A 144,179-nucleotide genomic window follows, 5' to 3' on the forward strand; every position below is an offset into this window, starting at 1 on the left:
ACTGGCAGAAGACCTCAAACGTCCCAAAAGCTTCTTGGTGCTCCAGCCAGGCATCAGGGCTGTGCCTCTGAGGTGGGAGAGCCAAGTTCAGGACACTGGTCCACCAGAGACGTCCCAGCTCCACGTATTATCAAACAGCAAAAATCTCCCAGAGATCTCCATCTCAACACCAAGACCCAGCTCCACTCAATGGCCAGCAAGCTATAGTGCTGGACACCCTATGCCAAACAGCTAGCAAGACAGGAACACAGCCACACCCATTAGCAGAGAGGCTGCCTAAAATCATAATAATTTCACAGACACCCCAAAACACACCACCAGAGGTGGACCTGCCCACCAGAAAGATAAGATCCAGCCTCATCCACCAGAACACAGACACTAGTCCCCTCCACCAGGAAGACTACACAACCCACTGAAACAACCTTAGCCACTGGGGACAGACACCAAAAACAACGGGAACTACAAACCTGCAGGCTGCAAAAAGGAGATCCCAAACACAGTAAGGTAAGCAAAATGAGAAGACAGAAAAACACACAGCAGATGAAGGAGCAAGATAAAAACCCACAAGTCCTAACAAATGAAGAGGAAATAAGCAGTCTACCTGAAAAAGAATTCAGAAAAATGATAGAAAAGATGATCCAAAATCTTGGAAATAGAATGGAGAAAATACAAGAAAAGTTTAACAAGGACCTAGAAGAACTAAAGAGCAAACAAACAATCATGAGCAACACAATAAATGAAGTTTAAAATTCTCTAGAAGAGATCAATAGCAGAATAACTGAGGCAGAAAAACGGATAAGTGATCTGGAAGATAAAATAGTGGAAATAACTACTGCAGAGCAGAATAAAGAAAAAAGAATGAAAAGAATTGAGGACAGTCTCAGAGAACACTGGGATAATATTAAACACACCAACATTCGAATTATAGGGGTCCCAGAAGAAGAGAAAAAGGGACTGAGAAAATATTTGAAGAGATTACAGTTGAAAACTTCTCTAATATGGGAAAATAAATATTTAATCAAGTCCAGGAAGCACAGAGAGTCCCATACAGGATAAATCCAAGAAAAGACACACATTAATCCAACTATCAAAAATTAAATACAAAGAAAAAATATTAAAAGCAGCAAGGGAAAAACAACAAATAACATACAAGGGAATCCCCATAAGGTTAACAGCTGATCTTTCAGCAGAAACTCTGCAAGCCAGAAAGAAGTGGCAGGAAATATTTAAAGCGATGAAAGGGAAAAACCTACAACCAAGATTACTCTACCCAGCAAGGATATCATTCAGATTTGATGGAGAAAATAAAACCTTTACAGACAGGCAACAGCTAAGAGAATTCAGCACAACAAAACCAGCTTTACAACAAATGCTAAAGAAACTTCTTTAGGCAGGAAACACAAGAGAAGGAAAAGACCTACAATAACAAACCCAAAACAATGAAGAAAATGGTAATAGGAACATACATATTGATAATTACCTTAAATGTAAATGTATTAAATGCTCCAACCAAAAGACAAAGACTGGCTGAATAGATACAAAAACAAGACCAGTATATATGCTGTCTACAAGAGACCCACTTCAGACCCAGGGACCCATACAGACTGAAAGGCAGGGGATGAAAAAAGATATTCCACGCAAATGGAAATCAAAAGAAAGCTGGAGTAGCAATTCTCATATCAGACAAAATAGACTTTAAAACAAAGTCTATTACAAGAGACAAAGAAGAACACTACATAATGATCAAGGGATCAATCCAAGAAGAAGATATAACAATTGTAAATATTTATGAACCCAACATAGGAGCACCTCAATACATAAGGCAAATACTAACAGCCATAAAAGGGGAAATCGACAGTAACACAATCATAGTAGGGGGCTTTAACACCCCACTTTCACCAATGGACAGATCATCCAAAATGAAAATAAATAAGGAAACACAAGCTTTAAATGATACATTACACAAGATGGACGTAATTGATATTTATAGGACATTCCATCCAAAAACAACAGAATACACTTTCTTCTCAAGTGCTCATGGAACATTCTCCAGGATAGATCATTTCTTGGGTCACAAATCAAGCCTTGGTAAATTTAAGAAAATTGAAATCGTATCCAGTATCTTTTCTGGCCACAACGCTATGAGACTAGATATCAATCCCAGAAAAAAATCTGTAAAAAATACAAACACATGGTGGTGAAACAATACATTACTTAATAACCAAGAGATCACTGAGAAATCAAAGAGGAAATCAAATCATACCTAGAAACAAATGACAATGAAACTACAACGACCCAAAACCTATGGAATGCAGCAAAAGCAGTTCTAAGAGGGAAGTTTACAGCAATACTATCCTACCTCAAGAAACAAGAAACATCTCAAATAAACAACCTAACCTTACATCAAAAGCAATTAGAGAAAGAAGAACAAAAAACCCCCAAAGTTAGAAGGAAAGAAATCATAAAGACCAGATCAGAAATAAATGAAAAAGAAATGAAGAAATGATAGCAAAGATCAATAAAACTAAAAGCTGGTTCTTTGAGAAGATAAACAAAATTGATAAACCATTAGCCAGACTCATCACGAAAAAAAGGGAGAAGACTCAAATCAGTAGACTTAGAAATGAAAAAGGAGATGTAACAACGGACACTGCAGAAATACAAAAGGTTATTAGAGATTACTACAAGCAACTGTAAGCCAATAAAATGGACAACCTGGAAGAAATGGACAAATTCTTAGAAATGCACAACCTGCCAAGACTGAACCAGGAAGAAATAGAAAATATGAACAGACCAATCACAAGCACTGTAATTGGAACTGTGATTAAAAATCTTCCAACAAACAAAAGCCCAGGACCAGATGGCTTCACAGGCGAATTCTATCAAACATTTAGAGAAGAGCTAACACCTGTCCTTCTCAAACTCTTCCAAAAGATAGCAGAGGGAGGAACAATCCCAAACTCATTCTACGAGGCCACCATCACCCTGATACCAAAACCAGACAAAGACATCACAAAGAAAGAAAACTACAGGCCAATATCACTGATGAACATAGATGCAAAAATCCTCAACAAAATACTAGCAAACAGAATCCAACAGCACATTAAAAGGATCATACACCATGATCAAGTGGAATTTATCCCAGGGATGCAAGGATTCTTCAATATACACAAATCAATCAATGTGATACACCATATCAACAAACTGAAAGAGAAAAACCATATGATCATCTCAATAGATGCAGAGAAAGCTTTTGACAAAATTCAACACCCATTTATGATAAAAATCCTCCAGAAACTAGGCATAGAGGGAACTTACCTCAACATAATAAAGGCCATATATGACAAACCCACAGCCAACAATGTCCTCAATGGTGAAAAACTGAAACCATTTCCACTAAGATCAGGAATAAGACAAGGTTGCCCACTCTTACCTCTCTTATTCAACATAGTTGAATAAACTAGTCAGCTTACCTGGGCAACAATCTCCTTAAAAAATATATCATACAACAGATGTAATCATTGCTTTTTGACTGCAGCAAAATCATGAATGGTAATAGAAAGCTCTGAGGAGAAGTTCTAATACCCGTCATTGCTTCCCACCACTCCTCCACAAACATCTTGTGTCCCAGCCGCAGTGGCCCCAGAGCTTCCCTTGATCAACTACCATATGCCCATTCACTCACTCAGAGTTTTCTATACGCCAGCACTCTGATTTCCAAATCCACTTACCAAAAATCCTATCCATTCTTCAAGATACATTCCAAATCTGAATTATCCAAGAAGACCTTCATGATGAGATGTCAGAAATATTCTCTTCCTCATTTGAGCATTTTTTTTCTTCTTAAGCCACTCATTTTACATTGCCTTATATTATAATCATTTGTAAACTGAGTGAGACATCTCCCCGATCAGAGTGTAGGCTCCAAGAAGTCAAAGAAAATATTATATATGCCTTTTTGTCACTCGGAAGAACCTTACTCATTGTATGTGAAAGACTGAATGAGTTCTACCTAAGTAAAAAGAGTAGTGATGCTATCGATTCTTATGCCACTTGCAAAAAGGTGCATTCCATCTCCCCAACTAGACTGTGCATTCTTCAAGAATATTGACTATGTCTTCAATTTTTCTTCTAGCTTTCACTCCACACACAAACAAGTGCCTAGTTTAGGACTCTATATGAAAGAAGTGAATATGGCACTCAACTGGTCTTGAACAATAAGCAAGAAATCTATTTCATGACTTTGTCACAAGAGAAAAAAAATGCCTTCAGAAATCATACATGATAGGGAACATTGAAAATGCACACATTTTTCTGAATGTTAATTTTCTGAAGTTTCAGACATCACATTTTTGTAATGTCAACCATTGCAGAAAGTAGCGGTGATTTTTTGAAAAACATAAAAATATTCCACCATATGCCATGAATATATAAAGAGATGTGTGATTTTTCAATTTCTTAGGAGCCTCAGTAAAAACAATGAAATGGGAAACAATCAGAAAATTTAGAATATATTCTAGGATTCAGTATAACTGAAAGGAAGTTTACAAAAAAAGATCAATTCATGATAGACTAAAGCCGACCAGAAACCAACTCTGGAACTAATAATATAACTATTTTCATTCTAAAATTTCATTGACACCTCTAGACTTCAGAAAACTTACTTTGAATAGTACTATTGACTGGTTTTACCTAGACAGTATTCTTCAGGGAAATAGAGAATAAGAACCATAGGATAAAATACCAATTAAAATGACTAAGTAATTTGAGAAAAAGAGCCCTAGGTAGAACTCAGAGGGTCTGTATTCACGTTAACATTTTACCCCACTGAATCTCAGTTCCCTCACCTCTAAAGAAGGAATATTAACCATAGTCTACCTTCCTTACAGTCTGCTTTTATGACCAAATAATGTTTGAGAAATCACACTGCAAATTATCAAATGTAAAAATATAAGATGCTAGACTTTAAAGATAGTAAATGCAAATGAGGACTGCAACCATATTCTCTAAACCAGAGAAAATGTCCCATTTGTTCTACCAAAACATCTTCTTTTTTTGAATGTCTTAAATCATATTGAAAATTGAAGCACATTTGGGTTGATAATAAATTACATAATTATGAAATGAAATTTAAGTGAAACCAGAGCTGGTCTGGAAAATCATGAACACAGGTGAGTATGTGTAGATGTGGAGATGATGGAATCTGGAGAGAGAAGCTGAGGGTAGGTGAGGGCCTCCTCCTACTGCCTTTACGTGTTTGGTGATAGATACCACTCAAGTCCCATGTCTTCCGTGAAGCTTCCCCCAGCTGCCTCCGATCCACCATACTCATTTTCCCTTCTGAAGGAACTAACCCTCTCGTTACACATGCTCTTGCTTGCTACTGCTTAGTTGTGCCTCTCCAAAATGCACTGTACCATCCTTTTGAGCCAGTGCCATGGCTTGTCCATCTGCATGACTCCTAGCACCCAGCAGTGGGCTGGGAACAGAATCCATCCACGGCAGGTGCTTGTTGACTGATGTATCATTTTTTTTTCTTCTCTTTTTTCTTAATTTTTGTTGGAGTATAGTTGATTTACAATGTTGTATTACTTTCTGCTGTACAGTTCTATTTCCCTAACAACCTGGCCCTGTGTCTCCACAGAGAAGCAATCAAGAGGAAGAAAGGCTTGATTTGTGGAAAGATTAAACAGAGGAAACTCCTGACTGCATAGTCTGCTGCTTCATCCATGTTACTTTTTTGGTGGAAATTTTTAACAGTCAGTCAGTCGTTAATCCATCCTGAATTCCCAGAACACAATCTCACCAGGAGACCCAGGCAAGACAGACACAGGTGCTCATCTCTGTCACTGCTAGCTAGCTCTGGGAAGGTGGGGAAAGGATCACCTCTCCCAGCCCTCAGAGCTCACCTACAAAATAAAGCAGTTAGACCAGATGGTTTCCAAGAACTTCTCGCCATTCTAAACTCAATAAAAGTAGGGCAATGGGGCTCCCCTGGTGGCGCAGTGGTTGAGAGTCCGCCTGCCGACGCAGGGGACACGGGTTCGTGCCCCGGTCCGGGAAGATCCCACATGCCGCGGAGCAGCTGGGCCCGTGAGCCATGGCCGCTGAGCCTGCGCGTCCGGAGCCTGTGCTCCGCAACGGGAGAGGCCACAGCAGTGAGAGGCCCGCGTACCGCAAAAAAAAAAAAAAAAAAAAAAAAGTAGGGCAATGAAAGAGGTGGCGTACTGGATCCTGGCTGGTGATTCACTAGATACACTTGAATCATGAGAGACAACTGGGTGAAGCGGTAAATGGTGGCAGCTTTTGGTGGAAAACCAAAAAAAGATATTGCCTCTAACTGTGTCTGCTTTTTCTTTCGAAAAACATGACTTTGGTTGGGAATCAGGCAGTCAGAGAAGCACAGATGACTGCACAGTTCTCTCATTTCAGAAGGAGAAAACAGAGGCCTGGATACTTGCAAATTGTACATGCACAGTAATAGGCTTCATGAAAAACAAAAATTACATCAAATCACTCTTCAGAAAGAAATCCACCTTTATGAACAAATACAGCCTGTGGTATTCTCTGAGTTCAGGGAAGTGTAGAATTAAGGTTACATTTGAAAAATCTCCCAGCAATGCATAAATGATTTAGGCTATAAATGAACACTAGATATGCTTCAACCCTAAGAACTTTTATAAAGCATAAAAGCTTTTAAACTCCCTGTGAATAATACTTTCCCATAAAAATCGGTCTTCCTGAGCTCTATTACTATAATTTCTGTATCTATAATTTGGGGCCTTGTTGTTATTTTAAGATACAGTGAAAAGCAGTTTCAAAGAAATAGTTCTTACAAGCACATCTGCATGCTGAGACAGTTAACTGCCACCGTGTTTTCTCAGCAAAAACTCCTCCGATTATCCATTTATCAATCATAGATTCAACTTAATTCCTGCTTCTGACTCCTCTCTCCCTGCTACTGTCCAATTTCCACCCATCCTTCAAGGCCCGGATGTAGGAAGCATATACTGCTTGCTCCAGGCCACACTGACGTCCCCTTCTCCAGCTCATTCAGGCTTAGACTGTACCAGATAATTTAGCACTTGACTATATATTTGGAATTCTGTTTCTAACAATTTCATAAAACTTAACAGAAGTTGCTTCAACTACATTATGATTTATTTGAGACTTTAAAAGCATGACTTCTTATATATGAATCCATGATAGATGCTTTATATCTGTGGAAGAAAAGGAGAGAAAAAAGGGAGGGAGAGAGGTAACCAACAAATACTTGTTGCTTAACTGGTGATACTGAAGAATACCTGGTAGGACATCTTGACAGGGGTGAACAAAGAAATTCGTTTGATAAAATAACAGCTGAACCCTGAAGAAATGTAATTTTATGTAGCATTTAAGAGTGAGGGCTCCAAAGTCAGAATTTCTGGCTACCCACCTTCCTAAGAGCGTTATCTGCTTTGTGCCTCAGTATAAAGTCTATAAAATGGGAATAATAGTTGTACTAACTTCAGAGTGTTGTGAAGATACAATAAGCTGACACATGGAAAGAACATAGCATATGCCTGTTATGTAGTAAACATTCCATAAATGCTATTACTATTATCATTTTGCTTTGGATTAATAGCAATTCTCTTAGTTATATGGGACTCACAGTCAGTTGTTTTTGCTATAGACAGACCAACTGACAAATAAGAAACAGAACAGAAACAGACTAGGTTTATAGCTAAAAAGAAAGAAAGAAAAATAATAAAACTAGTGGGTTTTTAAATTAACATAAGACCTGTTTGAAGAATGAGCTTGATGTATTAGAAAGAGACCCACGGAGACAGGATGTCTGGGTATGAAAAAAAAAAAAAAAGGTTGATAAAAAAGCTTAGTGTCCCAGTACTGTATGAAAGGGAAGAGCCTTAGGAGTCATCATAGTTGGGCTGGACTAAGCTAAGAAGAAAAGCCAATTATCTCTTTCAAGCCAAACCGAGCTATGCCCTACATCTGTATTGGTGAACTGTACCAAAGATGCATTAGTTAGGACATACTAGGTTATGTTGCAGTAACAAATATCCCCCAAATCTCAATGACTTAAAACAACAAAGGTTTATATCTCTTTCATGCTACATGTTTCCACTGTTCAGCAGAGGGCAGAGGACTCTGCTCATCATAATTATTCAGGGACTCAGGTTGCCAGAAGCTCCAATACCTTCTGATACCACCATCTCAAAACAATGTTTTATGGCTTTGCACAGAAGAGAAAGAAAAAATGGAGGCTTGTACACCAACACATAAAGGCATAAGTATGGAAGTAGCACATTATTCTCACTATTTCATTGGCCATTGCAAGTCACATGCTCATGCCTAATTTCAAAGAGTTATATTCTCAGGAGGAAAGAAGTAGAAATTTGGATGAGTCCTAGAAAAGTCTAGTACTAGTAAAGTATGTCCTACAGATTCCTCACATTCTGAATAGCTGAGTAGCTGAATTGTACAGGATATGATATCATATATGATATAATATCAGCCACCTTTATTGAACACCAGCACATGCCAGACACATACCTGGGTGCTCAATAAATGGTAGCTATCATCATCATTGTCATCATTATTATTATTCTAATTCTAAGCACAATCCCACAAGGTAATATTACCTCCACTCCATACATTAAAAAACTGAGATCCAAAGAGATTTAAAAACTTATGCAAAGGCATATAGACTACAAGATATTGATCCCCTATCTGTGTTTCTATTAGAGCATTCTATCTCCTCTAAAAATCTTTAGCATGACCCTAGCCTATCTTTCCAAGAATGTTTCCCACTCATCCCCTTGTTGCAACTGACAATTTAACCAAACTCCTCTCTTATTCTTCACAATGCCACTCTTTGTGCTTCTGCTCACTTATTTCCTGAACTCGGAAAGACCTCTTCCTCCTTTTCATACATCTAAATTGTACCAATCCTTCAATATGGGCTCAAAAACACCACTTCTTTCATAAAACTTTTTCCCATTCCCTCCAACAAATTTTTGCCTTCATCTTGTTTTCTATAATTCCTTAACACTGCCTATATCAGCACTGCATTTATGTCTTACTTTTCCCACCTTACTGTCAGTTCCACAAAGGCAGAACTTACATCTGCATCTTCTGAATGTGTATGAACCTTACTCCACAGACAGGTATGTGAGTTATGCCATGGAACCTTATATTCTTAAAATTACAGTAAATCTGATTCTGACACCTCATCCCATCCTCATGGCCAGTCTGGCAGGAAAACCAATAGTGTTCATTATTCAGACCTCTCCTCTCTAGAGCCCTGTGAATGTCCCAGGCATGAGGAAGATATTCCCAGAAGTCCTTTGCTTTGGGTTTCCAGTAGTCACTGCTGACAGGCACATAGTCCCTTAGAGTCCAGCTCTGTCCAGGGCAGGTATCTGAGTCCTAAACCTGTTCTTATGGAAGACAGACCAAGCAACCATCCCCTTGCTGCCCCACTCTCAGTATTCAAGCTCCTGTCTCCTTTCCAGGTTACTGAGAAGGATATGACAACAGGTCATGATCAAAGACCATGCAGACATCCCTAGTTCTTGGAAATCACCTTCATGTTGGCATGGCTTTGCTTTCTCTCACCTCCCCTACCCCCAATATAATTCCCCTGCTCCAGCTTTCAGAACACCAAACCCAAGAAAAAACACTCTGCAATCAACATCCACTCTCTGTCCTGCAATCATATCCCTCCTGAGGCACTGAAGGTCAAAATACTGCCTACTCCTTTGAATGTGTACAGAGAAATAAAGGCGAAATTTCAATAAATTATCCAACTACACAAACTTCAAGTGTTGATCTGCACAAAGGAGGCTTTCTCTACTTGATTAAAGGCATGGAAAATGGAAAGGTAATCCAGGATGTGCAACAAAATGGTTCAATTAAATGAACCAGTATTAAAGCTGTTAATACACTTATTAATGGAGCTGGCAATGTTATCATGTGCAGTGCTGTACAACACTGGTGATTGGCCTACAGTCATACAGAAATTTAAAATGGCAGAATCCTACTTAATGGGGCCCAATCAATAAAAGTGGGTTTTGAAAGATTGCTTAAAAATATGACTGATATAAATAAATGTTGACAGTTGCTTCAATAAAATCTATATTGACTTACTTTGTTTAATATGAAACCTGTGACATATGAGCTCACATATATAACATATTTGCCATTAACTCTGCATTTCCAAGGATGCTCCATTTTGATATTCTCTTAGCCTGGAGTTCATGGACTTAAAGAGATCTGTGAAACCCTTGGAATTTTATGCAAATCTGTGTATGTTGCTGCATACGTATATATTTCTGAGGAGGGAACCCAAGGGTTCCATCAGATTGTCACACGACTATGTAGTCCATACTACATAGTCCAACGTGTGTCCAACATATACACACGTTTCTAAATTCTCTCGTCATTTTCTAAAATTTTCTAGGTAAGTTAAAAAAAAATCAGAAAATTACCAAGCAGCCTTAAAAGTGACATATGATTGTGAAGTGTTCCATTTAAGAGCCACCTATGACACTGTGCCTTGTTTTGCAACCTTTGTCCAAATGAAAATTCCAAACCCCTGGAGTTATAATATAAAAGGACATGTAGTATAGAATTCTAAGTGGCAAAAAGAGAGAGGGTGGCATGCAGAAGCCTTGAGCTCGAATGGATGTGAGAACCTCTGCAAGTCAAGGTCACTTCACTCCTGTAAATAAGGGGAAATTCTTCGGAGATACAGGAGCAATGCAAGACCACCAGCGACTAGTAAGCTCACTGTATGGTTGATAGAGTAATCTCCAACATCAGAAACAAAATCAAGGTGATGTGAAAGGTTGACAAAATGTTTACACCTCATCAAAGAAAGAAAGCTGAAAGCTGGTGGAGCCTGTTCCTACTAAGGAATCAATTTCCCTCAATGGAAATGGTGCAAAATGGGGGCAGGCCCTAGCCCAACTGACCCCCACTTTTTACTTTAAAGGGGACATGTAACATCTTGGGTCCACATCTCTACAACCCCTGGAGAGGGGTCCTCAGTTTATTTTCTGCAGGGACATAGATGATGAGGCATGTTGAGGTGTAAGCTTCCTGAGGACAGGCATAATAACAACAGTGACTAATACATCAGGTCACGGAATCTTCAAATAACCAAGAGGATACCACTATTATACCATTTTACAGATGAGGAAGCTGAGGTAGAGATGTGAACTAAGTAGCCCGAGGTTAAGTGACAGTGGCAGTTGCAATAATGTGTCATAAATGCTATGCTCAGGACTATTCATGGTGCTCTAGCATAGGGTAGGGATAGAGGGTCAAGGAAGGACCCAGACATCAGCTGTGTTGAATTATATGCTTTAAGTCCTTAATACTTGAGCATTTGGTAGATTCAAAGCAGACTGTGGATTAGGATTTGTAATAAAGATACCTCATGTGAAAAAAAAAAAAAAAGGTTAAGTGGTAGAGATGGAATTTGAACTCAGAGACATGGTTTACTGAGTACACACCCTAAACGACCACTCAGCACTGACCCCCATACCTGTCTCCTTCAGTGCTGCAGCCTCAACATCAAGTACAGTGATTTTCAAGTAAAAAGGGTTCAAACATTTGTCAAATGACTGAGTGATGTTTATACATGATTTTGTTGACACACCATCTCTAACTCCACCCATTTTCCTTCTAGCTAAAGAAGCATATCGGCATGTGAGAGAGGGAATCCTTCTAGGAAAAAATGTGAGTCTGCATCCACAAATTTAGGTGTATTCTCAAATTTCAGTACACTCATATTCTACCAATTATTAGTAACCATCATATTATAACATCATAGTTGAGAAAACGGAGGCTGGTTTCTTTATGCAGTGTCTACGAGGGAAGGATCCAGCAGAGATGATGTAGCAGAATGTGTTGTTTCTCCACCAGCATCCCTTCTCCCTTTCTCCCAGAGTCACAGAATATAAGGACTGTGGCTGCCCACCAAGCATCTATGGTTCCAGGGCTCCCCTGTACCAGGTGTGGCCACATAACTAACATCTTACGGTTGAGACATGAGCCGTGGTGTGGCTGCCACTTTCAGGCCTGGTCTTTGAAACCTTGTACGTGGGCTCCTCCACACTGGCCCCTCCACGGAAGCTCAAACACCTGAGCTCAAGCAAGTAAACAGGACAATTCCCCTGGCCTTGCTACTCTCAGACCTTCCAGAAATGCAGAACCTCGGGCCCCATCTCACAACGGAAACCAGCATTTAACAAGCTCTACAAGTGGTCTACCTACATGCTGCAGCGTGAGGAGCCCCGAACTAGGGGATGTCAGAGAAACCAGCTGAAAAGAGGCCTGGGGACCCCTTCTCAGAGTGATCTCGGGAGCAGAGCTGCCTAGCAACCTGGACTGTTCCATGAGAGAAAAACCAGCGTCTACCTTTTTTAAGCCACCAAATTTTTGTCGAGTCTCTCTAGGAGAGCAGGCTAGCCTCACCCTGACTAACACAGTGAGCAAGTGATTTACTTGATGAGTTTCTCCATTAGAGACCTACCATGAAAACCTTTGAGAAAAGTAGGAGGACAAGTTCCAAAGGGACTTCAAGCCTTTCACTTCTGACCATGAAGGACATTATCATAAGTGTGTCTTTAATTCTACAACCCAGACATCAGGAAACAAACCTCACCCTCTCTGATCTGGTTAAGATTGACTTGAACCTCATTTCCAGAACTTTCTCTTTAGCTTCTGTCAATTCCTGAGAATTTCTTCTCCCCATTTCTTTAGCCTTTGAGTGCCTGCATTACTGCACACTGGTCTGGTTTCATTTCATACCAACCTAGATGAGAAGCTCAGCTCCTCCCATGATTGCCGATGAAAAGATACCCTTCTCCATAGACCCCATGAGTTTAGAAACATTGTTAAAGATTTGGGACATCACACAGAGACATCCTATGTGGCCTCACTCATCCCTCCAGATCTCCCTGGTACCGTACTCCACAGTTCCTCCCTTACCTTCCCCTGGAGTAACAGAGAACAGTTTTGGCTAAGGGGGCTGAGGATGGAGGAGAAGGAATAAAATACAACACTATCGGGGGAGAAAAATCCACTAGCCTAAAGTTTGGAAATGACTTTCTCACCACCAGGAAGCAAAGGCACTTCTGCTGCTTTCCTGCAGTCTGTAGTCAGCAGTTGCAGACTCCCTTCCCTTATGTTCAAGGAGCCTTGGCACAGCTTATCCTAAATTAATGTGTGTACACAGTCATTTGACCAACTTTTATTATAAATCTACTACATGCAGCTTCTTTCCTAGGCAAAGAGCACACCAGGGTCAGAAGACATGAACCCTGACCTCAAGGAGCTGAATGTCTATTACTAGCTCATAAATAAATGATTAAGAAAGGCTGTGGTTACAGTCTGATCTCGATCTGTACCAGGTTCAGCACAGGTGGAGGGAACTGCATCTGGTGTCCTGGGAAGGGTAAGGAAAGCCTTCCCAGAGGATGGTCACTCAACCTGACACGTGAGGCAGGTAAGGGCAATTAAGGAGGGCACTTCAAAGCCTACAGTTGTATGTCCACAAGGCTCAAGAGTATGGTCTCCTCAGGACCAGCTACTGATATTCACGTGTGTGGTAGGGGAAGGAAGAGAAGGGGGAGGAAAAGGGGTGAGAAATGGAGTTGGGCAGCTGGGCAGGGCCCAATTACTAACGGTGTTTGTAGACACAAAGGGTTGAACTTGATCTAGATGCTTATCCTTTTTTGTGCCATGGATCCTTAGGAAATCTGATGAAATCTATGGACACCTTCTCAGAAGAATGTGTTTATATGTATAAAATGCAATGTGTAAGATTACAAAGGAACTCAATTTTTTTATGATACAATTCTATCCTGGGAAACACTCTAGGTTAAGAATACCAGATGGTGAAAAAAAATCGGGGTAGCCCTGAACCAAGATGGTGGAGCAGAAGCACATGCCCTCACTCCCTTTTGTGAGAACACCAGAATCACAACTAAATGCTGAACAATCATCGACAGCAAGACACTGAAACTCACCAAAAAAGATAACCCACAGCCAAAGACAAAGGAGAAGCCACAATGAGATGGTAGGAGGGGCACAATCACAATAAAATCAAATCCCGTAACTGCTGGGTGGGTGACTCACAGACTGGAGAACACTTATACCACAGAAGTCCACCCACTGGAGTGAAGGTTCTGAGCCCCACATCAGGCTTCCCAACCTGGGGGTCTGGCAACGGGAGGAGGAATTCCTAGAGAATCAGACTTTGAAGGCTAGCGGAATTTGATTGCAGGACTTTGACAGGACTGAGGGGAACAGAGACTCCACTCTTGGAGGGCACACACAAAGTAGTGTGCACATCGGGACCCAGGGGGAAGGAGCAGTGACCCCATAGGAGACTGAACCAGTCCTACCTGCTGGTGTTGGAGGGTCTCATGCAGAGGTGGGGGGTGGCTCTGTCTCACCGTGAGGACAAGGACAGTGGCAGCAGAAGTTCTGGGAAGTACTCCATGGTGTGAGAACTCCCAGAGTCTGTCATCAGCCCCACCAAACAGCCCAGATAGGCTCCAGTGTTGGGTCTCCTCAGGCCAAACAACCAACAGGGAGGGAACCCAGCCCCACTCATCAACAGACAAGCGGATTAAAGTTTTACTGAGCTCTGCCCACCAGAGCAACAACCAGCTCTACCCACCACCAGTCCCTCCCATCAGGAAGCTTGCACAAGCCTCTCAGACAGCCTCATCCACCAGAGGGCAGACAGCAGAAGCAAGAAGAACTACAATCCTGCAGCCTGCGGAACAAAAACCACATTCACAGAAAGACAGACAAGATGAAAAGGCAGAGGGCTATGTACCAAAAGAAAGAACAAGATAAAACCCCAGAAAAACAACTAAATGAAGTAGAGATAGGCAACCTTCCAGAAAAAGAATTCAGAATAATGATAGTGAAGATGATCCAAGACCTCAGCAAAAGAATGGAGGCAAAGATCGAGAAGATGCAAGAAACGTTTAACAAAGACCTAGAAGAATTAAAGAACAAACAAACAGAGATGAACAATACAATAACTGAAATTAAAACTGCACAAGAAGGAATCAATAACAGAATAACTGAGGAAGAAGAACGGATAAGTGACCTGGAAGACAGAATGGTGGAATTCACTGCTGAGGAACAGAATAATGAAAAAAGACTGAAAAGAAATGAAGATAGCCTAAGAGACCTCTGGGACAACATTCAACACACCAACATTCACATTACAGGGGTCCCAGAAGGAGACGAGAGAGAGAAAGGAGCTGAGAAAATATTTGAAGAGATTATAGTCGAAAACTTCCCTAACATGAGAAAGGAAATAGCCACCCAAGTCCAGGAAGCACAGAGTCCCAGCCAGGATAAACCCAAGGAGAAACACACCGAGACACACAGTAATTAAAATGGCAAAAATTAAAGACAAAGAAGACAATCATTGAAAGCAGCAAGGGAAAAATGACAAATAACATACAAGGGAACTCCCATAAGGTTAACAGCTGATTTCTCAGCAGAAACTCTACAAGCCAGAAGGGAGTGGCATGATATTCTTAAAGTGATGAAAGGGAAGAACCTAAAACCAAGATTACTCTACCCAGCAAGGATCTCATTCAGATTCATGGAGAGATCAAAAGCTTTACAGGCAAGCAAAAGCTAAGAGAATTCAGCACCACCAAACCAGCTCTACAACAAACGCTAAAGGAACTACTCTAAGTGGGAAACACAAGAGAGAAAAGGACCTACAAAACACAAACCCAAAACAATTAAGAAAATGGTCACAGGAACCTACATATCGATAATTACCTTAAACGGGAATGGATTAAATGCTCCAACCAAAACACACAGGCTTGCTGAATGGATACAAAAACAAGACCAGTATATATGCTGTCTACAAGAGACCCACTTCAGACCTAGGGACACATACAGACTGAAAGTGAGGGGATGAAAAGATATTCCATGCAAATGGAAATCAAAAGAAAGCTGGAGTAGCAATATTCATATCAGGTAAAAGACTTTAAAATAAAGAATGTTACAAGAGACAAGGAAGGACACTACACAATGATCAAGGGATCAATCCAAAAAGAAGGTATAACAATTATAAATATATATGCACCCAGCATAGGAGCACCTCAATACATAAGGCAACTGCTAACAGCTATAAAAGAGGAAATCGACATCAACACAATAATAATAGGGGACTTTAACACCTCAATTACACCAATGGACAGGTCAAACAAAATGAAAATAAATAAGGAAACAGAAGCTTTAAATGACACAATAGACCAGATAGATTTAATTGATATTTATAGGACATTCCAACCAAAAACAGAAGATTACACTTTATTCTCAAGTGCACACATAACATTCTTCAGGATAGATCACATCTTGGGTCACAAATCAAGCCTCAATAAATTTAAGAAAACTGAAATCATATCAAGTATCTTTTCTGATCACAAGTCTATGAAATTAGAAATGAATTACAGGGAAAAAAACATAAAAAACACAAACACATGGAGGCTAAACAATATGTTACTAAATAACCAAGAGATCACTGAGGAAATCAGAAAGTACCTAGAGACAAATGACAATGAAAACACGACGACCCAAAACCTATGTGATGCAGCAAAAGCAGTTCTAACAGGGAAGTTTATAGCTATACAAGCCTACCTCAAGAAACAAGAAAAATCTCAAATAAACAATCTAACGTTACACATAAAGGAACCAGAGAAAGAAGAAGAAACAAAACCCAAAGTTAGCAGAAGGAAAGAAGTCATAAAGATCAGAGCAGAAACAAATGAAAAAGAAATGAAGGAAATGATAGCAAAGATCAATAAAAGTAAAAGCTGGTTCTTTGAGAAGATAAACAAAATTGATAAACCATTAGCCAGACTCATCAAGAAAAAGAGGGAGAGGACTCAAACCAATAAAATTAAAAACGAAAAAGGAGAAGTTAAAACAGACACCGCAGAAATACAAAGCATCCTAAGAGACTACTACAAGCAACTCCTTGCCAATAAAATGAACAACATGGAAGAAAGGGACAAATTCTTACAAAGGTATAACCTTTCAAGACTGAACCAGGAAGAAATAGAAAATATGAAGAGACCAATCACAAGTAATGAAATTGAAACTGTGATTAAAAATCTTCCAGCAAACAAAAGTCCAGGACCAGATGGCTTCACAGGTGAATTCTATCAAACATTAAGAGAAGAGCTAACACCCATCCTTCTCAAAGTCTTCCAAAAAATTGCCGAGGAAGGAAAACTCCCCAAAAAAGAAAATTACAGACCAATATCACTGATGAATATAGATGCAAAAATCCTCAACAAAATACAGCAAACAGAATCCAACAACACATTAAAAGGATCATACACCATGATCAAGTGGGATTTATCCCAGGGATGCAAGGATTCTTCAATATATGCAAATCAATCAATGTGATACACCATATTAACAAATTGAAGGAGAAAAACCATATGATCATCTCAACAGATGCAGAAAAAGCTTTTGACAAAATTCAACACCCATTTATGATAAAAAAAACTCTCCAGAAAGTGGGCATAGAGGGAACCTACCTCAACATAATAAAGGCCATATATGACAAACCTATAGCAAACATCATTCTCAATGGTGAAAAACTGCAAGCATTTCCTCTAAGATCAGGAACAAGACAAGGATGTCCACTCTCACCACTATTATTCAACATAGCTTTGGAAGTCCTAACCATGGCAATCAGAGAAGAAAAAGAAATAAAAGGAATACAAATTGGAAAAGAAGAAGTAAAACTGTCATTGTTTGCAGATGACATGATACTATATGTAGAGAATCCTAAAGATGCCACCAGAAAACTATTAGAGCTAATCAATGAATTTGGTAAAGTTGCAGGACACAAAATTAATGCACAGAAATCTCTTGCATTCCTATACACTAATGATGAAAAATCTGAAAGAGAAATTAAGGAAACACCCCCATTTACCACTGCAACAAAAAGAATAAAATACCTAGGTATAAACCTACCTAGGGAGACAAAAGACCTGTATGCAGAAAACTATAAGACACTGATGAAAGAAATTAAAGATGATATCAACAGATGGAGAGATATACCATGTTCTTGGATTGGAAGAATCAATATTGTGAAAATGACTATACTACCCAAAACAATCTACAGATTCAATGCAATCCCTATCAAATTACCAACAGCGTTTTTACAGAGCTAGAGCAAAAAATCTTAAAATTTGTATGGAGACACAAAAGACCCCGAATAGCCAAAGCAGTCTTGAGGGAAAAAATCAGAGCTGGAGGAATCAGACTCCCTGACTTCAGGAAATACTACAAAGCTACAGTAATGAAGACAATATGGTACTGGCACAAAAACAGAAACACAGATCAATGGAACTAGATAGAAAACCCAGAGATAAACCCACATATTAGTTAAGCACGTATGCTCAACTAATCTATGACAAAGGAGGCAAGGATATACAATGGAGAAAAGACAGTCTCTTCAATAATTGGTGCTGGGAAAACTGAACAGCTACATGTAAATGAATGAACTTAGAACACTCCTTAACACCATACACAAAAATAAACTCAAAATGGATTAGAGACCTAAATGTAAGACCAGGCACTGTAAAAATCTTAGTGGAAAACATAGGAAGAACATTCTTTGACATAAATCACAGTAAATAAACCACCCACCTCCTAGGGAAACAGAAATAAAAACAAAAATAAAGAAATGGGACCTAATGAAACTTCAAAGTTTTTGCAAAGCAAAGGAAACCATAAACAAGATGAAAAGACAACCCTCAGAATGGGAGAAAATATTTGCAAACGAATCAACAAAGGATTAATCTCCAAAATATATAAACAGCTCATGCAGCTCAATATTAAAAAAATAAACAACCCAATCCAAAAATGGGCAGAAGATCTAAATAGACATTTCTCCAAAGAAGACTACAGATGGCCAAGAAGCACATGAAAAGCTGCTCAACATCACTAATCATTAGAGAAATGCAAATCAAAACTACAATGAGGTATCACCTCACACCAGTCAGAATGGGCATCATCAGAAAATCTACAAACAACAAATGCTGGAGAGGGTGTGGAGAAAAGGGAACCCTCTTGCACTGTCGGTGGGAATGTAAATTGATACAGCCACTATGGAGAACAGTATGGAGGTTCCTTAAAAAGCTAAAAATAGAATTACCATATGATCCACTACTGGGCATATACCCGGAGAAAACCATAATTCAAAGAGCCACATGCACCCCAATGTTCATTGCAGCACTATTTACAATAGCCAGGTCATGGAAGCAACCTAAATGCCCATCAACAGACGAATGGCTAAAGAAGTTACGGTGCATATATACAATGGAGTATTACTCAGCCATAAAAAGGAGCAAAATTGGGTCATTTGTTGAGACATGGATGGATCTAGAGACTGGCATACAGAGTAAAGTAAGTCAAAAAGAGAAAAACAAATATCGTATATTCACGCATATATGCAGAACCTAGAAAAATGGTACAGATGAACCAGTTTGCAGGGCAGAAGTAGAGACACAGATGTAGAGAACAAACGTACGGACACCAAGGGGGGAAAGCAGGGGAGGGTGGGGGTGGGGGTGTGATGAACTGGGAGATTGGGATTGACATGTATACACTGATGTGTATAAAATGGATGACTAATAAGAACCCGCTTTATAAAAAAATAAAATAAAATACAAAAATTCAAAAAAAAGAAAGAAAGAAAGAATACCAGATGGTGATGAAGTACCAGAGAGTAGGGAGGTAACACGATCTGATTTTCATTTCAGAAAAAGCACTCAAAAGCTGGGTGGAGGCGGGGTGGAGGGTGATGCAATTAGAAGTGGAAGGACCAGTCTGGCTGCTGTTGGAGTAACCCAAGTGAGGTCTTGGTGAAAAAGTCATTATGGCTATTATAGTAGTAGTAGTAGTAGTAATTACACCATCCTTCTGAAACAGTGGTGTTTACCTTATAAAGCCCAGCACCTTCATTAATATTAAGTATTTTGTAAAACCCATTTTAAGACAAAAGTTAATGATGACATAACCTAACTACACCTTCAGGAAAAAAGAAATTTAAAAGTAAACTTTGAGTAAGATCATTATGTCTTTCAAAATGCCACTGCTCAGACATACCTAGACTAGAAGACATAATGAAGTAGTCAGCACCAGATCCAGAACTGACAGCTCTAAATGCTGACTGATATAAATGCGCTGTTAGCAACTTAAATTCCTCAATGAACTTTACCACTGTAATGTGAGTTTCCCAAAACATTGAACCACTCAAATTCCAAAGCAACACAAAATGCAATCCTTTGTCCATTTTCCCAGCAGTTATATTCCTAAAAGAGACAGTGTCTATTAAAACCATACAAAAATATTCGGTGTTCATAAGAATAATGAAGTTAAGTTCCAAGTTCTGATCACTATAATCAGATTTTTCATCTACGTGAATGACCGGTGTGGCATCTTGAAAGACTCGTAGGTTGGGAACCAACTTACTGAGATGCTTCACTGCCCCATGCACTGCAGAATGTCTGACCTCTCTGGACCTAGTCCATTTTCATTGTGTAGTCCAAAAACATTCCCCAACAAAGTCATGAAATACTGTAATTAGACAATACCATTTTTGTCAACAATCATTAGTATAAAGTAGGCAGAATCTAAAATAGCAAGCCAGCACTGGCCTAGAATGTGTGTGTGTGTGTGTGTGTTTTGGGGGAGGAAGAGAAAGAGTGGACTGGGATGTGAGAACAACTAAGAGAAACTGCCAATTCCATAACATTTTTTAGTTCCATTTCCAAGGAGGGAAAGGTAATGGATGCTTATAAGAGCCCCCAGACCTTAACTGTTTCTTCTATCTATATCCAGATTTGATCAGCACCTGAAGCTTCACCCCCGAAAAAAGAAAGAAAAGACGTTTGCTGCACCAGCCTCTTCAACTGCACCAAAGGGGGAGGTTACCCTTTGACCCCTGAAGCCATTTGCTAATGACCTGCAGCATGAGATTGGATGGCTTTTCTCATTCGTGCATGACTACATTGCAAATGTTTTTGCCAGCCAGCCGATTATACAAGCATAAAGAGAAAGTAATTAGCACAATCATTTTACACAGAGTAAATTTTAGTGCAGCCAGTTAGTCAGAGATGTAATGTCATGGGATCACAGCCATGCATTAATGGACTTATGGGAAATTGTTAATTTGTTATTTGAAATGAAGTCCTTATCTCTGGCCAGTTAGCTCAGTTAGTGCCTGGTGCTCAGGAGGCCAAGGGCAAGGGTTTGCCTCCTCTACTGTCCAGGTTGACTTTGTAGATTTCACAACTGCTGACTGGCACTCCCAGCCCGCTGATTCATGTGGGAGGCTGTGCATTCCAAGCAGAATAATTTCCAGGGTTCCATGAACATAAGTGACTCAGGAGAATTTGCTGGCAGAATTTAAATTCAGAATGCATGTACGAAAAGAGCAATATGAGGGCTCCTTGTGGTGATGGAGCTGTTCTGCATCATGGCTATGGTGGTAGATACACGAACCTACCATGTGATAAAATTATATAGAGCTAAATACACACACATACATGCACACAACACACACACACACACACACACATATATACATAAGTGAGTACAAGTAACAATGGGGAACTGTGAGTAGGATTGGTGGACTGTATCAAAGTCAACACCTTAGCTGTGGTATTGTCCTAAAGTTATTTACAAAATGTTACATTCAGGGTACAGGAGATCTCTCTGTATTATTTCTTACAACTGTACATGAAATCTATAATTATACCAATAAATTTTTTTCTTAAAAATTTACATATGTTTGGTGATAGCTAAGTAGAATAAACCTTGTATTCCCCAGACAATTCCTAATTCAGGAGGACTTTCAATGGCTCCCAAAGACTATACCTTAGTGCTCTAGAAACACAGTTCCTCTGATTTGGGAACCAGTCAACTGTTTCCAAAAAGGGAGGTTGTATATTCAAACTTGCCCTTCTCTAATCCCATCAATTTTGTTCATATTAGATATCATTACAGTCTCATGGGTGAGTTAATGGTGAAACCCTAGTATTTAGATTTTCATGCAAAGGAAAAAATGGGAACTAGTATTTTTTTAGCATATTTTAAATATCAATCACCCCAAACACATAATCATATCAAATCCTCATCTGAAAATGGAGTTGCTTCTCAATGCAACCTTCTGAGGTAACCAAAGAAAATTTATCTGATTGTCATATTTAGTCTTAGGCTACGAATTTTCCACCTCTAATAAATAATTACAGGCAAGACTTGGGATCACTTTGAAATGGATTATAAAATGAGCCTATAGAGTTTCATTCTTAGAAAACTCTCGGAGGAAAACCAACGGCCATATGTCTAAGATGGCTGAGATTCTCATCTAAGTCAGCGCAGTGATCTCTTCTGTGAAGAAAGCGTTCCCTAACCAGTTATGCTAAGGGAATGCATCATTTCATGCTCACCCCTCCACCATTAGTGTGGGATGAATAGTGTCCCCCAAAATCCATGTCCACCCAGAATCTCAGAGTGTGACCTTATTTGGAAATAGGATCATAGCATGTGTAAGTATAAAGTCATACTGGATTAAAGTGGGCCCTACATCCAGTGACAGTGTTCTTATAAGAAGAGGACACACAGAGACACATACAAAAAAGAAGGTTGTGTAACGACAGAAGCCAAGATTGAAGTGATCCGGATACGTGCCAAGGAACACCAAACACTGCCAGCAAAAGCACCAGGAGCTAGGAGAGAGGCAGGGCACCGATTCTCCCACACAGCCTCCAGAAGGAACCGAACGTGACAAGCTCTCGATTTCAGGCTTCTGGTCTCTTGAACTGTGAGAGAACAAATGTACGTTCTTTTAAGCTACCCGGTCTGTGGGGATTGGGTATTAAAACAATGCACCTCGGGGATCTGCAGTCTTTATTAGTAGGTTGAAAGCTATGAGAAGTCCTCAAATACCCCCAAATTTATTTAATCATGGAAGCATTTTTCCCCCATATAACACCTACTAGTCTTTCACAGAACATCTTATGAAAATGCTACTTTAGACAATTTCCAATTTCAATGTGTATGTGAATCACTTGAAGATTTTACTAAGGTGAAGATTCTGATTCAGCAAGTGTGAGGTGGGGCCTGAGATTCTGCATCTCTAACAAGCTCTCAGGTGATGCTATGCTACTGGTCCTTGGACCACACTTGGAGCACAGATTTACAGACCAGGAGGCAGGGGGCTGGAGTGGGTAATCTTCCAGGGTTTTTTCCAGCTCAGAGGACAATGACCTAACATCTGTGATGGCTTGACTCCTGTTCCCAGTTTTTGACTTTCTTAGAATAGGGAACATTGCAGTTCCTCCCACAGTGGGTGGAGAATCTTCTCTGCCTCGTTGATATCCGCTGAGTCATGTGACTTACTTTGAGCCATGGGATTTTCATGAATGAAGAACACATCCTAGGAATGCTAACTGATGAAGAGCCCCTACCCCTTCAGACAGTGCCCCAGAATGAAGACGTGAAGAGAAGACCTGAACCCAGCAAGAAGCCTGGAGTTCAGCCTGGCCCAGCCAGGCCCAGCCTAAATCAGCCAAACCACAGGCTACCTGCGGACTTACGAGACAGAGATAAACGCTTACTGTTAAAAGCTACTGGGATTTTGAGGTTGTTGCTTATATAGCAAAAACTGACAAATACATCATCTTGGTTTTCTACCCATCTACCCACAACTATGAATACAAATGTTTATCTATAAGCTATGAGGTATTTATTGACTATCCACCATCTACCCAGTACAAGGAGGTAGAAGATATGATTCCTACTCAGAGAACTGACAGTCTATCTAGATTAAGGAAAAAGAGACTTACAAATGAAAGAAAAAATTACAATGTAAAACCATGTAAGATTAAGAGTAATAGAAGTATGGTGTAAGCTAAGGAAGCTGGAGTAGTCAGAGAAAGCAATGGATGGGCTTCAGGTAGGTAAAGACAAGCGGTGAATTCATTTTGAGGATGAGGTCCTCGGGAAAGAAAGGTTCTAATATAGTAAAGTGCCACAAGTTAACAAAGCACTGATTGCAAAATTCAAACCACCTTTTCTGACCATTAGGGGAAAGCTCCCATACATTATTATAGTATGGCAGGCCATTTGTGACCATGTGGAAGAGAAAGAATATTCCACTTGTCCATTACTCACTACTGGCACAGGACAATGCGGAAGCGCCAGTGGCCACCTTTCAGTGTCCCTGACAAAGCAAAGGCAGTGAGGCCAGCGGGCTGCAGGCAGGAGTCAGTGTGTGTTATTTGCCCAGTGGAGCTGACAGAGGCTGAGAAATATTGGAGCAGGAGTTAAAGTGCTTTGCACCAAATTAGTTTTTATTCCTCACTTAATAAAAACTTCCTGAGTTGTCTTCAGTTAACGTGGCTGGATTCATCATTCATAGGTCATAAATGTATGCACAGGATAATTGTGATGTGCTGGGATTAAGGGAATTCAGAGGGAAAAGAATGTCTACACAGAGTGACTAATCCAACTGCGGGAGGTCTGCTCACCTATAGGATTATAACAACAGTCCACGAATAAGCCAGGGAATGGAATCAACATCCAGTGTCTCCCAGAAAGAAAAGGATTATAATGGTTTTAAAGATAGAGCTTATAAATGTTCTGTTCCAAAATACTCGTTTTATAGGTTGGGAAACTGAGGCCCAAAGAAAAGTGATTTGCCAACTAAATCAGTGTGGACCCAGAACAAGAAGTGTTTTCCCACTTGCAGCAGGAAATCTAAAAATGATAGACAAATGATAGAGAGAGCTGTAGGGGATCTGCAGTACCTGCTCCAGGCACATCTCTGCCAGAGGAACTTGGGGGCAGCTCCTCCTGGGAAAGAAGAGCACAGGACACACAGAAGCCCAGCCATAGTGAAAGGGAAGGGGAGAGTTCAAGTGCAGCAGGGTCTATACTCCTCTGATTGCCCTCTGGTCCCACATCAATGCCCTCTTCTCCCCACAACTGGAGAGAATTGTCAGAATCTGGAGAGAGAAGGTAGTAACCAAAAATCTAATAGCTAACATTTATTGAGCACTTTACATACATTTTCTTATTCAACCTCACCAAAGCCCGTTTTACAGATGAGGAAACTGAAACATCCATAAAGGTGTTAAGCAACTTGCCCAGGGTCTTGATCAGGGCTCCGGCTCACAACCTCTATTACACGCTGCTCTACTGCCGAAGTAACCTCTGGGCGACAGGCTAAAGCTTCCTAGTGCAAGCATGGCCACAAGCATTCTCCTCCCTCCAGCCCACTCAAGGAAATTCTAGGACTGCCAACTCAACTCCCTTGTCCCTCGTTTGCCCTCAGAGGGAAAGACTATCTTCTCCTGCATTTGAGGACAGGCAGGATTTAGCTGGATCTGGAGGGGGAATGAAAGGAAGGACAAGCTTACAATGAGCTACAAAATAAAGAATAGTAAAGAAAGGAGAGGGATGAGAGAAGGAAAGACAGATGGGTCTAGTAACAGGAGTCGGCGGTGAATGAGAGGCTCCAGGCCTCTCATAGGTAGGAGGCAAGAGAAATGAGGACTGGATCTGAGAAGTGCTGCTGGGGATTAACGCTCTTCAGGAGATAGAAGTAAAGCACGGAGTTCCTTGCATATTATGGGATGGCTATTAAATTGTATTTCTGTAAACGTGACCCCATTCTAGAACTAAATAACAATTTGAATGTCCCATAAATTGGAGACCACAGGGTACAGTTTCAATAGGTTTATATCTATTAAGAAACAAGGAGAAGCATCCTCACGTCCAAACATGTTTCACATACTGGGGTAGGAGGCAACTTTCCAGGAATATGGCAGGCCTCATGGCAAAGGCCATCAACCTCCAAAGGATAGACGGGTGCTTCTGCAAATCAGAAACCTGCAAGTCCAACCTCTAGCACAAGAAAGGAGAAAATGGTAGAAGCTAAAAGGCCACAAAGAGCACTGCTAAGTACACATGGACAGTGTCTCCAGAGACTTCCTGAACTAGCATGAAGATCTGAGGAAGTGTATATGTGCAGCAATTTTATTCACATCAGAGGCAGAGAAAAGGTGTTGGCTCTGTTCTCATGATCCTAAGGTACCTCCACTCTGGGGAAACCTGAGAAAATATAGATTATATACTCTATCTCCATTGGAAAGTTTAGAAAAATGGAAACCAGAAATCGGTAATATATTTAAATGACACATATTAACCTCAAGGACATGTAGCAAGACAGATGTGTCCACTAGGGAAGTGGAAATTTCAGTCTGGGTTTTGAAATAGGGAGGGAGCCTGAGATGATTTAGGAGATGATGCAGGAGTCCTGCAGGCTATGAGGGAGCACAGGGAGAAAAAGTGTGCAGAGGTCTGAAGCTTCACCACACCCAGCTTCTCTGTTGCTTAGCAACCCCTCTCATGGAGATTAAGCAGTGAGTCTTTCAAAACTCTGCAGTGAGCTCTGGGTTGTAAGTAACAAAATTGTGTCTGAGTCACCAAAGAGTTACTTCAGCTTTCAGAGGTGACAAGCTCATTACCAGAGGCAGTCAGTTACCAAGGTTTATCAGAGTTCAATGAGCTGCCCTGAGGGATTCCAGAAAAACAGAAGACAGCCCCAGTCAATCACTGATGAGTTCACTACCTAGGCAACACATTCTCATATGTGTAAAGTTACTGAGAAGAAATACAACCACCTCAAAGTGTTTTTTTTTTTTTTTTTTTTTTTTAAATTTTTGTGGTACGTGGGCCTCTCACTGTTGTGGCCTCTCCCGTTGGGGAGCACAGGCTCCGGACGCGCAGGCTCAGCGGCCATGGCTCACGGGCCCAGCCGCTCCGCGGCACGTGGGATCCTCCCGGACCGGGGCACGAACCCGCGTCTCCTGCATCAGCAGGCGGACTCTCAACCACTGCGCCACCAGGGAAGCCCCTCAAAGTGTATTTTTTAATTATATCTTTATCTCTTTATTTGCAGTTAAAAGTTGGATTAGGTTTCTAATTCTGCATAACAAATTATTATGTTTATCAGCTTAAAACAAAACAAATGTATCGTCTCATTTTTTTGTGGGTCAGTGTCTGGGTTAGCTGGATCCTCTGCTCAGGATCTCACCAAGCTGAAATCAAGGTGTCAGCCAAGGCTGCAGTCACATCTGAGGCTTGTAGTTCTCTTCCAAACTCTTTAATTGTTGGCAGAACTCATCACCTTGTAGTGGTATGACTGAAGTCCCTGATTTCTTGCTCCTGTCAGCAAGGGATCACCCTCCAGAACTGGAGGCCACCCTCAGGTCCTAGCCATATGGCTCTCTTTTCTCAGAATATGGCAGGTTTCTTCTTCAAGGCTGTAGGAGTATCTTTTTTGGAAAGGCTCAATCCCTCTATTAAGGGCTCACCTGAATAGGTCAGGTCCATCCAAGATAATCTCCACTGCATTAACTAAAAGTCAATTTGATTAATAACCCAATTATTAGAGTTATGGCCCATAATATTCACAGGTCTCAGCAACCCTCAAAGGGAGAAGAGTACATAGGGCATGTACATCACAAGGAGGGAAGGAATCTTAGTGGCCATCTTAGACTTCCAAATAGCACACAAACAAGAGCTAAAGTAGGTAAATCAAAAATCAGAGGAACAAGCATACTATTTGAACTTAAATTTAGACTTTCAACAACTAAAATATACAGTTAAACACATATATTGGTTTTGAGGAATGGACCTGGGCAGGGAGAGAGACTGTTACCTTTCATCATATGCTTTTATGTACTCTTTCAGTATTATTTTATATTACACAAGAAATAATGTTACAGTAGAAAAATTAGAAACCACAGACAGGAGTGGTGGAAAAAAATCTCTCCTTCCCAGGCTCACTTTTTCTTCTCTTAAGTGTTCAAGTTACTTTGATTCTTTGGACTTATTCTCTTCTTTCTATACCTGCTCTCCCTGCATGATTTCACCCATTCCTGTGGCTTCAACTATCTCCTATATGCTGATGATTCTCAAATATATATTTATAGCCCTGGCCTCTCTTTTGAGTTCCACACACGTCTTTAATTCTTCCTATGTATCTCCAACTACTTAACCAGCATCGCAAACCTAATTAGTCCAAATTTTAATTTATTATTTGCTACCACCATACCTTCTCCTTCTTTTATTTCCTATATCAGTTGATAACTATTCACTCAGTCTCTCAAACTATAAATTTTGGAGTCATCTGTCACACCTGCCTATCATTCATGGTCACCAAGTCCTCTTGAGTATAATCAGACTAGTTCCACATCCAACGCTATCTCACCATCACCACTGCCACACCATGGCCAAGCCTCATTTCTTTTAACTGATTTCCGTCTACCAACCTTCCACCTACTAATCTATCCTCCAGGCTCCTAAGGGTCATCTTCCTAAACACCAAATGTGATTATGCCACTCCCTGGCTGAAAGTTCTGCTTCTCCCCAATTTCCTTAAGGATAAAGCCCAACCCAAATCTCATCCTCATCTCCATTTGCTTCTCATCTCTCTCCCATGCAAACACAGTCTATCTTCTAGACATACTGAATTTCTAAATGTGTGAAAACACACAGGATTGTCAAAGGGCAGGTGTATTCATAAAATGGCGACAGGTTTGCTATAGGAAGGAGCAGTGTGCAAGAAGGTGAGAGGGAGAAGGACCAGGGAAGAGACAAGAGTGGATGATTATGAGGCTAGAACATTTTAGGAAGAAAGGACTGCATGTGTAAAATTCAGTAATTATAAAGGAACATGGCATATTTATCTCAGTGTATTTTTAATTAAGTTATATGTTCTGGAAATGCATTTGATTATTCATCTGTTTGTGTGCACATATGTTCTCATGTCCATTTAATGTAAAGAAATTCAACTTCTTTGCCCTTCAAAGAAATACCTATGGCAAAGGAAAGACAGTCAGCCAGCAGTGCTGGGATTGTGGTATAACAAAATATCATGTGACCCAATCAGGCTATTATCCCCCATGCAAAGACATTCACTGTAGAAATAATCATTAATTTCAGTATGGAGTACGCAGCATTTGGAATGAAAAGAGGTGACATGTCAACCCCAGCATCCCAAAACAGGAGGTTAAGGCAACCTACAGTAGACCCTCTCCAACCAAGCTTCAGTGACAAGGAAGGCTAACTAGGTTCCACAAATAAAAATTACTCGTACATAATGGAAAGTCTAGACTGGATTCAAAGAGACAGGGTTTGAGCAGTGAGTTGTCAGAACAGAGCATATAGGGCTTCCCTGGTGGCGCAGTGGTTGAGAGTCTGCCTGCCGATGCAGGGGACATGGGTTCAAGCCCCAGTCCGGGAAGATCCCACATGACGCGGAGTGGCTGGGCCCGTGAGCCACGGCTGCTGAGTCTGCGCGTCCGGAGCCTGTGCTCCCCCACCGGAGAGGCCACAACAGTGAGAGGCCCGCGTAACGCAAAAAAAAAAAAAAAAAACAGAGCATATAGATGGTACTATAACAGTCCCTAGTTCCAAGTCTTTGCCCTGGGAATGATGACAGGGTACATGGTGTAAAATGAAGGAGTACTAATGATCCCAGGTGACATCTCTGGAGCGAGGCCATCCTTTCTCCATTGCTGCTCTGAGTAGTGGGCACAGCAAATTGACTCCGCTGAGCCCCCCCCCAACCCCCCCAACACACGTGGGCAGCAGGAAACGGGGGGCTACTAGAACACTAGTGTTCCCACCTGGAGGTGGGAAACAGATGGACATGCCTCTTGGAAGAGTGCTGGCCCAACTCATCCCAGAGTTCTAGAAGAAAATCAAGGGAAGGAGGGCATCCCAAACTGGAAACCTCCTTATGCACTATTCTAACCTGGTCAAGCTGGTTTTAATTTCAAGAATTAAGGAGCCATATCACCAGTATGGTGGAGTAGGACACCCCAGCTTCCATCCCCACAAAGTGAAACAATTAGATAGCTATCTATGAATGAAAATAGTGGTAAGAGAGCTCAGGAGCCTGCCTAAGATGCTTCAGTGACACAGTGGACAAAAACCTGAGAATAATAGCACAAAAAGGGCAGCAAGAAGAGTTTCATTTTACCTGCAACATCCCATCCCCCCAGGCCAGCAATGCTCAGCACCAAGGGAGAACCCCATGGCCCAAGAGAGGGTCCCTCACTGGGAAAAGGAGAGCACAGTGGGAAACTAGCTTCCCAAGCCTCTCAGGCCACTGCACGAAGGATCTTTTTGGTTTCACCCCATGCACAGGTCAGCAAATCTGAGACACTTGGAGACAGCTAGGAACAAGGAAGAAGGGCAGGTTCTACCAGTACTCCATGTGGTGGGAGCTACCATGTTCCCAGTGGCCTGCAATGCAAAGGACCCCAACAGCTATCGCCACTGAGGAAATCAACACCAGCACAGCTGCCAAGGATTCTCTACAGCTTTCTCTGCTGAGGGCCCCACAGGTTTTTGCATTTGTAGAGTCCAGCTGCCTGAGTCCCTTCCCACATCAACCCACCAAGATCACCACCACCTGAACTGCCCTAGTTAGAGCCTATGAAGTGCCCAGTCCCAGGATCCTGCAAGGCCACCCTGCCTGCAGCCAGCCCTGGACTCTGCGGCTGCATACATGCACAATGCCAGGTCACCAGTGCCACCCTCTACCACCATGCATACAGATGAAGACACAATAAATGGAAAGATATTCCATGTTTGTGAATTGGAAGAGTTAATATTGTTGAAATGTCCAGTCTACCCAAAGCAATCTATAGAATCTATGCAATCCCTACCAAAATTCCAGTGGCATTTTTCATAGATATATTTTTTAAAATCCCAACATTTGTATAGAACCACAAAAACCTCAATTAGTTAAAGCCATCTTGAGCAAGAAGAACAAAGCTTGAGGCATCAGAGTTCCAGATTTCAGACTATGTTACAAAGCTATAGTAATCAAAACAGTATGATATTTGCAAACAACACTACAACATGGATTTGCTGCTTTAAAAACTGGTTTGACACTTGGAGAGGAAGGTCTTAGAAAAAAAAATTATGGTATTAACATAAAAGGCAGATCAATGGAACAGAATAGACAGTCCAGAAATAAACCCACACGTACATGGTCAACTAATTTTCCACAAAGGTGCCAAGAATATACAATAGGGAGAGGAGAGTCTCTTTAATAAATGACCATTGGTGGGAATGTAAATTGTACAGCCACTATGGAAAACAGCAGAGGTTCTTCAAAAAATTATAAATAGAGCTACCATACGATCCAGCAATCCCACTTCTGGATATATATCTAAATGAAATAAAATCACTATGTCAAAGAGATAGCTGCACTTTCATGTTCATTGCAGCATTATTTACAATAGCCAAGATATGGAAACGACCTAAGTGTCCATCAATAGATGAACAGATAAAGAAGATATATGTGTATACACACACACACACAGGAATACTATTCAGCCCTTAAAAAGAAGGATATCTTGCCATTTGTGACAACATGGTAACATGGATGAACCTGGAGAACATTATGTTAAGTGGAGTAAACCAGACACAGATAAATATCCCATGATCTCACATACATGTGAAATCTAAAAAAGTCAAACTCATGGTAACAGAGAGTAGAACAGTGGTTACTGGAGACTTACATGGGGAGGGAGGGAGAGACAGTAGTGGAAGAAAAGGGGAGATATTGATCAAAGGGTACAAACTTTCAGTTATAAGAAATAAATTCTGGATACATAATATATACCTGGTGAATATGTTAATTAGTTTAATTGAGGTAATCATTTCACAATATATACATACATATGTCAAAACATCCACTGTACACTTTAAAGAATACAATTTGTATTTGTCAAAAATAAATAAAAGTTTTAAAAAGAAAAACAAACATTCATATGCCACCTTTCACTTAAAAGTTAGAGACTGCACATGTGATGATAATACCCTTGTAAGGAGAGTTTAATGTAGAGTTGGCAGCTGGACTAACATTAGGTAAGACAAGTATCACCTGACAACATGCAGATTCACTGGTTGGCCCATACATGATGTTAGTCCAGTTGACAATTGTACATCTGGCAGACGTTCATTAAACACGGGGTGAGAGGGCACAATGAGATACAGCCAAGACTGAAGAATATGCTAAATCTGGGCCAACACTGAGTATGAAAAAAACTTGGTTTGCAAGAATTCCTGTAATGCTGGAATATTACTCAGCCATAAAAAATGAAATAATGCCATTTGCAGCAACATGGATGGACCTAGAGATTATCATACTAAGTGAAGTAAATCAGAGAAGGACAAATATCATATGATATCACTTACATGTAGAATCTAAAAGAAATGATACAAATGAACTTATTTACAAAACAGAAATAGACTCACAGTCATAGAAAACAAACTTATGGTTACTGAAGGGGAGAAGGGAAGAGAGAGATAAATTAGGAGTTTGGGATTAACAGAAAAACACTACTATACATAAAATAGATAAGCAACAAGGATTTACTGTATAGCACAGAGAACTCTACTTAATATCTTGTAATAACCTATAATGGAAAAGAGTCTGAAAAAGAATATATATATAACTGAATCACTTTGCTGTACACCTGAAACTAACACAACATTGTAAATCCATTATACTTCAATACAAATAATAATAATAAAAATAATTCCTATAATAAAGATGTAGAATAGAATTAACAATACCTGTAGGTTAATGTGTTGCGGAGGGGACTTTTCAGTTATTTTTGCTACTGTTTATTTCATAAATAAATCTTTTTTCCCCCATATTCACTTTGTCTAGAAGTGTTTACTTGAGAATATTAATGCATTATAGTAAAAGGACAAGAACTTCATCTTTTTATAACTCACCGAAATGTGTCTCATTCTTTTCCTTACAAGAAAATTAATTTTAAGTGTTTTTTAATTACCTGCTTTCTTTCATGAAACTGAGCATCATGTAAACTAAGAGACAGGTCCACTATAGAGACTATTAACGTATAGGCCGTCCCCAACTTATAAATGGGGTGAGTTCTCAGTTCCTTAATAAGTCAGATGTTGGGAATTCAGAGTATATATTTTTTTCCCATGAAGATTTGTTACACGGAATGGAAGTTTCTAGAACCAATAAAAATCTTTCTACCCCGTTAATGCTGATGAATTTTATTCCTAGAGCAGTTACTCTCGAAGTGTGGTCCACAGACCCTACAAAACCACTGAGACACTTTCAAGGAGTCCTCGGGTCAAAAATATTTTCACAATCACATGGAGACGTTATTTACCTTTTCACTGTGTCAACGTTTATGCTGATGGTCCCAAAGCAATGGTAGATAAAACAACTGATGCCTTTGCCCAAACCAAGGCGAGGGCACTGAACCAGTAGCTTTCATTTCCTTCACCAGCACTCACATGTAGTAAAACAAAAATGCCACTTTCACTTAAGAATGACCATGATGAAGCAGGAAACATTGTTCACTGTAGTAAGTCACAACTCTGAGGGACATCTTTTCAATATTCTGTATAACAAAATGGTAAGTATGCAGAAAGCACTTCTGCTGCATACCAAAGTACAATTGTTTCCAGGAAGAAAAAACAAACTGTGTGACTATTCAAGATGCAAATGACCTAGCCACTTTTTTCATGGAATACCACTGTTTCTTTTTTTTTTTTTTTTTTTTTTTTTTTATTATTTTATTTTTTTTATTTATTTTTTTTTTTTGCGGTATGTGGCCCTCTCACTGTTGTGGCCTCTCCCGTTGCGGAGCACGGGCTCCAGACGCAAAGGCTCAGCGGCCATGGCTCACGGGCCCAGCCGCTCCGGGGCATGTGGTATCTTTCCAGACCGGGGCACGAACCCGCATCCCCTGCATCGGCAGGCGGACTCTCAACCACTGCGCCACCAGGGAAGCCCACCACTGTTTCTTAAAAAGCCAACGGGCAAACGGTGGTTATTCAGACTTGGGCATCCAGCAGATACTTTAGCTTCCTATTTACTCTTTATAAGTTAACTTTCAGCTTCCTTCATCCCTGTTGAGACAATCTGAAAAGTCCATAAGATAATCTACACACACACACAAAAGTCCATAAATAATCTTAATCAAGAATATCTATTTATTGAAGAGAAGGCTGCTCCAGTAAAATACCATAATGGAGGAACTGAGAACCAATGGTATCTGAGCGTGTCAAGCTTGGAGCAGCTGCTAAAATTAGTCAGACAAGGGAGAAAGAGAGAACTCATCATCTTTGTCAGTGCCCCTGACATGGGAGAAACCCCTTTTCTTCCCCACCGCAGCAAGCAGGGAAAGGAACACCTCTGCTTAACTCTGGGAGAAACCATCTGCTATGATTATAGCTCTAGACTACTAGCCCACCCTGTCTCCCAACCCAGCACAAGATCTGATAAGACCTGAGGACTAGTCATCCAAGCCCAGAGCACCTGGGCACCTGGAGGGGGTTGGGGATAAGACCAAAACTTTGGCCAGGAAAGTTCTGAGACACATGGGGCCCAGCATGTTTGTTCAGTATCTGTTCCGTATATGAGCTGAAGAAGCAGAAACAGAAACTGAGCGGGCAGGTCTAGCCAGAGAAACAAACTTTGATAAGAGGCAAAAACAAAGATTCTGCTCATGGCCAGCGGAAGCCACTGATAGGATTCAAATAGAATCCAGAAGGCAAAAATCAGGCAAGCAAGTGCAATAATTTGTTAAATTACAGGGGTACTTCAAGACAGCAGGGGTCCGGTGGTGAACAGACACAAACACTGCCCTCACAGACTTAGAATATAAAAAAGACAAATCTAAAAAGTGTAACTACAGGGCTTCCCTGGTGGCTCAGTGGTTGAGAATCCGCCTGCCAATGCAGGAGACACGGGTTCGTGCCCTGGTCCGGGAAGATCCCACATGCCGCGGAGCAACTAAGCCTGTGAGCCATGGCCGCTAGGCCTGTGTGTCCGGAGCCTGTGCTCCGCAACGGGAGAGGCCACAACAGTGAGAGGCCCGCATACCGCAAAAAAAAAAAAAAAAGTGTAACTACAAATAGAGTAAACACAGAGAAATATGGGAGGTTGCCATTGCATACAAAGGCTTTAGCCCAGTTTGGGGGATTAAGGAAGACTCTTCTGAGGAAGTGATATTTAAACTAAGATGAAGGCCAAAACAGACATTAACTAACAAGGCAGCACTGACAACCTGACCATCACAGACACCAGGTTCCACACACCAGCCTGAAAGCACAGGCCTTGAAGTGGAGCTTTATTAGAGAAGAGAATCCTTTAATGTTGATGACATGCTTGATCCTGATTGAACCTCTAGACTTTGGTCAGAGACAGACATCAGCCTTGTAGGGCTGGGTCTCTGGGAGCCTTCAGGGGAGACATGAGAAAGTCACACGTCAGAGAAGCAAGTCCGGGAGCCAACAGGAAGCCAGTCCCAGGAAGATCTTAATGGATATATCAGGGATTCCACAGGGATTGGTACAAGCCTGTACTTGGGAAGTGGGGAAAGGTGTCTTTTTGAGGTTTAAAGTTTCCCCAAACAAGAAAGGTCTCCCCAAAAAACAAGAAGCAGTTAGAATCAACTCAACAGAGAAGTATGTGTAGAAAAAAATACACCTCATGAGAAGTTGTCATGATGGTTTGGTTTTCTCTTGTTCTTATTTTTTAATCCAAGTAACTTGAAATTGGCTACACACAAACACAAACACACACACAAAGTATCTTAATAAAAAATTAACTTCTGAACTATAGTTTAAAAAATGGCATAAATGAAAAATATAGAACTGAATGCAGTTAAAATTAAAATTCTGCTACTTCATTTTCTTCCTCTCATATTTTATGTTTAAAAAAAGTATATCCTGGAGATCTAATGCACAGTATAGTGAATAGAGACCAAAGAAATATTGTATTCCCATCATCAAATTTGCTGAGACCAGATCTTAATTATTCTCACCACACACACAAAAAAATGACAATTATGTGGCATGGTAGAGGGGCTAATGCTACAAAGGCAATCAGAACACAGCAGATAAATGTATCAAATCACCATGTTGTACACATTAATATACACTGTTATATGTCATATATATTTCAAATAAATAAATAAAATAAGAGAGAGGAGAGCTGTTCCCAAGTATAGGATGTTTCACACATGCCTCTGTTGATCGAGCCTCCATCCTTTGCGGTCTGTTCATTCATTGCCCTGGAGTCCGACTTTTGATGGACTGACTCAACGTCCCCTCTTACCTTCCAGCTTCCTGTCGGGAGGCAGTGGCAGGAGACTGGAGGACAGGAGGGTGAGTTCCGGGTATTTATCCTAGGACCCTAGGCTTTAGGGTCCTAGCATTTGTAGGGCAGTTGTTGTCCTGGTAGCTGCTTCCACCCCTTGCCTCACACCCCGAGGGTTAGTGTCAGCCCCGCCCCCGTGCTAGCCCAGCGTGGCTTCACTACCCCTTGCTAGCACCTCTTAAAGCTGCCTTTGCACTTTTACAAAACATGCCTTCCTTACACTGTCCTCAGTCCCCTCACTTGAGTATACCAGACCCTGACCGGGACACCAGAAGACTTTATGACAAACTTCATAAGATCCTTGACAGCTAGGGATGGGGCACTGAGGTCAAAGAAAGCCAAGAAAAGAGCAAAGCAAGGACAGGAAAAGCAGTTGCTTTCCCATCACCTGAAGCCTCAGGGACTTCCCAGGGAGCAGAGTCTAAGGTTAAAGGAGAAAATCTGATTCTTTCCATAAGAAGAGAAAAGGAGGGAAAGGGCCAGCACAAGGAAATGAACCATAAGGCTACCACCATTATTAAGAAGTTACTACGCACAGGGCACTGTGTTTCTCATGCTACTTGCATCAGTTCACGTGGTTTCATAAAAGCCCATTTCCCAGATAAGAAAATAAACCTAGGCAGGTTGCTTTACTTAAGAGCTGGGTGTAATGGCAAGTAACTCCATCTGCCTCAGGAGCATTAACCACAGGCCCTCCTGATAGCATTACATCTGCACCTGGGAATCTAAGAAGCTTGGCCTGACTTCCCTGTGATGAAAAGGATCAGGGCCTGCACGTCCTATCAACATTGTGCCAGCCGGCCGAATCTGCGGCTGGGTTTAATATCAACCTGTGGAGATGACTGCGTCAATGTTTGGACAGGTAGATGGTTACCATTTTGTTTTCTTACACATTTTTTTGTTTTAACCTTTGCTTTTTCCTGTAACTTCCTTGATTCCTAAACAACCAACACAGAAACCAAACCCATAACCATCAAACCTTATCTTACTGGGACTAAAGAGGAATGGGGATTTCCATACAAAGGCTGAGAATTCTAGGAATCCAGAGAAACTCAAGAGACCCACCTCAGCGATGGCCGCAGGAGAAGAAGCCTCTGAACTCTCCTCTCTGAAAAGGAGGGCACCTAAAAGCAGAACCCACAGGGGTGAGAGCTCTGAGCCCCGCGTCAGACTCCCCAGCCCAGGGGTCCGGCACTGGAGGAACAGCCCCCAGAGCAACTGGCTTTGAAGGCCAGCGCGGCTTAAGTGCCGGAGCCTCGCAGGACGGGGGAATAGAGGCTTCGGCTTCACTCTTAAAGGCACACACAAGAGCTTCCCTGGTGGCGCGGTGGTTAACGGGTTCGAGCTCTGGTCCAAGGAAGATGCCACATGCCGCGGAGTAACTAAGCCTGTGCGCCACAACTACTGAGCATGCGCTCTAGAGCCCACGAGCCACAACTACAGAAGCCCGCGCACCTAGAGCCCGTGCTCCGCCAACAGAAGCCACTGCAATGAGAAGCCCGCGCACAGCAGCCCAACGCAGCCTAAATAAATAAATTAAAAAAAAAAAAAAAAGGCACACACATAAACCTCACAGGACCCGGGACCCAGGGAACCAACAGTAATTTGATAGGAGCCTGGGCCAGACCTACCTGCTGGTCTTGGAGGGTCTCCTGGGGAGGCAGCGGCTGCAGCTGTGCCTCACGTCGGGGTGGGGCGAGGGGGAACACAGACGCCAGCGGCAGCCATATTGGGGAATATTCAACCCCGCCAACACTCCTGGTGGCTGATATCTTGGCCCTTTAGCACCCAAACCTGACCCACCCAACAGCCTCCAGGCTCAGGTGCTGGCCCTGGACGCCTCAGGCCGAACAACCAACTGGGCGGGGACACAGCGCGACCCATCAACGGATAGGCTGCCTAAAGACTAAAGAGCACAGAGCCCCCCTCGGACACGCCCCCTAGACACGCCCCTAGACATAGCCAGCCTACCAGAGGGCCAGGGCCTAGCTCCACCCACCAATAGGCGGCACCCACCCTTCCCGCCAGGAAGTCGGCGCAAGCCTCTAGACCCGCCTCTAGACCTGTTACCAGAACGCAGACGCCAGGAGCAAGAAAACAATGTTGCTAATCCCGCAATACAGGCCAGACCCTGACCTGGGACCAGCTGGGCCACAGCCCTGCCCACTAGCAGGCCAGTGCCGACCCCCATACCTGACTGTGTCAGGAGCTGGCCCTCCCCCTGCGCCCACCAACAATGATCTGAAAGAGCTCTGGGATCCCTGGTCCTGCAGCCAGACCCCAGGAACCAGCTCTGCCTGCCAGCAGTCTGGCACCAACCCCAGGATCTGGCTTCACCTCCCAGTGGGTGGGCCACAGCCCCAGAGTCTTTGGGACCCTGACTCTGCCCACCGGTGAGCCAGCGTTAACCCTGGGGTCCCCTAGGACTCTGCAACCAGCTAACTCTTGACCAGGTCTCACTAAACAGCAGCCGGCAGCATCCGCCCAAGACAGAGCTTGGCAACCCACCAGGCTAGGGGCCAACCAAGTCTACCAGACCACACACAGAGTCAGCCCACCACAACAGAAGGATGCATGCAGCCGTCTCAGGGGGAACCCCTAGACCATTTAGCTTAGGTGACCAGAGAGGAGTGCACTGCTGGGACACATAGGACGTCTCCTACAGAGGGCCACTTCTCCAAGGTCGAGAAACGTAACTAACCTACTACATACATAAAAATATAAACCACCCTTGACAAAATGAAGCAGCAGAGGAATATGTTCCAGACAAAAAAACAAGATAAAACCCCAGAAGAACTAAGTGAAGGGGAGATAGGCAGTCTACGTGAGAAAGTGTTCAGGGTTATGATGGTAAAGATGATCAAAGAACTCGGCAGGAGAATGGTGTACAGAATCAGAAGTTTTTAACAAAGAGTTAAAAAATATAAAGAACAACCAAGTGTGACACCCATCTGAGCCCGGGGCCTCATGTGATTGCACAGGGGGCCGGCCCATGAAGCTGGCCCTGTTTCCTGCAAAGGATCTTTCCCGACAATGGAAATCAATTTCTGTTGATCAAATAAACATGCAAAAAAAAAAAAATCAGAAGGTAAGACTATAGAGAAAATCAAAAATCATACGGAATATAACAATGCCACCATATTGTGTGTATGGGAAGCAGCAGCCCATACACAGATCCAAGAGCTTATGACAATCAGCCTTAAATCTAAAGTTCTCTGTCACAACGAGGACCTCCCGAAATCAGCCACCAGGGCCTTTGCTGGAAAATGTTCTCTCTGCTCATTAATCTCGGGACCAACACAGCTGCGGTTTCCAGGAAACAATGGAGACCCTGATGCAGCCACATCCTCCAGAAAACAGTCATTTAAATGGACCTCTGTTGTCTAAAAGTCAATTAGCGAAAGAAAACAATGTTAATCAACAAATTCTAGCACTTAAAACTCGCATCCAGTTTGCCTAAATGTGGATAAACTGTTACAACTCTGTACAGTACAAGCCAAGTTATCATTTGTTTCCATCTGCTCGTAAGAAATGAGTTTAATCTCTAAATATTAGTGAAAAGTGTTCATTTATAACTGAGGAACTTTTTAGCGTTCTAGATATTACCGTCACCAATATAAATTTATCAGAAATGTGGCAGCAAAGTCAAATCACAAACCAATAGAAGATTTCACTAATTGCAAAATCAAATCTGGCTAAGTACCAGGTTTGGGCCAGAGCCCACTAATTTTCCCCAGTGCAGTCTGCATAGCAAAGGAAGGTGCTTCAATCCTGTTACTTCAATCATGCAGTCAAATTAAATCATTTATCCTCAAAGCACTCACTCCCTGTAATAGGCTCTTATTGTTTTTGTTCCCTCCTTTTTCTCCAAATTTCTTTGGGGGGGGGCCTCACCTCTCCCTCATTGTGTGCAGTCCTGGTGGATTTAAATCTCACTCATTCCAGCAGTGGGGCTCTGCAAAGATAATTGACTTGTTTCTGCTACATGGATCCCCAAATCTACTTCAATGCCTGCTCTTTCCCACCCCTTTTCTCCAGCTTTTCTATTATTCCTATGAGTTATCCAAAACCCTTGCAGTAAATTACTTTTCTGTTAGAGTATCTGAGGTTTCGTAACTAGAAATACACTTAACAACATGATTCGTGCTTCCGTGGTGACTGAAGAATGTTTTAGATTCCCAAAGGCATATGGATCAACCAAAGACAAGCTCAAAAAGTTGAGCATCTCATTGGAGGAAGAATTCAAAACATTTATAAATATGATGGAAGAAATGGCAAAGCAACAGACCACTGTGTTCAAATCAATATAGTACATTTTATGTTTATGGGTATATATTAGAATGTATACTAAGGAATACCTGGAGAATCCAATTTTGAGGCAATTATCAGGACAAACATGAGATTAAGAGGTGAAAAGGACTTGGTTTAGCAAGATGAAAGGAATGACCTACCCAAATCAAATAATCTTGATAATTGCCAAAAATCACTTGCAATTAGGATTATAGGCTCAACCAAACACAAAGAAAAACAGCTTTTGACATCGCAGAACTATTAAATCACCAGGGCCCTAATAATCTGGCCGTGACACATCTGGTTAGGGTAAGTGATGCACTATGGTTTTTATCCTCAAGAGGTGTCCTGGGACATGAAATGTATGACGTATGAAGAAAAACCAAGCAGCAACTTCCATAGCAACATTTTAGCATTTCTCATCAGTGTACACATTTGGGGGTTCAAAAATATCTAAATTCAAAATCTATTTTCCCCACTCTGGGAATATTAATATAATCTCTGTGAATAGCAGTAACTATTTGAAATCTACCTTTAAAAAACACCCTCAATCTGTATTTTTCTAATGTAAAGAAAAATAACTAGGTATATTGACTGATATGACTTTTGTAAGAGAATATAAAAGCATGAGCTTTGGGTGGCAATATTTTGTCTACTCTGCTCTCCATCCTAATGGACTTGAGGCCAAGATCAGGCCTCAGTTTGCCTGCTTATCCGATGATAGCATACTTTTCTTGGATACTAACCCTACCAAGAGACCCAGTGCCCTAGTTTGGGCCTTAACTGACTCTGACTTGCCAGCTCCCCTGCCTTCTCCTGATGCTAGTGTTCCAGTGGTGTCAAAGCTAAGCCTGAAAAGTTGTCATACTGTTACTTCTCTTTCAAAGGCAAGGAGACTGGGGTACAGAGGGCCTTACTAGTCCATGAGATACTAGTCCATAGTCAGTCTGTGCCCAGTGCAGTAATCATTACTGCTGCTAATCAAATACACCCAGCTCTCTGCCTCCTGGGCCCAGGGCCTCCTAGCATTTCTGGGCCCCTCGTTTGGGGGGGAGACTACATGACTTGTGGAGTGGAGCACCCAGCTGACCTACAGTGGAGATAGAGAACTAATAGGCAAACTTTTTGCATTTAAACACCTCTAGGATTCAGGAGGTTCCTCCAGCATGAGGTCACCTAATCCAACAGATACGAGGTGTTAAAAATATCAATGTCATCACCAATGGATTTTTAATTTTTTTAATTTAACATCTTTATTGGAGTATAATTGCTTTACAATGGTGTGTTAGTTTCTACTGTACAACAAAGTGAATCAGCTATACGTATACATATATCCCCACATCTCCTCCCTCTTGCGTCTCCCTCCCACCCTCCCTATCCCACCCCTCTAGGTGGTCACAGAGCACGAGCTGATCTCCCTGTGCTATGCAGCTGCTTCCCACTAGCTACCTATTTTACATTCACCAATGGATTTTTAAACAGTGCCTTCAGAAAGCAAAACAAAGCTCTCAATTCTGTCTACTAGATATTCAATTCAGTTATCTGGCATGGTGCAAACAAGCATTTTGGTTACTCACTGAACTTTGAACAGACCACGCTGATAGAATGTTGATACATTTCATCAGCTCCCTGCTCAATTCTACAAGGTCTTTCGGAACCTATGTGCCCAGAGGCGTGTTGAATTCTAAGAAGTACACTGACTCAATGACATAGCTATAGGAGTCTTATTTACAAAATCACAGCTTGTGGCAAGTAAAATAAAGACTTGGAAATTTCCGCTGAATTAGGCCACCAGCAAATAATTGTTGACTTCAATTATCTTATTACTTCAATAAGAAGCAAATATTCCACCTGGGTGAAAATGCTGTGTAGGCAGAACCATAGCGGGCTTGTGTTCCGTTCTCTGCCGAGTATGCCCCTACTGCATCACAAGCACAAATCACCTGTGGGTCAACCCTGACCTTTACCTCTACTAATTGCTGGATATGAGATGCTAAGTTCACTAAATGGCTTGGCTACACATAACATTTTTGCAAAAACCTATTCCCACAAGCTTGTTGTAATGATGTGCATTATAAAACCAAAATTTCTAAAATCTATACGCATGTATGCACACACATACACACGCACACACACACAATGAGTTATTAAAGAAATTAGGAAGTAAGATCCAAAGTGAGTGGTTAAAGCATTAAGGAGGTAAGATTTGTGAAGGGTCAGAGACTAGGGAAGGCTTTGACTGAGGCTTGAAGGATGGGTGCATTTGAAACGGCGTTTGATAGACATTACTATGCTGGTAGGAACATTGCTGGACCATCTCCTTAGTTTCTCAATATGCTTATCTATTCAGTTACCAACTGATAAACAGCAAACTAGGCCCTTATTTTAGAGTAAAGCAATTCCTTATTCCTGAGGGGAGAAAAACTATGTAATATGTACATGTCACACCCTATTAAGTGACCTTGGACAACACTCAGAACTCATTTGTGCATCCATTTCCTAGTCTATGAAATGCAGGACTAGGATTCGATAATGGCTGCATTCCCTAACGACTTGGTAATTCTCCGATGACTATATGCTATGATCTTCTAGCCATCTATTTCCTTCAAAGCTGTCACACAAAAAAAACTCTCCCATTACAATCCGCATGTCATTCATCCTTCTTTTGGCCAAATGAAGGAAGAGAGAATAAAAGCAAACATCACATTTAAACAAAAGAGTTATCAGTCATTCTTGTATATTGCAGCTGCTTGAGAAGCCATAGGGCAAGGCATTTATATGGAAGATAAGCTCATTGTGTTGAACAAATTAATGCTGGATTGTGAATTAAATGCCGTGTCTTCGGACAGATAATTAGCTCTGTGCTGCTCAATTAAGTTTTGAAAGGACATGTTGGGTTTCTTGATGGAATACAGAATATACTTCAAGGCTACTGCTCCTCTGGATAATTTCAATTTCAAACCCAGTGAAAATGAGCAAGAAAGAATCAAGAGCTTTGTAAACCCCCAAACAATTCAGTTTTCCCAAAGAGCTTACATTTCAAACCATAAATAGCAAAATAACACATTTTATTTTTAACCACATCTGGAAATCTCAACAAGCTAACAAACATAAAATTAACTGAACTTTATTTTTCATGGCATTGAGCAGAACGTACTTTTCATTTAGATGGAGAACAAATATTTTAAAAGTAAGAATGAACAGTAAATTAAAATGCCTTCTCTTCAGTATACTTTTATTCTACAAGATGGAATCACAAACATCCCTTCTTCCATATACTGAGAAGGAAGGTGTTGCTACTGCAAATGCTTAGGCTTTGGAATAAGAGAATGTTAAACAGAGCTTGTTTCAGATTTTAACTCTGCTACTGACCCTGGGAAAATTACTTAACCTCTTTGTCTGAATTTTCTCACCTACAAAATTGGGTTATAATTCTTACCTCATGGGATTATTATGAAGACTCCAATAGTCCAAACACTGTGTCAGCCCCAATTAAGCCCAATATCCCTTAGTTTCTTTTCCCTGTCCATACTGTTTCTGAATGGACTTAAATCCATACGTAGATTTTCTTTTAACTACCAGGAACCTCGGTGTTTAGGAATATGCCTGCTGCTGCAGATATATTGCCACCAGTTGTGGTGCTATAGAAGAAAAAAGTTTCAAATATAATTCTGCTACTCATACAAATAAAGTAAATAAACACAAAATCAATCCTACTAACTGCTTCCTTAAGCCTGGGGTTGTCGCTGCTTCTCTTGTAGAGCAATCTGTCACTAGGATGAAAACTGGAGCTCCCAGGTAACTCAACAGTGCTCTGCCAGGAAAGAGTAAACTTTCTTTCTTTTTTTTTTTTTTTTTTTAACATCTTTATTGGAGTATAATTGCTTCACAATGGTGTGTTAGTTCTGCTTTACAACAAAGTGAATCAGTTATACATATACATATGTTCCCATATCTATGTACCATATTAATGTAAGATGTTAATAACAGGGAAACGGTGTATGGTAACTCTATTATCGTTGCAATTTTTCTGTAAGTCTAGAACTATTTTAAAATTTAAAAAAGTTTATTTTTTAAAAAGTGCTGGGAAGAGGATCTGGGCTTAATTATTTTGTTTACAGCTGGCTTCTGTCTTTAACTATTTCCTCTATAATTTAGAGCTTAGAAATTTAACTTTTTAAATAATAAAATGAATAAGTTTAAAAAAAACCAAAAAACAAAAACAGTGCTCTGAAAGCAGGGTCTACTAATCTTCTTGTCTTATCAGGTGACAATGCCAGCAAGGGAGAAAGGAACAAGACCAAGACAAACCCAGACCTAGAACTCAGTTGCACGGGTGTGTGAAGGGTTAAGACACATACATGCAATCTCCACAACAACACCACTGCAACCACCAAGAGGTGCAGGATCCCAGCCTTGCAACCCCGAACTGAAAAATGTGCTCTCCTGGGCTTCCTTAAATGCCCAGTTTCCTAAACGTGAGCTCACAAAGCGTAATTTCCCAAATTTTCTTATCTTTAGACCATCCACTTCTGAGAGCTGAGAAATGAACGTTCGCCTAGTTCCACACAACACATACTGTTTTCTTGTTTCTTATTCTCCTAACTTGGGAGGCTGTAACCCTTCCCAAGGCTGTAAAACTCTGCTAACTGCCAGAAAGCAGGGCAGTTTTCCTTTCAGACAGCCTCCAGCTAGCAATGAGTAAAGACTCTTTGGCTTCACTTGGGCAATCTTTCACTTCAGGGCTCTTTGACAACTGATGTACTACTGGGTTTGCTAGATTATTATACTTTGTAACCAATCACATTCCTGGAACACTAATCATTTCCCCAGTGAAAAATCCCTCCTAGCATTCCCCAGGCAAATGAACCCATCCCCCCGCCAATGCAGGTGAGAAATAACTTTTGAAGCATTTGAAGGGCCCACCTCTGGAGAGTGGGTTCCTGATAAGATTTTTTTGGATGTCAACCAACCCCATATCCAGCACACTGTTTACACCAAACTACCTTAAAGTATGTGACAAATAATATAACAGCATTGTCAAGTTTTTCTAATTGTGTCTAAGTTTGTGACATCAATTTTTCTAACTTATCTGATGCATAGAAGTGTGGCATGGCAAATAGGAGACTGCATCTACATGCATACAGACCAGTTTGACTAGAAGCAATGAATTAATTTAGAAAGATAAAAAATAACACAGGCCAAGTGAAGCTACTAGTTTTATTTTAACTTGAGTAAAAAGCACTAGAGTGGTACATCCAGACAATGGAATATTATTCAGCACTAAAAAGAAATGAGCAATGAAACCATGAAAAGACATAGAAGAGCTAAACGTGTATTACTAAGCGAAGAAGATGATCTGAAAAGGCTGCATACTGTCTGATTCCAACTATAAGACATTCTAGAAAAGGCAAAACTATAGAGATAACAAAAAAAAATCAGTGGTTGTTGGCAGATGGAGGATGAATAGGCAGAGCACAGGGGATTTTGATGGCAGTGAAAATACTCTGCATGATATAATGATGGATACATGTCATTACACATTTGTCCAAACCTATAGAATGTAAAATATCGAGTCAACCCTAAGATCAACTTATGGATTTATGGGTAATTTGATGTGTCAAAGTACGTTCATCCTTGGTAAAAAAGAAAGGGAACGAAAAGAAAAGTACCATTCTATTGAGCGATGTTGATAAAGAGAGGTGGCTATGGATACATGGAGACTGGGAGTATATGGGAAATCTCTGTACCTTCTTCTTTGCAATTTTATTGTCAACCTAAAACTGCTCTTTTAAAAAAGAAATAGTCTTTTTAAAAAGGGGTCTAGGGGACTACAGAGCCTACTACGTGCCAGCAGGCCACAGGCTACATGCTGGGGACTCCAAGAGGGAGATGGGGCTCCCGGCCTCAGGGATCACACAGACTAATGCTCATGCAATCACAATGCCCTGATCAATGTAAGAGTCACTTTTGTAATGTCACTAACAAGTGGTGATCCATCTGTGATTGAATATATTGTAGGGACTGGAACCCTCTCTAGCACCCATTTCCTCTGGGACAAGCTAATGGACCAGTTAGTTTTTCTAAATTTATTATCTGTACGGATATAAAATATTACCTTTCCTGGAGAATGTATTTGCATTTTTAAAATAGAGTCTTGTCTTTAGACTAAGGCATCATAGTTGGAATTTCAGACATGGTGGCAGACCAATCAGAGAACAATTTTTCTTACTGGAGTGGGAAAGAGACCTCTCTGTGCCCTTCCAATCAGACACCATGATTGGTTGCCTTTCTCAGATAAAGGGTTAGCCCTGCTTCCAAAGGATGAGTAATTGTGAAGAATAAAACACTTTTCTTTCATGAAGTCACAAAAATAACCATCCTGCCCTCGCATCATTTCCCTTCCTTCATTCCACTATAATTCATGAAAATAATTGAAAACTTTGGACTTCAGTGACTACTGCAAAATCCGGTCTGCAATTAGTTTTGTATGTTTAAGATTTCCTTCAACAGAGCAGATCATAATTCTTTGGAAGCAAAGTTGAGCCTTGAAAAAGATATGAATCTGCAAGCTTCCATTTCTAGAGATATTGGGTTATAAGAGAAAAGGACATTAGTATGATTTCCTAGGTGAAAAACTTCCTAAAACAAATCTTGGAGAAACTGGTACAGGAAGCTGCCATTGAATTCCAGTTCTTAACAGTTACGATCAACTGTTATTAATACCAGGTGCCAGGGACTGTGCTGGGTGCTTTCTTATGAATTAGGCCATCAGGGTTGGGGAGTTGACTTTGTGCCATCAAAGGTGCGACATCATTGAGACTGAAGTGTGAAGCTATTATGAAGCTGCGGTCCATGGAATAACAATTTGTCGTTGTTGTTGTTGTTGCTATAGCTTAAAAACTAAAATTTATTTCAGGTTTAAGAAGAGTAAATAAAACGGAGATACGTTTGAGGCCTGGCTCTGCACTCAAAAATGGATAATAGGCTCATTCTGGCTCTTACTTATTTTTGGCTGTGTTTGGTCTTCATTGCTGCGCAGGGGCTTTCTCTAGCTGTGGCTCGTGGGCTCTAGGGCGCAGGCTCAGTAGTCGTGGCGCACTGGCTTAATTGCTCCACAGCACGTGGGATCTTCCCGGTCCAGGGCTCGAACCCGAGTCCCCTGCCTTGGCAGGCAGATTCTTAACCACTGCAGCACCAGGGAAACCCTACCTCATCTTCTTCATTGCTGTGCTATAATATTCATATGTTGAATATCAGAACCCAGAGAAGAAGCAGTCCAAGGATAAAACTTATACCGTCTTGGGCTTCCGTGGTGGCGCAGTGGTTGGGAGTCCGCCTGCCGATGCAGGGGACGCGGGTTCGTGCCCCGGTCTGGGAAGATCCCACGTGCCGCGGAGCGGCTGGGCCCGTGAGCCATAGCCGCTGGGCCTGAGCGTCCGGAGCCTGTGCTCCGCAACGGGAGAGGCCACAACAGTGAGAGGCCCGCGTACCGCAAAACAACAACAACAACTTATACAGTCTTTAGCTGACAGAGCCATTCCAATTGATAACAGCAAATATCCTCAGATAAAGTGAATGGTGAATTGGCAGTACGGAATCAAGAAATGCCTTCCACACTGCATCTCTTGTAACAAGGTGTTTAAAATAGGAGCACGTGGGATCCCAGCTGCGGCAGATTTTTGCTGGTACAAAAGGGGATTTTCAAGCAAAGATCAAGAAACAGTTTGATGAACACGTATCCTATTATAAAAAGTAGCTCATAGGCAAAAAAGTAGAAGACATTTCAAGAAACAGACAAAATCTCCTTTAACTTTCAGAGACAACCTGTGTCTTCAGAGAAGAACCCTTCATCTTTTCTCCACCTCTCGCCTTGTACCATATATGGGACGGATTGCCATTAATTACCACAATGTGGATTTTCGGAGGGAACCACTTTTACAACTCGGATTTGTAATTTTTTTTTGCCCTAATTAAGCTTGTAGTTTCCATGCCCTTCCTTAAGCAGTGAAGGATCTCATCACTAGGGGCTGTGTACTTGTTCCCATAAGGCAGTGCTTCTCAGCCCTGCTGCCCAGCCATGGAGTAACCATTAAGAAGAAGCTACTGGGCTTCCCTGGTGGCGCAGTGGTTGAGAGTCCGCCTGCCGATGCAGGGGACACGGGTTCGTGCCCCGGTCCGGGAGGATCCCACATGCCGCGGAGCGGCTGGGCCCGTGAGCCACGGCGGCTGGGCCTGCGCGTCTGGAGCCTGTGCTCCGCAGCGGGAGAGGCCACAACGGTGAGAGGCCCGCGTACCACCAAAAAAAAAAAAAAAAAAAAAAAGAATAAGCTACTGCAAGTCACTGACTACCATTCTTGCTCACCTCCCTCTTTGGCTGGCATAGTGCCTGCTACTAAATGGTACCCGGCAGATGCTCACTGAACTGACCAAATGCCATATAAAATCTGAAACCTGCTGTCTCCACAACTTCTCTAGGCCTTGGGAAGGTTTATTAGAAGGCAGTATATGCTCTCCCTCAACATTCTGTCCCAATGACTGATGATATGGGAGATGATAAAAGAGCCTCAAACTTGGAGTCTTTACTATATGAGTAGTAATCCCTTCAAATAAATCACACGTAAGTAATAAGTTAAGGACTTCATTTAAAAATTACAAAGGACGTCAAAACCTATTTACTGAGACTCATCGGAAGTGATTTATCCTTGTTATCAGAAATGTAATATCAGATTGCATTTCGAACTCACTTCCTGAACGACTCCTTTGTTTTGTTTGGATGATAGCTCAGTCTGAATGAACATAACATTTGGCGAGAAAACAGCTAAATCTGCTGGCAGTACATGAATTTCACTCTGTATTATCACATTGGCTTCCACAGTCACATCTGTAAAGCAAAAGAAAAAGAAACAGCTTCAGAGACACAGGACCACCTACTAGCCCCTGAGTAAGGCTAATTGACTCTGGGTACTTTCTAGGCTTGCAGATCAAACTGAATAAGATCTAAATTACTTGCTTTCATAGAAAAAGACTCTTTTCCACCTAGAATTTCAAGCTGTTTTAATATGAGAAATTTAAGAAGCTGCATGTTAGAAATGACTTTAAATGCAGTAGAGAGATTCAAAGTTAGAAAATAGAATTTCTGTTCATCTGGAGGAGAAAAGGCAGACAGGTGAGTTACCTTATAAACTTACTCAATGTTCCTGTCAGGACAACACCTTTGAGAAGATTTCTTTGGTCCAGTCCTAGAGTGGGATTTCATTATTTCTCACTATCTGCTTTTATTGATTGATTCAACATATATTAATGAGCCCCTACTATGTATCAGGTGCTGGGAACACCTCCGTAACCAAACCAGATGAGTTCCCTCCCTTCAGAGAACTAGTATATCAGCAGGGGAAAGAATCATAACCAAACTCCACAGTCCAGCATGTAAAACTGCTACAAAGGTGATGGAGGACAGACCCACTATTGGAGGTTTGACCTAAACAAAGAGATCAAGGAAGGACTCTGGCCATTAAGTGATCATCGACTCTGGAAATGTGGAAATTCACCCTGTATAGAGTGCACCAGGCAGAAGGAACCACAGCTGAAAGCCCCTGTCCCTGCAAGGAGCATAATGAGCGCACAGGACAAAAAGAGAACCCATAGGTGGCTAAAACGGAAGCTTGGAGAAACGGCGCGACGCACGGTGAGGTGAACCAGACCGTGAGTAGGAACCAGACCATGCAGGCTTTGCTGGTCCACTTAAGAGTTTAGTCTCCATCTTAGGAGCAGTGAGAAGCCGTGAAGGGTGATAGGCAGGGAAGTGTCATGAACCGCCTTGAGTCTTTAGAGTGCAAGGAGGTGCAAGGAGGAGAACAGACTAGAAGGGGACCAGAGTGTCTGTTAGCGGTTCAGCTAAGAGGTTCATAGTCCAGGCAGTAGGTAATGGTAGCTTACAGGAGAGGGTAGCACTGGGAGGGGATGACAGTTTTGAGAGAATATCTCATATCCACTTCCACTGCCCAAACTCTGTCCTCCATCCCGTCATTCTATCGGCTTGGCCAAAAAGTCCGTTCGGGTTTTTCTGTACCATCTGAGGGGTGTGATGGAGGAGTGTAGCTTCACTTCTCTCTACATTGATTTTCTTGCCCACTTACTGCTCCCCTCTGCAGTACCAGCTTTCAGTGCTGTGCATTATAATAAGGGCTCAATGTGTATCTGTGTTATGAATAAGTAGTTCCCACTTTCATTAACTCTTCCCTGAACCATACATTTCTTCCAATTCAATCTGTCCTAGAGTAAACCATGGAGGTGTACAAACAGACAGGTCACAGTACTGGCCGAGGGGCCCCAGGAGCACAGCTGGAGACTCCTGGGGGGAACGTGCCCCTCACCCTATCCCCAAGCTTCAGCCTTAAATCCAGAGCCGGTATGGGAATGAGCACTTAAGAGAAAGGGAAGGCATGGGCGATGCATGTCACGTCTCTGAGCTGAGTTTCCTCTGTAACACCTGCCACCAAGGCACTAACATCCATCTCTTTTTTTTTTTTTTTTTGCGGTACACAGGCCTCTCACTGTTGTGGCCTCTCCCGTTGCGGAGCACAGACTCCAGACGCGCAGGCCCAGCAGCCATGGCTCACGGGCCCAGCCGCTCCGCGGCATGTGGGATCTTCCTGGACCAGGGCACAAACCCGTATCCCCTGCATCGGCAGGTGGACTCTCAACCACTGCGCCACCAGGGAAGCCCTAACATCCATCTCTTAAACCAAACTTTGGTGTGACTTCCATAAGTTATTAGCACATTTTCTTGATTCTCAGATGGACTTGTAACCTTTTAGTAATCTACTTCTCAGATTATATAATGCCTTTGATATTATTAGATAACTCATAGCCTAATAATGGGAATATAAATATAAAACATTTTTAAAGGTCTTTTCTCTGCCCTACCTCTTTCACACTTGCGATAACCCCCAAGAGATAGGCAAGACTGGGACTGATTCCCCAGCAGTGCCTTAAGGATGAAACCGACTCTTTCAGACAACAGTACAATGAGCAGCTGCTGGTCTGACGAGTCAGCAAATTTTCACAGGGCCTCCCTAAGACCTTTGGTCAAGCCAAGACCAGGGGTCTCAGATGTGGAGTGCACACCATTTCCCTCACAGCCTCTTCCTCTGGAGGATGCTTGGGTTCCCGTGATACTTAAGAAAGTTAATTTTAGCCATTTCACTTAGACAGTGATCTGAAACTGAAAATAACATTCACTGCTTCTGTTAAGCACACCCAGTTTTGACTAATATCCAGAAATGAGTCCCACTGGCTTTTTCCATTTGGGCTACTTATCACAGGGGAGATGTCCTCTTGCTCTGATTACAGAGGCAAATATGAATGGTATAAAGATGGCTTTGACACTTTCCAGGCTTTCCCTGACTAATCAAATTGATAATAGAAGCAAAGACGCCTAGAGTTAGAAAGGTCCTTAGCAGACATCCAGTCCATTCCCTTGACCCCCTTGGCCAATATCATTGTATGTGCATGTGCGTGTCTGTGTCCAAACATGCTATATCTGAGTATCCTTTTGGGAGTCCACAGGTCCAGGCTAGAGATTCTGCTATTGCCCAAAATATTTTGGAAATCTTGTCTTTGAGAACTGTCTTCAGAACCAGTTTATAAGCTACAGGAAAAAAGTGATGACTTTGCCTTAAAGAAGTGCTGGTTCCTTTTGACCCAGAACAACTTCAGACTGGGGTCCGGGTGACAAATGAAATTTGTCAATAAGCAAATCCACCCGCAAAGAATAAAGACTCGCTGCCACTGAGGAGTATCAAGAAAATGTGGCCGTAGGTGTTGCACACGACAAGGACGCTCCCAGAAGGAAACAGCAGTGTCACTCTTCTAGGTACAGAGCGTCTTAGGTGCCTTTGTTCCCGAGGACATAGTCACTTGGATGTAGAAGTCCTAATGTCTCCACTTCTAAAAAAAAAAATCAGCTGTCAACTTATAGCCACATTTCATTTAATTCTGCACGTGTCCAGGGCTCTGACCACTGTTGTCACTTTTCTCTGCTCACTCAACAATGTCTGCACCAAGCAGCCCAGTCTGTGAGGTCTGGGGTGGTCTCTTACTCAGCTACAGCAAAGAGCAGTGACAGGCATGTTGAAGCACTTAAAAGAACTGTGGAGACAGTGATGAAATCACTGTCTAACAATTTTACTGTCTGTGTTTATTAACATGTGGGAAGTGGCCATGTATTATATAAATTGAGTTAACTATAAAGATGAAAACATGTGTGAGTTTTAAAACTGCCCACTGGCAATTAGCCCGCTATATGGGCAGAGAGAGTTGAGGGTCGAGAAGTGTGGAAATTGTTTATCTTACCTAGAAAACCACGATTTTAAGTCTTATTTTAAAATAAGAAACAGAAGCGGAAACAAAAATAGACCTTCAGAAATTTTCAGGGAACACATCTCTTTTCAGCTCATCCCATCTCAGCAAAAATGTCTCTTTGGGTTCAGTCATTTTACCTTTAAAATTTCTTACAGGAAAGAAACAAGAATGTTCACACTTTATCAGAGTATGCTTATCACAGAAATATTTATGAGTGGAAAAATAAAAACAACATTCTTTTACATAAATCAGGAGGTTAATTAAATAAATTATTATGTAAATGTAGGTATAATGCTATGCCACTGCTATAAATCATGTTTTTGTAAAGAATTTAATGACAAGTGGAAAGGCTCGCTCCTACTCCCCATAAGCCCTAAAAAGCAGATGGCCCAAGACTCAAGACCTTTTCCTCTTATGGGGTTACCCTCCGTCTCAGAGCCCACTTCTACCTCAGAATGCACCTGCAGGATTTTAATTTATAGAGGTGACTGAGTGACAACACAGAGAAGCTAATGCCATTGAAAGGAGTTCAGTGTAGACATTTTGTTTCAGTACTACACTTCCAGAGAGGACGGGGCATGTTACTCCATGCAGGGTCACATGGGAAAACACCAGGTTTGATCAGGAGCCCAAAGGGGTGAATGGAAATCACGGCCCAGAGCATTTATTGTGTTTTCCGCAGGAACCAGTTTAGGACTGGTTCGTCTGAATAGTCAGTGGGCTCTGGGTATAGAGGTGGTCTCTAGTTGTCTAGGACCCAGTTGTGGCTGATTAGGGCAGAGGAATCCTGCCTCCTAGAGTGTCTGAGCCAGAGAGAGGAAGTAGTTCAGAGGAAAGGTTCTGGATTTGTTAGTTTGCAAATGAAAGGGATGTTCCTGGGGGTGAGCCTTTTGCTGCCTCTAAGAACTGACCAGCCCCCTTGGAACAGCAGTCTTTCCCCAGCCCGCGAGGCCACAAATGCCACAGCATCAGGAATGCGGAAAATTTCTAAATGTTGTTAATACAAATTCTATAAAGAAGCAGCTGCCCCCAAAACCTCTGGACCACAGAACAAAGCATTGACTTATCCTGGGCATGTGTGTCTCCTTCTTTTAAGAAATAATCACACTATTGGCTCCTTCATGACAACTGTTTCCCCAGCTTCCTCGTCCTTTATATAATACATGTACCTTTGATACAATGTATGGCCCTCTGCCTTGTCGAGGGCTGGACCATCACTTTATTCATCTCTGCGTCCACCACGATGTCTTTCACTTCACAGAAGGGGCACCTTTCTGGAGGGAGCAGTTTTGATCACAATCATCCCTGCTGACAGCTAGTGGATTATAGAAGACCCTGGCAGGAGAATTCTGCAAAGAGGTCAAGCATCAAGGGAGTACACACCCTCCCAAACTGGCAAACTTTGCTGGACATATATACTTGGATGTGTGCATTACCCCCAAGTAAGTTTCCAAGGCTATCACTCACTCCAAACACAGTGAAAAGCCTGGGCTTAAAATAATTTTGCCAGGTTGCCAGGTTGCCCAGATCAGTTTTAGGGAAGGAGATGACTGAAAGATTCTAAGGTGGGGAGAAGGGCACAGGAGGGCTACCAGAATGAAATTCACCCTGGAATTGGGGAATGGGGGCTAAAACCCCACTCAACTAGGATAGCCCAGCCACAGCTCTAGGAAATGTATTTGTCTAAGAAATGGAGAGGTGCAGCCTCTGTATGAAGACAGATGAGACAGGGGAACATCACGTGTGATTAAGCCACCGTGGAGACCTTCACATTTGCAGGCTTGTTAGGCAATTTCACATTCTTCTGGAGATAAGCCAACTGATGGGCTGTGATGTGAGATAACCAGTATCACTGACGTGTGAAGGTCCCATAAGAGATGACAGGCAGCCTTTACGGAAACAAGCAACCCAGGGTCTCTGTGTGAGCAAAGAGAATAAATGCACGTATGAACACGGTGCCCACGTGCAGAACCACAGGCTGTTTCGGCACACTGACAGTGACAAGAATTTTCCCGAAGTGACTGATTTGTTCTTAATGATTTGAAAGGGAAAAAATGAACTGCATTTTCTTTCTGGATGTCAATAACAGGCAGAGGGTGTTAAAGTTTTTCTGTTTAGGAAACAATGGCTATTTGGGGGGAAAACTGAAATGTATGAGTATCTTTTTAAAGTGACTTTCAGGTTTAAGAGCGTGAAAAGTGGCAATAGGTAGCATGGGAAATGTCTAGACCTGTTTTCTCTGTATCTCACCTTGACCCTGCACCCACCGTCTAGTTTCTTTCCACTCGCCTTTGTCAAGCCAAGTCCTAACTGAGAAGACCCCACTCATGATTTCCATTTCCACAGCTCTCATTCATTCCTCAACCCACCCCAATCTGGCTTCTCTGCTCAAGCCAAGGTCATCAATGGCCTCCTAATTGCCAAGTCCAGTGAACTTGCTGGGTCCTACTGCCACCTCTATTGCTTTTAAAAGACTTCACTGACATGTTCTTGCTTTGGAGAACTTGACAGTCCAAGAAAGATCTCTCCTATCATGAAATCAAAGACTCACTTCAGGCTTGTGGAGGACCACAGGCAGGAGGGAGAATAACTTCCAGGTCCAGCAGCCTGACAAGGCACCCAGCGGAAGGGGCAGAAGAAGATAGGCTCTGAAAACTGGATTCCCCTGGAGGCACTGGTCTGGGGGCAAGTACTGCAATTTTCCAGGAAGATGGGACAAAGTAACCACTATGCAAAAATGTTAAATGTTGCATTTTTGCACATACACCTGCAATCTTTTGGAAAGTAATTTCACTCCTCCATGTAAAGGAGCGTGGTTTAACTGGTAGAGTCTGGACTATAAACGTAGGTGAGGCAAGTACCAGGATAGGGCTGTGTATTACATGTATTATTCAGCCGGAAGTTACTGGTTTGTGTTCTGAAATCTGAAATTGTCCCTGAGTCAAATAGGCATGTCCAGTTGATGGATACCTACCCTTGCACATGCTGCTGACTCTTTCCCCATCTCCCCTTCCCCTGGGTAACCCTTACTCCTCTGCTTATGGAAGCCCTCCCTGCCCTGCCTCTCCTCGGCCCCCTGCAGCCTGGATTGGGTGCCCATCGTACCACCCTCTGCCTCACACTGCTACAGAGCTTAGAGGATCATTAGGAGAGAGTCAGCTGAGTTCATCTTGCCTGGTCGACTGCAAAATCATTGACAATGAAGACAGTATGTCTTAGTCCTCTCTAGGGCCTAACGCAATGTCTGGCAATGAGTAGGCAGGCACTCAATAAATTTTTGTGGAATGAGGGAAGGAAACAGTACCATTACTAGCCAACAATAGCACCAACTAGAGTCCAAAAATGATCTCAAACAAAAATGCTGAACTGTTGAATGCAATGTGATACGCAAGTGAAAGGACTGAGCTATTAGGAACCAAGGATTTTGATGCTGTGCATTTAAAATATGCTCAATACAGGAAAAATATAAGTTTTAGAATCGGTTGAATGCCACTTGTGCTGATAGCACAGATCTGTCTTCATTTAGCTTCATAGCAGGAGGTTACAAGAACAGGATTTGAAAGGGTGTCATATTCTTTTATTGAATATCCAATAAAAGTATAATAAAATGGAAATGCTGGAGTTCCTAGGAAACATTGTACGCTTTTGTTATGCCTTCTGCCTTAGAGTAAAATCTCATCTTAAAAGCGTGTCTTCAGTTCTAATCTCTCCAATGATGCTCAGTGCTGTGTCGTACAGCCCCCCTGGTCATTCTGGAAAATCTGCACTTTTTCTTGGTGATATGAGAAATTCCAGATATTTCATAAAACCACAGTCTTCCAGAAACAGAGGAAACAGGCAATACATGAGCTCTTGAGATGAGCCAAAGGCTTTGGTCTTAGAAAGAAGAGAAGGAAGTGTACACCCAGAAGTGGGCACCCAGGAGTGATAAACACATAAATACATAGAACAAAATAGGATTGATGAGTAAGTTATCTCAGTGCTTCTGAGATCTCTCTCCCTCATCTCCCAGCCTAGTAGAGGGCAGGGTGGGGTGGGGGTCCATGGAGAGAGTCTTCTGATCTCTCTTCCTTCTCCACAATTCTCTAAAATCACTTCTCCTTTCTTTCTACCTCCTCAGCAAACCCTATCGGTTCTCCTGCACAATTCAGCTTTTGAAAAACCAGAGACAGAAGGACTAACAGGGCCACTTCTACCTTCTACCCCACCACGTAGCTCTCCTGAATCAATGATGTGCTGAGCCAGTTACCTGCAGGAAGGGGAGTACAAAAAGGAAGGCATGCACCAATTAATAGCTCAATCGATATCAGAAAGCCACACACATAAGTACATGGAATTAGATCTCGGCATGTCTCTTGTATTCAGAGCCTTGGTTATGACATTTGTGGGAGGTTGTTAGTAGTAAAGATGTTCTCCTTATTTCTGAAGTCCTGCTCGATCCAGAGCAGCCGCTAGACTACCAGGTGAGCATATGGGCTCCTAACCCTCCCTGTTTTCTCAGGGCTTTTGTCTGAGTGAATCAGACAGCCTGGCGGTCCCGCCGGCATGATTAGGACAGAAGCTCGAACCCTGTCTTCAGATGGTAATCAATCCGATTTGTTCACCTCCACTGCCCCTGACACTCCTCCTCAGGAAGCAGAAAAGAAGCCCCCTTGTGAGTCTCGGGCATGATGGATTCTTCAGTAACTGACAGTAACAGGAACAAGGATAACAGCTGGGCGTAAACAAGGAAGAAGGCACCGGAGCCGCATCCGAGCACCACACCACGGTCTCCTTTGGAGAACCACGTGAGCAAATCCACAATCTCACCTTGATTTGTAAAAGAAAATGTCAATCATGGGGGGAGGATGCTGTTGAAATCCATCTGCCTTTTCTTCTCAAACTGCCAAGTGATTTAATCATCTTCCTTAATAAGCTGCATGGAGCTGACCTTTAGAAATCCTCCTGCAGGCAGGAATATTTAAAAGCAGAATGCTTTCCAAACACCAAAGAGCTAAATGTTATTTATTCATGTTATTCTCTGCTCTATGGAACTTGCTACAATCCCAGGTCAAGTGTCTGGGCCATGGATGCATCTCTGTGAGACCATTCACGAACAGCCTGCTGTATATACCCTGCTCTCTAGCTGGCGTTTCTGCAAACCGTAGCTCATGAAACCTCCCAGGTAGGAATTGTTATCCCTACCTTAGAGGGGAATCATCTGAAGTTCAGAGAGGTTAAGCAGCTTTCCCAGGGTCACACAGCTTGTGAGACTCCACTAGGCAGGAGTTGTGCCTGCCTGTAACTCTTACAGTGCCTAATCTAATGCATCCAGGAGACCCTTGATGAGACTGTGAAACAGGCTATTTCCTTGTCCCCTTCTTACCTTTGCAGATCCTCCACCCTCATCAAACTTTGGAAGCCGTCTCCTCATGGAGATCAGAACACGCCCAGTTCAGACAACCTAACATACCTCTGGCCAAAGCTTTGATTTACCAGTTTGAAGTGAGGAGGCCTGACCTTAGGGCCTATGTCCCTACTTCACTTGGGTCCCTTTCAGGCGCTGGTTCCCTTGTGTCCTCATTTTACCCCACCCCCATTAAAATATGAAAGTGCTTCACGGCCAACTTATCATAATACACATATCTGGAAGTTAGCCATGAAAGGGCTTTGGAGATTTTTCTAAGCCAACCCTTTCATCTTTTGAAAGATGGGAAAAATAAGACACAGAGAGGTGGCGGCTTGGCTGAGGCCACCAGAGAGAGCCCATTGTCCCAGCCCCAGCCCGTGGCTCTGAGCTCACACCACAGCGCTCTTCCATGTGTGTGAAAGCCACTAGGTCAGCTCTCTGAGGACACCCACATGCTCCCCCTTATCTTTAAACTTGGGAGAAGGCATGTGACTTTGTTCATCTCCAAGGGAATTGCTGACATCAGCCTCCAAAGGGAGAAGCTGTTTGCCTCTAAAACCACACGATTATGAATCTCGTGTTATTATTGGGGGGTCAGCATGGAGCACCTCGGGAGCGATGGTACGGGCGAGGCAGGCAAGAGTGCGATCGACGCATATACGCTATTGATACCATGTATAAAATAGATGCCTCCTGAGAACCTACTGTAGAGCACAGGGAACTCTGCTCAGTGCTCTGTGGTGACCTAAACGGGAAGGAAATCCAAAAAGAGGGTATATATATATACGTATAGCTGATTCACTTTGCTGTACAGTATAAACACAATACTGTAAAGCAACTCTACTCCAATAAAAATTAATTTAAAAAAGTAAATAAGGACTAGCCATGGGTCCTTTTCCATACTTCCCCAGGCCTGCACCGCCCCGCCAGGTTCCTGGGGCAGCCCCATTCCTACAGTGTCGAGGGGGAAGATTTTATGTCCCGATGTCAGCCCAGCAGTGGTAGCGCGTGACCCCACTACCAGGTACTGGAGCCAACCTCGCCCCTGAACCCAACCATCTATCTGCCTAAAAACTCCCACAGGCATGCAGACAGAGCCTGTTGCCTTAACCTCTCAGCCCCACACCTCTATCCTTAGCAGGAGGTGGGAGATGCAGGAAGCTGGCTACACCGCTCAGGAAGGGAGAAGCAGGAATCAGAGGTGGGAGGCTTAGAGCAGCAGCAGTCAGAGTCCCGGGCGAGGGAGAGCAGGAGTCTCGGGAAACTGCACCATGCAAACTCTGGGGTTTTTACTTTCAACGTGTGTGTGAGCGTGAGTGTGCGTGTGTGCACGTGCATGCATATGCGTGCGATAGAGCCTCTGATAGTTTATGTGCACATGTGTCTGTGCTGATGTCTGTGTGTGAGGGATTGTGTGTGTGTCCCCGTGGGTATGTGTGGATATGTGTGATTAGGGTGAGAGGAGGTGGCGTAGGGCAAAGCTGTCAACTCTAACGCCATTATAGGTAGAACAGCATGAACAATAATGAGAAAAGAAATCCCTCTAAAAGTGATGTGAACGTGTGAAGCAATGGGGTGCCAGTGGGGAAGGCAGACTCCTGATCTGGAGCCAATCAGCTCACACTCCGATAAAATGCAGACTCTCATGTTGAGGACCCCTTAGGGTCATTGTGGGCTCAGCGATGCTGGTCTTGAGAGTGCTTGTGGGAGTCGGCGAGCAAGAAGCATCATGGAAAGAAGAGAACCCCTTCCCTTCAGACCTGAAGAAGGAAGAACTCTACTCATTAATAATGTTCAAAATTCTTAAGAATATGAAAAAGAATGTATACATATGTATAACTGAATCACTTTGCTGTGCAGCAGATATTAACACAACATTGAAAATCAACTGTATTTCAATAAAAATAAATAAATAAAGGCACAAGTCAAAATGTTCAAAATTCTTCTACTGTGTGTCTCTTAACATTTCAGAAATGTAAACTCAACAAACCGTCAGGAGCAAACTGCAATCTGTTCCTTCTTCTAAAGGTTTTAAACTTGTAGCAGCTATTGGTAGTGGTCTTTGATGTCCTGGCGAGCCCGCCCGGTGCAGAATGTGTGAAACCCTGGGAACTTGGAGGCAGCCAGCAAGAGGAAACCCTTTGGAGAGAAATAAAACTCTTAACAATTCCTGTTAACTATGCCATGAAAGGTAGAACACTGTTTCAATTACCAAATGTCAGCTCTAATCCCCACTTATGAGCATCGGAAATAAAACGATGCAATAATCACACAATCTGCAGAAAAATTGACAAATACATTCCCAGTACAAATGATTTATTGAGCCAGCGCAGCCACAGCCTGGTTTCACTCCTTAATGGAAGCTGTAAAAACGGTGCCCTGTGCTTCAATAACCACAGTGATTTCTTACAAACCACTGATTAAGCAAGAGATGAGGCAAGCATTTTGGAAACTCCAAAATGTCTCTGATAGTTGGAGATCTCTCCAAAATGATTCTCTATCTGCTCAGGTGGCCTATTAAAGAACCGTATAATGGTATGTCAGAAAGGACCTCTCACAACTGAGGCCATTTCAGAGATGAGAAGAGGTTACGTGTTAGGCAGAGGGCATTCAGTGGTAAAGCTGGGATGAAACCCAGAGGTCCTCATTTCCAGTCCACAATCCCCCATAGCCTCACCTATTAACAGGATATAAACAAATGCGGGCCATTAACCTTTATTACTTCCCCCTTGAAAGCTAATCCAGTCAATATGTTACTGTCACCAACTAGGTAATCATGTGGTAGCAGTTACTCTTGCTCAGAAAATTAATAGGTTGGGTAATATAGAAAGAATGTGCAAACCATTCAACTCTTGGGCATAATATGGATAGAAAAGTCTAGGTGAGAATCCGAGGGTCTGAGTGATGGCATTTACTCAGGAGGGTGCTTGTGGTAGAAACTTACGGTCCTTCTCAAGAGCCTGGGGTCATTCAAGTTCTTTTATACCCTAAATAGTAAGAGGGAAATTGCCTGGAGGTGCAGAAAATTGTAAAAGTAAGGCTTCCAGAAAAGGAGATTGAGGAAGCAGGAAAGAGTAGAAATAGCAAAGCAACCTGGAAAAGAAGACTTAGAATAAAAGATAATAAGTATATTCTTGCCATGAGAGTGTATAGGTTAATGAACCACTTAAACTCATACATCATTATAAGTTTGCAAATTATTTGTGTTAATCCTAAACCATAATTTATGCTACTCTATTTACCATTGAAGGTAAATAACTGAGACTCTCTGAAGCAGAGATTATTAAACTATTTTGAATGACAGTCTTTGAAAACTCAATGAAACCCATGGATTCACTCCCCAGATAAGTTCACGTCTACACATACAAAGTGCCGTACATAATTTCAGAGTATTCAAGGACCCTTTTGAAAGCTTATTGTTGGATATCGGGATATGGTAACCTGTACTAGACTGAGAAGTTTTAACCAGTTATGTAAGTATAAATATATACCCCAAACTCCTGAAGTTGCTTCACTCTTTGAGTTTCTGAAAACTCCTGTTCTAAATACACTTCTGGTGACAAGCTTCATCCACCCGAGATGAATCCTAATGTTTCTGTCCACCCTCCAAACTTTCAATGTGTTGCACTGTATGTATTCTTAAACAATACCAGGATTTTCCATCTCTTTGGACCATCTGCTTCCCAAGCATAGGCATTATCCTTTTACGTGTAAGTCTGTTCATGTACATATGTGTGCATAGGGGCATGTGTGTGAATATTTACATGATGCAATATCCAAGGCATAATCTTTTTGATGATCCATTTATGATTTGAGAATATTAATATCTGTCATATTTATCTCAGAGTTGCTAAGAAAATAAAATGAGATCACAGATGGGAACATTCTTTTAAGAATTTATAAAGGATCATAAGAATGTGTGGCATTGTCATTATCAGTGTCATCATATTGTCATTAAATGCAGTTTGCAAGCCGCAGTATCATTCAAGAAGTTAGTTTAAAATGGCTGTCCACTTGTAAAATAAAGATGCAATAACTTTCCAATTATGTTAGTCACATTGGCAATACCCTCTGCTCCAGAAGAAGGAACCTCGGTCACAGCCTGGGTCCATTGTATGAGCCAATGAACAGCTCTGTACCCCACAGGGCTGACAGTTAGTGGGTTCATGGTGGCATCGCTGTACTGGGTGTTAGCCCCCAACATCTGTTCTGACCAGCTGGTGCCCTAGTCAGTTATTAAATATTTTTAATATTCCTCCTGGCACCGGCTATGTATGAGACAGCATGCTGGGAAGCTGCAGGAAAAACAAAACAAAACACATATAAGAAAGACACGGCCCATACTCCCCAAAAGACCAGACCCTGATTGTGGAGCTCAGTCTATCAGTAATACAAGGCACTTCGCATTTACTTCCAAGTATGAAGGGTTTCAGTAGATCAGAAGAGGCAGTCACTTCTAGAAGAGCCAGTGGGCAAGATTCCAAGGAGAAGGCTGGTCCCAAGGAAGACCAGCCCAATGCCGACGGTCACCTGTCAGCTCCACAAAAATGCACGTGTGGACAGAGAAAAAAACCGGCCTGCCAGCGTTGCGAAGCACGGGGAAAAGCGAGAGTCTTTGCATTTTGTTTTACAGATGGCTTCTTCTTCTTCCCCCTACCTCCCGGCAGAGATTTAATTACTTTAGAAGGGTAATTTGAAAAGTTCTTTAAGACCTCCAGCCATCAGATGCCACAGGAAAGATAAGTGCTATGCCTAACTGTATCGATTTTGGCGCTGTGGGTAATGCACCATTAGATTAGATGGACAAGGCGCTAATTTCACGGTACCAATTTCTGTTCTATTAATTCTTACATCTGCTAAGCACCTCTGCATTTGCCTCCCCACTGTTATAATTTAATATGTACAACCCGATTTGGAGTGTAATTGTTTCTTGAGTGAGCTCAAATCCAGTATTTGTAAAATGCATCAATTTAAATGAAACCCCAGCAAGATGCTGCCTCTTCCTGCAGCCCCATGGGTGCCGGCTTCGGTTCCACTCTTGTGGAGCCCTCGCTGCTTCACGACACCGATTCCACGAGCAGGGAGAAGGGCCACAGCTGCCTGGGGACCGCCCTGCCCACAGCCTTGCGTTCCCGCCAGCCCTCGCTTCGCTCGCTGCTCTCTACCTTGGTTGAAAGAACTAAATGTGACAGGAAAACCGAGTTATTAGTGTCAAGAGCCTATGCCTCTGCCACCCACGGAGGAGAACCTGCCTTTGCTTTTCCTGGATCATGAAGCAGGAGTCTAGCTGGATTTTCACCAAATTGAACAGAAACAGGAAAGAGAGTGAAACAGACAAGGAAGCAAAGAAGTCCCTGTGACCTGAAAGAGTCATTAGAGTGGAAGCAGGAAAGAGGAGGCCGACCTTTGTATGGGAGTCAAAGGGATGTAAGGAAAGGCAATGGGGCTTTGAAAATTTGGCTCCCTCTTTGGCATTTTCTCAAGACTGAAGTCAAGATTTAAATTGTTTTTCAAGTATTATTAGATGCTGGACTGGAATTTCTTGGAAGGAGATGCTGCAGAGAGGGTGGGCCTCAGACTGGTTTACAAAGCAGGCTCTTGGTGAAACTGAAGATTCACGGTCCATTTCCACTCCACGTCTGAAGGGCAGAGCAGAGCAGTATCAGGGCCTCACAGTTCCTCTTCACCGGCAGGACCACACTGGCCAGGACGTGGCCCAATCTTACGCCCTTGCAGAAGGCCAGTCTGTATGTTTACACAAACCCATAGTCAGGCTGGAACTCAGCAGCCTCTCGAATCATCGCCTTCCTTGACGTGCCTTCCCCGACACGACCCTTTCTTCTCACCACCTATCCCTAGCCATTCCTAATAAGCTGAAATCTTTACATTTATGCCAAGATATCCCTTCTGGAAACCTGTCCTGCACGTTCATCATCTTCCTTAAGGCCAGCCCCCTCCATGAGGCCTGCCCAGGTCACTTCAGTGGCTCAATCATTTTTACTCTTTCTAAAAGCTGGACTTCTGTAGCTATTTATGTATTGGAAAAGCATTACATGTGAGAGGCAGTAAGGAAAACAGCTAGGGAGATGTAAAAGATAAGGGTGTTTCTGTTGGGAGTTCCAAAATACTATCAATAAAACTTAGCAATTAACTGACTGTGATACTCGGATGGACCCCCTTACTCCTGCTTACCTGTGGCAGAATAAGGGCCCCTCAAGGTTGTCTGCGACCGAATCCCTGGAGCCCGTGAAGATGTTACTTTATACGGCAAAGGGGAATGAAGGTTGCAGATGGAACTGAGGTTGCTACTCAACTGATGTTGACAGGGGGAGATGAATCTGGATTATCCAGGTAGGACCAAGGTAGTCACTTTGGTCTTTGGAAGTGGAAGAGGGAGGGAGGAGAGAGACCCAGAGGGATGGCAGCATGAGAAGGACTTACCGCTGCAGGATTTGAAGATGCAGGAGGAGAGCCATTAACCAAGGCACGTGGCAGCCTCTAGAAGCTGGAAAAGGCAAGGAAACAGATTCTTCCCTAGAGCCTCCAGAAGGGATGCAGCCCTGCAGGCACCTTGATTTTAGCCCATTGAGACCCACGAAGGACTTCTGATCTCTGCAACTGTAAGACGGTAAGTTTGTGTGGCTTTAAGCCACTAAATTTGCGGTGATTTCCTACAGCAGCAATAGGAGACTAATACAGCACCCTAGACCCCACTGTCCTGCCTTCCCAAAACCCCAGCCCCAAACCATGAGCCTTGTCATCATTAACTTGGAACTAGAGGAAATCCTCGCTCACATTTTCTCAGAAAACTTTATTGTCCAAACAGGGCCAGCAGAGCCCTGTGAGGTCAATATGGGGTCAATAATACAGCACACTTGGGGTGTTCAGGGCTCTGTTGACAAGCCTGGGAACGTAACTGTCGCTGTTTTTGTGAGGAAAATAAACTCTAGTGCCAAACATCCAACTTTCTGATGAATGTTTGGAATTCCTCACACTGGTGAGTTGGATACCACACGTGATCTGTGCTGGTGGTTAAATGAGAACCATCAGTTCAGACTCCAGACATGCAGGAGGCCAAATTATTATTCATTTTCACAAGTTTAAAATCCTGGCTTGCGATCTGGTCCAGAAAAACAATCTGCTTTAGCAGAGGCCTGTGCACTACATGAGCCTCAGGTCAAGACAGGACATTTCTTCAAAAACGAGAAAAGTGCCTCCTATCACTGACTGAGATGCCAAGTCAGTGCATCACATTACCCGAAGAACATACTCATGGCTAACGCTGTTTTGCAAAAGAGCACATTGAACCACTCCTGGAAACGCTTCTTTAGAATTACATAAGCTAGAATGTGATTCTAGACTCACATTTCATCAGACAACAGGGGTCGGTATAATAAGACACGTGCTATTATATATTGATGACATTTGGTGTTCAAATCAAATTATAAAGTAGATATTAAAAAACATGTTCTATTATCTTCTCTTCTAAGTACAGTAAGTCCCTACATATGAACCTCCAAGTTGCGAACTTCCAAAGAGGTGAACGTGCGTCCACGTGTCCAATCACGTAAATTAGTTCACGTGTCTGGCGTACGTTGTCACGTGCGTGCATCCTCTACAAGTGGTTGTGCTTTTGTGTACTTTACTGTACAGCACTGTATAGAGTACAGCAGTACAGTATCTTTATTTCAAGCCCAGGATGTCCGGAAGCAAGTGTAAAAGCAGCAGTGATGTAGCTGGTACTGTTAAGAAGCGCCAAGCAATGATGGAATTGGAGGCCCAGAGAAAGGACGAAGAGAGACAAGAGGAAGAAGTAACTGAAGAACCGAAGAGACTCACGATGCAGGAAGTGGCAAGGGGATTTTCTTTATTTGAGGAATCACTGTGAGTTCTTGAGGCACAGGACCTGAACGTAGAACGGTACGTGAAGGATGCAGCAGCCGTTCAGAATGCAATCCAGTGTTACCGTGTCATCGATGCCGAGAAAAAAAGAGCTACTACACAGACATCACTGCATCGTTTTTTCAAGAGGGTAGATAGAAGTGAATCCAGCAAGGAACCAGAACCTGTGCCATCCACATCAGGCGTGAGTGAAATTGCAGCTTGCCCTCCGTCTCCTGTTGCTGACGATCCTTCAGCTCTACCATCTCCACTTCCTCTCCTCCTCCAATCAGTAACTCTTCCTTCCTGTTCACTCGATGCCAGCCCCTGGATGCCAGCTGTTGTGCTGTACTACTGTACTTTTCAAGGTACTGTACTGTAAGATTAACAATGTTTTCTTTATTTTTTGTGTTTGTTTTTTATATTTGTGTGAAAAGTATTATAAACCCATTACAGTACAGTACTATAGAGCCGATTGTGTTAGTTGGATACCTAGGCTAACTTTGTGGGACTCACGAACAAATTGAACTTACGAACGCGGTCTCGGAACAGAACTCGTTTGTATGTAGGGGACTTACTGTAGCATGAACTTATGTCTCAGTTTTCCTCAGCCAGTCTTAGCTTTTGTATGCTGCCTCTTAATTATTATTGATTTCCCCTTTCACTCTCAAAACTGTGCTCATTAATTACAAATTATATGGTCACTATACATATAAAAAGCTATCATAGGTTTCTCACATGTTTTCTTGAGTACAGTTCCTTACAGTTTCTCTTGCATGTTTCAGAGTTGACTCCATGGGGGAAGAACAGGAAGAGAGGGAAAAGGGTTTTAACAGAGAAATAGATGATTTTGTGAATATATAAATTTTATATATTAATATATAAACTAGTAATACAATGCAACCAAGTAACAAAACTATGCCTGACTGTATATATACATGATATGTGCATAATAAAACAGACAAACAAACGAACACTCCCTGGTCCTTGCCTTCCATTATGAGTCTTATCAGCAGCAGCTTGGAACTAGAGGAAATTCTTGCTCACTATTAGTAAGAAATGCAAGCTTATTTTCCCAGAAAAACACTGCTGTCCAAGCTGGTAGAGCTCTTTGGAGTCAAAAATACAAATCTATAAGACATACATATACATAATTATATTATATATAATATATAATTCTGTAGCAATCCCATATATATAACATATATATGTTATGACACAGTATGGCTCAATGACCAAGCTAAAAGGTTTTCGTGAGTCTGACAAGAGTGTCAGCTCTCACCATTTCTATTCAACATTATACTAGAGGTCTAGCTAAGAATATTAGGCAAAAAATCGAAATAAAAGGTATCCATATTAGAAAAGAAGTAAAACTATCTCCTTTTGTACATTATATGTTTTTGCATATAGACAATCTTAAGGAATCCACAAAATCAAAAGAGTACTAGAACTGGCTTCCCTGGTGGCGTAGTGGTTGAGAGCCCGCCTGCCGATGCAGGGGACACAGGTTCGTGGCCTGGTCCGGGAAGGTCCCATATGCCGCAGAGCGGCTGGGCCCGTGAGCCATGGCCGCTGAGCCATGGCCGCTAAGCCTGCATGTCTGGAGCCTGTGCTCCACAATGGGAGAGGCCACAGCAGTGAGAGGCCCGTGTACCGAGAAAAAAAAAAAAAAAAGAGTACTAGAACTAATAAATGAGTTCAACTACGTTACAGAATACAAGATCAATGTACAAAATCAATTGTATTTCTATATACTAGCTATGAACAATCCAAAAAAAAAAAAACAAATTAAGAAAACAGTTCCATTTCCAATAGCATCAAAAATATTTTAAAATAAATTTAACCAAAAAATGAAAAAATTTTACACTGAAAACTACAAGATACAGTTGAAAAAATTAAGGAACACTTAAATAAATAAAAACATCCCATGTTCATGGACTAGAAGACAATATTACTAAAATAGCAATACCCCCTCAAATTGATCTACAGATTCAACACAACCCCTATCAAAATCTCAGTTGCTTTTTTGAGAAATTGACAAGCTCATCTTAAAATTCATATAGAAATGCAAGGGATCCAGAATAGCTAAAACAATCTTTAAAAAAGAACAAATTCAGAGGACTCACACTTCCCAATTTCAAAACTTATGACAAAGCTACAGTAATCAACACTGCTTGATACTGGCATAATGATAGACAGATAGATTAATGAAATAGAATTCAAAATCCAGAAATAAATGCAGACATTTATGGAAAGTTGACTTTCAACAATTGCCAAGATTATTCAATGGGAAAATCTCTTCTCAAAAATAGGGCTAACACAACTGAATATTCTTATACAAAAGAATGAAATTGGAGCCCAACCTCACACCATATACAAAAATTATATACACATGATCTTAAAAAATATATCAAAATGTATCAAAGATCAAAATATAAATGTTAAAAACTATGAAACACTTAGGAAAAGACATAGGAGTATATCTTTGTGATCTTGGATCAGACAGTGTTTCTTAGACATGACACTAGAAGCAGAAGCAACAAAAGAAAAAAAAGATAAAATAATGTCATCAAAAATTTAAAAATTTTATGCTCAAAGGATACTATAAAGAAAATGAAAAAACATTCCACAGAATGGGAGAAAATAATTGTAAATTACATACCTGATGAATGTCCAGTATACAGAAAATATAAAGAACTATTATGATTCAACAATAAAAAATAAATAGCCCAATTACAAACTGGACAAATTATTTGAATAGACATTTCTCCAAAGAAGATATAAAAATGGCTAATAAGCACATGAAAAAACATGGAATTACCATATGATTCAGCAATTCCCCTCCTAGGTATATACCCAAGAAAACTGAAAGTACATGTTAATGCAAAAACTTGTACATTAATGTTCCTATCAGCACCATTCACAATAACAAAGAAAAACACCCATCAATGAGTGGATAAACAAAATATGGTGTAATGAAGTACTGATACACACTACAACATGGATGAACCTTGAAAACATTATGCTAAGTGACAGATGCCAGTCTCAAAGGTTTACATACTGTATGATTCCATTTATACGAAATATCCAGAATAAGTAATCTAAAGAGACAGAAAGTAGACTAGGGTCTACTTACCAGGGTCTATGGGGTAGGAAAGAATAAGCAGTGACTGCGAATAGGTACAGGGTTTCTTTTGGGTGATAAAATGTTCTGGAATCAGATAGGGATGATGGTTGTACAACGCTGCAGTATATACTAAACCACAGAAATGTGCCTTTTAAAAGGGTGAATTTTATGATTTATGAATTCTATCCAATTTTTTTTAAGAAGAAAAGAAAGAAGAAGAATAGTAACACCTCCCTCAAAAGGTTGCTGTGAGGATTAAAGATAAAGACATATAAAGCAATTAGCATACTGCCAGACTGGAGGAGGAGGAGGAGGAGGACGGTGATGGTGATGGTGACGATGATGGCCGTGGTTATGATTACGGTGTTATCACCTTAAGGAATATCTTGTGCTCATGGGTTTAAGGCCTAAATTTAAAACCCAAAAGCAACCCATCTGCACTCTGCTTTATTTTTCCTCCCCCTCTTCTTTTCCTTGCTTCCTCCCCACTACTTCCAGCTTTTCTGGATGGCCCTGTCCAACTCTTCTATTCAATTCACTCCAAATACCTGTGTCTGACCCCAAAATAATCTCCTCCAGCCTCTTCTCCTGCTTGACTGGCCAAGTTAGGAAGTGACAACATTGTCCCAAGTAGCTGCGTCTTCCAATATACAGCACTAGTGCAGAGACTGGTTCAACACACACCCACACAGAGACAGAAACTTCAGTTGGTCATGTGAAGAGAGGGGATAATTTTGGAAACTAGGAGCCTGTGTCATCCTTTTAATGAAATAATAACAGACGTTTTGATTTGCACCCATTTGCAATGTTACTGCTCACAGACAAGCTCCTCAGAGAAAGCGATTCATCAGTCAGCCATGCCATTACAAGCCATGGAGAAACAAATCACCATGCTGCACACGTCATAAAAATGGAAATCAAGGAGGCTGTTCACTAATGCAGATTAGTTTTAATCTTGGCATAGCTTTGCTCTGCTGAGATTAATACACACACAAGAAATTCTCAGTAGGCCTTGGGTCCTTGGTAATATATAGTCCTTATTACTTCACTAACTAATGAAGCAAGAGAAGCAACTTCCAATTGTCCACGTTCTCTGCAGATGGACCAGGGATCAGAGCTGTCTGGAGCAGGCTTCCTCATCAGACTCTACCCTCAGCCACGGCACCTCTGGCCCATCCCTGCCATCCCTGAGTTGGTTTGTTCTTACCAAAATGAAAGAATGATCCTGGGTTCAAGATCTCCTCACATACTTTTCAACCAAGCAACTGAGCACTAAGTAATCTGACGAGCTAATGAACAAAAAATGTTAATGGCAAAAGATGCTGCAGTGTGTCGTCCCTCAGCATCATAACAGAAATATATTTTAAAGAGAATCTCAAATCCCATAATCTGAGAGGTTGACTAATGGGAGAATTTCAGGCTTTGAGAAAAACCAATGGAGAATTTTTTTTTTTTCTTTCTTGGTCAATGGGAGGAGCTTTTCAAATACTTCAAATCACACCGTGCAGGCAGCTATCTACTGCAATCAGATGAGAGCTGGTTTTGATGTCTAAACTAATTCAAGAGAATAGGCCAGCTCTGAGTAAGCAGTGCTGCTTACACGGTAGGCTGCCTCTTCTGTTTCTTTCCTCCAGTCTTTATTTCTCTTTATTTTTTTCCTTTTTCTCCTCTCTCTTTCTCTCATTTTTGGTCACAATTCCTCCTTTCATGTGTCACTGTGTTCATTCTTTCTCCCATAGAATTTGCATAATAAAAATATAAACATTGCACAAAACAAGATGTGTAGCTTTAATGACACTAACCACAACAACAAAGGCAATCATTTGTGAGGGTTTCTTAAATACTAAGCCCTAAATCTGTGGTCCTCAAATTTTTTTGAACATGCCCCCATTTGAGTAAGTGATTTTTAAATGTCCCATCAATTTACGCATATATTTATTTATAAATTGTGTACATGTACGACTACTATATACTCTATATAGTACAGTATAAAACTGTACTATAAAATTTTACAAAAAATTTTAAAGATAAAATTAAAACAAGGGTCAACTAACGTTTTCTTAAAGCACCAGATAATATATATTTGGGGCTTTCCATGCCATATGTTCATCTTTGCAACTACTTAACTCTGCCACTGTGTCATGAAAACATCCACTGACAATATGTAAACAAATGGCTATATTCAAATAAAACCTTCTTTACAAAGACAAATGGTGGGCTGGATTCAGCCATGGGCCATATTTTTGCCAACCCCTGAATTGAAAGATAAATAGTAGTAAAAAAAAAAAAAAAAAAAAAGAAGTATAAGTCCCAAGTTTTTTTTCTCCTACCCACTTGGAGGCCACTGCACAAGATTATGAGAAAGAATGTTAGACTTTTCTTAATTCACCAATTCCCGATTACTACTGCAGAATATAATCTGCTCTGTTTTTTTTTTTTTTTTTTGGGTGGTATGTGGGCCTCTCACTGTTGTGGCCTCTCCCGTTGCGGAGCACAGGCTCCGGACGCGCAGGCTCAGCGGCCACGGCTCACGGGCCCAGCCGCTCCGCGGCACGTGGGATCTTCCCGGACCGGGGCACGAACCCGTGTCCCCTGCATCGGCAGACGGGCTCTCAACCACTGCGCCACCAGGGAAGCCCTGCTCTGTTATTTCTATACACTAAGACAAAGAGTACAAAGCACAGCTAGGATGGGACACAAATGCTAAGCTCTAGGCTGAGCTCACTTCTAGATATATAATTTAGTCCACAAATTATATTTCTCACCAACTCTGCAGTTCAAATTCATGCTTCAACAAAATGTCAAATTACTATGTGTCTTGAACCTTTCGAGTTCCTGGCACATAATCGAAGACATAGATGTCAAGTTAGAAAATCCCAAGGGACTATTGAATAATGAAAAAGAAAACCCCAAATAAAAGCAATAAGACCTGTGGTGTGTGTGTTGTGTGTGTGTGTGTGTGTGTGTGTGTGTGTGTATTAAGTTGAGTAAACAAATACTGTCATCTTGATCTTTAAAAATGTTATTGCTGATGCTATTGTGCTGAATCCATTAATCTGTAAACAGGGATCTTGGAAAATTTGGACATATTATTGAAGTCATCTGTATTAACTCCAGCTGAAACTGGAAAAAGAAGACTGATGGGTGTACAGTTTTCAGTATCAGGCCAGATTCACTGATGATTTTTTTATCTTGCTTCACTGGTGTAGAAAATCTTAACACTGCAGTGGCATGTTTAGAATGTCAGTGCAATCAACCCTCTCAACGCAGAGCCCTCTCTATGATGCTCTAGTAACAACTTCACCAAACACAATGGAGGCATTACTTTAATCATTTTAGTCAAATTGAATGTGTCAAGGGGAAATACTAGGAATAGAGTCAGCACTAATTCAAAAACATGCCTTCAGTCCCAACAATCCCGAGTGAAGCAGAGAAAAGAGATTGCATGGCTCAAGAAGAAGATGCTAGCAATTAGGAAACCTTGGTTCTAATGCAGTTCAAATGCAATCCATTTCAATGTTCTGAGCTTCAGTTTTCCTATTAATATGATAATAATACATGACTTACACAGCTATTGGGAGATTAAAATGAAATAACACATGTGAAATTGCCTCACAGAGGGTCTGGAAAACAACAGGGGCTCAGTGAATAACCTGAGTTTTTTCTCCTTCTTTCTCCTTTATGTATCTCAATATTATCATCTCTAAAACTAAAATGCCTTGCAAAATGAAAAATTCTCAGCTCATGGAAAATATAAGTACAATTAAAAATTAATCCAAATTATCTTAATATATTGCTACCTCGTAATACTCCACAGAGGATATCTTCTGGTCACTAAAAGGAAAAGAAATCCTGTACATCTCCTTTTCAAAAGATATTGTCCCAGCTTGAGGCTAAAAATCCTCCTCTGAACAGGTATTTTCCATGTCTATGAGCAAAGGCTCCTCCTTGGGCCATTCTAGACACCATACAAGGAGAAAACTACACCCAAAGACCACTTTTCTGTAATTATATCAACATCAGTCCTGACATGGCCAAACTCAAGGAGATTAAGAAAAATAAAGGAGAGAAGCAAGTCTTTTTTCATCTCCTTCTCCAGTATCCCAGGATATCACCACAGTCCCCCAGAGCTTTTACATGTTTTACCTGGAAGTTGGTGGTGATCCATCAGGAAGGCCAAACTGCCAGTGTGTTCATAACCGAGCATCATACGTAACCTAAAATCTCATCATTACTGTTTTAGTCGTGGATAAATTCACCAAGTATTTCTGGGTTTCCACCCTTCAAGGCACACGTAGGACTGCACTGCTCACTCCCTTTTCCCGTGGTTGGGTGTGGCCAGGTGACTGCTTCTGACCAATGAGTAGCAACTGGAAAGCCCAGGTGCACCCCAGACTAGAGGATTTAAATGTCACTGGGAGACCTTCCAGAGCTCTTTTTCTCCAAATATGGTGGCTGCTCTGCCAACCAAGGTGAAGATACAGAACCAGAGCCCCATAACCACTTCGCGAGACACGTGTGGCATGAACATAAAATAAGCCTCTCTTGTTTGAAGTCACGAAGAGTTTGAGATCACTTGTTAATGGAGTATATAGCACAGCCTATTCTGACAGTTTTTCCAACAAAGCTACTCATTGAGTTTCCCTTAAAGGCAGATTCTAACTCACCTGCTATCAGTAATTAATAGACAATCAGTTAACCAATTAACCCCAGGAAAGAGCATATTTTTTAAGAAATGAAACATGGATAAAGACAGAAATCATTAACACTTAGTATTCTGGGAAGGCAGGCCAGAGTGAAACAGTATTGGAAATTCCTCTGCACATATAATGGCCTGTTATAATATATCTATAGTTAATAATTAGTATCATTATAATTGCAAATATTTAATGAGAACTTACTATATATTAAGCATTGTGTTAAGTGCTTTACAACAAAGATATCTCATTTAATCCTTACAATAACTTATGAGGTAAAAAACTATCCCAATTTTACATGGGCAATGAAGAAAGCAACAAAAAGATAAGTTACTTACAAGTCTGTCCAAAGTCAAACTAGTCTCTCAACAGTAATAATAATAGCTATAAAGGGATAGATGATACATAAATCAGAAGAAGGAAGGAAAGAAGGGAAGGAGGCAGGGAGAAAGGAAGACATAATGATTGATGTAAAAGCATATGAATCATCCCTTATTTAGCAATATTCAATATCTGTATTCCAGTTCTTGCCAAAGAACATAACTTCAAATTCTCTATTCTCTGATCCTTATCTAAAGTTCAGTGATAAGAAATCATTTGTCTTGAGGGACTGCCTACAGAATATGCACTCTACCCCTTCTTTGAGATCAACAGCTCTTAATAACTAGGAGGCAGGCACAGACCCCCTTATAAATCTTATGAAAACTACGGACCCTTTCCTAGAAAAATATATGTACATAAAATTTTAGAGGATTCATAAACAGTCCCTCAAGTCTCATTATGGATTCCTGAGGGGACCCTTGTTGCTAAATGCCTCTTTCTAGTGACTGTCCTTGGACCACTGGACCTTGCCTCTGTTAGCACACATTCCCAGTCACATGCTAGGTCCTTGTCCTGTTCCTGCAGGGTTGAGGCTTGATGAAAATGAGCATTCTGACGCATGCATCTTGTAGAAGCTGTGATCCAGATGATGCATTCTCCCCGAAGTGTGTAAAGAGATACAGGCAGGGGGATGTTTGGTGAGTGTGGCTCCTCAGCTCAGGTTGATGGTGGTGTTTCCTGCTTGTCCAGGGTGAAGTCCAGCCAGGCCAGAGGACACCGTTATACTAAACCTCTTATGCCCCAAGTATGCCATCTTGAAACACCAGCATACTTTATAGGGTTGTGAAACCAACCCACTACATTTCACCACTTTAAAATGTTGCCCTTTCAGGGGTCAAATTGCTTCTTGGCTTTGACTTATCCACCCCCCTCCGCAGTGTAATCTTCCTTGTACTCAATCTTACCAAGTCTAGACACAAAGAATGTGGGTCCTTCCCACAGCTGCCGGGAGAGGAAATCCCTCTCTCAAGAAGATGAGTGCCAGTGTAACATGAAGTGAGAAAAGTGGGTAATAGCTTTACATGCAAAATGAATAATTTCTCTCTCGTTTATAGAAACAATGGAAAAAATACCAAAATGCTAATAGTAATTACCTCTAGAGGGTGAGATTGATAGTGAGAGTTTTATTATAATATTCATTGTTTATTCAAATTTTCTACATAAGCCTACATTTATAATGTTTATAGTCAGAAAAAAATAAATTGATGCTAAAAAAAAAAAAAAGTATGTGAGAACTATTAACTCTTGCTGGCATCTCCAAATACTCTGTTGGCTCTTACAATAGAGGCAGACAAGAGGATGGACACTATGTGCTAATAACTTTATGTTCTTTATTTCACTTAATCTTTACAACAGGCCTATGATATAGGTGTTATCCACCTTTTTAACTGAAAGGGGAAAAAACTGAGATTTATGGAGGTTTAAGAAGTTTACCCACAATCACATGGCTAGAAAGTGGCAGAGCTCTCTCTGACTGCCACAGCCTGGACACTTTCTACTATTTCTCAAATGGCAGAAAGAGCCAAACAATGAAATCTTTAAAATGACGTTTTACCTTCCAAGTCTCAGAAATAACTGGTGAAGAAAACATCTGTGTTTTGCAGACTGTGCCCATGCTAGAGAGGAGATCAAAGTTTCTCCCTCTTGAAAACCAAGGCCACCAACCCCTTGGATACATGACTTCTCTCCATGTAGCACAGGAAAGTTTCAGAACTTGGAGAAGTGTGGGAGCTGAGTTTAGTAATCGAGTAATGAGCCTTAATGAGGAGATAAGGTCACTGACTTACGTGACTTCTCTCCACGCAGCACAGGAAAGTTTGGATACATGACTTCTCTCCATGCAGCACAGGAAAGTTTCAGACCTTGGAGAAGTGTGGGAGCTGAGTTCAGTAATCGAGTAATGAGCCTTAATGAGGAGATAAGGTCACTGCCTGCAGGGGCAGAGAAGACCATAAGACGGCAGGGAATGCTCCAGAACACAGGCTCCCATGCAGGCCTGCCAGCTTTCCATTCCTTCCTCAAAGACTCTTGGAGAAAAGTAATGTTTCTCCTTATCGCAGGACCACGCACAGTGCTAGAAGCGAAGCAGTACCTGGCTGGAATTCGCATCAGATGGCTGCATGGCTGTCTCTGTGGATTGGAGACTGATGCTTATGAGGCTAAGGTTGCTGTTTCACCCCAGCTATCTTTCTGTAAAAAGAAACTCTGCACAATTTACAGAGTCTGCACTGCCAATCTCTACCAGCTGTCTCACAAATGCCCATGTTGGACTAAAGTGTGGCTTCAGGGAGACTGAGGGGGAGCCAGAAGAATTACTTTTGATGGGCCATCTTTGACAGCTGTGACTTTAAACTAATGAGACATTTGGAAACATTCTCTATTCATTAGGGTGTCACTGATTCTAAAAGCACACCAGAAACTTTTCATCTTCCCAAATCCACTGTGTGACAATAAAGAAACAGAAAAGGAAATCAACTTGTAGAGGCACCAGAAATAGGGAAGAGTGGACCACTGACAGATCAGAAATGTTTATAGCCTTCCAGAAGTTAAAAAGGGGATGGGATAGTACTTGTCAATAAATAGAGGGAGGAAGGCACAGCCCAGAATATGCTGAGGAGAAAACTCCGTGGTGGTGAGTTGATCTTCCCTGTAGATCTGCAGGTTTTTCATGACTTGGAATATTAGTTTCCTATTGCTGCTGCAGCAAATTACCACAAACCCAGTGGCTTAAAAACCCCAATTTATTATCTTATAGTGTTGGAGCTCAGAAGTCTGAAATGGGTCTTATAAAGCTAAAATCAAAGGCTGTGTTCCTCCTGGGGCTCTAGCGGGAATACCGTTTCCTTGCCTTTGCTAGCTTCTGGAGGCTGTCCACGTTCCTTGGCTTGTGGCCACATCACTCCTACCAGTGCTTCCATTGCCACGTCTCCTACTCTGACTCTGACTTTGCTTTTCTACCTCTTATAAGAATCTTTGAGATTATAATAGGCCCACCTGGATAATCCAGGATAACCTTCACGTCTCAAGATGCTTAATCACATTGCAAAGTCTCTTCTGCTATGTAAGGCAGCATATCAGAAATTCCAGGGATTAGGAAGTGGACATCTTTGGGGGTCATTATTCTGCCTAGCACGCTTGGTAAGGAGATACAGAAAGTGAAGTGAGAAGCGGGACAGCAAAGAAGGCTTTAGAAGCAGAGTAGCTCAAAGCAGCCACAGAAGTTGGCGTCACATACTGCACTCAGAACAATTGGCAATGGAAATGTTTACCCCAGAATAAAGCTGGATAAACACTCTCCAACAAAACTGAAGTCTGGGGGCTTCCCTGGTGGCACAGCGGTTGAGAATCTGCCTGCCAATGCAGGGGACACGGGTTCGAGCCCTGGTCTGGGAGGATCCCACATGCCGCGGAGCAACTGGGCCCGTGAGCCACAACTACTGAACCTGCGCGTCTGGAGCCTGTGCTCCGCCACAAGAGAGGCCGCGATAGTGAGAGGCCTGCGCACCGCAATGAAGAGTGACCCCCGCTTGCCGCAACTAGAGAAAGTCCTCGCACAGAAACGAAGACCCAACACAGCAAAAATAAATTAATTAATTAATAAACTCCTACCCCCAACATCTTAAAAAAAAAAAAAAAAGCCTGAAGTCTGCCAGGGAAGGTCTTGGGTTCCCATACAAAAGAGAAGATCAAGAACACAGAACAACTGATTTTAGAGAAAAGAGATAAGTGGAAGCAGAGGGAGGGGAGAGAGGAGATTTAAAATTTTAATAGGTATCTTCACAAAGATCCTAAAGTTATTATATTTATAAAATAAGAATAGTCTACTATGAAAAGAGAGTAATTCCAATAAAGTTCTTGAAAAATAAGCTAATAATCTGTAGGACAAAAATACAACAGATGGCCTGGAAAAAGCTGAGAAAACTTTATGAACATCCAGTTCATAAGGAGCATAAATAATCAACAACGGAAAAGAAGAAAATTCTCCTGAACTGAAGAGAGAGATAATTCTTCTTTTGAGAGGGCCAGCTAAGAACTGAACAGGGTGAATATTTCTATTCACGTCCTCACAAAATTATGGAACACCATGATGAGAGAAAAGACTCAAAAGTCTCCAAAGAGATTAAAAAAAGAAAAAAAAAAAGACCTCATCTACAAGGGAATGCAAAACCGTTCTCAACAGCAACATTCCTTAGAAGACAATGAGCCATGATTTCAAAGCTCGGTAGAAAATGATAATATTGAATCTAAACTTTGAATCTTTAAACTATCCATTGTGAACAAGGGGAAAATCAACACGTTTTCTGACAGGTTTCAGAAAACTTGCTCAGGAAAGGCATTCAGCAAGTTGTACCTTTATTGCAATGTACTTGGGAAGTACTGCCAGAAAATAAAGGAGGAAGCAAGAAAGGGGAAGATGGAATATAGCTGCAGCCGACCCTACAGGTGGCTCACTCAAGTCAACACCCATGCCAACCCCCTTTCTGTGTGCCTGGAGGCTACTGAGCCTGGAAACTCAAAACCTCCACTTCCCTGGCTCTCTTGCAGCTAGATGCTGCCGGTGGAGAGATGGTGTCTCCTGAGGCAGCTAAAGTCAAACTTCTGCTCCCTGGGTTCTAACCTCCTGGGTACTAAGCGTCAGGCTGCAAGCAAAGAAGTTTCTGCCAGGACTTACCATTGTGTACTTGGGTGTTTCTCCTGAATAAAGCATTCGTTCCTAGCTCCAACACATCTTCTCTAAGAATACAGAAATTCTGTAAACCACCTATTACTCTGACATAAAGCACTTTCTGCTTATAAAAGCTAGTGTGGATTCTGTTGCCTGCTTTTGGGGATTAGGAATAAGAGTGAAGACGTTATAAGAACAAATGGGGGCTTCCCTGGTGGTGCAGTGGTTGAGAATCCGCCTGCTGATGCAGGGGACACAGGTTTGTGCCCCGGTCCAGGAAGATCCCACATGCCACAGAGCGGCTGGGCCCGTGAGCCATGGCCACTGAGCCTGTGCATCCGGAGCCTGTGCTCTGCAACGGGAGCGGCCACAACAGTGAGAGGCCCACGTACCGCAAAAAAAAAAAAAAAAAAAAAAAGAACAAATGGTTATGGCTTTCCTTACAAATGCTTCTGTATTGTTTTATTTTTTGCTCTGTGCATGCATTCCTTTGAATAGAATTTTTTTAAATTTTAATGTAGCAATGAGAAATTGCTACATTAAATTTGTCTAATCCACAGGTTTAGCAAATCCAGATGGGCCACAAACATATGCACAGTTCTCCAATTCACCCCTAACCAAAGAAATGCAAAATTGAAGCTATGCTGTGCCCATCAAACTGGCATAAAGTTTGAAATACCATACCTACTGCAGGTTGAGGTGTGGAGAAATTGTACTTTTAGGTGGAAGCATGAAATATTACAGCCTCTTGGAAAAGCAATCTGGTAACACTGATTAAAATACAGATTAAAATTTTAAATATATGTGCTCTTCAATTTAGCAAACCCAGTCCTTGAAATCTGTCCTGCAGAAATAAATAAAACCACCAGAACTTAAGAACTCTTTGTTATAGTATTGTTCATAGTAGTAAACACTGGTATTAAAAGAAAGAAGAGGGCTTCCTGTGGTGCAGTGGTTAAGAATCCGCCTGCCAATGCAGGGGACACGGATTCGAGCCCTGGTCTGGGAAGATCCCACATGCTGCGGAGCAACTAAGCCCGTGCACCACAACTACTGAGCCTGTGCTCTAGAGCCTGCGAGCCACAACTACTGAGCCTATGTGTCACAACTACTGAAGCCCGTGAGCCTAGAGACCGTGCTCTGCAGCAAGATAAGCCACCGCAGTGAGAAGCCCATGCACCGCGGCAAAGGGTGGCCCCCGCTCGCCACAACTAGAGAAAAGCCCGTGCATAGCAACAAAGACTCAATGCAGCCAAAAACAAATTTTTTTAAAAATTAAAAAAAAAAAAAGACTATATTAGATTCCTAGAGCTGTCGTAACGAAGTACTACAAACTGGGTGGCTTTAAACAACAGAAATTTATCATCTCACAGTTCCAGAGGCTAGAAGCCTGAAATCAAGGTGTTGGCAGGGCCATGCTTTCTCAAGACTGTAGAACCAACGTGTTCCATGCTTTCTTGCAGCCTCTGGTGTTGCCTGCAATCCTTGGCCACAGCTGCATCCCTTCAACCCCTGCCTCTGCCGTCACATGGCCTTCTTCTCCCTGTGTGTTTCTACCTCCACCTCTTCTTAGAAGGACACCAGTCGTATTGAATTAAGGCCCACCCTAATGACCTCATCTTAACTTGATGGCATCAGCAGAGACCCTATTTCCAAATAAGGTCACATTCACAAATACTGGGAGTTAGGACTCCATATCTATATCTTTTGGGGAGACACCACTCAGTGCATAACATAGACCCTTCAACTTCCCATTCTTTATCTCATGAACGATTAAAGCTGTTTGTTCCCCTGAAAGTAGCTAGCCACAGGAAAAAAATAAAAATTTCCTATGCAGACAACTGACTGAGGCTTCCCCTGCTTACAAAAGAACCCCAGCTATCAATCACCCCATCTGCAATGCTCTTACCCCTCCCTATAAAAGCCCACTTGGCAATTCCACTCTGGTCTTTGGATCTGGGATACTCTCTCTACTGTGGCAGGCTGGAGATATCCACCTCCTTGCTTGTTCAGTTTTTGTCTTTGACAGTGGGTAGGGTGTCACAGACAAATCCTCTCATGTCTTGTGAGTAACAACTGACAGGGGGGCCGTGGCAGCGAGGGCTGATAGTAGATGCTTGGTGGCACATGCCGCAGAGGACACCGTGGCGCTCGGCCGGACGCCCCCTGCAGGACCACTGCACTCACGCGCTCCTTGCTGAGAACATCAGCGGCCGACAGCTCCCAGGGTCAGCTGAGGCGAGTCTCTGGCTGGGAATTGCTTCAGCTTAGTCACCATTTGTACTTCAAAGACTAGACAGACTAATATATTTGTGGATTCTCACTTCCAAGTATAGGAATTTTCCTCCTCCGCCCTCCAGCAAATACAAAAAGGGAGCCAGGCCTGGTGTTGCGTCTCTTGTGTGCTTTTGTGTTGCAGAGAGCAGAAGTTGAGAGGCACCCAGGGGTTAACACTCTCTTCCCCCATCTGGACTTCTGTGTCCAAGACTCATGACTCATTGAAGCGATTCGGCTGAAAGGTCCCAAGGCAAAGGAGTGGGGCTGGGCAGGGCGTATGGAAGCAGCCATATCAAAAGCAGCTGGTATCTCTTTCCAAAAGAGACTGGAAAGGAGACAAAGTTTTATAGCCTCTTTTAAGAAGAAATACCAGAGTTGGCTCAGGGATGCTGAAGAGACCAAACATTAAGAGAGGCAGCCTTGACAACAGTAGCCAAAGACGGCATGCAAATACTTGACAGGGAATCAGGAAAGCATCCCGCCTTCAAGTGCACCGTGTAAGTTTGAACAGCGAGGATCTTGATTATCATAATGAGGGGTTATAGACCAGAGGCCCTGCTGCCATCCCTGCTGCCCTGATCCTTGTGTACCTGCACGGAAATGGAACAATATTCCAAAGAGGACTGAGATCTGATTTCTCACCCTTTAAAGAGTTAAAGCTCTCAGTCAGAAGAAATTTGGTTTGTAAAAACAAGACATTTCTTGCCCCCTGTGAGTGTGAATCAAAATTTTAACTGCTATAGAGGCAAATACAAGTCAGCCCGACAGCAGTATATAAATAAGACAGCTACCAATTGCTTTTTTTTTTTGCAGTGGTGCCCCCCAATCTCCAGCTCAGAGGTCATGATTAAAGCTCTCTGGAATCCACAGTTCAGGGAAGCATGGTGGGTCACTTCTCCCAATACCCTGTCAACAAAAATTCCTCCTCTCTCCTCCTTGCTCCTTATTTGTTTTGTGAACGATACCTTAAACTACCATCTCTGGGTGTGAGTTGACTTAAGTCCAGTTACACAAGTAGAGGCTCAGTGGGTCTTTCCTGCCCCCATGGGGAGTAGGAAAAAGGACTGGAGCGGCCCTCCTTCCCGAGAGCCCCTCATGAGAATGTTATGAGAAGACAGACTCTCAAACACATGTGGCAACAGCAAACCAATTTGCAGGTGTCGGGGAGAAATGCTGGTTGGCTGCAGGAAAGGAGGAGGAGGGGGTTTTGGAGAGAATGAGCCCCTTCCCAGCAAGCATGCTTGAGTAGTGGGATGGTCCTTCTGTTGTTTATTTGCTTGAACTCATTCTCCTGCTAACCCTCTCAAAAGCATTGATGGTCTATTTCAAGGCTCTCACAGTGGGTGCCTGTCTTCCTCACGTCGTCGTTGTCACCTGCTGTACTCCCCCCTTCCTGCTAGCCCAAGTCACTGAGACAATTCAGGCTCCCCCCACCCATGACTCCCCCTCTACCCCTCTGTCTCCTGAACTCCCCTTCCTGGTGCCCCCATCTGCCTGTAATTGGTTGAGCATCCTTGTGGGGTGCTGGGGGAAACGCCCTGGGATGGAGCTCTGTGTCACCTCCCTTTCGTGACCCTGGAAGCATCTTAGGACAACAGTTCCCACACTGTCCAGCCACTCTATTCTAAGAAGAGTGTCATTGGAATTATTTAGACTCACCTTTCAGGAACTGGAAAGTCCAGCTCCATATAAATCAAAATCCAATCTCACATTGCAGCGGAAAGTCTCTCCCCTTCTCCCAGCTTAGGCCTGACCTGCAGCCTGAGACAGAAAGAGCGTGGTTGTCCCTTGACTCCCCCTCCCCTCCCTCTATCTCCCTCTCCGGGTCCCCCTCTCTCCTCGAGAGCTGGAGTCAGCAAGAGGCCTGAGAGAAGGAGCACACTCTGACCTAACTGGGGCTGTTCCCCTTCACCAGCAACGGCCTCCCTGTGACTGAAGCTGCGTGACCCCAGGGGGCCTCCAGGTGGTACCACGCCCGGACAAGAAGGACGGCTCCCTGCTGACTTCCTAGAGCCTCCCTCCCCTCCCCTCTTGCCCCTTCATTCACCCCATAGCTTTTCACAGCTGAGAGCCAGCCCTCCCCTGGCCAGCCGCCCTCTTCAACCAGATGCTCTGTTCCACAGCATCTTCCTGGTCCACAGGAAACTCACCAGTCCTCGGCAGGCTAAGCAGTGCAGAGGCAGGCAGCCCATAGCCCTGACAACACAGGCTGGCCCCACTCACCTCCATCTTCCAGATTTCCCCTGCAAGCAGTAGGTACCAGTCTAGACGCTCACAATTCCTTCTTTCACCTGAGGTCTTGTGTTAAGTTCTCCCAAGGGCTCCCCTCCATGCTCTGTTCTATGGGCAGCCCCGGAGCAGGCTCACAGCTTCAAGGCTCTTCTCTCTTGTCTTAGGAGAAGTGGGGACATCCCCACCCTCCTCCGGGGGGAAGGCAGAGGAAGCACCCGCCACTTTCTCTAGGCAGACCGCCTACCACTAAAAACCCCCGGCGAGAACTTCCTTTTGCGTTTATAATCTCCAGCTTTTATAAACGGGTGGGAGCGTGTGGGGAGCACAGAAGTGTGGGGCGGGAGCGAGGACCCTAGGATGACCTGGCCACCTCCGAGAAAGCCCTGCTTACGTCTGGCGACTCCTTGGCCAGATCTGCAGACTGTGGGAGAAATGGGGTCATGTCGTTTTCAGCTTTGAGGCTTCTGTAAGAAAATCTGAAACAAGAAAAGTTTTGCAAGTGATCCTGCTACATATTCGTATTCCTAATCCTTCAAAGCCCCACGCCAACCCTCAGCCCTTCCGGGAAACCTTTCTGCTCTGACAACTCCGCCCTTCACTGAGAGCTCCTTTTTTCTGGAACATTCAATGCACTTTATGTCAGAACAACACATTCTGACGAGTAAATATATTCTGTCTCATGTTGGTCTCTTGTTGTTCTTCCATGTTGGTCCCAATAGCCTGGCAGACTTTTTGAAGGTAGAGACTATGCTTTATACTAATTTTGTATCCCCTATGGCTTTCACCAGTTAGCTGCCAACATAAAGGTGTTCAATACATATTTGAAGTGAGTTGAATTGAATTTTCAATCAGACACCCACTGGATGGAGAGAGCCTCGGTGTGGTTAGGGATGCAGTGCGCAGAGCACAGTGTTTCTTTCTGAAATTTAAGTGTTGTAAAATTGACCAGGGAACATTGTAAAAACAACGTATGCGGCTGCTCCTTGGACTCAGATAATGTTGTTTATACATCTCAGAGAATAATAACCCGGGCTCAGAATCCAAGGTATTGGAAACCATGTGCATAGGCAGCCCTGGGCATTGAGAGTGTGACAGGGGAGTGGTGGAGAAAGCTGGGATACGAACTCCTTTCCCACCTCATCTTAAACCCACTCCCACCCAGGTTTAGTGGCTGGACAGGGAGTGGTGGAGACTCAGAGAGGGCAGGAAAGTCCTGTGGGACCAGGTTCCATGGGTCACACAGGCATGCCCCCTTCTCTTCTCTTCTCTCTTCTCCTGTCCTTTCTTCTCCGCCCTCTCTCTCTCACACACAGAGGCTTGCACAGGCCCACAGTGCAGCAGGAGGGAGTTACCCACCAAAATGCAAGTAAACAATAGGGCCTGAGCTAGCTCCCCTCCTCCCTAACCTCTGCACACTTTCTTCACCAACAGGGAATTTTTTTCAAGAAAGACTGCAATACTGTTCAACGCATCCAAGTGTGCTTCAATACTTCTAACTTTAATCTGTCTACCTTGGATTAGTAAAAGAGGAACCCATGGTCTTGGACCCCACCCACTAACAAATTCAGAAACACTTTCATAACATTAACAGCCAAAATGACATGACTGCAGCCTCACAGGTGAGAGCAGAAAATCCAGATTTAATGCATTCTACCCCCCTTTCCTATATAGCCATGGAAACCCTAAGGTGTGTGTTATCATTTGCTTCCAAAGCTGGTGGAGTTCAGGGTCCTCAGCCTCACAGGCATTCCACCTCTTCCCTTGAACCTGGGAACACATGTGCATTTCCTCTGCTCGCCTGCTCTTCCAACCCTGCAAGGTGACAGTGGCCATGCTGTCTTGGGCCTATTGGAGTAGGAGGTCTTCCTAACGCTGCCAATCAGGTGTCTTCCCCTAACTGCCCTCCCAAAACTTCTCCCGGGATTCTGTTTTTTTTTTTTTTTTTTGCGGTACGCGGGCCTCTCACTGTTGTGGCCTCTCCCTTTGCAGAGCACAGGCTTCGGATGCGCAGGCCCAGCGGGCATGGCTCACAGGCCCAGCCGCTCTGCGGCATGTGGGATCTTCCCGGACTGGGGCACGAACCCGTGTCCCCTGCATCGGCAGGCGGACTCTCAACCACTGCGCCATCAGGGAAGCCCCTCTCCCGGGATTCTGAAAGTTACTTTGGGGTGATAACGATACAGTATGAAAGTTAAATTAATTTAGTAGCTGTTGTGAGTCATTCATACTTGACCCATCATTCTTAAATAGCAGCCAAAAGAAGTAAGGCCAAAAAAAGCTTTGGGAGCTCTCCTGACCACACTCTGAGTCCAGTTAGCATCCTCCGGTCCTACAAAGAAGGGCTCTAAGAGTCGAGCTATTTGGGGGTGCGTGAGTTTTATCTCTGCTTGGTCCTGCGGCTGATGACATTGTATTCCCAATGTAATGATTCTTTTCACATGACAAGGAGTTGGAGAGAGGGACGCTGAGCAAAGGAGCCCATATATTCACCATAACTTGCATTACTACAATGAATTGCTACATTACTCACCCTTGCACTGGACATTAATCACAAAAACAAAACTGCAGAGCCAGGGAGTTAGAGAGGCTGTGTTATTTCAACCTGCACCCTGTGCCAGGAGCATGCAGCTACAATGAAGGTCTGCAAAGCACCCCCTTCCCATCTGCTTTTAAACCATAATTTCCCGTCTTTTGGGAGGGAAAGTCACAGCAGGGATTGAGACAGAGAGGGTCTCTTAGTGCCTGTGAGGGCCACCTGTCAGCCGAGGACTCGCCAGTCTCCTGTGGGTCCTAGTGCTTGCCATTCAACTCACCTGTACCGGCTCATGCCTCCTTCTGTCAAACTCTTAAGAACCTGAAATAGTTACAATATCCATGCTTTGGAATATTCCGTACCTAGGGAAAAAAAGAGAGATAAACTTGTTTATTTTATGTCACCGAAAGAGGTAAATTATTAAGGTAAAAAGCAAGTTGCCAGGCTTCCCTAGTGGCGCAGTGGTTGAGATTCTACCTGCCGATGCACGAGACACGGGTTCGAGCCCTGGGCCGGGAAGATCCCACATGCCGCGGAGCAGCTAAGCCCGTGCGCCACAACGACTGAGCCTGCACGCCTAGAGCCCGTGCTCCGCAGCAAAGAGAATCCACCGCAATGAGAAGCTCGCGCCCCGCCACGAAGAGTCTAGAGAAAGCCCGCCCGTGCACAGCAACGAAGACCCAACACAGCCAAAAATAAATAAATTAATTTTAAAAAGTAAGTTGCCAAGAGATATATAAATACAATCTAATTTCTCTATGTATATGTTTAAACGAATATATAATATTCTATTTTCCCCCAGCTTATGGGAGACGGGCTCAAATTTGAGTCTACTTAGACTTACAAAAGATGAAAACATAATATATCTAGAATAAGTGAGCTTGGGATTAGGATATCCCTTTAGCATGACTTCCTGAATTGCCTCCCCAGCCCCAATTGGGCCACAGTTCTGGGATCTTATTTAAGTCAGGGAACTGAAGTGGGGAAAGGGGTGGGGGCTGGTCATCAGGTACCGGTCCACACTGACTCCACACACCATCGGTGCTCTTGCCGGCGTGGTCCCTTCGGCTCCAGAGACTCGCTGTTCCAAGGGCAACCCCACCCTTCTGTCCTGGCACATCCTGCAGTCACTGCTCTCTGGGTCTTTCCAAACCCCTATCTCACTGCTGGGGAACAGAGCCTGGTTTCTCAGTGCTCTAGCAGAAATCCCCCCTCCACCTCCTTTTTGGTCTGAAGAAAAATCTTTCCCCTAGAAGTAAATTATTATATAAAGAAAGTGCACAGTAAAAAAGAAAAATGATGGAGAATATCCCACCCCCCAGTTAAAGGCAAACAATGGTACTTTGCTCTTGCTTTACCTAGATCATCTTCAAAAACTGTAAAAATGTAATAGACAACTCAAAAAAACTGACTTTTAATAGATGTTCAAAAACTTATTAGTGTTTGAAAATAAATGCTTAAACAAAGGAAAATGTATTTTATATCAAACAAGTTTGAAAAGCCCTGTATTGCAGCTTTCTGCAAAATAAACAGAACAAAAAGTTGGTCTTATTGTTGTTTTGTTTTATTAAAAAATACTTTTATAATTTTTTAAATGTTAATTTCTTATAAAATGAGATAGAGTTTACATACCATAAAATTCACCCATTTTATATACACAATTTGATAATTTTCAATAAAGTTACCAAATTGTTCTAGCATCACCACAATCCAGTTCTGGGACATTTCCATCACCCCAGTAAGATTCCTTGGAACATTTGCAATCACTCCCAGTTGCCATTCTCAGGTCTAGGAAACACCAGAACTCCCCCCAGAAGTACACCCGTTCTTTTCTTTTCTTCTACTGCCTCTGTAAACTCTCCAGGTTCTACCAGAGGCTTAGGCTTTGAAAACAAAAACCAGGAATTCTGCGCAAGTTACTTCACATTCCAACTTGCCACTCATCTACGATATTGAGAACTAACCTGACAAATTGCTTGAATGGCAGAGAAGAAAGGAGAAAACAAGTAAAGAAAAAAATATTTATTTTTGTGAGTGCTTACGGGACTAAAATTAGGGGAAGGATGAAAGGTTATTTTGACTTCTTAATCTATGTGCTTCTCGGATTAATTTTTTTTTTTTTTTTTTTTTTTTTTTGTGGTACGCGGGCCTCTCACTGTCGTGGCCTCTCCCATTGCGGAGCGCAGGCTCCGGATGCGCAGGCTCAGCGGCCATGGCTCACGGGCCCAGCCGCTCTGCGGCATGTGGGATCTTCCCGGACCGGGGCACGAACCCGTGTCCCCTGCATCGACAGGCGGATTCTCAACCACTGCACCACCAGGGAAGCCCTCTCGGATTAATTTTAAACTTAAAAAATAAAGAAGATAAAATATGGTGTTTTTTACCAAGAATGAAAAAATATCCCATTTCTATTGGAATAGTCAGGAAAGTGAGTATTCTATTATTTTTTAAAGTTGATTGATGTATTTTTAAGGGAATAATTATTTTCCTAAAGTTATTCTCATGAGAAGTAAAAAACAAAAAACCTACAAGCACAGTAGAAAATCATAGGAGAATTTGGAAATTGCAAATTGAAAAAGAAGGTCTTCAGAAACTACATAAATCTCTTTATGTTCATTACATCTATGAAAGAATATGAATTGGGGGATGTCATTTGTTGCTGGGGTCCCTTTCCTCAAAGCTTGCTATCTCCAAAGCACTGGTAGTAATGCCGATCACCACCATCATTGCATGGCAAAGCCTGAGTAGCTGTCATACACCAAGCACTGGTCAGAGCTCTTAACATATGAGTTTATTTAATCCTCCTAATAACTTTAAGAGATGGGTGTTATAATTATCATTTTACAGTTTAGAAAAATTATAATTAATCCCTGAAGTTTTCCATGCTGAGCTGGAGCTTCAGCACCATCTGGGTGGACAGCGCCCCCCCCCCCCCCCCCACCGCCCCCAACACACACACAGTCCTTTGCCTGCCTCCACCCTGAAATCTGTTATTTTCTAACGGGGAAATGGGGGGAATGATTGAGAAGGAGAAGGAGGCGGAGGGGAGAAGGAAGAGATAATTTGGGGATGAAGTCTGCCTGATGAAGGTTGCTGGTGGCTGCCCGCACATGGTCCCTCAGAATGGTACTGAGCTCTATTTACTGGAAGGTGAAGTCCAGATGCTGGAGGACCTGATGTGACAAGAGTCTTTCTGGGGGGCTCTGGGCACCAGCAGAATAGGAAAGCGGTGACCCAGCCTCAAGGGAAGCTTTTCCCTTTTCACCTGCACACATAGCCCAGACCTAGTGCTTTCAAGACCAGTGCTTCTTGAAAATCGGCAAGGGCACCCTTGGCAGGCTCTTTAGTTTTCTCAAATGGGCACCGTCAGCAGCATCTGTAGGTGACCCAGTGGAGGAAACTCATCAATAAGAATCAGTGCAGAGAAAGATGAGTCTAGGAGCTGTGTCAGGGAGCCTTCAGATCTGATGTTTTATGGGTACCCTGTAGGAGACCTCTGTTCACGTGGTACAAAACAAAGGCTCCAGTGCACAGAGGAAGAGATCCTCCGTGAACAGGAGGAGAGCACTACTGATGTGGCTCCTCTGCAGTCTGGTAAGGATAACATTTGAACTACTGTCTTTACCTTCAGTTCTGAGCTCCACTCTATAAGCAGAGCACTGAAAACTGGAGGATGAAGAGTGGAGTGTGGAAAACTGTTAGAGGTGACCGAGCTGAGAGAATATCCAATTGAGAGACAACCAAAGGCACTTGGGACCTTCAGCCTGGAAAAGAGAAGACCTGGTAACTCTCTCTTAATAGTTAAAGGGCTGGGGGGAAAATTAATTTAGTGTTGTTACCAACTACAGAGAAGAAATGGGGTCTTTGGAAGAACTTATGAGAAGACAGTATTCAACTCAGGATGAAAGAATTAGTTATGACAATTCCAGCTGTCCAAAAAAGGAAGAGGCTGCCCATCCCCGGCTGTGTTGAAACCATGAGAAAATAGCTCTATGTCCGCAGTGACCTAGATGTGATTACACATTGCCTGTGAGATGGACTGGATGACTGACCTCTGTTTCCAATGCTGGATTTCAAATCTGAATATGTCAAAATCATTTTTCCTGATTCTTAAAGATTCTGATTCAGGGTTTTGTCTTTTCCTACCTATTGAAGCCATTGATTACATCGATCCTTAAAACCCCTTCACATAAACTAAGCATAATGAAGAATAGGGTGTTATCACAAAGAGCCCTGAAACAGACAATTAATAATCTGGGTTTTGCCTCAGTGTTCTGCAGAGTTACTATGTGAACTTGAGAAAATCACTTGGGTTCTCTAAGCATCAGTTTCTTCATCTGTAAAATGGGTATCATTGTTAAGAAAACTCCTCAGGAATAGATCAAATGAAGTCCCAGCCACTGGAGCATTCTGAGTGTTCCCCAAAAGGCAGCACTAGCCTTTGGCAAGTTGGGGAGACAGGTCCCCCCTTGGTGCTCTCGCTTGTTTCTTTCCACTGTCATTTCCACACTTCATTTAAGTCTTTCCTCCCAGAATCCTATACCCGGTTGCCTCCGCTTCTCCCTTAAAACAGAGGAAAACAATCTGGAAAAAAATCCTTCAGAGAAAATGTTTATTACAGCTCTATTTACGATAGCCAGGACATGGAAGCAACCTAAGTGTCCATAGACAGATGAATGGATAAAGAAGATGTGGCACATATATACAATGGAATATTACTCAGCCATAAAAAGAAACGAAACTGAGTTATTTGTAATGAGGTGGATAGACCTGGAGTCTGTCATACAGAGTGAAGTGAGTCAGAAGGAGAAAAACAAATACCGTATGCTAACACATATATATGGAATCTAAGGGAAAAAAATGTCATGAAGAGATTAGCGGTAGGACGGGAATAAAACACAGACCTACTAGAGCATGGACTTGAGGATATGGGGAGGGGGAAGGGTAAGCTGTGACGATGTGAGAGAGTGGCAGGGACATATACACACTACCAAATGTAAATTAGATAGCTAGTGGGAAGCAGCCACATAGCACAGGGATATCCCCTCTGTGCTTTGTGACCACCTAGAGGTGTGGGATAGGGAGGGTGGGAGGGAGGGAGACGCAAGAGGGAAGAGATATGGGAACATGTGTATGTGTATAACTGATTCACTTTGTTGTAAAGGAGAAACTAACACACTATTGTAAAACAGTTATACTCAAATAAAGATGTTTTAAAATTTTTTTTTAATTTAAAAAAAGAAAGACATTAGAGACTTTAGCATGATTATCCTTGCAGAAAAGTTAAGATTTACAAAAGAACAAACATTCTTAAGAGAAGACAATGCTGAACTGAGCCCGGTGACTGGATTGCAAACTCCATTGCACCCAAATATAGGGCTTTAGATCTGGACAGAGGAATTTTCCCAGCATGGCTCAAATCATCCAGGCAGGTAGCTTAGAAATAAAATAATGTGGAGCCCAGAGATTTTTTTTTTTCTTCCTCACCAAAGGGACAGACCATCTGAAGCCCGCTCCCCATCCCAAGTGTTTGTGATTGCTTCCTGGTAAGATGATGTCATCTATTCGCGGTGGACACCTGCCCTTACAGGCAGTGGAACTTAATGCAGGGTCACATTCACTGTGGAGGAAAGAGAGTCCTATGAGCCAGAAGACTGAGCTCGGTTGGAATGTCATGCACACCAGTTTCTGGTGCCACGACCCTAGGCAAGTTCCATAATTTCCTGGACCCTCTCTTTTTCTCTTTGTGAGATGGAAGTGACATTATATGAGGATTAAAGTACCAGACTAATGGGTAAGCACTTACCAGATTCACTCAACAATAGGTACTGACTAAGGATTGTGGATGGTGTCTGGCATTCTGGGGTTCTGTGCTATCTTTAATTGCCAAAATAACAGTATTTTATTGGTGACATGCCAAAACCTTTAATTTTTTTAATTAAAAAAATTAATCTGAAATATCTGGAAAGTGATATAGGGCATTAAATTCTTAATTTGAATAATTTAGAAAGCATTTTTATTTCCCTCTGTAAGTAGAAGAAAATGACAATAAGCAAAGCAAAAGTTCTATTGCAAAAAGTCCCACCCTGGACCAAAGACTTGCTATATTAATGGAATATGTACATGATGGTGTTAAAATGACCCAATCAGAAAAATTGGTGGAAGATCTAAATAGACATTTCTCCAAAGAAGACATACAGATGGCCAAGAGGCACATGAAAAAATGCTCAACATCGCTAATTATTAGAGAAATGCAGATCAAAACTACAATGAGTTATCACCTTACACTGGTCAGGATGGCCATCATCAAAAAATCTACAAACAGTAAATGCTGGAGAGGGTGTGGAGAAAAAGGGAACCCTCCTACACTGTTGGTGGGAATGTAAATTGGTGCAGCCACTATGGAAAACAGTATGGAGGTTCCTCAAAAAATTAAAAATAGAGTTGCCATATGATCCAGCAAACCGACTCCTGGGCATATATATAGATAAAACCATATTTTGAAAAAATACATGCACCCTGAGGTTCATAGCAGCACTATTCACAACAGCCAAGACATGAAACAACATAAATGTCCATTGACAGAGGAATGGCTAAAGAAGATGTGGCACATATATACAATGGAATATTACTCAGCCATAAAAAAGAAAGAAAGAATGCCATCTGTGGCAACATGGATGGACCTAGAGATTGTCATACTGAGTAAAGTAAGACAGAGAAAGACAAATATCATATGATGTTGCTTATATGTGGAGTCTAAAAAAATGGTACAAATGAGCTTATTTACAGAACAGAAATAGAGTCACGGATGTAAAGAACAAAGTTATGGTTGCCAGGGGGGAAAGGGGGAGGAGGGATAATTTTGGAGATTGGGATTGACATATACACACTACTATTTATAAATTATATAACTAATAAGAACCTACTGTATAGCACAGGGAACTCTACTCAGTACTCTGTAATGACATACATGGGAAAAGAATCTAAAAAAGAGTGGATATATGTATATGTAAAACTGATTTACTTAGCTGTAAGCAGAAACTAGCACAACATTGTAAATCAACTATACTCCAATTAAAAAATTAATTTAAAAAATGGATACAGTTTCCACTGAAGTGGAAACTCCTCTGAACATGATGAAGTAAATAAAACAAGGAAAAGCCCGTGTAGCCTTCTTTGAAACAAACTTCAGCTTGGTAGAAATTAAAAAGAGTATATTTCCTAAACAAGAATAATTCACAAAAGATATCAACATGTTTAATGAAGGGAAGAAATTCTTTGAAGATGAAGAATCAGAAGAAAATGTCTGGAATTAGCTTATAACTATTTCCTCTCCACCCTCCCACCCACTGGAGTGTCAAAAGGGCCATTCATCAGCTGGAAAATTTTGCAAAAAACTCACTTGTCAATGACTCAATGATTACATTTCTTTTTTTAAGATGTTACTTTAAAAAAATATTTTAATCATCTAATTTTTAATTATAAAATTAAATTTTCTTACTTCTTATGTGGTTTTGTTTCCTTTTTAATACTAATTCTGGTTCCTTTTCAATACGACTTCATTGCATTCATTTTATCTGCTAATAACTTCGAATGGAATGCTTATTATTTACATTTATTGCCTTTATACTTTATGTTTTATAATATATTTACATATTTTCATATTTGAAACCATTACATATTTGGTTTTAAAGATATTTTGTATTTTCTGAATTCTGAGTATTTTTATATAACGTGATGTTAAAGATATTGAACAATTACATAAAATGAAGATTGCGATCCTCGTGTTGATCTTCCATCTTGGTGCTGCATCATTATTTTCTGCTTTTATGCACCAGGCACTGTGTAAATATGGGAAGACAAGAATGAGCAAGACTCTTAAGAGACATATGGTGTGAACACATGGTCAGTTTCTTCTTCTTTCTCAGACTTTCAAAAATATACATAAATTACTGTCAATTGAGACTTAAAGGTTATTAGAAGAATTATCCCAATGGATGTGCTCTGCAGAGCCATGGGCAGGTTTCAGGTGTGTGGTCCCCTTTCTCCCCATTGCAAACATCTCATGTTTTCTGGGTTTTGAGGTGGTGTTGAAAAGCGCTGCATTCTTCCAAAATTATCTGTTTTTCTTTTCAATTATGAATAGGTAGCTGGCATTGGAACAATTAGGAGATCTTAAGAGAGTAACATTTAAGAGATCTTGGTGAAATTCATAGAAAAAGGCATGTTGGAAACACCAGGGTTACCAATGGAGAGAGAAGACAAGAGAAGAGATGCTGAATCTCCTTGGCATTCAGAGCTAGAGGTGACCATCAGGTGGGCAGTTTTCATACATTTGGATTTGTATTTTTTTTCCCTTGAGTGGGTGACTTTGGTTATCCAGCAAAATGGTTTGGATAGTTTAAGGAGAAAGCAGCATAAAGGAACATAGATGATAAGGGATAAAGCACGAAGTGGAGGTAGAAATCAGAGGCACATTGAAAAGAGTCTTTTTTTTTTTTTTTTTTTTTGTGGTACGCGGGCCTCTCACTGTTGTGGCCTCTCCCGTTGCAGAGCGCAGGCTCCAGACGCACAGGCTCAGCGGCCATGGCTCATGGGCCCAGCCGCTCCACGGCATGTGGGATCTTCCCGGACCGGGGCATGAACCCGTATCCCCTGCATCGGCAGGCGGATTCTCAACCACTGCGCCACCAGGGAAGCCCGAAAAGAGTCTTTAAATCACTTTTTCATTAAAGCTGCTGATTATTTTCCCAGTTTATAACAAGTGCAACAACAACAACAACAGACCCAAAAAATCCAACAACAAGGCTGCAGAGAGCATGTAACACCAAACCAAAGGGACCTCAGCCCATTCCTAACTGCAGACAGGAGTCACCCCCTCCCCATGAAACATTAAGTTTAGTAAAACAACAAAGAAGCAGACGAACTAATTATGAAAAGAGGATTAAGGAAAAATATAAATTAAAGAATTTTAAACACATTTCTATTTTTTTTCCCAGCAATTATAGTAACATCAATGAGATCCACGGACTGCTTCCCAGATTATTTACCAAGCAGAGTTGGCGAATTTTCTTTAATTAATAAAAAAGAATGATTTTTAATCAACATATCAAAGTGGAGATATAAATAAGTACTTCTAGAACACCTATTTTCTTTGAATTTAAACATTAATCTCTTTAAATGTAATTCTACATTATTTGTTATCTTGGACACGTTATTTTATAGGGAAAAATATAAACACCTCAAATTATCATGAATTCTAAATCTGATCAGATCTAAATTCATGGAATTGAAACCACACACCTCAGATTGGGACTTGAACCCAATCGCACCTCAGATGGGAGGCGGAGCCACAACCTCCGGCTTAGGAGGGGACTTGAACCCACAGTCTCCCAGTTGAAACCACACACCTGGTCTCAGGACTCAGTGAAGCTCAGCTTCTTTATGTCTCAGTGCAGAAGAACTTCAGCAAGAGGCACAGTGATAGGCAATAAGTAGATTTATTAACATCCTTCGTAAAGATGTTGCAGAAAATGGGGCCCAAGAGGATGGCCATGTCCCAGGTCTGGGGTGAGTCCCTGGGGTGGGCCACCAAGTAAGGGTCCTTGGCTTCTCACAGGAAAGAATTCAAGATCGAGCCGTAGTAAAGTGAAAGCAGAGATACATGTTATCCATGGGCAACAGTGACCTTGGGAGAAACACACTGCCCAGAGTGTGGGCCTTCTCAGAAGGTGAGAGCGACCTGAGGTGTTGGCGGTGTTTAGTATTTATGGGCTGGGTAATTTCATGGGCTAATGAATGGAAGGATTATTCCAACGATTCTGGAGAAGGAGCGGAGATTTCCAGGAATTGGGGTACCACCCACTTTTTGGCTTTTTATGGTTGGCCTCAGAACTGTCATGGCGCCTGTGGATGTGTCACTTAGCTAACTGTATTACAATGAGCGTATAATGAGGCTCAAGGTCCACTGGAAGTCAAATCTTCCACCATCATGGGCCTAATGGATTCTAACCAGTTTTTGCCATATCCTCAATGGCTCTGTCATTTTTTTTAAAGGTTGGGCCCTGCTCCCTTCCCTCCTGTCTCAGAATCAATACCACAAACCTCCCTCACGGGCTTCCCTGGTGGCGCAGTGGTTGAGAATCCGCCTGCCAATGCAGGGGACCTGGGTTCGAGCCCTGGTCTGGGAGGATCCCACATGCCGCGGAGCAAGTAGGACCGTGAGCCACAACTACTGAGCCTGCGCGTCTGGAGCCTGTGCTCCGCAACGAGAGGCCGCGATAGTGAGAGGTCCGCGCACCGCGATGAAGAGTGGCCCCCGCTTGCCACAACTAGAGAAAGCCCTCGCACAGAAACGAAGACCCAACACAGCAAAAATAAATAAATTAATTAATAAACTCCTACCCCCAACATCTTAAAAAAAAACAAAAAAAAAACCTCCTTTACTAAATGTGGTTCAAAAAGATTTTACTGATATCATGAGATTAAGGTTGTTTTTTTTATATCCTACCAACACAAGGAGATACACTGTGATCCAAGCCCATATAAACAAAATCTTCTTTTCACTCACTCAATAAGCAAATATTTTTTAAGCACCTACTATTTGACAGGACCTTCATGGGGTTTACATTTTACCTGGAGAAACAAACAATGACAAGTCAGGGATTAAATATTTAGTATATCAAATAGTGATACATTCTATGGAGAAAAGTAAAGGATTAACATTTTTAATCTATAATAGAATGATTGGGGAAGGAAGACCTCATTCATAAAGTGACAATTTAAGCAGAAGCCTGAAGGAGATGAGGGAGCAAGATATATGAAAAGTATCTAGTGAAATTGCCTTCCCGCAGGTACAAAGGCCATGAGGCAGAGAGGGCTGGATTTATTTAAGGGAGCTAATGTGGCTGAGGAAGTATGCAGTGGACATGGACATGCACTGCCCAGGGGGCCAGCAGACAGCCTCTAGTAGTCAGCTGCTTCAAGGTGTGCCTCAGCTACAGAGAGCAACCTTGCACTAGGTCCCTTCTCATGGCAGTACACATCCAATGGCTGATGAGGCAGGTATAAAGGTGTAGCTATTTTGGCCTCACGAGAGGCACCTCCAGAAGGCCATGTATTCTCCCAACCTCCTTGAAGTGTTGCCTGCAGCTTTGCTGAGCTCCTTCACATTTTGACTTCTCTCTCTCTTCCCCATCCTACTTCAGCTCACTTCTTTCCACAGGTGTTAAGCCCTAATAAACACCCACACCAACTCTGTCTCCAGTGTCTGCTTCTGGAAAACCCAGCCTGCCACAAAGAGTGAGCCAGGGAAAGGGTAGCTGGAGAGAAGTTCAGGAAGTTATCTGGGACCTTGACTTTTGTTTTTACTGAGTGAGACGAGGGCTTTGTGGTGTCTGGAGCAGAGAGCTGGCTTGGTCTGACTTTTCAAAAGGATCCCCTGGCTGCTATATTGTAGGCAGAATGGAAGATGACACGGGTAGAATTAGGGAGGGGATAACCCAATCCAGGAGAGAAATGATGGTTTGTACCAGGCAGCAGTGATGGGAAAGGGGCTTGTGAGAAATGGTGGGACTTGGGGTATATTTTGAAGAAAAAGTCTTCAGGACTCACTGATGAAGTGGATGTCTGTGGGAGGGAAAAGCCAAAGGGGACTCCTCTGTTTCGGACTGAGCAACTGGAGAAACAGAACTGCAGGTTTGCAGACAGGCTTACAAGTTTGATTTTGGACTTGTGATAGTTGAAATGCCTTTTGGACATCCAAGAGTCTAGACTTCTGCAAGAAGTCTGAAATGGAAATGTAATTTTAGGAATCATCAGCATATGAATAGTATTTAAAGCCATTAGTTGGAGGGAGAGTGGGTGTAGAAAGAGGGAAAAAGACATCCAACGACAAAACCCGGGGACAGTCATCATATTTCACTGTCCCCTTGTGGGCCCAACACCCCTCTCATTACTGTAACAACCATCCCTGTGATAAGCAGGGGTGCTAACAGGAGAAACAGGAGGGTTACATAGTTAGTGAGGCCTTCATCTCAATTCTGAGATGCTTATTGTCATAAGCTTTATATTATCTTTCTCTTGAGCTGTCAGTATGAAAAGAAATCAATGATTTCTAGCTTTTAGTGGACATCTTGGACCTCCAGATGTCCAACTTTGACAGATCAACCAAATGCTCAAAGCACGTAATAAAACTAGGGAAGCTAGGTAAGGTAAGGAGGAAACTTAGTAAGACAAAAGGAATTGCAGGTCAGCATTCTGTTTACCAAATGAGAAAATTCAGGTGGACAGATGGCTGCAACTGTACCTGATGCTGGGAAGCAAAGGGCAGCGTTATGAAGGAACACAGCTTGACTATGGGTCCAAGGTACTTTTCCTTAAAGCAGCATACCCAGAAAAGATCCCCTAATCTTGATTAAAACAACTTGTATCAGTCAAGTCACAGTTCAGTTTTGGTTGTCACCAGCAAAGCTTAATTAGTAGATCACCTGGAAATTATGAGACTTTTAATGAGCAAGCAATTAACATTTAGAAAAGTGATCATCGAGCTCTAAAAATCCATTTTTTACATTTTTTCATAAAAATAAATTTATAAAAACATAGCCAAGAAGATTGATGGTAGATATACAATTTTTTAAAATTTTATTTTATATTATAGTTGATTTATAATGTTGTGTTTGTTTCAGGTACACAGCAAAGTGCTTCATTTATACATATACATATATCTATTCTTTTTCAAATTCTTTTCCCATACATGAAAATCCATTTTAATTCAAAGAGAAAAGTATGAATCATACATATACATGTAAGTTTTTAACAGAAATCTTTCTTTTCCTTATTATGCCTGCATTGGAAAGACAGGTAAAAGCCAGAGGTAAAAGCACATGCAAAAAGAGTTTCTTCAGTTCAGTGCTTTTCAAACATAATGTGCAGATGAGTTATGTAGAATCTCGTTAAATTGCAGATTCTGGTTCAGTAGGATCTTGGAGTAGGGTCTGGATCTCTGCATTTTTAACAAAGCTCCCAGGTGTGATGCTGCCTCTGGTCCACAAACCAAGCCTCCAGGAGCTAGGCTTTAATTAACATCATCTGATAGGAGGTTCAGTTGACCATATGGCAGAAAAAAAGCTCTCCCTGCAGACACAAGCTCGCTGGGAGATCTTAAATATAGGGACACATTCACAGAGACGGATTATGTTTGACTATAAGTGGAAAGACTCTAAGTGAACAATACCTGTTCAAATCTGAGGAAGGCAGAGGTAAAAACCAGAAAATTTTACAGAAGAAAAGATCAAGCAACAGTTGGAAACCATAGACAGTTGTATTAAAATGGTACCTAATTATGCATAGGTCTTTATACTGCTTTAAATTTTACAATATAATTTAATTTTTACATCTTATTTAAGGGTAATGTTGAGACTACTATCTTAATAGCTGACTTCAATACCTTTATTTTTAAAAGAATAATGAGGTGTGATCACATTTTCTGTTTTCTCTGATTCAGTTGTCTCAACAGTTTTCGATCCTGACTGCACGTCATAATCTGGAGACTTTAAACCGCTGATTCCCAGGTCCTACCCCTAGAAAATACGATTTCCTTACTCTAAGGATGGGCTATGGTCTTCTGTAAGTTTTAAAGCTCCGCAGGTGATTCTAACGTGCAGCCCAGGGTGAGAACCGCTGAATTTAACCCAAACTAGGGAAACCTGTGGCTTCCTGAGACTATAACCCCGGGAACACCACGCAGTGGCAAAGTAACGACTTACGGAGACTAACCTTGCACACCCGAATTTATAAAGTTACAGCAAACAGCATAAAGGATTAACCAAATCCTCTGACCTCAAAAACTTCTGAAAATCTAGTCACTTCTCTTTCCTTTTTCATTTTTCCAAATCAAAGGTTCCAGACAGATTATCTTTAAGCAGGTTTCAAAAGACGCCCACTGAAATTGCAAAATGTTGGTAGTTTCCAGCAGATAATCAGAATGAAACCTATACGAAGAACTGCTCTTGAAGTGTCAGAATTACCTATTGATCCTATGGTGCTTTAAAATATACAGAAGTTGGACTTCCCTGGTGGCGCAGTGGTTAAGAATCCGCCTGCCAATGTAGCGGACACGGGTTCAAGCCCCGGTCCTGGAAGATCTCACGTGCTGCGGAGCAACTAGGCCCATGTGCCACAGCTACTGAGCCTGCGTTCTAGAGCCCGCGAGCCACAACTACTGAGCCCACGTGCCACAACTACTGGAGCCCGTGAGCCTAGACCCTGTGCTCTGCAACAAGAGAAGCCACCGCATGGAGAAACCCACGCACTGTGATGAAGAGTAGCCCCTGCTCACCACAACCAGAGAAAGCCCATGCGCAGCAACGAAGACCCAACGCAGCCAGAAATAAATAAATTAATTAATTTAAAAAATAATAATAAAATAAAATAAATATACAGAAGTAAGGGAAGGGAGGGAGGGGGAAGGGACACAGTCAGCTCCTACAAGATAATATTCAATTATTTTGTTGTTGAGCTGATTTTTTCAGCAGAAATAGTCCAAAAGAGTAGTTTTTTTCTAAGTCTGAGGCTAAAAGTGAAAAGGCAAATTAAAAAATAAGCTTCAGACCTGACAGTCTATGTGGACATTGGGAGAGTCCCACAGAGGCGAGTTAGTACAATTTGTTGAACGATAACAGTACGATCGAGGTGAACTAACACGATGTCCTTATGAGGCAGTTCACTTCCCTCTACTCTCCACCCACTGACAGCGCCAATAAATCCAACCAACCATTTAAGAAAATGTATTCTGAACAACAGGGAAATTTAGTGAGACTCACTAAATGGCTCAGGGCAAATCTATGGTACTAATGGGAAAAATCAATCACCTTTGTAAGAGGGATGGCTCAGTTCCATGACATTATCTCTAGTTCTCCCATCTGTTAACCAGGAAAACAAGAACTTGCCTTTTGATGATGGAAAACCCAATGAGAATCTAAAATGTAGCCTGCTCTTCTTTTCCCTTTGATTTTGTTTGGGTTTCCATAGACAAAGTGTGGTATGACAAGGATGATCTAAAAACGATCCTTGGAGTTTACTCTGGGTTTTCCCAGACCAGGAGCCAGTGTGGACTCCTCTCCTGATGGGAGGGCCTACACCGAGATTCAGTAGTGCTCCTGGCCAAAGGAACAACAAGTTCCCATGAGCCTGAGGTCACCTGGTGCTTAGCAGCTAGCTTTCTAGAATACCTCCTTAAAAAAAGGCTGGCACATGTTTCTAGACTAGCCAGCATCCAAGTAGACTACCTTTCCCTCCACTGACAAAGTGACTCTCTCAGTTACCGATAAAAAGGGGACGTAACAGGGGGCCATGTTCCTTCCCCGGAACACAAAATTACCACGAGCCCAGCAAACCTTCCCATGGCAGAAAGGAGCACCGGGGGACCCGTGCCTTCTCTTGCCAACCCTAGTAGTTTATCTCTGCTGGGCTTTCTCATATACCTACAGTCAGCCGGAAGCTGGGCGATCTAGGATGGCCTTTCTCACACGTCTGGAAGTTGGCCGGCTTTTGAATGGAGCGCCTCAGTTCTCTTCCACATGACCTTTCATACTCCACTAAGCTAGTGCATTAGCATTCTAGGGCTGCCATAACAAAATACCACAGACTGGGGGGCTAAAACAACAGAAATCTATCTCCTCACATTTCTGGAGGCTAGAAGTTCCAGCTCAAAGTGTCAGCAGGGTTGACGTCTTCTGAGGGTCTCTCTCCTCAGCTTATAGATGGCCATCTTCTCCTTGTGTTTCTACATGGTCTTCCCTCTGTGTGTGTCTGTGTCCTGATCTACTCTTCTTAAAAGGACACAAGTAATATTGAATTAGAGCCCACCCTACTGACTTCATTTAGCCTTAACTACTTCTTTAAAGGCTCTATCTCCAAACAGAGTCATATTCTGAAATATTGGAGGTTAGGACTTCGACATATGAACAGGGGGAGGGGCGTACAATTTATCCCATAACAGCCCCCATGGGCTCATTCACATGGTGGTCTCAAGGTTCCAAGCACAGCAAGGAAAGAGTCCCAATATACAAGTGTATTTAAAACTTCTGCTTATGTGGTACTTGCTTAAGTTTTATTGGCCAAAGGTAGTCTCAAGGCCAGAGTCAATGTAGGGGGGCACTAGCAAAGGACATGGATAGAGAGAGGGGAATAATTTGTGACCATTTTTGCGGTTTACCACATGTTATGATGAAAACAGATGAGAATTGTCTCACTCTTGCTCCTGGAGAACTATAACCCCGGGAGGGATAGAGTTCAGATATGCCTTTCTAGAAAAAGAACTTCCAGTATAATGAAATTCATACTGTGGGCTATGACATATTGCAGTGTCAATATGAACAAGTCATGCAATTTCCTTATAAAAACAGAAACCAATCCTCATCCTTCCCTCTCTCACACAGACCTTATGAGATCAGATGTGAGAACACTTTGGAAGAAATGTTCTCTATCAGTCTCCTTAAGTGACATGTGTATTCTACCGACCAAATCTGAGATATCTTAATGCAAATAATGTGGATATTTGGAATCGATATCAAGTCACTTAATAAAGATATGTTGCCTTGGGTGTTGCCCTATTCCTAGAGTTTTCCCAAACGTTGCCTTTTAACAAGACACTTCAGAATGCAGGCTGAGCCTTTCAAGTGACATTCTGACTGTGTCAGGCTAAGCTCTCTGTCCAGTGGTCAGTAAATAGCATAAGATTTGCACAGTTCATTTACTCCAAGTCAATTTGAGTGGTGTCAGAATCTTCAGAGGTTCCAAGAACCAATGAGCACAGGAAATGAGTTTTTGTAATAAATGTTTCACAGGAAAGAACAAGGTCAGACCTCATCCAACCCATCCTTTTAAGACATGGCGCAAGTTCTTCCTATTCTGTGATACTACTTCAGATCTTCCTTGCCCACAGAGATCTCTCCTGAGCGCCAGTCATGTTTTATTGAATCGACTAGACTTAACAGGAAGCAAGCAAAAACTGATTTTATTTTTCTCACCTTTCCCCATAAGTTTGAGTTAGCACCATCATTCCTTACTACCCCTTTTGATAAAATTTGGGGCAGATTCCCTTTGCTTTGGCCACTTTTAAATATACAAGTGTCCAGTGGAAACTAATATTAGCAGAACATTAGTCCAGTCCAAGCTTAGAGACACACATCTGTAACACTGGGCAATGTAATAGCCAAACTTTTATTTAATTAAACCTTCTTCTGTCTCCCAGTGGTCACCTTCTCCATCCCCCTCTCTTCTCTGCCCCATCTCCACTGTCACTCACTAGCTGCCAGCAGAGCTGAGATCTGGAGATGGTGGCCTCCTGCCACTGCATGCGTCCAAAGTGGACTCTTCCTCTTCTTATGTGCTTTTGCTAGTTTCTGGGGATTTTCAACTTTTGACTCTGGTTGTGTTGCCTCGTGTAATGCTTCTCCTTTGGCTAAGTACTTCTGACTCCCACTTCTGTCTCCAGGGATTCATCTCTCGTAAGGGTTACATCAGCCCTCCATATCTTCCTAGGCAGGAACCCAAAGAGATGCACCCAAGCCACCTCCCTTCTATAAGCCCACATCTACCCAGAAAATATGCTCCTTTATCCCGCTGTCAGCAGAAGTCAGTCACTCTCCAAGATAGCCATCTCTTTCTGGATTCTGCTCTCCCAGGGCTGTTGGCCAGTCACAGCCTCATCTACCTGCCTTCCTTCACTTTAAGCCAGAATCAGATATCAGTCTCAGAGTCTCTCAAACTCTAAGGAACGCAGTCAGTCTTTCTGAATACTCTCTTGAAATGCCCCTTCATTTGGCTTAAAATCAATGAAAAGTCCTGATGAAGGTGGAAGAAATGCTTAGAACCCTCTCAGCTCCCTCCAAAGAATTCTCTCCTTTCAATGCTTCAGTCTCTCCCCGCCCACCCCCACCCCCTCGTTTATGCTGGATGTGGAAGACGCGCTAGTGAGGACAGACCAGCTCACCATCTCTTCACATGCTCTGCCAGGGTCTTGTCCAGCACATTGCCCGCCTGATGAGTATAGATACTTGGCTCCGGTCAATTTGTCTCAGCCTCTGGAATCGTCACCAAAAAATCTAAGACAAGAGTAGCAGTAACGTCTGACAACTTCTTACTCTTCTATATGTATTGTCCTTAACAAAACTGCCTTATTTTACTGACTACAACTCTAAGACTAGCCATATTTAAACCTTGGGAAAATGAGAGTTTGGAGAAAATTAAACAAATAAAGAAGAGAATATAATGTGTATTCTTGAGGTCCTCACGCACTAGTGGAGATTATAGTAGAAACCTTTTGGAATTATCTATCCATTCCGTTGGCCTGACATCCCAGTTCTTTGGAAGCTCACCCCCATTCCCCTTGATGGACCCCAACAGCCATGTTTGTATGGTAATGCCACTCATTAGCCGTGGCCCGCTGGACCCATGGCTGACATTTTCCTCAAGATAGGCCAATTATATTACTCTCCTGGGAATTAAGAATTAGACTGAAAATCACGTCAGACTCTGTATCTGGAAGGGTAGGCATTTTCTACCTTGTACAATAGAGAAGAAGACAAAGTCAATCTGCAGAGAAAGAGAGAGAAAGGGGTAGACATACAAAGATAAACAGAAGTAAGGGGCAGAGAGAGAGTCTGTGGACCTGATTCCTAGTACCTTCCAATTGGTCGGCTCTATCCCTGCCCTTGGGCTTATGAGACTGTCTGCATCCATATACAAATTGTCTTTTTTGTTCTCTTTTTGTTTAAATTAACTAGAATTAGTTTCTCTTTCTGCAATCCAAAATATCCTAAGAAATAAATAGAAACAATGCATACATAAAAGGGAGTTGAGAACAAGGCAACAGCATATAGGTAAATGCAGCTGATTTGCCAAGGCATCACAGAGACTTAGTATTTGAGGTAATCCTCAGAAGATGAATAGAATTGCTATGAGAAGAATGGGATATATTCCAGGTAGAGAAAATGGTATGAGCAAAGGCAAGGAGGTGGAGATATTAAACATTTAACTGAGGGCCCTGATATGTCAAGAGGAGTTGCTAGAAGGAAAATTAGATAAATAGGTAAGGGTCAGATTTTAGAGAATCTTGAAAGACATACAAAAGAAGTTGAGAAATTCTTGAAGACGTTTTATCTGGGGTACCATCATAGGATCTGTGCTATCAAAGCTAATTATTAGAATAGTGCTTCAGACAAATTAGAAGGTACAGAGACTGGATACAGGGAAAGCAGATACAAAGTGATTGCAATAACCTGAGAAAGGGTAATGAGGGGCCACTCTGGGACAGTGGACATTGGAATAGGAAGGGCGAAAGGCCAGTCTGACATTTTAGTGCTGAAATCACAGTAGGGAGTGATGGTTCCATGGCAAAAACAAACCCAGATCTAAAGAGTGCTAAATATGATCATGTCCTCACTCAGCCTGAAGGGGGCTAATGCGCCACGGCTAGCCGGGAGGGAGTCCGGAAAAAGTCTGGAGCTGCCGAAGAGGCAAGAGACCATTGTTTCGGGTGCGCGAGGAGAGGGGATTCTGAGCACCACCTAAATGAGCTCCAGAGATGGACGCGAGCAGTGGTTATCAGCACAGACACCAGAGACGGGCATGAGACACTAAGGCGGCTGCTGCCGCCACCAAGGAACCTCTGTGCGAGCACAGGTCACTCTCCATACCTCCCCTCTCGGGAGCCTGTGCAGCCCACCACTGCCAGGGTCACGTGATCCAGGGACAACTTCCCCAGGAGAACGCATGGCGCGCCTCAGGCTGGTGCAACGTGATGCCACCTCTGACGCCGCAGGCTCGCCCGCACTCCGTGCCCCTCCCTCCCCCCGGGCCTGAGTGAGCCAGAGCCCCCGACCCAGCTGCTCCTTTAACACCGTCCTGTCTGAGCGAAGAGCAGACGCCCTCAGACGACCGATGCACAGAGGCGGGGCCAAATCCAAAGATGAACCCCAGGAGCTGTGCGAACAAAGAGGAGAGGGGGAGGTCTCTCCCAGCAGCCTCAGGAGCACCGGATTAAAGCTCCACAATCAACTTGACGTGCCCTGCAGCTGTGGAAAACCTGAATAGACACCGAATCATCCCCAAAATGAGGCGGTGGACTTTGGGAGCAACTGTAGACTTGGGGTTTGCATTCTGCACCGAATTTCTTCTTGGTTTTATGCTTATCTCAGTTTAGTATTTAGAGTTGATTATCATTGGTATATTTGTTTATTGATTTGGTTGCTCTCTTCCTTTTTTATTATATATATATTCTTTTTCTTCTTTTTCTCTTTTTTTTTTTTTTTTTTTATTTTATTTATTTTTTGTGTGTGTGGTACGCGGGCCTCTCACTGTTGTGGCCTCTCCCGTTGTGGAGCACAGGCTCCAGACGCGCAGGCTCAGCGGCCATGGCTCATGGGCCTAGTTGCTCCGCGGCATGTGGGATCTTCCCAGACCGGGGCACGAACCCGTGTCCCCTGCATTGGCAGGCGGACTCTCAACCACTGCGCCACCAGGGAAGCCCCTTTTTCTCTTTTTGTAAGTGTGTATGTGTATGCTTCTTTGTCTGATTTTTGTCTGTATAGCTTTGTTTTTACAATTTGTCCTAGGGTTCCGTCTGTTTTTTGTTTTGTTATGTTTTGTTTTTGTATAGTATTTAACACTTGTTATCATTGGTGGATTTATTTTTTCGTTTGGTTGTTGCTCTTTCTTTTTTTAAATTACTTTTTTATTTTTAATTTTTTAAAATTTTAATAACTTTATTTATTTACTGTTTTCTTTTCTTTCTTTCTTTCCTTTTTTTTCTCCCTTTTCTTCTGAACCGTGTGGCTGACAGGGTCTTGGTGCTCCGGCCAGGTGTCAGGCCGGAGCCTCTGAGGTGGGAGAGCTGAGTTCTGAACACTGGTCCACCAGAGACTTCCCGGGCCCATAAAATATCAAACAGCGAAAGCTCTCCCAGAGATCTAAATCTCAATGCAAAGACTGAGGTCCACTCAACAACCAGCAATCTACAGTGCTGGACACCCTATGCCAAACAACTAGCAAGACAGGAACACAACCCCACCCATTAGCAGAGAGGCTGCCTAAAATCATAATAAGGTTACCAACATCCCCAAACACACCACCAGACGAGGACCTGCCCACCAGAAAGACAAGATCCAGCCTCATCCACCAGAACAGAGGCACTAGTCCCCCCAACCAAGAAACCTACACAACCCACTGAACCAACCTTACCCACTGGGGGCAGACACCAAAAACAACGGGAACTACAAACCTGCAGCCTGTGAAAAGGAGACCCCAAACACAGTAAGTTAAGCAAAATGAGAAGAAAGATAAATACAAAGAAAATGAATCAGCAAAGAAAAACCCACCAGACCAAAACAAATGAAAAGGAAATAGGCAGTCTACCTGAAAAATAATTCAGAGTTATAATAGTAGAGATGATCCAAAATCTTGGAAATAGAATGGAGAAAATATAAGAAACGTTTAACAAGGACCTAGAAGAAGTACAGAGCAAATAAACAATGATGAACAACACAATAAATGAAATTAAAAATTCTCTAGAAGGAATCAATAGCAGAATAACTGAGGCAGAAGAATGGATAAGTGACCTGGAAAATAAAATAGTGGAAATAATGACCACTGAGCAGAATAAAAAAAAAAAGAATGAAAAGAATTGAGGACAGTCTCAGAGGCTTCTGGGACAACATTAAACACACCAACATTCGAATTATAGGTGTCCCAGAAGAAAAGAGAAAAAGAAATGGTCTGAGAAAATATTTGAAGAGATTAGAGTTGAAAACTTCCCTAATATGGGAAAGGAAATATTCAATCAACTCCAGGAAGCTCAGAGAGTACCATACAGGATAAATCCAAGGAGAAACATGCCAAGACACATGTTAATCAAACTATCAAAAATTAAATACAGAGAAAACGTATTAAACGCAGCAAGGGAAAAGCAACAAATGACATACAATGGAATCCCCATAAGGTTAACAGCTGATCTTTCAGCAGACACTCTGCAAGCCAGAAGGGAGTGGCAGGACATATTTAAAGTGATGAAAGGGAAAAACCTACAACCACGATTACTCTACCCAGTAAGGATCTCATTCAGATTCGACAGAGAAATTAAAACCTTTACAGACAAGCAAAAGTTAACAGAATTCAGCACCACCAAACCATCTCTACAACAAATGCTAAAGGAATTTCTCTAGGCAGGAAACACAAGAGAAGGAAAAGACATACAAACACTATCCCAAAACAACTGAGAAAATGGTAATAGGAAGATACATATCGATAATTACCTTAAATGTAAATGGATTAAATGCTCCAACCAAAAGACATACACTGCCTGAAAGGATACAAAAACAAGACCCGTATATATGCTGTCTACAAGAGACCCACTTCAGACCTAGGGACACATACAGACTGAAAGTGATGGGATGGAAAAAGATATTCCATGCAAATGGAAATCAAAAATAGCTGGAGTAGCAAATCTCATATCAGAAAAAAGAGATGTAAAATAAAGACTATTATAAGAGACAAAGAAGGACACTACATAATGGACAAGGGATCAATCCAAGAAGAAGATATAACAATTGTAAATATTTATGCACCTAACATAGGAGCACCTCAATACATAAGGCAAATGCTAACAGACATAAAAGTGAAAATCGACAGTAACACAATCATAGTAGGGGACTTTAACACCCCACTTTCACCAATGGACAGATCATCCAAAATGAAAATAAATAAGGAAACACAAGCTTTAAATGATACATTACACAAGATGGACTTAATTGATATTTATAGGACATTCCATCCAAAACAACAGAATACACTTTCTTCTCAAGTGCTCGCGGAACATTCTCTAGGATAGATATCTCAGATCAAAAATCAAGCCTTGGTAAATTTAAGAAATCGTATCAAGTACCTTTTCCGACCACAACACTAGAACACTAGGTATCAATTACAGGAAAAAAAAAATCTGTAAAAAATAAAAACACATGGTGGCTAAAGAAGATACTACTAAATAACCAAGAGATCACTGAAGAAGTCAAAGAGGAAATCAAAAAATACCTAGAAACAAATGACAATGAAAATATGACAAACCAAATCCTATGGGATGCAGCAAAAGCAGTTCTAAGAGGGAAGTTTATAGCAATACAATACTGCTTGAAGAAACAAGAAACATCTCAAATAAACAACCTAACCTTACACCTAAGGTAATTAGAGAAAGAAATACAAAACCCCCAACATTAGCAGAAGGAAAGAAACCATAAAGATCAGATTAGAAATAAATGAAAAAGAAATGAAGGAAACGATAGCAAAGATCAATAAAACTAAAAGCTGGCTCTTTGAGAAGATAAACAAAATTGATAAACCATTAGCCAGAGTCATCAAGAAAAAAAGGGAGGAGACTCAAATCAGTAGACTTAGAAATGAAAAAGGAGATGTAACAACTAACACTGCAGAAATACAAAAGGTTATTAGAGACTACTACAAGCAACTGTATGCCAATAAAATGGACAACCTGGAAGAAATGGACAAATTCTTAGAAATGCACAACGTGCCTAGACTGAACCAGGAAGAAATAGAAAATATGAACAGACCAATCACAAGCACTGAAATTGAAACTGTGATTAAAAATCTTCCAACAAACAAAAGCCCAGGACCAGATGGCTTCACAGGCGAATTCTATCAAAAATTTAGAGAAGGATAACACTTATTCTTCTCAAACTGTTCCAAAATATAGCAGAGGAAGGAACACTCCCAAACTCATTCTACAAGCTCACCATCACCCTGATACCAAAACCAGACAAAAATGTCACACAAAAAAAAGAAAATGCAGGTCAATATCACTAATGAACATAGATGCAAAAATGCTCAACAAAATACTAGCAAATAGAATCCAACAGCACATTAAAAGGATCATACACCAGGATCAAGTGGGATTTATCCCAGGAATGCAAGGATTCTTCAATATACGCAAATCAACCAATGTGATACACCATATTAACATATTGAAGGAGAAAAACCATATGATCATCTCAATAGATGCAGAAGAGCTTTTGACAGAATTAAACACCCATTTATGATAAAAACCCTCCAGAAAGTAGGCATAGAGGGAACTTATCTCAACATAATAAAGGCCATATATGACAAACTCACAGCCAACATCATCCTCAATGGTGAAAAACTGAAACCATTTCCACTAAGATCAGGAACAAGACCAGGTTGCTCACTCTCCCCACCACTATTTAACGTAGTTTGGGAAGTTTTAGCCACAGCAATCAGAGAAGAAAAATAAATAAAAGGAATCCAAATAGGAAAAGAAGAAGTAAAACTGTCACTGTTTGCAGATGACATGATACTACACACAGAGAATTCTAAAGCTGCTACCAGAAAACTACTAGAGCTAATCAATGAATTTGGTAAAGTAGCAGGACACAAAATTAATGCACAGAAATCTCTTGCATTCCTATACACTAATGATGAAAAATCTGAAAGAAAAATTAAGGAAACACTCTCATTTACCACTGCAACAAAAAGAATAAAACACCTAGGAATAAACCTACCTAAGGAGACAAAAGACCTGTACTCAGAAAACTATAAGACACTGATGAAAGAAAGTAAAGATAATACAAACAGATGGAGAGATATACCATGTTCTTGGATTGGAAGAATCAACATTGTGAAAATGACTATACTACCCAAAGCAATCTACAGATTCAGTGCAATCCCTATCAAACTACCAATGGCATTTTTCACAGAACTAGAACAAAAAATTTCACAATCTATATGGAAACACAAAAGACCCCAAATAGCCAAGCAGTCTTGAGAAAGAAAAGCGGAGCTGGAGGAATCAGGCCCCCTGACTTCAGACTATACTACAAAGCTACAGTAATGAAGACAGTATGGTACTGGAACAAAAGCAGAAATATAGATCAATGGAACAGGATAGAAAGCCCAGGGATAAACCCATGCACATATGGTCACCTTATCTTTGATAAAGGAGGCAAGAGTATACAATGGAGAAAAGACAGCCTCTTCAATAAGTGGTATTGGGAAAACTGGACAGGTACATGTAAAAGAATGAGATTAGAACACTCCCTAACACCATACACAAAAATAAAGTCAAAATGGTTTAAAGCCCTAAATATAAGGCCAGGGGCTTCACTGGTGGCGCAGTAGTTGGGAATCCACCTGCCAATGCAGGGTACATGGGTTCGAGCCCTGGTCTGGGAAGATCCCACATGCTGTGGAGCAACTGGGCCCTTGTGCCACAACTACTGAACTTGTGCTCTAGAGCCTGCGAGCCACAACTAATGAGCCCATGTGCCACAACTACTGAAGCCTGTGCACCTAGAGCCCATGCTCTACAACAAGAGAAGCCACCTTAATGAGAGGTCTGCTCACCACAATGAAGAGTAGCCCCCGCTTGCTGCAACTAAAAAGAAAGCCTGCGCAGCAACGAAGACCCAAAGCAGCCAAAAATTAATTAATTAATTAAAATAAATAAATGTAAGGCCAGACACTATAAAACTTTTAGAGGAAAACACAGGCAGAACACTCTATGACATTAATCACAGCAAGATCCTTTTTGACCCACCTCCTAGGGAAATAGAAATAAAAACAAAAATAAACAAATGGGACCTAATGAAACTTAAAAGCTTTTGCACAGGGCTTCCCTGGTGGCGCAGTGGTTGAGAATCCGCCTGCCGATGCAGGAGACACGGGTTCGTGCCCTGGTCCAGGAAGATCCCACATGCCGCGGAGCAACTAAGCCCGTGAGCCATGGCCGCTAGGCCTGCGCGTCCGGAGCCTGTGCTCCGCAACGGGAGAGGCCACAACAGTGAGAGGCCCGCATACCGCAAAAAAAAAAAAAAAAAAAAAAGCTTTTGCACAGCAAAGGAAACCATAAACAAGATAAAAAGACAACCCTCAGAATGGGAGAAAATATTTGCAAATGAAGCAACTGACAAAGGATTAATCTCCAAAATACACAAGCAGCTCATGCAGCTCAATATCAAAAAACAAACAACCCAATGCAAAAATGGGCAGAAGACCTAAATAGACATTTCTCTAAAGAAGATATACAGATTGCCAACAAACACATGAAAGGATGCTCAACATCATTCATCATTAGAGAAATGCAAATCAAAAGTACAATGAGATATCACCTCACACCGGTCAGAATGGCCATCATCAAAAACTCTAGAAACAATAAATGCTGGAGAGGGTGTGGAGAAAAGGGAACCCTCCTACACTGTTGGTGGGAATGTAAATTGATACAGCCACTATGGAGACCAGTATGGAGGTTCCTTAAAAAACTACAAATAGAACTACCATACAACCCAGCAATCCCACTACTGGGCATATACCCTGAGAAAACCATAGTTCAAAAAGAGTCATGTACCAAAATGTTCTTTGCAGCACTATTTACAATGGCCAGGACATGGAAACAACCTAAATGTACATCAAAAGATAAATGGATAAAGATGATGTGGTACATATATACAATGGAAATATTACTCAGCCATAAAAAGAAACGAAATTGAGTTATTTGTAGTGAGGTGGATGGACCTAGAGACTGTCATATAGAGTGAAGTAAGTTAGAAAGAGAAAAACAAATACCGTATGCTAACACAAATATATGGAATCTAAAAAAAAAAGATTCTAAAGAACCTAGGGGCAGGACAGGAATAAAGACGCAGACATAGAGAATGGACTTGAGGACACAGGGAGGGGGAAGGGTAAGCTGGGACGAAGTGAGAGAGTGGCATGGACATGCATACACTACCAAATGTAAAATACATAGCTAGTGGGAAGCAGCCGCATAGCACAGGGAGATCAGCTCCGTGCTTTGTGTCCACCTAGAGGGGTGGGATAGGGAGGGTGGGAGGGAGGGAGATGCAAGAGGGAAGAGATATGGGAACATATGTATATGTATAACTGATTCACTTTGTTGTAAAGCAGAAACTAACACACCACTGTAAAGCAATTATACTCCAATAAGACATAAAAAAAGAAAAGAATCTGCCGACCAATGCAGGGTACACGGGTTTGATCCCTGGTCCTGGAAGATCCCACATGCTGTGGGGATAACTAAGCCCGTGAGCCACAACTACTGAGCCTGCACTCTAGAGCTCGCATGCCACAACTACTGAGCCTGTGTGCCGCAACGACTGAGCCCACGTGTCACAGCTACCGAAGCCCTTGCGCTCTAGGGCCCATGCTCCACAACAAGAGAAGCCACTGCAATGAGAAGCCTGCACACCACAACGAAGAGTAGCCCCCGCTCGCTGCAACTAGAGAAAGCCCGCACACAGTAATAAAGACCCAACGCAGCAAAAAAAATAAATTAATTAAATTAAATTTTTTAAAAAAGGAAAAAAGAATGCCTCAGCCTCACATTGCACAAAGTTGAGATAGTTGCATCTGGCACATTTTCTCTACATTTCTCATAAACAAGCCTGCCCACAAAGTAATTTCAAACTTAAGGGTGTACTTTACAGCAAACTCATCCTGGTGGGCTTGTTCCAATGATGCAGCTAAATTTGCAGTCAGAAGTTTCACCAGGATTATACTAAGTTTCTATGCTGAATGAAGTCTTTGGTAATACCTGCCCCCAATTTTTTCATAGTAAATGATACAGACCTTTGGGACTAAACTGTGTACTTTTGCCATCATTTGCAACATCTGCATCTCTTTTTTCTTTTAAGTAAAAATCGACTGTCTCAGGTTTGAATAATACATACCCACATGCTGGCACTGCATCCCCCCTGCCCACCAATCACCCATCACCACTCCTATCTGCCAAGTTCAGATGCAGCCTCAGACCTTCCTCAGCCCAGAGGAAGACTGCCACCGCGGCCCTTTAAAGATAACAGGAAATAAGATCCATTTGCCATTTAGGGTGATTTTGTGAGGATCTAAAACTTGTTACTCTCTCAACAGAATGGTGACTCTGTCTGCCCAATCACTTTTAATCAACCTTGAGGAATTTCCACAATACTAAGAATCAGTGCTGTCGCCATTTGCCAGGTAATTTGATTCTCAGTGGACTGGATATTGAGACAGCCACTCTAATGAACAAGTTAACCAGATGATTTCCTAGGGTCTCTAGGTTCTCCTAGGTCATGAGAAAGCCAAGAACTTGGACTTACACATCATAGTGCGAGGAGTTCATGGTAAAAGCCCTGGCTCCAAGTCCCAGGTCCAATACTAATTTGCCATGAAACACATGGACAATCATACTTGTGCTATTGACCGACTTCTAGAGGGTTCTTGTAATGAGCGGGGTGATCATTCATATTTGTGCACATGCTTTGAATAACCTCAAATGATCTGTTGCCACAATATAGATCTCCCAACACCCACAGAAATGCCTTTGGTAAGATATGCCTCAGATAAAGGCCTGAAATAAGAGGCATTCACTCAAGTGCTGTCATTCACCTGTAAATACAATGCTCACTAGTGACTAAATGCCCCTTTTAAAGGACCTTAGGGATAAATTCCACTGTGAATTTAGTCCCAAAGAGAATTTATCATTGATCAAAATTTTGTAGGATTTCTTTTATCTTATGAGGAAAATTATGCAACTTTATTTCACTTTTTGAAGCCAAGATCCATGGAAAAAAAAAAAAACTGTTAAATTAGCACATCCTAGGTGCCTGGGAACATCTATTCTTGTTGTTACTTTCAAAGCATGAGTGCTACTGTTATTTTTAATTTGACTCTTCTATGTTAGATTGAAGTTTATATGAGAGCTCACATTCTTTCACAAGAAATAAGGAAATATTTTTATTAAAGAATAAAAACTAAGGAGATATCAGTGATGAGTGACTGAAAATACTGCCGTCATCCCCCCTAGAGATCTTTCAGAAGAAAAAACACCTGTCCTGCAGTCATTTACCTAGAGGGACTTTACCTAGAGGGATCCCTTTCAACACTCAGACTCTCTGATTTCATCTGCACCTGAGTCACTGTGGCAACTTTAAGATTATTCGGGACAAATAAACCCAGTAGGGGCTTAAGCCCACAGCCCAGGAGGCTGTCTAGCTAGATTCCAGCAGGTTCCCCAGTGGAGATTAGTGGGAAGGGCCCAAGGCCAGCTCATTGCCCAGTCCCTGGAGCTGAGGACAACTGGAGCAGGGGGTCCCAGGGCCTACAGCAGCATATTCTCTTCCTCCAGGGAACTGCTCTAAAGTTGTTTGGTAATAAAGTTAGGAAACATGTATTGTTCACCCACTGTGCTCTGTGCCAGCCACACATGATAAGGAATGCAAATACAAATATAAGATGCAATTCCCAATCCCAGGAAATTCATGGTGTTGTGATGGGGAAAGAGGCAAGTGTTGATATAGCCACAGTGGAGGACATGGTGGATAAGAGATAGATGAGAAGCATAAATCAGTGCGAGGGGGTGAGATGAGAGGCAGAGAATGTTAACAGCCTGGGCGTATAGTCAGACCTCTTCCTGGGCTCAAACGCTTGCTCTACTGCTTGCAAAATGTGTGACCCTGGGCAAGTCACTTAACCTCTCTGTACCTCAGTTCCTTCACAAAGCCAGGTTAATGATAGTACCTACGTTACTGGGTTGTTACGATGACTAAATGAGTTAAGGTAGGTAAAGCACTTGGGGCAGTCTCAGACATGTAGCGCATGCTATGTTGGAGTGAAGGGGCGGCCCTTCCATCCTCTTTACAGGGGAGTCCCAAAGAGACAGAAAAGAAAGCTGGTGACCAGTGCAATATTCTTGTCAATCAAACCCTTGGTAAATCACCTAGTGATTTAGGAAGAAGACCCCTGGAGAAGGATTGCTCTTAGCTCCAGAGACCAACCCCCTTAATCACGCCACTCAAGAGAGCACTCCACAGTCACTGGGGCAACAACCTGGAACTAAATACTGAGCTTCATTAAAATGTCTTACTGCCCTTAAAATTAATTCAAAGGAGTCTAAGGAATTAAACTGAATCATTGAGTCTCTCTTTTGCTGATTCTGTGCAACGGCAAGCTTCTCCCCTTCACTTTTGGGATTCAGCTTCTGCTTAAAGCTTTTGATAAGCTAATAGTGTCACTGAGTAACTTTAATTTTGCCACAAATAAAAGATGTGTCTCTCTATTTGGAGACACATCCTTGTGCCTCCAAATAGAACCTAGGGCAGAGAAGAGTTGGAAAGAAAACGTAGATCCAAACGGCAAATGTTTCTCCATCCATACTTTGCTTATGACCAGGCTCTTCCTTACACACAGAGAGGAGAAGTCAGAACTCCACTATGCAGAGTCTTGGGAGCCCTCTAACCTGGTCTGAAGAGAGATCTCAAGCTCTTAAACATCTGAGCATAGCATCTAGTTGTTATAAATAATAAACTCTCAGGATCAAAGATGATAGATGGATGGATAGAGAGAGAAAGAGAGATAATTGATAGGTGGATACATCTAGAGAGATAGGGAGATAAATAGGAAACTAAGTAAATAAATTATGTCTCTTCTTCAGTGTCAAGAAATTTTCTTTTCCCCAACCCAAGATCTACTGTGACTGAAATCTCACCATTAACATGCTTTTCCGTTAAGCTGTGCCCTTTGCAGGCATTATTTAATAAATTCAAATATTCTCCAGATTGATAGCTCATTGTGTCTCTAACCCCTTGGCCTGAAAACAGGCATCAGAGGCCCTCTCTCCTGACTAGAGAAGCAAGGATGCTAGCAGATGAGGAGCCTGCAGAGAGTTATAAAGTGGCCAGCAGCAGAGAAAGGAGACAGGCAGTACCCAGAGACAAACTCTCTACCCTCACAATTTTAGATGGTCCTAGATCCCTGCCTTGTCCAAATATCATCCTCTGATTTAATAGCAAAGTCACGAAAAGATTTAGCGTTCAGTCCTTGCTTCTAGCCTTATAACTGGAATTTCAGAAAAGTGGGGTGGGGGGAGACATGCTTCAGTTGGTCAGTCAGTCCTAGCTTGGTTAGCGCACTTTTTTTTTTTTTTTTTTTAAATTTTTTTTTTTTTTACGCGGGCCTCTCACTGCTATGGCCTCATCTCATTGCGGAGCACAGGCTCCGGACGCGCAGGCTCAGCGGCCATGGCCCACGGGCCCAGCCGCTCCGCGGCATGTGGGATCTTCCCGGACCGGGGCACGAACCCGCGTCCGCTGCATCGGCAGGCGGACTCTCAACCACTGCGCCACCAGGGAAGCCCGGTTAGCGCACTTTTTAATTGCCAGAAGAAATAAGTGGTAAATGGTTGAATTATAGTTGGTGGTGACACTGCTCTGAACTGCTCAGGCTGCAAGAAGAGAAGTGAGAATGAAAATACCCAAAGGACAGCATTGTCATGGGCATTTCAAATGCAACACAGCCAGCCAAATCAATCACAGTAAAAAACTGGCTAAAGGCCCCTCTAGTCAATCCTGGAAGAGAAAACTGTAGCGAATATGTTCTCTGAAAAATGGAAAATTGCAATGCACTTCCAAAGTAATCATTTCTCGCTCCTGCCCCAACTTTTTTTATGCCTCTCTGAACTTCCTTGGGTATATTCACAGCACAAAACTTTCTTCCTGTGTATGTTTTCATGCTGAGTTTTGTGTGCATTGCAGAAGGTCACTGTAGCCCTCCATGTCCTTATAAATTAAGTTTATTTGGAGATGAAAGGGATGCAGCAGAAGTGGTTCCTGCTGTGACTTAATGTTGTAAGAGTTTATTTCTTTGTTTCTCTTGGGAAGCTATATTGATGGGGCAGGCAGGAGGAAAAAAAGGCAAAAAGCCTCCCCAACTCCATGCCTGTTTTCATTCTCATTTTTAAAAAAACAAATGTATTCAAAAATCTCCTTCCAGATGTACTCGGATCAAATGGGGACACTGGATAATTGAGAAGCAAGATTTCCATGTGCTCTATCAACTGAAAGGCAAAAAGTGGAATGTAAAAAAAAATAAAATAAAATAACACATTGAACCAATCCACCCTTGCCTGTGAGCTCTGTGAATGGACGGGTAATTCAAGGGCTCCAGAAGCTGGGAAGAGCTGGGATCCCTGAGTGACAGACAACTGCAGCTCCAGCTCAGCCACACAGAGGGTCTACGTTTTCCAAGGCTTGCTCCAGAGCCAGGACCACACCCTCCAACGCATTCCATTGGCTCTTAACGTCTCCCGTGCCCCACCCTCATTGGCTGCCATGCATTCACCCATTTATTCAACCACCTCTGCCTTCGCTTATTAATTTCGATTTCACCATGACCCTGTGAAGCAGGTGCAGATAGCCAGGTCATTGTTGTCCTGAAATGTTATTAAGTCCCACACTGCATTCATCTTCTCACACGTGTCTGCGTTGTCTTTCAGGCTAAACTGGAAGCCTATTCAAGAGCAGGAACCTAGTCTTTCATTGCTCACGGTCTCCGGATTGGCTTCTAGTGCACAGCCCTGCATATAACATCTAGAAGTACAACAAACCCAATTAGAAAAAAAAAAAAAAAGTTGATATTATTTCATTTTAAAATATAGCGACGTGCCCAGTAAAGCAGAACTTCATCACATATGAACATAAGCTTTTAATCACTGGTAAGAAAACAGAATTTCTCAAGTCCCAGTCCTTCCTATTCCTAGAGTCAGAAACACCACCCTGGAGCAGAGACTGCTGCTCTGAGAAGAGGCAGCTGCGTGGCTTCTCTAAGTTATTTAGGTTAAGGCAAGAGCCCATTCATTCTGGAAGAATTACCTACCCAGATGCCTTTGTCTGGGCAAGGAGATCTGCAGATAGAGGTAGCATCAGTCAGTGCGTGCCCTTCCCTGGTGGATATCTGCATCTGCTCATTTTCCCCAGAGCCTTGGAGCCTTCTGATAGGAAGGGGAGTAGCAGCACCAGGGCCCTGCCTGCTGTAGTTTAAAGTTATTGGACAGGTCCATGGGCTGAGGCAGCAGCTGGCAGGAAAGGACATCGGGGCTCCCTAGAAATGAACCAGTAGGGGGCGCATTACCCAACTCAGATCTTGCTGGTCGATAGGGAGGCCTAGGCTGGCAGACTCCCTTTGGACCCGCCTCCTCCACGGGGGAAGAAACTTGTGCGAAATGACTGCCTGCAGTTTGTTATGGACTGAATTGTGCTCCTCAACCAAAATACATCTGTTGAAGCTCGAGCCCCCTCTGTGACTGTCTCTGGAGACACGATCATTAGGAAGCAGTTATGGTTAAATGAGATGATAAATGTAAAGTCCTAATCTGATAGGACTGCAGCTTTATAAGAGGATGGAGATCTCTCTCTGTGTGTCCGTCTGTCTGTCTCTCTCTCTCCATAGCGTGAGAACACAGAGAGAAGGTAGCCATCTACAAGCCAGGAAGAGAGCTCTCACCAGGAACCAACCCTGTTGGACCTTGATCTGGGATTTCCAGCTTGGAGAACTGAGAAAATAAATTTCTGTTGTTTAAACTACCCAGTCTAAGCTATTCTGTCTGGCAGCCCAAGTATATAGGCATTGTCGTTCTTATTTCGTAGATTCTAAAACTGAACTCAGAAAGTTTAAGGAACTTGCTCAAGATCATACAGTCAGTAAGTGGCAGAGCTAAAGATCCACTCCACATTGCTTTCCTTTTGCCAGGCTGAGATTCTGATGGAAAACCACAGTGACTGTGGTGACCCACACTGTTATAGGAAAGGGGGGCGGGGGGTAAGGTAATTAGTCAGACAACAGTGAGAAATGGATAAGCCACTATAATAGCCTTAGGTGGCCTGGAAGAGGGGAAAAGCAAGGTCGACCAGAAACCCTTGTTGGATGCATGGATGCATGGATGAAGGAATGAATTCCTCCAGGTTGAAGTTAGCAAGGCTTCCTGGAAGAGGTGACAATTAGAAAGCTGGTCTTCTTGCCTCAACAACTCACGCCCTCCCCCCATAGTGAACACTTTCCTCTCACTCTCAGATTCCACGAGGGGTCAGTCCTTCCCCGGACACACACCACTGGGAAACCTGCGCTCTGCAGATTTAACCTCTTCTGCTTTTGTCCCCATAGTGTCTTGTATGAAAATGACAACAAATAAATATGTGCTGGTTGATTGCTGGCCCTCTCTTCTGCCCTCCTTTCCTGGGTGTGCACCCTTCCTGCAGTATATGTAAAGGCTTCATAAATTAAATAGCAATTTTTGTTTTTCTTTTCCCTACATCAGTGCTTGAGGCCTCCGTAATGCCTTGAGACTGAGGGAATGAACCCTTATATATGCTACTACTAAAACGGAAGACGTGAGGGGTGCAGGAGCTACACTGTGTGCCCAACAGGAGAGCTAAACGGGAGGATGGAGAAAGGAGGAGACTACCCTCTCTCCACCCTCTTCTGCCCTGGGGAGACCAAGAGAGGGCCCCCAGCAGAGGGTGCAATGGAGCGTGACTTGGAAGAGATCTGGGAGGAGAGACTGGCCGCTCCGCCCTGGGGGACCAGGGGGAGAGGAGGGCCAGCCCAGGAGTCAGGACCTAGGTGGTGGCTGCAGGGAACAGTAGGGGAGCCGGAGCCCAGCCGGAGGGTGAAAGCCAAGCCACCCCTGTGCGTCACTCACTGTCACTCCAGGAGCCACACTGTGCAAGCAGGAAGCCTCCTTAACTGTCCATCTCATGTTACTGGGGGTGCAGGGCCTTCCAGCTCAGGTGCCCGTACTCCGCCTGTGGATTCTCCACCTCAGGGAAGACGTGCACCCACCCGGGCCCCGCGCTGGCGGAGCCCCACCCTCACTGCTCTCTGTGGACACCCTTTTCACTCGACGCTAACAGCTAACCCACAGAGCTTCCCGTGTAAACGTATACATATATTTATATACATTTATACTTACTTACTTATTTAACCTTCACAACAGCTCTCTATTATAGTATCTCCAATGTACGGATCAGCCTCTCTGGCACAGAGAGGTTAAGTAAGCTACCCAAAGACACACAGAGCTGAAGCCGAAGGAGCACCGGGCAGTGAGGACCCCCAGGAGCCCACCCACTACATGTCATCCAGGCTACTCTGTATGGGACTCCAGGTCTGTGATCTAGCTCCAGAGAGCAATTTAAATCCCCCAGGACCACAGCCCTGCCTCATTTACCTTGACGCATCCATAGCCCCGGACACCTTGCAGGTAAAAAGAGTTGAGTCAATGCCAAATACATTGAATTACTAGAAATTATTAACGAAAGTTTTATGTTTGAACATGATTTCGTCCTGGAGCACCCCGAAGGATACACTTCTCAAAGAAGTCCAGACACGTACCATGGATGGAGCTTTTTATGTCACAGCGCTCTTTTCCATGGGCCAACACCGGTCTATCATTCTCCAGACAGCATGGAAGAAGAGAATAACTTACCTTTAATCATGCTTTACACTTTTCACAGAGCTTTTTAAAAATGTGTCACCTCAGTTAATTCTGTAGTTAAAGGAAGCATTATCACTCTTACTGTACAGGTTAAGAAACTGAGGCATTAAAGAGGTTAAATGATATATCCAAGATGATATAGCTACTCAGCAGCAAAGCCAGGACTTAAATGCCAGTATCTGGTTCCAACTTTCTGGTCTGGCATTCTTTCCTTGGATGGTGAGTGTATTTCTTATTCTCAGATGCCATAAGGTTAGTTCCACAAATACTTTTTCTCAAGCTGCACACCGGTTAGAAAGGATTGGGGGAGGGCATCTCACACAGAGCCTTGCTGGTTAAGCTCTCCATTGCCCTGGCCATGGACCAGCAGCATTAGCACCACCTGGGAGCTTAGAAATGCAGAGCCTTGGGCCCATCCAGGACATATTGAATCTGAATCTGCAGTTTCACAAGATCTTCGGGGGGGTTGTGTGCACACAAAGGTTTGAGAACCACCACTGTGGAAGGAAGGCTTGCTCACAAGGGCAGTCACCAACAGACATAAAGAAGCTGACCATCCTTGGGTGGATTCTCTGAGGGTTAAACGGGTATCTAATACATCTGACTACATTCAGAGATTGACTTGGAAAGCATCACCTGCTTCTCATGCACGACAAGAATGTAAAGGCATCAGCACGGGACTTGGACTGCAAGAAGTACACATCTGAATGCAAACGTAACTGCTGTGCACCTGGCAGTCTCTCCCACCTGGGAAACCTGGGGGGGGGGGGGGACACGCCCACCGAAAGAGACGCACGCATGGATGTTCTGCCCATAAGTAGGGTTTTGACTGGCAGTATTCCCTTACTACGTGTTTTCTGATGTCGCACTGGGGTGCTGGGGACTTAATGTTCTGAACACACAGACCCAATTCTGTTTGGCGTAAACCAGCAAAGTGACTCTTCCATTACACATCATGCTGCCTGAGTTGGTTTTGTGGAAGTCTGTCACCTTGTCGGTGGACAGGTGGCAAGCTGAATTGGACCACAGCCTCCGCCTCCCACCCCAGCTCTCCCACCAGCTCTCATGCCAGAGGAAGTCTGAGTCAAACACTGTTTTTGATTTTTTAAATAAATTGTCTCTACAGGATGGTGTTCAGGCTATAACATGTAGAGTGATTCAAAGAAGCAGCTTTTCAAATTTGTCTGAAAGAAACCTAAACATATCGCTAGATTTTCCTCACCAAGAGAAGTACTTGCTCAATCAAAATGAATTTTTCGATTAACCTTAATGGTACTGCAGTGGGTTGAACAGTGTTCCCCCAAACCCGTGTCCATCAGAACCTTGGAATGTGACCCTACTTGGAAATAGGGTCTTTGCAGATGTAATTAGTTAAGATGAAGTTATACTGGATTAGGTAGGGGTGGGTCCTAAATCCAATGACTGCTGGTATCCTTGTAAGGCGAGGGATATTTGAAGAGTCACAGGGGCACATAGGTGAGAAGGTCTGATGATGGAGACAGAAGTTGGAGCTACAAGCCAAGGGACACCAAGGATGCCAGCAGACACCAGAAGCTAGGAAAAGGCAAGGATTCTTCCCTAGAACCTTTGGAGGGAATTCAGCCCTGCCAACACTTTGATGTCAGACTTCCAGATTACAGAACTGTGGGAAATTAAATTTCTGTTGTTTGAAGACATCCAGTTCATGGTACTTTGTTAAAGCACCCCTGGGAAAGGAATAGAGTATCTAACAACTAATGTCACTAACATTATTTTGAGAGTTTGCTCTGTGCCAGGCACTGCTCTGAACACTTGACATGTATTTACCCGTTTAATCCTCAAAGCAACCTCCTGAGGGTGGTACAGTTACTCTCATTTTACATAAGAGATATTAAGTCACTTACCCAGCGGCTGGGTAGTCAAGCAGGCTCTAATCCAGGCAGTGCCACTTCAGAGCCCTCACTCGGAGCCTCCAAACATGAGCTCTGAGAGTTGGGAGGTGAAACTGAGATGAACGTATGGGCCAGTGTTGGTGTGAACACACAGCATCCCGTGTTCCCGCTCTGGCTTCACCAGCCCGATAGGCAGAAATCAGGACCCACAGGAAGCTTAGCTGCTGGGTGGTAGGAGTTTCTAGGAAATGGAGTTATTAGTGAGTGCTCTGTTAAGAAAGCTCCGGCGTGCTAAGCTGAGCTGAAAGATCTCAAAGGCCCGGGAGCTGACATGCCTGGGGCTTATCAGCAGGGCCACAGTTTCAAAGCACAACTTGGAGAAGACCCAGCTCACTCCCAGACTCGGAAGTGTACCAAGAAGGTACCAAGGAAAGAGCGACCTTGCTGAGTTAAGATGTTCAATTCTCGGAATACATTTCCCTTAAGTCTCTTATGGCACTTATTAAGAACTATTCCTGGGGCTTCCCTGGTGGCGCAGTGGTTCAGAATCCGCCTGCAAATGCAGGGGACATCGGTTCGAGCCCTGGTCCGGGAAGATCCCACATGCTGCAGAGCAAGTGAGCCCATGTGCCACGACTGCTGAGCCTGCGCTCTAGAGCCCACGAGCCACAACTACTGAGCCCACATGCCTAGAGCCCGTGCTCCGCAACAAGAGAAGCCACCGCACCAAAACGAAGAGTAGCCCCCACTCGCTGCAACGACAGAAAGTCCGCGCGCAGCAACGAAGACCCCAAGCAGCCAAAAATAAATAAAAAAACAAAACAAAACAAAAAAACCGACTATTCCTGAAATGACTGTGCTAACGTACCTCTTGCGTTGGTTGAAAAGGTGGGCTGGCTCGCTAGAATCTTTCAAATTCCACTTTCAAAGGGGGCCCCACTGTCGAACCACAAACTAGAAAGAGTTGTAGTGCCCTGTGGTGGCAGACAGTTCTCACTGTGAACACAGCGCCCGAGGCTTGAAGAAGTTGTGCGGAATGAGTGTGCCCAACACATACAGTCTCCATCACGGTTCTCAGCCTTCTCACTTGCTGTTTGGGGCTGGGTGATTCTTTGTTGGGGACGGCAGGGAGCTGCCCTGTGCACTGTAGGATGTTGAGCAGCGTCCCTGGCTTCTTACCCTCCAGACGGTCAGAAGCACCCCTACCACAGTGTGACAACCACAAATGAACCCAGAAAGATAAAATCACCCCCTATCCCACTGAGAACCTCTACCCTACACAGAGTAACAGAAATAAGCCACCGTCAACTTGGGAAAAACTTTGTGTTCACAAGGTTTATCAGGCAGCTAAAGGGAGAGGTAGAATCACATTCTCGCTTCTCATCAGCTCTCTCCACACGCCCTTAGCCCAGGTTTGGTCACTGACCCCCAAATCTTCTTCGCCCTGTTCTCTCTTCCTTCCCTAGCTTCTCCCACACTGCTCTCTCCTTTGTTCCGTCCCTAGCCTTTCCCACACTCCTTTCCTGGCTGTCTTTCCTTCACTTGCCCCTAAGATGTTGATGTTCTACCAGGTTTTATCCTTCTCCCTCTGTTCTGCTTTCCTTGGTTAAGTGTCACTTCTCCTAACCTCCTTTCCCACCTACATGTTAATAACTAACTTCCAAATCCATATTTCTAGCCTGACTGTTGTCCTAAGCTCTAATTTAAAAGTACTAAACTGGTATTCCAGTGTTCCCAACTAGTTATCTATATGCACTCCACATGTATCTCAAAATCAGTGCATCTAAAACTATGCAAAATAGCCATTAACATTCCATGTAGCTTAGTGTCAGGCTGCCCATCAAAATTCTATCAGATTCTGAAAGGCATCTCTTCTGTAAGGCCACCACAATCAACTAGACACTACATACTGTTATAGAGTCTACTTGTGGTCTGAGCTCTCCTTTCCACTCTTGCTGCTGCTGCCCTGGTCCAGGTCTTCTTTTAAGACTGTAAATCTCAGCCTCTCCATCTCCATCTCCCCACACTGTTGCTAAGGCATCATTCCAGAACAGTGAGGCTCCACTCTCCCTGTTCCTCTGATACTTCTATCTCAACGCCAGGCTCCATGATCCACCCAGGGCCCAAACCAGAAACCTAAGCTCCACCACTAACTCCTCCTTCCTATTTCCTATTCAACCTGTCAGCTCAGTACCATTCCGCCTGGAATCCATCCATTCCTCTATTTCCACTTCTGCTACCTTATTATATCTTGCCTGAATTCTTCAATAGGTCTCGCTGCCTCCAACACTGGCCCATGTAAAATTAATCTTACACACAGCCACTAGAGTGATCTTTAAAAATTAAAATCTGCGGGCTTCCCTGGTGGCGCAGTGGTTGAGAGTCCGCCTGCCGATGTAGGGGACAGGGGTTCGTGCCCCGGTCCGGGAAGATCCCACATGCCACGGAGCGGCTGGGCCCGTGTGCCATATACAGGCCGCTGAGCCTGCGCGTCCGGAGCCTGTGCTCCGCAACGGGAGAGGCCACAACAGTGAGAGGCCCGTGTACCACAAAAAAAAAAAAAAAAAAAATTAAAATCTGCCATATGATCCAGCAATCCCACTTCTGCATATTTATCCAAAAGAATTGAAAGCAGGATCTCAAAGAGAAATTTGCACACCCATGTTCCCTGCAGAACTATTCACAATAGCCAAGAGGTGGAAGCCACCCAAATGTCCAACAATGGATGAATGGATAAGGAAAATGTGATAGACAATTCAATGGAATATCATTCTACCTTAAAAAAGGAGGAAATCCTGTCATATGCTACAACATGGATAAACTTTGAGGACATTTTGGTAAGTGAACTAAGCCAATCATAAAAAGACAAATGCATGATTCTGCTATATGAAGTAGCTAAAGTAGTCAAACTCATAGAAACAGAAAGAATGGTGGTTACTAGGCAGTAAGGGTGAAACCGCAGAAATGCATCTTGGGGGGCTCTGGGGAGCTCCGGTTCTTTATGTCTCAGCCCAGAAAGAATTCAGCAAGAGGCAGTGATAGATAAGAAGTGATTGATTAGAATAGGATGCTTGTGAGGCTTACAGGTGGGCAGGTAAGAGGGTGCCACGCCCCGAGAACTTAGTGGGCTACTATAATCAAAACAAAAGTGGGGAGGAGGAGAAGACCACCTTCCTCCTCATTCTTGAGTAGACGTCAAGCTTCCAGCATCAGCTCCTCCTCCAGGTCAGGCGGGGGAGTTTTCTTGTCCCTACATGGTCAAGCTGGGACTGTCATGGCATAATGGAAATGAGCAAAAATGTGGTAACATATACGAAAATGTGGTAAATCATCTCAGGTTTCAGTATAATGTCACCTTTTCCTTACATTTTTGTTTTTAGTGTGCTCAGAGAAACATGCCCTAGAAATCATTAACTTACTGAGCTCACTGGGCAGGATGTTGGTCTCATTCAACCATTGTTTTATTGTTTGGGGGCATGTCTCATGCTTCTGTTGCATGGCTTTGTTGCTAAGCAAGCCTGCTGAGTTTTGTGGTTACATAAACCTGCTTTCTTGAATGATCATTAACTTACAGGGGTCTCCCATGCTTTTTTTCTTTACTTACGATCCCTTAGTGGGATTAATTATTTAATCACCTACTTTGTCCCTTTACTCTGTCCTTATCAGGGGAAGGGGAAAATGAAGAGTTTTTCTTTTTCCTTTTTTTTTTTTTTTAAATAAGTGTTGGGGATGTAATGTATAGCATGGTGAGTATAGTTAACAATACTGTATTGTATATTTGAAAGTTGCTAATAGATTTTTTTTTTTTTTTTTTTTTGGCCATGTGGCATTTGGGATCTTAGTTCCCTGACCAGGAATCGAACCTGTGCCCCCTGCAGTGGAAGCATGGAGTTCTAACCACTGGACTGCCAGGGAACTCCCCTGAAGAGTTTTTCAATGGATATAGACTCTCAGTTTTGCAAGATGAAAAAGTTCTAGAAATCGGTTGCACAACAATGTGTATATCCTTAACACTACTGAACTGTACACTTAAAAATGGCAAAGATAGTAAATTTTTGCTATGTGGTTTTTACCAAAATTTTTTTTTAATTTTAATGAAAATCTGTACGTATAATTGCCTTTTGTAAACCCATCCCTGGCTCACTTTCTCTCTGGCCTTTGCACGGTCTGTCTGCTCTGCTTGGGACCTTCTTCCAAACACCTCCCCTACTCACTCCACTCCAGGCAAATGCCTCCTCCTGGTACTGATGACTTCTTTGACCTCTCTGCTTTGTGCCCCAAACTTAGCCCACTGGGGCACTCACACCAAGCAGTGGCTGCCGGTTATCCCTGTCTGGCCACCCTAAGAAACCGTAATGCCCTCACACACATGTGCCTGCACCCTGCATCCCTATGTCTCAGGGTGAGCATGTACCCAGCTCATTTGTCAAGGCATTTATCAGAACCCAGAGCCCTGCCTGAGAGGACTCCTGTTGAATTAAGTTTTCTCCATCTTATTCTACCTGAAATCTGACTTTTCTTTGTCTCTTTTTATACTCTTCTTGCCTCAGTAAACAGCCCACTCTGGCATGGTCCTGCCTTGACTAACCTCAAGCTTTCCAATTTCATTTTCCTTATACAGCTCTCCACAGCTGCTGGACTCCAAGGCTTTTCATCACTGTAGAGCTTCCCTCAGACAGTGTGCGGGATGATCCACTGAACTGGAATAGTCTCATCTTAACCGAGACCAAGTACGATGAAGCAGAAGCCGGCTGGGAATATTTACACGCAGTTGGAGGGATGGTCCTTAAGCCCACTGCTCTGGGCCCTTAAAGAGCAGGATCATAATGTTCTCCACCTCCCTGTTTTAAAATGCAGAATTTATTATTATTGGCGAGGCCAACAGATGAGGAGATGAATGCCACTGACAAGACAGTTTGCTCCTCACCATATCCAAGAGGAGGGGCAACACAGCACCTACAGGCTCTCCACAGGGAAGGACCAGGGCGGGTCAGGAGGCATAGGGAGGGAGGCAGAAGCATGGAGAAGAACCTTTATTAGAGTCTGGTGGGGAAGGAACAGGTTCAGTACGATTGGTGGGCTGAGCGCGGCAGGATTGGCTTGAATACTTTCAGTGGGCTCCGGGGCACAGGGGCTGTCCCTCGTTGTCTGGTACCTGACCCTGGGGTGATTAGGGCAGGCGATAGTGGCCTGATGCCTGAGAGCCCAAATAAGGAGGTGATTGGGGGCTGGGCTCTGGATGGAGTGGCTGGCATGTGACAGGTACGATTACAGGGGACTCATCTGCTATCTCTAAGAACCAGCTTACCCTGGGAGGGGCAGTCTTTCCCTAGCCAGCTAGTCTCCAAGATGTCAAAGTATCATAATATACAGAAAATTAAAAATATCCAACACCAGGACCAGAACATGGGATATGGAATACGGCTGCAGGGAGGTCAAAGAAGGAAAAAAAAAAATAAGGATGCTGCTGTTAATAACATTGCTGGTAACTCAGCATAGAGCACTCCCTGACTTTCATAAAGTTGATAAGAAAAATTCTTCCAGCTATGGATTAAAACTAGCCACTCACTTTCTGAGAAGCCAGCTACTAAAACATTTACTTTAGATTTTTTATGTGAAGTGATAAATATACATTTTTTTCCCCACGGAGAGTATTTATGAAAACTTTTCTGGGAAATGTCTTTTCACTAAACGTAGAGTCACTGGAGACAGTTCAGGAAAGCAGCCCCCCAAATGTGCTGTCAATTGTGACCTGACTGTCTGAATTACCATATTTTTATATTGTAACTCACTTCCTTTAATGACATATATATTCAACTAATGGTGTGAAAGAGATGAAAACTGGCAGCTTTAATGGTGTGTGATGTATGTGCTCCTTAAGCATTAAATGTGAGGGTATGCCTGAGACAAGGAGCTTTGCTGGCCTTCATCTGGGCCACCGGCTTCAGCATGTCACTCAGCAGAGGTGACTTTGGTGGTGATGTGGCATCTGAATGCCATTTCCTTAGTGCACATTGAAGATGACCGCACAGCCAGACTGTGACAATTGGGAACTTCTGAGCCTTTTAGGCACCACTTTCTTTCTCCAGGCCTCACCCCCACTCCCCTTGAGCCCCTCCTCCCTTGCTCTCCTTACTGTCTTCCTGGATGAGGCTCCAGCCCTCAGCACTTACTGGAAGCGATTGTCAATTCAAATGGCTCTACTGCAGGTCACCCTGCCGACGGAGAGGTGTGCCCGCATGTCTCTGCGTTTTGGACTCCGGGATGTTTAAAATGAACCTAAGACAGGGCTTAAACAGTAGGGCACCAGGTGTGCCCCCATCTGGGAGGTAGAGGGGGGGCAGTGATGGGGGGGTACACGCTGTACCCCTTCATCATTACTCTATATCTCCTCTCCAAACGGCCCCAACTCAACACACCCAGCCAACAGGGGACGATGTGAATCTAGAGCAATGAGTGTTTGTCACCCCAGTGGTTCCTCTCTGTTCCCTTCTCTCCTCTCATCATATCCCTTGATGACCAACTCTTCATGCTGTCAATGCCTTTTCCTTGCAGAGATGAGGAGAGGATGTGCTAGCAGTCATTCGTCCTTCAATCTAATAGTCCTCACTCCATGCATTTTCAGCCTCTTGTCAGACTGTGGAGTACAATATTTAGGTTCCTCTGAAAGAAATTTCAGATGTGATCCAGCACAGAGAGAAGGAATGATCGAGCAGGGTGGGAGATTGGTCCTTCCTAGAGCCCATGATGTCCCGTCTTGCTGGCAGCCCGTGGGCCCCCTGCCCACACAGAAAGCATCAGTGCTTCCTCCCTGTTTGGCTGAGCATAGGGAAGGGACCCAGCCTTCCGAGCTTGACAGAATTTCCAGATGGGGTACACGTGTCACAGTCACTTTCTGTGACATGCTGCGTCAGCCCCTCACAGAGACACGGGTTGTGCATGAGGCTGGAGGCCCACAGGTACCATCTTGGGCATCACTGCTGTTGTCTTAGTTCCTGCCAGCTCTGCTCCCTCCCTTCCTCTTTCTAGTGACTGAGATCAGCAACTCTTCCTTTCCCATCTCATCAATGCCTGACTATTGCTTGGCTTCTAGACAACAGGACTATAAAAAAAAATTAAGACAAAAATTATACAGATATTTTACATAAAATGCAAAATAAAAATTAGAAGGAGCTAAAGGGATTGCTCAAGAGAAGTCTGGCTGCCCAAGAATCAAGCAAAAGATTTTCATCCATGACCCTGACCCTACATCTGCACTGGTCCTTAAGGAGAGAAGAAATCCTGGCCTTTAAATCAAGTATGGATACATGTAGAGAGTTACGGGTGAATTAAAGGATATTTTTTGAAAGCTTCAATACATGGAGAGATATACAGTGCATCTGTATCTGCAAACTAAATATTGCAAAAACATTAAGTCTCCCAAGATGAGTTTCATGCTTTAATTCAATCTCAATCACATTCTCAAAAAAAAAAAAAAAAAAAAAAAAAGGTTTTCTTCAAACTTAGTACATATTAATTCATCTAAGAGAAAAAACAGATACATTTGAACAGAAGAAAACAACAAGACTGACTAATTTAAATGGAGTATATTGTCTGGAATTAGACCATATTATTAAAACACAATTTTATATGTAATAAAATGATGTCATAAATCAATGAAAGAAAAGGCAGAAATATTTAATAGTGTTGATTTTGCTAATTAGTATCAGGGGAAGGATGACTACAGACCCAAGTAATATAATAAATAAATTTTAAACAAATTCAGAAGTTAAATGTAAAACTCCAACCGTGAAAACATAAGCATAGATACATATAATTGATAAATTAGCACCTCTGGATAGTGTGGAGAAGGGACAACTTACTAAATGTAAATGTGATAGAAGAAAGAACACTTAACAGCTTTGATAGAAAAAATTTAAAATACCTACTCCCCAAGGAAAATTATTAACCCAAAGAAAAAGAATAGGCTGGTTAAATATAGTTAGAAGTGATTATTTTTAGCATGTAAAAGTGCATGCGACTTGCAATAAATACATTATGACCCCAGTAGATAAACTAGGCAGACAGTAAGATAATAAAATATGCAAACATGAAAGGCAACTTTGTCGATTATAAAAATAATGCAAATGAAAAAAAACTTTAAGGTACACATTTTACATACTAAGTCAACAAATAAAAGTCTAACAGTAATTTACATTGCTAGTAATGGTGTATTGAAAATACAGTCAATTATATTGCATATAGCATTTTAAAATGATACAATTCTTTTGGAAAGCTACTTGGCAATATATTTCAGGGACCAAATGAAAGATTATATTGTTTGACTCGATAATCCTACCTTTATACAAAATATGGGAAAAGCTATATACATGAAGATGTTTATCACAATATTGTCTTAGTAGGAAAAAAAAACAGAAATAAACAAAGACCAGTAATAAAAGAATAACTAAACTGGTTCTGGAACTGTGGCAATTTTAAAACATGTCTGCAAATTCTTTCATTCCCCTGCCAGTGAGACATATTCCTTCCCCTTGAATCTGGGCTGACGTTAATGACTAGTTACCAAGAGGGTATAGCTGAAGTGGCCCTATTTGAATGTCACAGAAGACAAGGTAGCTTTTGCCTGGCTTGCTAGAATACTCCTGCGGGAGCCCTGAACCACCACCTACGAAGTCCTAGCATCCTGAGGCTGCCATATCATTCAAAAGCCCAAACAAGCCCAAATGGAGAGTCCACGCTGAGATGCCACAAAACTATAGAAAGACAGACGGATGTCCAACCAGACCCAGCTGCCCCAGTCCATCTGTCCCAGATCCAACCACAATCTGATGGCAACTACTTCAGGCTGAACCACTCAAATAAGCCTTCCGCAAATCCCTGACACACAGAAACCATGAGAAATAATACAATAATTATTGTTTTAGGTCACTAAGTTCTGAGTAGTTTGTTGCAAGGCAATAGATGCCTAGAACAGAAATCTCTACTAGATAGGACATGAGGCAGCCACAGAAAAGATTAATTTAAAAACTATGTAAAAACACAGATTTTTGACATAATATTTAATGATAAACAAGACATAAAATTTTTGTACATTATGATTGTAACCATTTAAAATCCATATTAAAAAGGACCAGAATGGAGTCACCACAATGTTAAGAGTTGTGTTAGGCTGGTAACATAAGGATGGTATTATTGTGCTAATAATGTCTAAACTCACTAAAATGGATTTATAATGATTGTGTAATTAACTAAAGAAAACCACTTGTCCCTAAAAGAAAAAAACTAAGCATTCCACTTTAAGATACTGGTTTAGCAAAATGAAAAAATCTAAGACATTAGAAGCAAAAAAGTACCATAGTAAAATCTACCCCTTTCCCAAGAGTGATTTTGAATTGCGATGGAACCCCTGAGGTTTGTGTGTTAAAATATAAGTTGTACCTTCCATTGTTTCTAAAGTTTGAAGAGAGCTCATAAACATTACCCACAGCCATCTACTGCAGAGTTCTTCTTATTTTACTGCTTTTATTTTTAAGACAAAGATCGCCAGGTATTTTGTATAGAATGCAAACAACATAGACGTGTTTGAAATGTCTAAATGAAAACATGGTTTTAGGATCATCTCTCTTGGGACTAGATTAGACTCTTGGGACTACTTTTGAAGCCCATTTGTATCCTATCACCTCAAGTCCACCAGGAACACATGTGGCTCCTTGTAGCTCAGTGACCTATCAACTAAAGGACACCCACACAACATGGGATGATGGAGTAAGACTCAACAGGAGAAAATAAGACATTTGCTAGGGAAAGGGGACTCAGGAAACACAGAGCAGTCACTGGCTCACTGCCATTTAGAAAATCCCACAGGGCAAGCATTGTGCAGGCACCTTCTCAGGCTGCAGAGTACGTTGGCTGGTGGCCATCTGGTCCTGTCCTTGGAGGGTGAGGCAGGCTTTGCAGAGTGTGCTCCTCTTAGAGGCTGATCACCCACTTCTGCCGGTGCAGGTTTGGGATCAGCAGTGTTGCTTTAGGGGTTGAACAGTTCCAGACTTTTGCAGGTGAAGGTAATAGTTACTTATAGCAATAAAATTCCCTCAACATTTTGCTCAGCTTCTTGTCTATTTGCCCAGTCACTCTGTATACGGGACCTGATATATACCCAGGATTCTGGCCCAAAGGTTGGCAAACTTTTCCTATAAAAGGGCTAGATAGTAAACATTTGGGGCTTAGTGGGCCAAAAGGCAAAATCAAGCATATTATGTAGGTACTTATATAATATGAGAGAAAGCAAATGTACGCACCTTTTTCCACCTGTTTTAAGGTCAGGGCCATACAAAAACAAGCAGCAAGTCAGACATGCCTACATATCTGCAGCGAGCCACCCCCTCTAGTCTGTTACTCACTGGCCTCAGGGCTCCACACCTTTCTCTTTCATCTTCATAGTGGTCACCTGGAAGCCATCTGAGATAGTAGGCTTTAGAGGGAAGGCAACACCCTACCTGATCTTTTTTTTTTTCTCATTGACCAGAATTTATTTATTTTTTTTACTTTTTATTTTATATTGGAACATAGCTGATTAACAATGTTGTGACAGTTTCACGTGCACAGCAAAGTGACTCAGCCATACAGAAAGGTGTATTCATTCTCCCCCAAACTCCCCTCCCATCCAGGCTGCCACATAACATTGAGCAGAGTTCCCTGTGCTATAGGTCCTTGTCGGTTATCCGTTTTAAATATAGCAATGTGTACACCCTGACCTTTGTTGCCATTATTTTATTTTGCTGATGGTGATATAGAAAACTCTTAATAGGTGCTGCTTGAGAAGGGCCTACAGCCCAAAGCTGCCCCTCAGAGCCACCATTAACCACTTTGGTTTGCACACAGATGTACTTGGCATTTTCAGCCCCTGGTTCCCAATTACTGAACCCTCCATCAACTTAGATTACAGGATGCGGTAGAGTCCCATTTTAGCAGAGAAGTACTCCCTTCCACCAATGCCTACAGGCTGCTGACAGGCAACTGATGTGGGCAATTGATTTATTTTTCCCCTTAATTTGGGGTCAGAGGCAATGGCTTCTTTTAAGCAAAAAAAGCATAGCTCTAACTGTTCTCAACCGGGAGGAGGTCTGGACTCAGTGTGAGGAGAGGCTGTCTCTCCCCATTCCAAGTTTCCCAGGCAATGAATCAATCTGCTTGGAGGTAAACATGGTCGGCCCAGTTCCGCAGAAATGTGCAAGCCCTGTGTGCTAATGCCCATCTGGAGAGAGGAAAACACAGATCCTGACCTGCCCGAGGCAGTTAGCAAAACCCAGGCCAGCACTTGTGAGCTACAACAAAGGCAGTGAGTTGAGAAAGAAGAAACAGAGACAAAAAGAATGTGATTTAAGCTATATGGTCTTTATTGAAAGAGGTGTCCATCTAGCTGCTTTGAAACCAATATGGAGGGTGATGGAAACACAACCCCAGCCAACTTTCTTTTTCTTTTTTTTGTTTAATTGGGGTAGAGTTGCTTCACACTGCTGTGTCAGTTTCTGCTGTACAGCAAAGTGAATCAGCTTTACGTATACAGAGATCCCCTCTTTTATGGATTTCCTTCCCACTTAGGTCATCACAGAGCATTGAGTAGAGTTCCCTGTGTTATACGGTAGGTTCTCATGAGTTACCTATTCCCAAGCAACTTTTGAAGCTGATTCACAAAGCTGCATCACACTGGAGAGAAAATACTCAGAAGGTCTCTAAATTCACAGTTCAAAAATTACATTCCCAAACTTCCCTGGTGGTCCAGTGGTTAAGAATCTGCCTGATATGGGGATGTATGTATATGTATCGCTGATTCACTTTGTTATACAGCAGAAACTAACACACCATTGTAAAGCAATTATACTCCAATAAAGATGTTAAAAAAAAAAAAAAGAATCTGCCTGCCAATGCAGGGCACATGGGTTTGATCCCTAGTCCAGGAAGATCCCATATGCCGTGGGGCAACTAAGCCCGTGCGCCACAACTACTGAGCCCACGCTCTAGAGCTCACAAGGCGCAACTACTGAGCCCATGCGCCACAACTACTGAAGCTCACACGCCTAGAGTCTGTGCTCCGCAATGAGAAGCCCATGCGCCGCAATGAAGAGTAGCCCCCGCTCACCACAACTAGAGAAAGCCCACACGCAGCAACAAAGACCCATCGCAGCCAAAAAAAAAAAAAAAAATTACATTCCCTTGGTCAACTTTCTAGCTTACTTTTTGGAGGTGCCATCTCCTCTGAGCCCTTCGGCTCTGGATAAGATGAAAACAGAAATAGGGATTCCAGCGTACTTTTGATTCCCACGGGGCTGGTCTAAATGGCCCTAACGAACTCCAAAATCTCCGAGTACAGTTGTCTGTCACTCAGAGTCACAGATGGAATCTCAGACTCCGAAAACCTCCATGGATGAAACCAAACAGCAGATACATTATCTGAGCAACATTAAGTCAGGGAATTTTTTAATTTCTTTTTCAGTGTAGAATCATCCTGTCATCTAAACCTCATGGCTATAACCTGGAGAGCCATTTATTCGGAAATGTGCTGGTTCCATTTGTCCACGAAGTGGTAGTAATAGGCTCTTTCCCAAAGGGAGCAACAGAGAGAATGGAAATGTAATTTATTTTTTATTGCTGAGTTGGGCTTTTTCAAATAAATAATTTTTTCAAAGATATGCAGACATATCTTTAATAGATTTTTCCAACATTTTATTTGTTGAAAACTTTCCATGCCCTTGCGTAATTTCAATTATTCAATGGAAAACAGTTTGGGGAATTGCTTCCAGTCACTTATTCAGCCTTTTGAATAAGCCATATTTATTACTCGAATTGATTATGTTGTCCATTTGGAGATTAGCTCAGATGAACGGGGCTTAGGAGAGAACACATTTCAGATCCTTTTTCCTCCTGCAATCACACAGGGGCCCTTTGCTTCTCCGGAGCAGCTCAGAGTCTGGCCTTGCAGGCCCCTGGGGTCCTTGTGGAGAGGAGCAGGAGAGGGAGGGCGTCATTGGGGGCACTGTGTCACTGAACACACATCAGCTGCAGGCAGCAGAGCTTGGCTGAGTCACAAAACACCAGAAACCTGGAGATGGGCAATCACTGGCCCTGGTTCAGGGAATGGACAAAGCCCCAGGCCGACGTCTCAGGATGTTTTTTAACCACAAATGGCTGCTGCAAATCAAGTCATCACATCCACAAAGAAGAGTTGAAGGGGAAGGACCACTTCTGCACAGTCTGGCTCTTTTAATTAGAAAATCACAAATCCAGAAGCCTCCAGCTGGCGTCCACGTACCTCCACTACCACCCTTGGTCCAAGCTACTGTCTTATCACCCCCATTACATTCTAGTTTCTCTCCCACCTTCCTCCCCTTGCCCCCTTCTGTTTTTTCTCAATATAACCAGAGGGAGCACATTCAAGTGAAAATCAGATCACACCACAGCTCTGCCCTGAACTCGAGTAGCTTCCCCACATACTCCAGAGTAAAATCCAAACTCCTCAGAGGGGCTGAGAAGCCCACATGATCTGGCCATCTCCTCCCTCTCTGACCTCCCCAGACTGCACAACCTTTGCCCACTCTGCTCTAGCCACACTGGCTCCTACTATTTTAATAAGGCCACGCTTCTCCACCTTGGGGCCTTTGCACCTGCTGTTCCCTCTACCTGGCATGCTGTTCCCTCTATAACTACACAGTTGGCTCCCCAATCTTCTGCAACCTTTGCTCATGTTTCAACTTTGCGGAGAGAACTTCCCTGACCACACTATTCATAATTCCAACTTCCCTTCCCTCATTCCCTTCCATGTTTTATTTTCCTACTTTTGCATAGCATTATCTAACATATATACCTATTTATCTTTTTTTATATGTCTCCCCCAGTGACTAGAACAGAGCCTGGCACGTATTAGCTGTTGAGTGACACATGGAAGCATGAAAGAATGAATGGGACAGAACTGGTTTGCAAGGCCTCTACTAGCAAGTATTTATGTGGTACTCTGGCCTCTAGAGCAACAGCAAAAGCCTATCAGGAGATAGGGGTCTAGGAATGACTTTTTTTTTGGCCATGCCATGCGGCTCGTGGGATCTTGGTTCCTAGTTCCCCGACCAGGGATCGAACCCAGGCCCTTGGCAGTGAAAGTGTGAAGTCCTAACCACTGGACCTCCAGGGAATTCCCTAGGAATGACTTCTGAGTGGTTGACAAACAGTGAGCACCATATATATACACCAGCCCTTCTCCATTAAGACAAATTCCCAATCTGCAACTACGTGTGAATGACCATAGCAAAACTGATCAAATTAATTCTGGCTTTTCTTACTAAGTGAGGATTCCAAAGGTTAGTTGGTGTATTTAGGGGAAAAGAGAAAAAAATAAAAACAGGTCATAGGTCTTGATAGACATATTATGTGTTATTCATTCTTTAAATCCTCAAAACAGCCCCGGAGGAAAGCAGAGTTAGGAGACATTGGGTAATGTGTTCACAGACCCTCAGTGGGGGTGTAATGCTGGGGGTTTTAGCCTCCAGCGAAGGTGCTGGACACCCCATGGTGGAGACGCGTGCTGTCCAGCTGTAGCCGTCAGCTGCAGGTGGCTATGGAGCATTTGAAATGTGGCTGGTCCAACTTGCGATGCACTGTCAGGGCAGATACAATACATGCCAGATTTTGATGACTCAACAGGAAAAAAAAGTAAACTACCTCACTACTTTGAGACTATTTTGGATATACTGGGTTGAACAAAATGTGTGATTAAAGTTAATTACACCTGTTTGTTTTTACTTTTTTAATGTGGCTACCAGAAAATTTTAAAACACATTTGTGGCTCACGTTATATTTCTGTTGGACAGAATGGACAATTCATCACACTATACTGTCATTATTTGTTTTATCTCTGTCTCACCCACCAGACTAGGAGCTCAAGGAGAACGGAAAGAGTGCCTTCCAATGCCCAGACAGAGGCTTTATGGTAAATATTCTACAAATGCCTGTTAAATGCATGAAGCTATGACAAAAAAAGAAAAAAAAGAAAAAACCTACAGCTATTTAATGATTCTGCAATAATTACAAAATCACTTGGAATTATATGCTATGAATTGCTATTGAATTGACCATTAATCTGTTGGGTGTGGAGATGAATTTCAATACATATGGTTGGTTTGTATGTCCATATATTCTCACAGACATAGATAAAATGAACATTCCAAAAATATACTGAACCTTCTGCATGTGAACCTGAGCTTGCACATTTACCTTGTGGGTGAGTCAGGCAGGCTACTAACTTACAAAACGTTGTAAGTGACTTTCGCCCTTTCTCAGAATCTGGCTGTGCAGTCAGCTCTTCTACCTATTTCCTTGCTACCCAGTGGCTGAGCCAAAGGCCAGTAACAGGAGCACCACCTGGGGGCCTGTTAGAAATGCAGAACTTCTGGTTGCACCCCAAGGTCACTAAATCAGAACAGGAACTCTAGTCAATTGTATGTGCATAGAATTTGAGAGGCCTGAGCTATGTGTTTTTGCTTTTCAACTCCAAGGAAGAGGGCCACCTGGGAACTTGGCTATCATCCTTTTCCATTTTTCACACCTTTTTTTTGCTACAAATGGTTGAACATTCACTTTGTGGAAGATGTTATCCTAGGCCCAGAGATCCAAGGATGAACTAGGCACATGGCTCTTGGTTCTGTGGCTTGTGTCTCCCGTTACTGAACCCTCACTCTTTGTGGAGCATCTGGATACACCAGGTACTAGAGCTCCAGTGAGTGCTACAGGAGGGCAGACTGGAGTGAGAGGGCTGGCCCCATGTCTGCAGTGAACCTGGAGACAGCTGCTTCATGATCTTGCATCTGAGTGTGTCCAGAGGAAAGGAAGCAGCCAACACTCTTCTTTCCAAGAAAAAAACTTCCCCAGGATATGCCCATTTCCATAGAGATCCAAGAACCTGCAAAGCCTCCATCAGCTTTCTGGTCCCCAGGCTCCAGTGCAAACGAGCTAATTCCCCTTTGTCTGGGTCTCTGGGATAGCGTGAGTTTTCTTACTCTGGGGAAATGCAGGGTATTTTAGTCACAGTTGCGTGTTCCTGGAGAGCAAGATCAACTCAAACTCCATCTCAGCAGCAGACCTCAGATGCTCTATGGCTGGTGAATTGTGCCACAGTCTCAATGAACTCTCACCCAAACAATCAGGAAATTCAACTCCCAGATTTCTTTTCCGCTACTTCTACAATTACAATTACAATTGCATCCACTTCATCAGTCAAATTTCTTGAGCACCTTTGATGTTTACTATAAAGAATACAGAGATTGTCCTTCTTAACAAGAGAAACTGATGTCTAAACAAACAGCAGCTTAAAACTTTCCCATGGCTCCCATTGGCTCCGACATGGAAATTATTCCACAAACTCTTGGACTGCCAGGCTCTGTGTCCTGGGCGGGCCCCTGGCTCACATCCCCTACCTCTTGCCTGCTCTCGGCACTCCAGCCTCGCTGGAATGTTCTTCCCACCTCCCCTGCCCCACTTTTGACCTAGTAAACTCCTTTCATCCTTCAGATCACAGCTCAGGAAAAAAAAAAAAAAAAATGGGGACTTCCCTGGAGGTCCAGTGGTTAAGACTCTGCACTTGCAATGTAGGGGGTGTGGGTTTGATCCCTGGTCGGGGAACTCAGATCCCACAGGCCAAGCGGCCAAAAAAAAAAACCACTGCAGCTCAGAGATCACTTCTTCAGGGAACCTTCCAGGTGCCCAGCGGCCTGCATTATCTGGGTCCCTGTCCTGTGCTCATGGAGTCTTTCTCCTTCCTTACACTCTCTTCCCTCATCCCTTAGGGTGTGAGCCTCTTTCCTGACTGAGTCAGACTTTATTTTATAGACTACAGGAATCTGAAAGTTTTCAAGCAAAGGAGAGATAAGATTAAAGCTAGCGGAAGATAAATTCAGCAGCTGTGGGCATAGTATATTAAACAAAGGAAGACATTGCATGCACAGGGAAGAGACTGGAACGGTTATCTGTTCTATCTGTTAAATGCCAGGTCTGGGGGTGTTCTTAAAGTATTATCTTATTGGTTCCTCATCATATATCTATGAGGGAGGCTTTGCTGTCCCCATTCTTTAGTTGAAGAGACTGAGACCAAGAGAGGTTTAATAACTTGCTCAAGGCCACATAGCTGGAAGGCCCAGGCCTGCCTGGCTCCTCTAAGCACCTGCCTTCCAGGGAAGCTATTGTGAAAGTTCCTTTATGAGAAGGTAGTAGAAAGGAAAGAACTGACCTGACAGAGATTATAGGGGAAAATCAACAGAATGTATTGATGATTATGTGTGGGGATTAGAGCATGAGAGAGGAATTCATACAAGATGACTGAAGTTCTCTGCAGGTCGCTAACTTCTGGAAGCATTTCTGACACGCCTCCCTTGTGTTCCCTTGGCACTTCGTGTATCCCCCCTACCCCTGCAGCGGAGCCCTCTTCATAGAGTTTTTGTTGGTGGTGGTGGTTTTGTTTGTTTGTTTTGCGGTACGCGGGTCTCTCACCGCTGTGCCCTCTCCCGTTGCGGAGCACAGGCTCCGGATGCGCAGGCTCAGCGGCCATGGCTCGCGAGCCCAGCCGCTCCGCGGCACGTGGGATCTTCCCGCACCGGGGCACGAACCCGCGTCCCCTGAATTGGCAGGCGGACTCTCAACCACTGCACCACTGGGGAAGCCCATCTTTATAGAGTTTTACAGTTTCCAGTCTGTTTGCCTGTCTTCACCATCAAGGCCATGTCTGTGTGGTCCACTGCTGGACCCCTGCAGGGAAGCAGACAGCCTGAAAGTGCCCGGTGAAGACTTGCTACATGAATACAACGTGATAAACGAACCGAGGACTGGGCGATCGAGACCGGGAGAGTGAGGACACGGACAACACATTCACACAGGGAAGTGCCTGGAGCAAAAGGCCAAGGATAAGCCAGTCAGAGCAGGCAGGGCAGCCCTCTGGGGCTCACCTGGCATGTTTGCCTGTGAGGACCTTTGTGACTTAATCCCACTAAAGAACAGGACTTTCCCAGGTGAGAGTTAGGTGACTGGATGGGGCAGGGCTGCAGCATCCAGCCTTAGAGGGGACAGAGCTCAGTATGTCCAAGGTTACATACAGAGCAACAATGCCACAGCTGCAAACCTCAGGGTGCCTCTTGGTGATTTGTTCTTTGGTAGATTTGGCATTTGAAGAACAATCTATGCCACAACTTGTGAAACTTTAACAGCATGAAGGATTGGTTTCCCTTGAGAGTTTGCAAGGGTGCTCTTTGGAAAGCGAATCCACAGGTTGGCTCTTAAAATGGCATCTACCTCAAACTTTCTCTGTCCCCCATGTAGGGAAAGATCAAAGAGTCCCTTGGACCTGTGATCACCACTCCGTTCCCTCTGGAAGTTGCAAAATCCCTCCCTCACACTGCAGGGGAGTCTCAATATCTCCCCGACATCTTTCTGTGTCAACTGTAGACAACGTCTCCATTACCTCCTGAACAAACCATGGGTGGCAGTCACCTCCTTCTAATCTGCTTCCGGTATTTTTCCCCTCCTCACCTCCCTCTCCACGCTGTTAGTAGGTAAGTTCTAAACGCTGGTCAGGACGCAGAGCAGAAAGCACAATGCCTTAAGCTGGCATTCAAGTCCCTCCATGCTGTGGCGGTCACCACCCTCCCTGGACTTACCTTCTCCTGACCCTCTCTTCATGTTCACTGGCCACAGTCAAGCCAATTCCTAGTTCCTCCCAAAACCTGTCCTCCGCTTTCCAGCCATATTGTCACTCCCAGCCCATAATGTCTTCTCTCAAAGGACCCTGTCAAAATCCTACTGGCCTTCCAGAATTTGCTCAAATGCCACTCCCTCCCTGAAGCTGATCCCAACTGCCTCAGTGAAAACTAACCCTTTCTTTTGAATAGATTCCCATAGGGCCTCCTTTGAAACACTTACGAAATTTTTCAGATGATTGTCTGATATTGGAGCTAGTTCCATGCAAGTTAGTGAGAGTAGCCCCATTGCATGATGGTCTCATTTTTGTGTCATAAAGTTCGTTGGTAAACAGCAACCTACTCACACTCTGCACATCAGTGTGTTGTCCTGGTGTTCTGTGCAACCTAAGTTTCTGTAGTTAGTGACCCTAATTAAAACTATTAGCATATCAAAGGAATTTTTAAAGAAAAACAACAATAATTATTAGCTTTAAAATTTTCACAATTTGTTAACATTGTCAAGCTCAATAAACACTGTTTTTTTTCCACTTACAAAGTCTTTCAGGAAAAGCTCTGAAATCCCAAGTGAGTAGAAATAGAGTGGGTGACCACTTTTCAACTTTTTTTTCTTTTCCTCTTTCTCCTTTCTCTAGTAAGAAAGAGAGTCCATAAAGGTTTTAAGGGCAGCCAACTCAAAAACTCATTATCAATTGTTTCCTCCCTCTTGAATAATTCTCAGCTTGACAGAATATGCTAGAATCTCCATATTTAACAATAATCTCCATATTTCTCTTAACCTAGTCCCCTCCTCCAGAAGTGGCACCAGCAAAACTTCCCAGAAAGAATTGTTCATATACATTCTAACTCTACTTTTTCATTGCCTAGTCTCTATTTTTAATTAAATTTATATTTATATGGTCTTATAAATATAAATTCACTGTGGGAAGTTAGAAAATACAGATAAGCTCTGAGAAAATTAAAAGTATCCACGTGGCGGATGGACCTAGAGATGATCATACTAAGTCACTTAGTAAGAGAAATACAAATACTGTATGATATCACTTATATGTGGAATCTAAAATATGACACAAATGAACCTGTCTATGAAACAGAAACAGACTCACAGAAATAAAGAACAGGCTTGTGGTTGCCAAGGGGGAGGAGGGGTGGGGGAGGGATAGACTGGGAGGTTGGGGTGAGCAGATGCAAACTATTATATAGAGGATGGATAAACAACAAGGTCCTACTGTAGAGCACAGGGAACTATATTCAACGTCCTGTGATAACCCATAATGGGAAAGAATATGAAAAAGAATGTGTGTGTGTGTGTATATATATATATATATATATGTATATGTATAGCTGAATAATTTCACTATACTCAATTTTTTAAAAAAGGATGAGAAAAAGTACCCATGTGGGGAAACTGCTAAGCACATGGTAAACTGCATTTCCCAGCATGCCTTGCAGTTCAGGGGAACACTTACATTCCATTGGTGAGTGAGACACACCATTTCTTCTCACTAATGTGAATGGTAGTAATATGTTCTACTTATTGGCATGGGCCACAAAACCCCCATGTATACTCCTCTATGCTCTTTCCTCTTCCTGTAATATATAAAAGCTATGACCAAGTGGAATTTATCCCAGGGATGCAACGTTGGTTTAACACTGGAAAATCAATTAATGTAATACATTATCTATAGATAAAAACAAAAATTTCATGATCATCTCAAAGACACAGAAAAAAACAGTTGATGAAATCCAACAGTCTTTCAGGATAAAAACAGACAACAAACTAAGAACAGAAGGGAATTTCCTCAACCTGATAAAGGGCACCTATGAAGATCCCAGAGCTAACTTCCTACTTGCTGGTGAAAGACTGAAAGTTTTCCTGCTGAGATCAGGAACAAGACAAGGATGTCCATTCTTGCCCACTTCTATTCAACCTTGTACTGATGTTCTAGCCAGGGCAATTAGTCCATTTGAGATGCTATTTTAAAAAATACCACGGACTGGGTGACTTAGACAACAAATATTTATTTTTCACAGTTCAGAAGGTTGGGAAGTCCAAGATTACGGAGCCAACAGACTGT

Source organism: Kogia breviceps, chromosome 2 (assembly GCF_026419965.1).
Source record: "Kogia breviceps isolate mKogBre1 chromosome 2, mKogBre1 haplotype 1, whole genome shotgun sequence".
Lineage (NCBI taxonomy): Eukaryota > Metazoa > Chordata > Mammalia > Artiodactyla > Physeteridae > Kogia > Kogia breviceps.